Below are 106,737 nucleotides of genomic sequence, written 5' to 3'. Positions count from 1 at the left end.
TCATTCCTACAACTATGATAACCAATCATTCTAGCAAGTTGATAACCAGTCATTCTAGTTGAGAAGTTTAGTCTTCTGTTAAAGAGACTTCTAAGGTAGGTATGCATTAGAGGACTAAAGTAGCAAGCTAGAGGTTGGGCTAAGATGCTATCTTAAAGATTCTTTATTCCCATGGCTCACTGTAGGTTCTAGAGTCCTATGGTGGCTCCATGGAAGTGCCTTTGGGCAGAGGCATGCAACCTGACTTGTTTTGACCCAACTTAAACCAAAGCAACTTGCTCTTAACTTGTTTACATATTGGGCTTCCTCTTAGAATTTCAGTTGTGAAAAACACTGTTCTAGTCCACCGCTTCCATTTTACAAAGAAGGAATCTAAGGCCCAGATATAAGCTTCGGTGACTTGCATGATATTACACTGTTGGTCATGACAGCTAAGATTAGACTTCAGGCTTCCTGACTCTTTATGCAGTTCTGTTTCCATGACAACAGACTATAATTCAATCTCTGCCACCAAGGCACCTTGTTACCTAAGTAACATCTTTGTCTTGGCCTCAGTTTCCTTCTCTGAAAGGAAGATTAATACAGCTAATACCCTGTAGGGCTGCTAAAAGGGACACTGCAGATTATAGAGGAGCGAAGAGTAACCAAAGAAATGGCCAAGGCTCATCCTTGGTTTAAACCTTGCCTCAAACTGTGCCCTGTGCAGTGTTCCTACCCACTCTTGCCTTCATGCCCTGCAACCTCCCTGGACAGGGTCTCCCTAAGACTGGTTTAAATTGACTGATGGAGCCCTACAGGCTGGTTGAAGGAGCATAGACTGACTTTGTAACCCTGGTGGCTAAATTTCTAATATGCCTTTCTGCTTGATTCTCAGGATAGTCTGGGCACTGTTGAGCGGACCCAGGATTCAGAAGGGTCCTTCAAACTGGAGGATCCCACTGAGGTGACCCCAGGATTAAGCTTCTTCAACCCTGTCTGTGCTACTCCCAATAGCAAGGTAGGCTAAAAGACAAGCGTTTCCAACTATTTTAGTATCCCTCTCTACATTGGCTATTTAGTATCCCTCTCTACACTGGCTATGACCCATAGCAGTAGGGGGCCAGGGAGGGACTAAAGGTACAATCCACTTGCTGGAATCCGGGCACAGTCTAGTCTGTTTTCTTTCACAGAGCAATCTTAGGCGATACCTCAAACCACTGGGAGTGTGCTGAGCATGTGTAGTGGAGAGGCTGGGCCAAGCTGTCCCTACCCGAGATCTAGTCATACCTGTCTCTGTCTTTCCTAGATCCTGAAGGAGATGTGTGATGTGGAGCAGGTGCTGTTAAAGAAGACAGCTTCAACTGCCTCCTCCCTTGGCTTCCCAGAATCAAAACATACAGCAACAGAGTTCCAAGAAAATAAAGCTCCCGGGAAGAAAAAGAAACGAGCTTTGGCCAGCAATACCAGCTTCTTCTCTGGCTGCTCTCCTATTGAAGAAGAGGCCCACTAAAAATGAACTTGTCTTCTCTGTCGCAGTTTGGCTTGAGAGAGCCTTTCAGGCTGCAGCCAGAGTGGTTTTTTGATTTACAGTTTCTTGCTGTTTCACAAAGGGACCACATATTACTGAAAGAGGAAACCTATTGGATGTTGGCAGTCAGTCTCCAGCACCTCAGCCCCAGACTACTACTCTTCTCCAGATAGGTGCTAAGCTTTTCTCCAGAAAGGTGCTAAGCTACTTGCTGAAGAGAGAACCAACTGACCTTTCCAGTGACTCACCAAGAACCAGTCCCCAGTATAGTCTAGCTCTTTCTTATTTGTGAGCAGTTAGGACTGTCTCCAGATGGGTATGCGGCTGAGGCTGTATTATTCCTAGGTTGTCTCACCTTAATGGTGGAGCTTGGCCTAGGATAGAGGCCTGGAACCCATCCTTCACCCCATCTCAGCAATGAGGTTGGGATTTTGGGGTTGACCATTTTGGGGATGTAAATGTTTTATCTATACCCTCAGTTGTCTTCTGTGTTGCTGAGGTAAATGAAATCTTTTAAAATGTAAGTAAATAAATTCTAGTTCATCTACTGTTTGGAAAGCTCTTTCTGTGCTAGAGGGAGAGATACAATTTCAACCTGTGTTCCTCAGCCCCTGGGAGGGCTATTAAAGAGTCATACAAATAGCCACACCTCCCTGCCCTCTTCCCCAGAGGAGAGTGTGGAACACCAGTGTGTCTTTCCTCTGGAAATGAGAATGATGATCTGGCAAGGCCTGTGACCTCCACTGTAGAACCTGCCTGCAGTTCAGATCTGTGGAAAAGGAACTATATTTACTAAGTATCTCCATGTGTTTGCCACAATTTTATTTGCTTCTCACAAAAAAGTTCAAGGTAGATAGCTGCCATTTTGCAGATGAGGAAACTGAGATGCAAAGCCACTTGCTTAAATTTAACTTGCTTAAAGTCACAAAGTTACTAAGTAATAGAGCTAGGACTGTTTCTCCATTCTGGGTTCTTGAACTCTCCAAGAAATAGAAATAATGGAAACCCTAAACCTGCAGTTATCAAGAAAGAATTTATTACCACTTAGGCAATTCAGCATAAGTGAGTCAGCATCAGGGACAGGATCTGTATGCTGTTCCCCAAGAAACAGGTGGAGGCTCTATGCAGGTTTTTTTTTTTTTTAAGATTTATTTATGTATGCATACAAGAACTGGGGTACAGGTCAGAGATGCAGGGGGTGAGAAGATTCACCAGAGACAGAACAGGGAACAGAACAGGCAGACTGACTGAAACACACTGCTGAGGGGAGCAGCGGGTGAGACAGGAGAGGTCTTCCTCGCCATGTGGGTTTCTCTCCGGCTGGCCAGGGATGGAACTCGTGCTGCAGTGGCTGTGGATTGCTTCATAGTACGGTGCTTAACCCCTTGTGCCACCAGGGAGGCCCTCTATGCAGTTTTAACACAGCATAACTAGAGGGTAGAGTCCTTCCTTGGCTCTTCTTTCCATGCAGTCATTCCTCGAACATGTGATTACCCCATGCCTGTGACCTCTTCAACAGTGGATCCTATATCATTAGCCTAGAGGTTTTGTTAGTGGTAAAAACTATTTTGTCTAAAGTATGTATGGAGGAGGGGTTTCTTCAAGGTGGATCCCATATCATTAGCCTAGAGGGTTGTTAGTGGTAAAAACTTTATCTAAAGTATTCATTGGGGAGGGGTTCCTTCTTAGAGATAGGGACAGTCACTATAAGAGTGTGGGTAAGTGACTTTGGCTCCATCTGCAGTGGAGAAGATGCAGCTTTTGCTTTATAATGACTTGGTCAGCCTCAGCCTGAGTAAATGTCCAGTATCCTGGAGTTTCCTGAGATTCACCAGACCCTTTCTCCTAACACAGGATGTGAACCCAAGGTTTAACACCAAAGCTTCGGTGTGACTCTCAAGGAGGAGTAGTGGCTGTTCTAATGTTCTGAGGCCTGGTGACGTGGCGTTGCATGAGCATGGGACTGTACTGCTGCCCAGTTCTGACAGCTCAGCACCTGCAGCTTGCTTTCTCCTTGGAAAGAGAGGGGAGGGTGTGGTTTACTCCTTAATATGCATCAGGGTTCCCTATTTTTGCTTAAAGGGGGGCAGTCATGGATTACCACACAGGCTGCCAACTGGCCTTGCAGCCTTCTGAAGCATTTACAAGCCCTGAGCTTCATATCCATGCATTCTGAATCCCAGTCCCCACCTCCCCCGCCCCAGCCAAAATAGTTCCCAAAGCATCCCCCTGAACTCAGCACATGAAAACTAAAACTTGCAGAATCCACTACAGAGCCCAAGCAAAGAAAACTGAAGAACGACCTGTTTGGAATAAATCCTACAGGACTAGGTGACTGGTCAGTCCTCTCTGGCCTCTTGCCAGCAAGCCGCTCTGCTTCTCTTTGCATGCTAATGCTGAGGGAGCTAGGGAGCCTCTGCCATTGCCAACAAGAGCCCCAGGATACAATGGGAAGGCAGAGAGGGAGGGGGGCTGGCTCTTGGCATAGCGGAGCCAGTCTTCTTGCTGTTCCAAATCCAGTGTGGGGGGAGGGGTAAATGGAGCTTATTCCCACAGAAGACATACTCTCCCACCTACACTGCGCTAGCCCAGCCTTCAAGCCACTGCAACAGCCAAAAGGAGGGTCAATTCAACCCAGCCCCCAATCCCCAGTCCACCCAGAGCCCTGTGCTTCAGCACTAAGCTGATGCTACATGTGTTAGCCAGTCCTCTCCTGTTGGTGTGTCGTAACAGCATCTTTTAGTGTGTGTTCATCTCCCCAAAGCTCCTGACTCTGACTCTAATATACTATACACTCCTCAAATGATTTTTGGAAAAAGACTTTAAATGCCTTGGGGACAGAAATGACACAAGTCCTCACCATGTTCTGAATAAGCATCTATCTGAGTGTATGGGAGGAAAGGGAGAGCTGCTAGTGTCAACTTGGATCCACAAGCCCATGGGGTACCCCAGCACAGAAAAAGGGTGATCTGCTGCCCAGACTTCAGGGAGTAGCTTGCAACTCTGTCTCTTCTAGATGCACCATGCAAAAATAGAAGGATCCCAAGAGGGGAGGCTGATCAATCAAGGCTGTCCTCCCAGGGAGCTTGAGACTGGATGCTAGACTTACACTCGCACACCCCTGGGGGGGACTGACTGGGCCCCTTCTCACTGTCAAGTCGCAAAGTTGTGTGGTCACCTCCCCCAGTTTCCCGCCAGCCAGTGCCCTCAGCCCTCGCATCCCTGAGCCAGGACAAAGCCCCGGCAGTGACAAAAGGGAATAGGAGGAGGGACAGAGGGATGGGGAAGGCTGCACAAAGGAATTCCTTGCCCCAAGCCCCCTGACCGGAGGCAGCGAGTAACTAAGCAAATCTGCTTGCTCTCCCACTCTTCCCTCCCATTCCTTCCCCAGCCCCCCCTCCCCGCCCCCAGGGCTGGGCACAGATCTTAAAGCCACTTCAGGCCTAGAAAGTACCTACACAGCCCCCTCTAGGTGGCAGCAGTGCCATCTTTCACTGGTGGGGCTGAGTCAAGGACTGGAAGAGGGAAGAGGCAGACAACTCGGAGAGGAGCTGGGAAGCTGTGCAGTGCAGAGCAGAGAGCAGAGTGGAGCTGCCGCTGAGAAAAGGTGTGAGGGCTTGGGAAGGCTGGGGTCCCACAGGAGGGAGTGGCGGGCGGAGATGGGCTCCAGCTGGCAGGGATTGGGTCCAGGGTTTGAGCAACAACCCTGCTCAGCTCCCCTGATTGGGGTTTTCAGCCTGCTCACTCCTGATCCCATCCCACAGACAGCTGCTTGGGGGAGGTGGGACTCTGGAAGGCAGTGTCTGGGGTCCAGGGGCAGGACCTGAAGGGAAGCTGGAGGTGCAGACAGAGCCCAGGGCAGGGGACTGCAACCCCTGGATGAGAATAGGCAGAGGATTACCTCCCTTTGGGATGACTTTTTCCTGGGAGGGATTTCTAGGAGGGAGAGGTTTCCTTCCTACAGCTGTTTCCCTAGCTTCAGCACCCCCCACCACTATACACCCTACCCGAAGCCTCCTTTCCCAAGGCAAATGCAGGGTAAGGAGGGTAGTTTCAGGAGTAGTCACACCCTCTCTCCTTTCAGGGACCCAGCACCTCCCTAAGATTCCAGAGGCTCAGGGGAGCCCAGATGACTAGGGGTGGTATCCCTCGCTCCACACACACATTCCATATATCTGGGGCTCCCTTATAGACTCAAATTCATTTTTACTGACAGCCACAAGTGCGCTCACATGCACACCCAAATCACACACCCAGCCTAGTTTGGGGATCAGTAAGCCAGCTTGATCTCAGCCTGACCCAAAAACACAAGGTGCAGGGATCCCCTGCCCCAAGACAACCACACCCCCCACACACCTTTGCCCCGTATTTGTTGTACTTCCACTTAAGTGAACTTAGAGGGTGGGGCTCTGAGTGGGGGAAGGCAGGGACTGGGTTCCTGGCCTGGGTGGGGGGATGACTGGGCAGGAAGGTACCTGACTGGGAAGAAAGGGCTTGCTTGGATTTACCAGGTCTCTGTGGCCAGGAAATGGGTTCCTTTAGAAGGCTGGGGGTGATCCAGGCAAACTGTTCCCCCCAAGTCTTCCTCTTATTAGAAGTGCCCCCTGCCCACTGGAAGGTGGAGACAGAGGATCTTTCAGTGAGGGCTTTGTGAAACGTGCAATCTCTGTATCCATAGCAACTGGCCAACTAGCTAGGCTTCCCTTAGCCCCAGGTCAGAACTGGAAGTTCTGCTTCAGTTTACTCTGGGTTCCTGAAGTGGAAGGCTCTTCCACATGCAGCTGCCTCATGCTTGGCCAGATCTGCCTCAACTTGCTGAATTGAGTTTGCCCCACCTTGGGCAGTTTCTCCTGAGTCCCTACCCCACCCTCGGGCCAGCACTCCATCCCGAGTCAGATAAATGTGGAGGAGTTGGAGAGAGTGGGTGTGCCTCTTGCCTGCAAAGAGGCCAGACCTTCCTGGTGTCCCACTGACTTTCCACGTACCCAGATTAAAAGCTGTCCCCCTCTGCTTACCAACTCATCCATCATGGCCACAGCATGTCCCATGACCTCCACGTTGCTGAGCAGTGCCCCAGGGCTCTGCTCTTCTATATTTTCCCCAACCCATCCCTGTTCTAGATACACTGGGAGGGAGGCTGGGATCTGCCTTCTACCAGGGTCCCTAATAGCCCAGTGTCCCTTCCCCCAGGCCCTCAACATGGCCCAGCGCCCCAGCTGCTGCTCTATCTGGGCCCAGTGCCTCGGCTGCCTGTATAGCTGCCACTGGAAGAAAAGCCCCCAAGAGAGGATGCAAATCATTAAGGTGGAGTAGGGATGGAGGGGGGTGGAAGTCTAAGGCAGAGGCCACTTGAAAGGGATCAGGAGGCCCAGTAAGCTCAGAGGCAGCTGGGGGGGAAGGGGTTTTCCCTCCCCAGGAAGAAAATCTCCCTCAATTTTGAAAAGAACTGCCTCAGAGCAGCGCAGAGCAGACCAACACTTGGCAGAAAGAGCCCCTAAGCTGCAATCCGCTGGGGACTCTGAACCAGAAATGGGGATCGGCTCTGAGCTTCTCTCCTGCCCCTTTGCAGTGCAACGACTGTTTCTGGTTTGGTCTGCTCTTCCTAACCTTCCTCCTCTCCCTGGGCTGGCTGTACATCGGGCTCGTCCTTCTCAACGACCTGCACAACTTCAATGAGTGTGTCATGTGCCCCCCACCCCTTCCGCAAACTTGTCAGCTTCCTCCCCACCCTGGGAACCGCCCCCCACCCTGCACTCAATCATCCCCAGCCCTGCCCAGCTCTCCTGCTACCCAACCTCCTTAGAGTATCTATCTGTGAAGCCCCCCCCCATCCTTGAAGTCCCTGGTCCTATAAAGGGCTTTCCCCTCAGTCCCTTCTAGTCCTCCTCCTGGATCCACCCACCCCCACTCCTATCAGTATTAACACCCCTTCCCCCACTTGTACACCTTCCTCTCCCTTTGCACAGATTCCTATTCAAGCAGTGGGGATGCTGGATGGACTGGTCCCTGGTATTCCTGCTGGTCACCTCTCTGCTGGTCACATATGCATCCCTGCTATTGGTGGGTCTGGGAACCAATCAGCCTAACCCCCACTTCAGCCCTTCCTTCCTGCTCAGCTCTACCCTGGCCACTGGGCCACTGAGGGAAGGAGAGGGGTGTGGTGGCCTGAGGCACCCTCCTCAGTGACCCCTCTTGATGTCTCATTACTCCCACCATCCTCTACCCCCAGCTCCTGGCCCTGCTCCTGCGACTCTGTGGCCAGCCTCTGCACCTGCACTGTGTGCACAAGGTAGTGTGGGGACCGGAATGATGGGAGAGGTGGCCTGCTCGACCCAGCTCCTGGCCAGCTAGTTACCTAGGACCTCACTACTCTATCCCTGAGCTGGAACTCAGGACCTGAAGCCCAGTAAATATTTGTTGAGTGAGAGCCTCCTTGGTGGCGCAAGGGGCAGCCTCTGCAGTGCGAGTTAGATCCCTGGCCAGCCAGGGAGCTACCCACATGGTGCAGCAGACCTCTCCTGTCTTGCCCGCTGCTCCCCTCAGCAGTGTATTTCAGTTGATTTGCCTGTTTTGTCTCTGGTGAGTCCTCTCACCATCACCCCACACCTCTGGCCTGCACCCCAGCTCTTGTATGTATAAATAAATAAATCCTTAAAAATAAAAAAGAAAAGAAAAAGAAAAAAATATTTGTTGAGTGAAAGGCGAAAGGTGGATGCTGAAGGAAGGCCACAGTCCCATCTCTATAGGGTGAAGGGGCAGACAGTGAGTCATGAGCCTGGGATGACACAGAAGATGCACTTATCCCTGGCCCCCCAGGTGCTGCTGATCTTCATTATACTTCTTGTGGTCGCTGGCCTCGTGGGACTAGACATCCAGTGGCAGGAGGAGTGGCATAGCCTACGTGTGTCACTGCAGGTGAGTGGCTGATCTCCAGCACCTAGGTGGGAGCTTTTGCCTGCAGCCAACCCCAGAACATATGTTGCTCCCTGGTCATCCAAGACTGCAAGTAGCTCTGAACTCCAAAAGTCAGATCCTAGGAGGAGAGGGAAAGGGCACCAGGAAGAAAAGCCCTCCTCACCAGTTCTTGTCCGCAGGCCACAGCCCCATTCCTTCACATTGGAGCAGTTGCTGGCGTCACCCTCCTGGCCTGGCCTGTGGCTCGTACCTTCTACCATATCCACCAAAGAGGTACCAACTCCACCCCCCCAAAAAAAAAAAAACACCCATCACTGGCCTTTGATGCTTCTGCTTCCCACTGCATGGTCTACCACCTGCACTCTGCTTTAGGCCTCCAGAGCTCACTCCTGCCCTTTTTCCACAGCCTGTCCCCCATTACTCCCCACAGGTCCCAAGATTTTGCTACTGCTCCTATTTTTTGGAGTTGCTCTGGCCATTTACCTGGTCCCTTTATGCATATCCTCACCCTGTATCATGGAACCCATAGACTTACCCCGCAAGCCTGAGCTGGTGGGACACCGAGGGGCCCCCATGGTGAGTGTTGGGCAGAATGCTGGGAGGGCAAGGCTCCTGTCACCAGGCCTGTGAGTTCCCAAACTCCCACACTTCCCTGATACCTCCTCACCAATTTCCTCTCTCAGCTGGCCCCTGAGAACACCTTGATGTCCCTGTGGAAGACAGCAGAATGTGGAGCTACTGTGTTCGAGACTGATGTGATGGTCAGGTGAGGGAAGGTGGGGGGCTAAGGGACACAGCAGGGGAGCTCCAAGAGAGAGAACCAGCTCAAGCTTGGCACCCTGATACCCCTTGTTCTCTCAGTTCCGATGGAGTCCCGTTCCTCATGCATGATGATCGCCTGAGCAGAACCACAGATGTGGCCTCTGTGTTCCCAGACCGAATCACTGCCCACAGCAGTGACTTCTCCTGGAATGAACTGAAGAGACTCAATGCTGGAGCCTGGTTCTTAGAGGTGAGTGAGGTCAACCTCTGGGGAGAGGCAGTCACCCACAGGGACACTCTGGGCAGAGTTCACTCACGGATAAGCATTTGCTGAATGAACTCTGTGCTGGGCAATATGCAAAGTCTCTGCCCTTAAGTCACTCCCACCTAGTAAAGAAACCAGCATAGACAATGGACTATCAGGATATGAAACCCAGAACTATAGCAGTATCTTTACAGTAGAGAGGAAAGAGAAGGCACTGTTTGGCAGGGTGGGTGTGGGAAAAGATGCCTGAGCAGCTTATGGAGAGAGAGTGGTTTTGAAGATGGGCCAGGCAGGAAACAGGAATCTGAGTCAGGGGAGAAGCCAGATACAACCCACAAGAATAAAAAAAAAAAAAAAAATTCCCTGGGAACAAAAAGTAGCTCTACAGTACTGGGAGATCGAATTCATGAGAGTAGTTGGGGGGTGAGACTGGCTAGGGGGGCAGAGGTCTGCTCTCAGAAGGCCCTGAATGCCAGACCCAGAATACAGACCTCAATCCTGCAGGTGATGGAAAACACCTAAAAGGATACTTTATTTTTTCAGTTCCTCCTTTTTTGATCACAAAAGTAATACATGCTCCCTACAAAAAAAAAAGAGAGAAAACCCAAAACATCAGAACCTAAAAACTGAAAAGTCTCCCATACTTTCTGAGATATTCACTGTTAACACTTGGGTACATGTATACACACAATTCTTCATATGCCTATATATCTATCTATCTATCTCTATATATTTATATACAGGTTTCACTTTGCACAAATAGGATCACTACACATATACTTTGGCAAGTTGCTTTTTTTTCCCCATTTAACTATAGGGTGACACATGAGAGTGATTAAGAGCAGGAAATGTCTGGGCTTGAATCCTGGTTCCACCACTAGTAGCTGTCTGAGCCTGGGCAACATTCCTTAATGTCTCTGTGCATCATTTACCTCCTCTGGAAAAAGGGAATAAAAACAGTACTTACCTTGTAGGATTATTGGGGGGATTATATAAATTAATACACATAAAGTACTTCTAACGCCGCCCAGTGCATAGTAAATATTTAATGTATAGGTTGACAACAAGCTGTTTCCATTTCACAGATCAGGAGATAAGGTCTCCTGTTAATTACAAAGCAGGGAGAAGAGAATGGTAGAGATTAGGGATAGGAGGAATGCGAGAGGGAGCACATCAAGGATAAGTAAAAAGATGGCCAGGGCCTCCCTGGTGGCGCAGTGGTTGAGCGCTGGGTTGCGAAGCTGCCCGCAGCCTCTGCAGCGCTGGTTCGATCCCCGGCTGCTCCCAGGCCACCGGAGGAGGGTCCCACATGGCGCGCAGACCTCTCCTGCCGCCCGCTGCTCCCCTCAGCAGTGTACTTCGGTCCTTCTGCCTGTTCTGTTCCCCGCTCTGGCTCTGGTGAATTCTCTCACCCTCCCGCGCTTCTGACTGTGCCCAGTGCATGTGCAGGCGAAGCAAGCAAACAAACAAATAAATGAATGGGGCATGCCTCTATTAAAAAAAAAATAAAAAAGATGGCCAAGCAAAACCAAGAATGAAAAATAATATACAGAGTAGACGGTCCACATGGTGTTCTCAGTACCACAGTTCTAGGGGTGGAGGGTGCAGACAACTGGAGAATTGCATGCAAGTTTGGGATTTGTGGGCAGATGGGACAGGAAAGGCTTTGAGCGTGCTGGAAAAGTACTTTGAGCTGCGAAAGGAGGGCATGTGGATGCAGCCAGAAAAGACCTGATGGATTAGGAGGAGACCAAGTGGTCAAGAGCCCAGTGGTCTCTGTGCGACCAAAGAGGAAATATAGTGGGAGAAAGGAAGTCAGCAAATGGGGAGGGTAGGAAGTTGAGAACACAGAGTAAGGGACTAGAGTAAGGGCCACAGAATAAGGAAAGAGGGCCACAGTTTAGAGAAAGACTCTGACTCAGAGGTGGGAGAGAGCTGGGCAGCAAGTGGGAGGAACAAGAGAAGATAATGAGGATGTGGGTTGTGGAGGCTGGTCTGCAGGCTTCTTCCAGTCTTTCAAATTAGTTTCCCTTGCTTATAGAGGCGAACTTTCTGGTGGGCCAAGCAGCTGTCAGACCGTGATCGGAAAGAGGCTGAGAATCAGAGAGTACCCACATTGGAAGAGCTACTGAAGGAAGCTGCAAGCCTCAACCTTTCCATCATATTTGACTTGCGCCGTCCCCCAGAAAACCACACATACCATGACACTTTTGTGAACCAGACAGTGGAGACTGTGCTGAATGCAAGGGTGCCCCAAGACATGGTGATGTTGCCAGGACCCCAAGTGCCCCCTCCAGCCCTTCTCCCCTTTCCCCTGCCTTCTCTAGGAAAAATGACCTATAGGCCATTTTGAAGTGGCCCTGCCCCAGAGTTCCGCCCCAGCTCATATACCCCACCATGTGGTCAAACCTCTCATCTCTCTGCCACTGCCCCCCTGGCCCTGGAATCCCTAGGCCTTCCCCAGCTTCATGCCCTTCCTCCCTGAACAGGTCCTCTGGTTACCAGATGACGATCGAGCTAATGTCCAACAGCGGGCACCGGGAATGCGCCAGGTATATGGACAGCAAGGAGGCAACAGAACTGAGAGGCCTCAGTATCTCAACCTCCCCTACCAAGACCTGCCACAGTTGGACATCAAGTGAGTGCCAGAGGAAAGCAGCTGAGAGGAATCACGTGAGACGTTTACTGGCCAGGAAGAGGCAATGCAGGGGGTGGAGGGGGGGGCAAAGGCCATTCATTCCTTTACTCATACACGAAATATTTATCACACATTTGCTATGCGTCACACACTATTTACTGCAGGTTCCTATCACATTCTAGTGACATAAACAGATAGTAAAGCAGTGAACAAAATATTTGCACGTTGGATCGTGATAAGTGACCTGAAGTCAATACAGTGGGGAGAAGTAGCAGAGCAGGGATCACCTCTGCAAGGGCGGGGCTGGAAGGGGCTTAAAGAGGTGGTGTCTGAACTGAGACCTGATGGGCCACAGGGAACCATGAGAGAAGCTGCAGAAGAGCAGAAACAGCGGCCCTCATGAGCACACAAAAGCAAGGCTGGAGAGGTAGGCATGGGCCAAAATGGGTCGGACCTTGTCAGCTATGAGAAGGATTTGAGCTTTCATTCCATATCAATGAAATAAATGTAAGAAAGGATGGAGCCAGGGGAGAGAGGTGTGAGAATCCCAGATCTGAGCTGGGCCCCAGAAGCTGGCCTAGCCTGTCAACACGATGGACTTTGAAACATGCAGTTGCAAGGTCTCTTATAATGTCCTTGTGGTCAGACAGAAAAACTATAGGCTGAATGATAACCCAGTTATTGTAAGTATTTCAAGGAGTTTTTCCTGGGTTGTCACCATGGTGGGAGCCACAACATCAGGTTTGATCCTCACTGTCCTCTCATCCTGCTCATTATCAACTGTTGATGTGTCCAAAAGACAAGAATTGGTAATGAATTACACTGATGATGAAATAGAGGCCCTGAATGGTCTAAGGCCTATGTTGGGGCCCTAAAAAAAACTCAATTGCACAAAGACAAAAGAGGAGACAGTGGCATCAGCAGGAAAGTATGTGTGAAAAAGACCAGGTGACTGAACGGTGTGCCTATTGAGTCCTCATGGTGAGTGACATTGCTGAAAGATAACCTGACCCTCAGTCATACAGTCATAGTGTCCAGAGGTGGGAGGAATTTTGCTCTACTCAAAGCTGCTCCAAGCCTGCCTGGGATATAGCATGAGCAGATGCAGTGCCGTACTTTGAAAGGCACATTGGTGAAGTGAACCAAGATCAGATTAGAGAGCTTTGTATGGTAAAGGGAATAATAACCCAGATTCCAAGAGTCGTAGTGGAAGGAACCAGGGAAGCTGGGCCTGGAGAGGAGAAGCGCCAGGGGCACATGGTCACCGTTCCTCAGACCTCTGGAGGGCTCTCGTAGGACAAAGAGGAGAGACACGTTCATGTGGACAGACAGCAAAGCTGTGCCCCATAGGCAGAATCCACCGGGTGACAGGGTCCAGCTAGGCAAAGTGATTTCACTTTTGGTCAGGGGCTTTAATGCCAAGGTAGAGCTGATAACTTCTTGGCAGTGACGCTATAGATTCAAGCACAGATGGGGGCTGTCCACCATGCTTTGTGCCCCACAATTCTAGATGTTCCCTGTTTGTTCCCCACATCCACAGGGCACTGCACCAGGATAATACATCGGTGAACCTATTTGTAGTGAACAAGTCCTGGCTCTTCTCCCTCCTCTGGTGTGCAGGGGTGGATTCAGTCACCACCAATGACTGCCAGCTGCTGCAGCAGATGAGTGGCCCTGTCTGGCTTATTGTAAGGGCCCTGGGACTGACCCCCTCCTCTTCTTCCTCCATCCCTGGCTCTTCTTAACCTTGACCCTCTCTTTCTTATTTACCCCCCATACCCCTACGGCACTCTGCCCACTGACAGGAGCCTTTTCCTATTCCCATAGCCTCCTCAAACCTACCTAATAACATGGATCATCATCAATTGTGTCTCTGCCCTGCTGCTCTTGTTGGCCTTCCTCAGCCAAAGGTAAGTGCTTTGTGCCTCAATTTATTTGGCCTTTGTTATCTCCAGATAATAAAATGGCTTAAAGGCCATTTGGGGGAACCCAGGGTCAAAAATTTGTTCTTGAAGCTGGCTGAACTCACAACGGGAAGCTTTTCTCCCCATAGGACATGTGCTAGTGAGGAAACGAGACCTGGTAAGAACTTTTTCCCTTTCACCCCATTTTTCTCATCCTCCAGGCTTCCCCTTGCTCACTCCATATATGACCCCTTCTTCCACCCTCCCCAGGTGTAGAGACAGCAGTGCTGCTGACTGGGATCAACAGTTTCAATTAGGAGTGAATGTCCTGTCCTGGCCCCCACCAGCCTGAGTCTGGGGCCTGTCTGCACAGGCGGATGGCAAAGAAGGGAGAGTGGCTGAGGTGGACTCTTGAGGTGGACTGTTGATGGGGTTGGGCAGGCTTAAATTTGACAACAGGAGGTCTTGGGTTGTGAGAGTCCTCTGCCCAGTAGGTGAGCATGGCCCAAGCTTCCTTGGACTCTGCTTGCCTTGCGATTTTGACCCCAGGTGGTAATTGGGAAGACTGTGACTCATGAGAAGTTTCACTTGTGGAGGAAGTGAAAAGGAGATTGCCAAGATAATGTTTCAGAGCGATGTGCAATGTGTTCACGTGTGGAAGGCTCGGGTGTGTCGGGTATGGGACAGCAGGGAACAGTGACAGAAGGAGATGACAAGACCGGCCTTTCCAGAGAACTATAAAATGATGCAGACGCCAATTCCACTCCATTCACTGTCTCCCCTGACCCCTACAATTTAGCAGCTTTCCTAACTAGAGGATGGGGGCAAAAAAGACCATCTAGTCACGTACTCCTGTGCCTACAGCTGGCTTTTTTTCTGTGCACGGCTTTTTCTTCAAAACGGGTTGGTTCCTGCCTCTTGTCTGTTGAATCTGTTATTCAATGAACCTAATCCCATTAGGTCACAGCCTGATTTTTTTCTGCGCTAGGACTGACTGAAGAATGCACCCTCCACCTAAGGTTGGGCGTGACCTGACACCGGGGGAGAGTTAGGATTTGGCTGGGGGCAGGGGAGGACCACCTGGGCCACAAGGGCTGTAGGAGGAGCGAAGCCGGAGAGCGGCCACCACCTGGGGCGTGCCAGGCGGCCTAGGCGCGCGGCGCAGAGTTGCGCTGTGGCTCCACCCTGTGGTCACCTGTCCTAACAAGCGAGCCGCGGCGGTCGCCATCGACACGTTTCTGCTGAATGCCACCTGTTTCCCGTGCCGATAGGGCACTAGTGCCCTTGACTCGGGACCCTGAGGGCACGGTCCGATTCCCACAGGTTTTCGTTACTGTGGCCAGCGCTCCGGGTCTAGTTCCCGACCCCGCCGTCCCTTCCCGGAGCAAGTTCCTCAGTGTGCTGCTCTGAATCCTTAGCCTAAACGACTAAGGTGCCCAGTCGGGAGCTGGTTTAGGATGAAGAGTCGGCTAGAAGGGTGGCAAGCGGCTAAGGTCAAAAAGGAGACTGAAGGGGGCTCTGCGACCGACTCTTCAATCCCCCGCCGCACCGTCTTTAAGCCCGGTTAGGGTCTCCACGCGAAGGAAAAGCGAATGAAGGCTCTGGCAAGGTCTAGAAGTTGGCCTCCCAACTCCTGCTGTCTCACTGTAGTGGGCCCGGGGCAGTACTAGCAACCTCGGTAGCCCACTCGCCTCGGTGGCGGGGCAGCCCCGGGAACTACGGTTCCCAGGGTGCCCCGGCCACTTCCGGTTTCGGGCTGGCCGGAAGCCAGTTTGAATTCGTGTTCCGCCCCTCTCCCGGCTCTCGGCCCCCTCCTTCCCTCGCCGCCCCGCCCCCGCCATGCACGCACACACACGTACACACGCGGGCAGCTGTCGGCGCCGACGTACCTGGTCCGCAGCTGGCGCGGTATGCATGGACGCTGCGGTCCCGGGCTTCTCGGGCTCCCTACCGCCTCGTACCGGCAGGTGTCCTTCACACGCCACCTTTTCGAGCTGCCTTAGTTCCTTAGTTCCCCGGCTTCGCGATCCCGCCTCTCAGTTGGGCCGACCGCGGCCGAAGTTGTGGGATGTCCAGCCTGACTGGGACGGCCAGCTCTAACCACGCTGCGTTTCTCCCCCCCAAGCCTATGGTCCTGCCCCCTCCCAGGCGCCTGGCCTCACTGCCTGCAGCCTCTTCCTCCCCTCCCCTTCCGACCTAACGCTGACCTCGTGGGGTCTCTACTGCCACAGCAACCTGGAGCTCCCGGTCCCCAAACTAGCAGTTGCAGTTCTCTAACCTCAGCGTTCAAGTCCGCTGGCCAGAATGCCAGGACCCAGTCCTAACAACTCCTTGCCTCGAGGAGTTGGACCTGAGCCTACCACCACAAATACTTCCTCTTTCAGGAAGGAGAACTGGACCGCTGTGGCGCTCTTAGCCTCAGTGAGGCCCTGGACTGGAGACTGACAAAAGCTTGAGGGCGGAGGGCCAGGGGGAGCTGCTCATTGGGGTTCGAGTGCAGTTGCTTTCCGTTATTTTTAGCTGCTGACTCACAGCTCCTGGCATCTGGGTTTGGGGCTAGCAGGCTGGGCTAGGGGCCTATTAATAGAGCCCAGGCACAGCTCCGACCCAGTTCGGTTTGGAAGCAGACGGAGGAAGGAGTCTCCCCCTGCCATCATGCCCTGTAGAGATGTGGACTGAGCAGTGGCAGAACCAGACATTCTCTGGCTGCCAGTCCCTCTGCCTGGTAGTTCTGCCTTGGAATTCTTAAGGGAAAGCCTACAGCAGGACTCCAGGCATACTCTCCCCTAAGCTTATCATGGCTTGGGCCTCTGCTACAGTGAGGCTCCCCTTGTAGTAACTGAGAGTGAAGAAATAAGTCCCAAGGGGAGGGGTTTATTGTGGCCACAGCCTTGCCCTGCCTGGACCTACTCCTGGGCTAGAATGCTAGGTTACTAGGAGGAAAAGCTGTGGATTTCTGGTCCCCAAAGGCCCTCGTAAGGATGGGGTGCTTCCTAACAGAGGAAGCGCAGAGCCAGGAATTTGCTAGCCCCAAACCAGACTCTGCATTAGGAACCGCTGAATTGTGTTCAGCCACTCCCATTCGTTTTATTTCTTTCCTTCTTGAGGGGCTCTGCCCCTATTCACACGGGTCAACAGACCTCAGGATCTTTCCCTACTCTATAGAGAAGCCTCATTCAGGAACACTTGTCTCCACTGAAGTGTGTGTGTGTGTGTGTGTGTGTGTGTGTGTATAGTCATTCCTATGGAACCTTCTTATTTTAATGTACTAAGGTATGAGTTCCCTAACCCATGCATTGGGAATTATGGGGAAATCTCATGCCTTACTGGACTCATCACCAAAATTATTCCCATCCACAACCAATATGCTAGAATTCCTGCTGGCCAAGGATGCACATCCACAGCAATGCCCCTACTTGCAAACCAGAAATTTCTTTTTTAAAAAAAGATTTATTTACATATGCATACAAGGATGGGGTACAGGCCAGAGGTGTGGGGTAGTGAGAGGATTCACCAGAGAGTGAGGAACAGAACAGGCAGATTGACTGAAATACACTGCTGAGGGGAGCAGCGGGCGAGTCAGGAGAGGTCTGCTGCGCCATGTGGGTTGCTCCCTGGCCAGGGATCGAACTGGTGCTGCAGTGGCTGCGGACAGCTTCATAGGTTGCATTTTAACCTCTTGCGCCACCAGGGAGACCCCAAACCCAGAAATTTCTACCTTCAGCAGCCCTAGTCTTTGGTCCCCGGGTGAAACCAGATGACTTTGGGGCAAGAACGATTGTTTCCCTACACACTGGTGGAGAAACACAGTTTCTCCACAGACTGGGGTGACCCAATAAAGCTCTACTTTCAAGATTGAGCCCAGATCTTCAGATACAGGCTGCATTTGCCCCAACTCCATCTCTTGCTGAGAGCACTGGAGAGAGAAATGGACTCTCCTGAGTACCTTCCGCTAGGTAATTCCTTGTCTCTTTAGTCTCAGTACTGTGGATAAGCAACCACAGCTGCCTGCATGGTGTGGGACAGCTTTCAGCCTGTAGGGGCTGCTGGTCTTCCTGGGATCTCCGGCTTGAGACCTAGCTGTTGGGAGGGAGTTCCAAGTAGCCAATCATCTTAGGGTTGCTGACCTCCTCCAGGGCTTGCTAGCCCAATCCCCTCTGAGTCTAGAGAGCATATGGAGTGGAGAGAAACTCACTAAGAACCTAAAGGCATTTTACTCCCATACATTACCAAATGAAAAGACAAAAGAGACAAAGGCCAGTCAGTGAGGATGGGACATGCCTAGGGCAGTTTGACGCTCTCCATCCACTCCAGGCTAGCAATGCTTATGCCACAAACAAGGCAGTTCAGCAGGCCCAGGCTACAGGTGAGAGAGGGGTGTGTTTTCTGAGCCACCTTTAGGAAGTAGGAAAAGAGTCTAATGCTCTGTCTTGACAAACCGCTGAGCATATGAAGGGTTTACCAGCCTAGCCTAGACTTGGTCAGGAAGGTACTCATGTATTTGTTCATTTAACAATAATGATTAATCCTAGGACCTCCCTGGTAGATCAGGGGTTAAAACCTCAGTGCTATCAAGCTATCAACAGTGACATGAGTTCGATCCCTGAACAGGGAGCTAACTCATGCCATGCAGCAGACCTCTCCTGTGTCTCCTACTGCACCCCTCAGTGGTGTATTTCAGTAGATCTGACTGTTCTGCTCCCCACTCTGTCTCTGGTGAATCCTCTCACCCTCACCCTGCCCCTCTGGCCTGCCCCGCCCCTCTGGCCTGCATCCCAGTTCTTGTATGCATGAAATAGATCTTTTATTTTTTTTAATTTTTTTTTTAAATATTTATTTATACAAGAACCGGGGTACAGGCCAGATGTGTGGAGGGTGAGAGGATTCACCAGAGACAGAGTGGGGACAGAACTTAAAAAAAAAAAAAGTACCGGGGCCTCCCTGGTGGCGCAAGGGTTTAAGCACTGCACTGTGAAGCAATCTGCGGCCTCTGCAGCATGAGTTCTATCCCTGGCAGGCCAGGGAGCAACCCACATGGCGCAGCAGACCTCTCCTCTCTCGCCCGCTGCTCCCCTCAGCAGTGTATTTCAGTTGGTCTGCCTGTTCTGTTCCCCACTCTGTCTCTGGTGAATACACTCACCCCCCCCATCTCATCTCTGGCCTGTACCCCAGCTCTTGTATGCATAAATAAATAAATCTTTTTTAAAAAAAAGTACCAAATCTTTATTTTTTTAAAGATTTATTTATGCATACAAGAGCTGGGGTACAGGCCAGAGGTGTGGGGAATGAAAGGATTCACCAGAGACAGAGTGGGGAACAGAACAGGCAGATCCACCAAAGTACAGTGCTGAGGGGAGCAGTGGGCGAGACAGGAGAAGTCTGCTGCGCCATGTGAGTTGTTCCCTGGCCAGCCAGGGATCAAACTCCTCGTGCTGCAGAGGCTGCGGACAGCTTCATAGGTTGCGTCTTAACCCCTTGCGCCACCAGGGAGGCCCCAAATCTTTAAAAGAAAAAAGAGTACCTGATCTCTTCCCACCAAGTATCCCTTCTAAAACCAAGTTCATCTCAGTTGATGGCAATTTCCTCTTTCTAGGTGCTCTGGCCAAAAAAATCTTGGAATCATACTTCATATCCAATCCCTCAGCAAATTCTGTTAACTCTCCCTTCCAGAATATGTCTGGAATCCAATCACTTCTCACCACCTCCAGTGCCACCACCCTGGTCCAAACTACCATCCTGCCTCAGCGGGACCACTGCAGCAACCTCCTGACTGGTCTCACTACTTCCACTCTTGTCCCATGTAGCCTATTCTCTGTACAGAAGCCAGAATAATCATGTCTATTCCCTGCACAAAAACCCTCCAATGGCTCCTCATGTCTCTCAGAGTAAAGCCAAAATCTTACAGCAAGGTCTACACAATTTGGTTCCCTACTAAATCTCTTATCTCTCCTGCTAGTACTCTCCCCCACCCTCCCTCTATTCCAGTCACTTGACCCTCCCTGCTGTTCCTTAGACAAGTCAGGTGCAAAACTTACCTAGTACCTTTGTACTGACTGTTACATTGCTCTGTATACTCTTCTGCATGACTCACTTCCTCAACTCCTTCAAATCTTTGCTCAAATGTCAACTTCTCAGTGAGGCCTACCTGACACACCCATTTAAGATCACTCTCCTAATTTACAGTTTACAGTAAATGCAGGATATAGAGGAACTAGATAAATGACAAGATGAGGAAAAAGCAAAGGAATCCAGAAAGTAAGCTATTCTACAAAATAACTAACTTGTACTCTGGTATCATTACTTTTTTTAAGAATGAGAAGCTGGGGCCTCCCCTGGTGGCACAGCGGTTGAGCGCTGGGCTGCGAGGCTGCCTGCAGCCTCTGCAGTGCCAGTTCGATCCCCGGCCACCTGCGAGGGTCCCACAAAAAATAAATAAATAAATAAATAAAATTAAATAAAAAAAGAATGAGAAGCTTATCTTTCTGAACCCAGTTGGAGTAGATACATTTCTCCTTATTACTCTTGCTATGTACTGCTAAAACCCTGGGCATTATATATAAAACAAACATAAGAAGATTCTGCACCACCTCCCTGGTGGTGCAAGGGGTTAAGCACAGCATTCTCAAGCTATTGGCAGCCTCTTCAGCATGAGTTAAATCCCCGGCCAGCGAGCTACCCACATGGCGCAGCAGACCTCTCCTCACTTGCCTGCTGTTCCCCTCAGCAGTGTATTTCAGTCAATCTGCCTGTTCTGTTCCCCACTGTTCCCCACTCTGTCTCTGGTGAATCCTCTCACCACCACCCCCCTCCCACACACACACCTCTGGCCTGTACCCCAGCTCTTGTATGCATAAAAATAAAATAAATCTTTAAAAAAAAAAAAAAGGAAGAAGATTCTGAAAGGAGAAAAGGGCAAACTGACTAGGAACCCCAGTGACCTGGACTTCTGGTTTGGAATTTCCTGGGTTTTTTTATTGCTTCATATAGCCCAGTCTGTGTGCTGGAGAAGCCAGCAGCCTGAAATGGCAATGGGCACAGACCGAAAAAGCTAACTGTCTCTAGTCAAAAGACCAGGAAACTGGCAGCTTAGCCAGACAGAAAACCCTTAGACAATAACTGTTCCACTGCAACCAAACACCACAGAAAAAAATGCAACCCCACACCATGCCAGCAAAGGCCAAGTAGAAACCCAGACTTTCACTCTTGCCAGGCTCCCCCTCACTATCTGGGGTGTCGGTGAAGGCCTAGGAGGATGCCTGGACTTCCATCCCTGAAGGGTAACAAGGCTCTCCCTCCCCACTGGGTGGTGGTAGAGGGACAGAGGAAGCCTGGTGAAGAGTCAGGACTTTTGCTGCTGCCTTCTGCCCTTCACATCCTACTCTGCCATCACCTGCAAGCCCACTTGTGGTAATGGAAGCCATCTGGAGAGCAGGAAAGAGACATTTCAACCGCTCCTAGCCAAGGAAGTGTCAGGCGAAGTCCAGTGGGGAGATAGAGTTCCTACCTCTTCCCAGTAGTAAAGAGGAGCCCCCATTTTGGTCATCAACTGCAGCAAGGAGAGAACTTGAACTTCTAGCCTTTTCTGGCAGCAACCATGTTAGTGGCCCCTTTCTCTGATAGCAGAGCTGTCAAAATAAGCCTCCTAAAAAACAAAAGATTTAAATAAGATTCAGTGGCTCATAACATAATATCCAAAAATGTGCAGGAGGCAATTAAAAAATCACTTATGCCAGGAATCAGGAGACCCTCAACTTGAATGAGAAATAATCAACAGACGCCAACTCCAAGATGACAAAGAGCTTTCAATGATCTGACAAGAATTCTAAGGCAGTTAATGTTAAAAAAAAAAAAAAAAAAAGCTTCAATGCGTAATTACAAACAAGGTTAAAAAAAACACAAATAGGAAATTTCAGCAAAGAAGAAATAGGTGATATAATGAAAAATCAAATAGAAATTTTACAGCAGAAAAATATAATAACCAAACTAAAATACTCAGTGGATGGACTCATCAGCAAGACTGAGAGGACAGAGCAAATAATCAGTGAACTTGAAAATATAACATTAGAAATTACCCAATCTGATGTCCTCCCTGGTGGTGCAAGGGGTTAAGACACAGCACTATGAAGCAATCCACACCCTCGGCAGCATGAGTTTGATTCCCTGGCCCACCAGGGAGCTGCCCACATGGCACAGCAGACCTCTCCTGTCTCACCCACTGCTCCCCTCAGCAGTGTATTTCAGTCAGCCTGTGTGTTCTGCTCCCCACTGTGTCTCTGGTGAATCCTCTCACCCCACTCACCTCTTCAGCCTACACCCCAGTTCTTGTATGCATAAAATAAATAAATCTTTAAAAAGAAAAAGGTGCTCAAGAAATAATCACTGGAAAATCCCCAAATTTGGCAAAAAACATAAACCAACAGATTCAAGAAACTGAGTCAATACAAAACAGGGTAAACTCATAGAAATCCGTGCCTAGGCACATCATAATCAAACTTTGAAAACAAAACATCTTTTGAAAAGAAAACATCTTGAAAATAACAACAGAAATAACACTTTGCCTACAGGGAAAAAATAATGCCAATGTCAGCGGATTTCTCATCAGAAACCATGGAAGCCAGGAGGAAGTGGCACAGCATATTTCAAGTGACAAAAGAAAAGAACCATCAACCCTAAATGCTCTGATGAAAATATGCTTCAGAAATGAGAGAGAAATCAAAGTTGTTCAGACAAAGGATAGTTAAGAGAATATGTCGCCAGCCCCTACTATCCTAAAAGAATGGCTAAAGGCAGTTCTCAGAACAAAAAAGAAATGATAAAAGAGCAAATCTTGGAACATTAGGAAGGAAGAACAGAAGGAGGGAAAATGTAAGTAAATGCAATAGATGTTTCTTCTCTTAAGTTGTGTGTATTATGTTTGATGGTTGAAACAATACATATAGCATTGTCTGGTGTGGATTTCATTGTATGTGGGGGGAATATTTAAGACAAGCTTACAATAAATGGGACAGGGTAAAAGGAGTTAGACGAAAGCAAGGAGTTTGCATTTCCCTCCTGATGACAACAGTAGATCTTTGCAGCAATGAAATAGTTCTGTATCTTTATTGCAGTGGTTGTTATAGGAATCTCTGCATGTGGTAAAATGTCCTGGAACTATACATGCATTGTATCAATGTCAAAATCTTGGTTTTTAAACTTTATTTTTAAAAAAGATTTTTTTATTTATGCGTACAAGAACTGGAGTATAGGCCAGAGGTGCGGGGTGAGGGGAGGTGAGAGGATTCACCAGACACAGTGGGGAGCAGAACAGGCAGACTGACAAAAATACACTGCTGAGGGAAGCAGCAAGTGAGACAGGAGTGGTCTGCAGCACCATGTGGGTAGCTCCCTGGTGGGCTGGGGATCATATTCTAACTTGAGCTGTACAGGCTGGGGATAGCTTCACAGTGCTGTGCTTAACCCTTTGTGCCACCAGAGTGGCTCAAAAATCTTGGTTTTGATACGAAGCAATTAGGCAAGATGTTATCATTGAGGGAAATTGCGTGAGAGGATACACAGGCCTTCTGTACTATCTATGCAACTTCCTTGTAAATCTGTAACTATTTCAGAATATTTTTTTTTAAATTGGAGCTGCTCTCAATAGTGACTGGGCACAAATACAAGGTGGGAGTCTTTGTTAGATTCTCTTTAAAAATATAAAACACAGGTTTGGGAAAATTCAAATATAGGCTAGATATTACACAATATGAAATTATTGCTAATTGTCTTAGATGTCATGATAATATTGTGGTTATATGGGAAAATGCATTCTTTTTTCCTAAAGATTTACTTTATTTATTTATGCATACAAAAGCTGGGGTACAGGCCAGAGGTGGGAGGGGGGTGAAAGGATTCACCAGAGACAGAGTGGGGAACAGAACAGGTGGATTGACTGAAATACACTGCTGAAAGGAGCATGGGGTGAGACAGGAGAGGTCCGCTACCCCAAGTGGGTTGGCTCCCTGGACGGGGATCGAACTCTTGCTGCAGTGACTGCCTATAGGTTCATAGTGCTGAGACAACTCCTTGTGCCACCAGGGAGGCCCAGGAAAATCTATTCTTACAAAATTCATGCTGAAGTATTCAGGGGAGTAGTGTAATGAAATCTGTACTTTGCATTGGAATGGTTCAGAAAAAAGAGTAAATAGATTGATAGAGGAAATAAAACAAGACATTACCAGTTGTTGACTCTGAAGATGATATATAGGTGTTCATTGTCCTAGTCTTTAAGCATTTCTATATGTTTGCAATTTTTCAGTTTTAAAAAAGTTGGAAAGGCTATCTGGAGGATAGATATGTGATAAAGCATGAAGTATAATAAAATGTTAATAAAATCAAGGTGGCAATTTGGTGTTCGTTCTCTGTAAAATTCTTTCAATTACTCTGTATGTTTAAAATCAGCCTCACAACCCAGCGCTCAACCGCTGCACCACCAGGGGAGGCCCTGTATGTTTAAAATCTTTCAGGGCCTCCCTGGTGGTGCAGGGGGTTAAGACGCAACCTATGAAGCTAGCCGCAGCCCCTGCAGCACAAGTTCGATCCCCGGGCAGGGAGCTACCCACATGGCGCAGCAGACCTCTCCTGACTTGCCCCCTGCTCCCCTTAGCAGTATATTTCAGTCAATCTGCCTGTGCTGTTCCCCACTCTGTCTCTGGTGAATCCTCTCACCACGCTGCACCTCTGGCCTGTGCCCCATCCTTGTATGCATAGGTAAGTAAATCTTTAAAAGAAAAAGAAAGAAATTTCAGGTTTGCAAGTAAATAAATCTTTAATAAATAAATAAAATAAAATCTTTCATATTAAAATGTGGGGATAAAAATCTTGATGGAAAATGTTCACAACTCTGTGTCATCCCCTAGTTCTCTCAATCCTTCTTACTCTGCACTACTATTTCTTTTTTTTTTTTTTAAAGATTTATTTATTTATACATACAAGAGCTGGGGTCAGAGGTGTGGGTGGTGAGAGGATTAACCAGAGACAGAATGGGGAACAGAACAGGTGGGTTGACTGAAATACACTGCTGAGGGGAGCAGTGGGTGAGACAGGAGAGGTCTGCTGAGCCTGTGGGTAGCTCCCTGGCCGGGGATCGAACTCACGTTGCAGTGGCTGCAGATAGCTTCATAGTGCTGTGACTTAACCGCTTGCACCACCAGGGAGGCCCCTCTTCCCTACTATTTCTTATTTCCACAACACTCATCACCAGATATACTGTATAATTCACTTATTTATCATGTTAATTTTTGTCTGTCCTCTCTCTAGAATGTAAGCCCCCTCCCCAACCCAGGCAGGGATTTGTTGTGTTTTGTTTTGTTTGCTGCTATATTCCCCAATTTTAGAACAGTGCCTTGCACATAGTAAGGTGCTCCATGAGTTGAAATAAGAATGAATTGTTGTATCCCTAGTACCTAGTTCAAGGTCTTGCAGAGTAGATATACAATGAATGTCTGTTAAATTGAATTGAGATCTGAGTTCTGCAGGAGAACTTTGAATAGACCTGTTTATACTAGAGAGGTTCAGAGCATGGACTCGAGTCAAATGGCCTGGATTTGCATCCTGATTCTGTCACTTGCAGCTAATAGCTGTATTAACATCTCTGGGCCTCAATGTCTCATTGGAAAGATCAACATAATAATAGTGGCACCTCAGCAGGGTTTTTTTGTTTGCATGAAAAGCACTTAGGACTTTGAAAAGATGCAATAATTGGTAGCTAAGCTAATGACAAAACAAGAACAGAAAATGATAGAACCTTCTAGCATGTCATTCTTCCTCCACCCCCCTAAAAGGCTGAGCCAGAATTGGCTAACAAGATGTTCTTGGACAGATACTTCCAAGGTTTTCCTCAGACCCCTGGAATGGTTTCTCTGACTTTTGATCATTTCCTCCTACCCTGGACTCTTTCTTTTTGGCATCCTGAAGTGCTTTGCCCCATCATAACCATGTGGTTGTGGGTGGTGGAGACAGGAGATTGTGGGTCAGAGACAAGGACTTAGGGATTTCCTTTCCTCCTGTTCTAGGCTTGAATACCTCAAGGGTGAAGGGAGCAGATCAAGTGTGAGGTTGTGGTCATTTTTGGGCCTAGAGGTTTGAGAGAACAATAGCCCCAAGGAGGTGCTGACAGAAGAGCAGTCTCATAAGCTTCCCACTGTGGTTCCCTGTTAGAAGAGAGCACCTTCCAGGCCCTGTTCCAAAGTCCCTTCCATCTGCTCTGCTGCCTCAGGTCTTTACTTCTGGTGGACCCAGCTCAGAGCAAGCTTGGGGACTCATTGATCATTTCCCTGCAACTCCCTCTTGGAAGTGGGGTGGGGTGCAGTGGGTGGAGGACCGGCTTGAGATTGGGGATACGGGGCCATGAAATTGGCGGCTGAGCTCTCCCGTGGCCAAGTTCCCTGCCCCTATCCCAGGGTCGGCGGTAGCCCACAAATCCGTGGAAATGGGGCTGAGCCTGGGGGGCGCCTCTGCCTCTGTACCTTTAAGAAGCCGCTGTTTAGCATTCCTGCCGCTGCCGCTGCCGCTGCCTGACTCTGTGTGCTGATTGGCTGGAATCAACTGAGAAGGGAGCCGGGGAGAGATGCTCTTGACTCCACTCAGATTCATCCTGGGGACCAGTGCAGGAGCGGTCCTCGCTGTGCCCAGCCTCTCTCTGCCCAGGCTCCCGCTCCTTCTTTGCCGCTGGGCCTTGGCCCAGGAGCCACGACGGGCGACACGGAGCCGCCAGTGCTGGAGGGGGAGCCGTGGGTGCGGGGCAGCGTGGGGGCAGAGGCCCCGGACGCCCGCCCGGCCCCAGGCCCCGCTCAGCCAGGGCGCCCCCACGGGTACCCCCCCCTCCTGGTCCGAGCAGTGTGAGTGTGCCCGGGAGCCTGGAGGCGGTGGAGTGGAAGCCGGCGTGGGCTGGGGAGTCCGGGCTGCGGGGGGCAGTGCTATGCACAAGCACCAGCACTGCTGTAAGTGCCCCGAGTGCTACGAGGTGACCCGCTTGGCCGCCCTGCGGCGCCTGGAGCCTCCTGGCTATGGGGACTGGCAGGTGCCCGACCCTTATGGGCCAGGTGGGGGCAATGGAGCCAGCGCAGGTTATGGGGGCTACAGCTCACAGACCCTGCCCTCGCAGGCGGGGGCCACCCCTACCCCCCGCACCAAGGCCAAGCTCATCCCCACCGGCCGAGATGTGGGGCCAGTGCCCCCTAAGCCAGTTCCAGGCAAGAGCACCCCCAAACTCAACGGCAGCGGCCCCGGCTGGTGGCCCGAGTGTACCTGTACCAACCGGGACTGGTATGAGCAGGTATGGACAAGCGTGGTGGCGGTGGGGGAGGTGTCTGTGGGGTAACCTAGAGGGGCTGGAGTGTGGGGGGCCTAGAGGCCTGAGGTGCAGAAGGGGCTCCAAGGTAGTGAGCCCTGAGCCCTAGCATTGCTGCGGAGCCAAAAAGGCCATTGGAAATGTGGGCTTCCTGTGTATTCCTGTTTGGGGGGGGGGTCTCCATTTGGAGGGGTTTGGGAAGAGCTGTGTGTGTCAGGAGGTGAAGGTATGGCGGAGGGGCACATTTTTCTATGTGAGGGAATTGGGTTTGTCTCAGTGCGGGGGCTTAGCGGTGCCTCTGTGTCTGGCAGGGGGCGGTAGGTTTTGCGGGGGCCGTGTGTGGTGTATGTCTCCACAGGAGGGGAGGAGGGAGTATGGTGTTGTGCGTGGGGGGGCACATATGTGCGTGTGTATGTATGTATGTTGAGGTGTTTGGAGGAGGGCAATGGAGATCCTGTGAAGCAATGTGGCAGAGCCCATGTGGGGCTTTCTGAGCTTCATCCCTCGATGCCATGGGTCCCTCTCAGTCCCAGTCTCTTTGTGTGTGAACGTGCACATGGACATGTGGGGATATCTCTGTGAATGTGAAGGTGTCTCTGTACATAAGGCTGCAGGGATGAGCTGTGTTTTCCTGTGTGGCTACATGTATGTGCATGAGCAAGTGTGTATGTGTATGCGGCTGCAAGTGTGTGCACGCGTGTATCTCCCTCTCTGTTTCTGTCTCTGACTCTATCTCCCCCGTCTGTCTCTCTCTGTCTCTTTCTCTCTCTCTCTCTCTGTGTGTGTGTGTGTGTGTGTGTGTGTGTGTGGTGTCCCTGGTGAGAAGCTCTTGACAGGCGAGGGAGGGGAGGGGGAGTGGACGGGAGACAGTCCCAAGCAAGGCTGAGAGGCTGCTGCTGAGAAGGATGGACTCTTTTGTCCAAGCAGCTCTTAAGTGTGTGTGTTTTTGGGTGGGGGGGGGGTAGATGTGGGGCGAACTGAGCAAGCTTCCTTGATCCAGAGCAGGCTTGGTGCCTGGAGCCAGGCAAGGGGCAGCTGCTCTGGTGGCCCCAGTGGGGCATGACCCCCTTGGGTACCCTCAGATGTGGGGGAAATTGCCTCCCCAAACCTGATTTGGCACAGCTTGGGAACCCCTGGGTGCTGGGCACAACTCCGGCTTCCACTCCCAGCCTAAACTGCCAGCTTAGAAAATGGAAGGAGCATCTGTGGGAGAAGCAGCAAAATGGAGGCTGGGCCGGCAGAGCCAGGTCCCTGGCACGCATGGTGGAGGGCCTGTCTGGTTATTCTGCTCTGCAGCCCCCAGGGTAGGGAGAGAAGAGAAGAAGGCTTTGCTGGAGGGCAGGTGCTGACTGCACCGAGCTGATGACCACTCTGGCCACTTTTATCTTCCTCTGGGGATAGGATGTGCTCTCACTTAGAAGCAAAGGTGGGGACCTCCTGGGGAGAAGAGACCTCAGTTCTGGCCTTCTCTCTGTCCACACTTACTGCTTCCTGTGTCCTTTGCCTTGGCCTCTTACACTCTCAGTGAGTCCCTGCTCTCTCTTCCCCCTCTGTCCTGGGGGCCTATCCTTGCAAACACTCTCTCATGCTTGCCTTGCTCTGCAGGGAGACAAGTGTCATTCCCAAGGGTGGGCCAGTTGGCCAAGGTTTCTGTATCAAGGATGATCCCTGGATGACTCCTGGCTGGAGGAGCAGGGTCTCTGAGGGCGGCAGTGGGAGGCTGGAGGCTGGACCAGTGGGAGCCAGGAGCCTCTGGGTCTTGCTGGAAGCCGGGTTGAAAACATGGCTCATCACATGTGGGCACACATGGTACAGCAGATGCATACAAAAGCTGCATATGTGTCCTGCCTCTGTGTCTATTGCATGGCCTTTAGGCAGATGTGGTGATCTGGGACTCTGAGGAGCCATAGGTTCCTCTCTCTGGGATCTGGGACCAGAGTGGGACTGCATCTGGAGGATTCTCACCAACTCCTAGGGCTGCAGGGCATAAAGTCCTGGGCCTGGGCCCAGAAATGGGGGAGGCATAACTATTCAGCCGGCTCTCCTTCTCTTTGCTTCCTAGAGGCAAAGCTGCATGGGTTGGGGGTGGGAGGGGAGAAGCAGAACATGGCTGTGGAGGAGCCTCCATCCTGGATTTGCAGATATCCTCTCTGAGGAAAAGACCAGGGGTCAGGAAAGAGGCAATGAAGCCCAGGAAAGATGGGGGAGGGGATACCTGTGGAGACAGGAAAGGACATTGAAGCCAGGGAAAGGTGGGGGAGGGGCACGGGCTACCTGTGGAGACGGGAAAGGGGCATTGAAGCCAGGGAAAGGTGGGGGAGGGGCATGGGATACCTGCTGAGACAGGCAAGAGGCTCCTCCATTCTTGGGGATGAGAGAGGGAGCCAGGGAGCAGGCGTGACTTGTCTGTCCAGAATCACATTTTCAACTCATCAATGGCCACAAGTATGTCCTATCTGGGAGGCCACCACTGAGGGTTGGTCAGACAAACTGCCTCTCCTCCCATGACCCCTCCGTTTGCCTCTCCTCCCATGGCCACTGCAGGTTGAAGGCCAGACTCTGTTGGCAGTTAGTCCATGGGGTATCCATCAGTTTCTCCCTTCTGGGTAGTCTTGTCCATTCTGCTCCTGTCTCAGCCCCAGTGTTACTTCTGACTCCTGACCAGATCCTCCCCTGGCCTGTTTTTGCTGGGAAATGGGAAGGGTTCAGGATCAAGCACCCTGGTAGAAAATGGATTCAGACTTGAAATCTTTCTGCTTATTTCAGGAATTGGGCTGCCAGGGACACAGAGATAGTGACAGTGCACAAGACACTCTGAAAGGGCAATTTTCCTTTTTTCCATGGGCTCTGCTGGGGAGGGGGATGAGTGGCCAAAACATCAGTGACCTTGGCAGCTTGCTTTCATCAAAGGAGCATCTAGAGATCCAGGTTCTGTCCTCTGCTCCTCCACTAACTCCCAGTGTGCCCTTAGGCACTAGCCTCATGCTCTCTGGGTCTCAGTATTACCATCTGTCACATGAGGGGGGTTGGACAAGATGGTGTCCTTCCAACTCTGACATGGGGGGAGGAGTTGGGGGTTTGGAGAGTCCGTCATCCCCTAGTCAGGGAGAGCTGTGATTCAGAAGGGTTGAGGGTCCCTGGCCAGGTGACTGGGTGTCCCCTGGGGTGCTAGGTGTGGTTTGCCTGCTGTGTTGCATTTTTGCCACCCCCTCAGGTTAGCCCTCCATCATTCCTAGTGAACCCCAGGGCTCTGTAACTCAGCCTGTCAGTGAATGTGCTACTAACCAGCTCAACCCCAAATTGATTTGGGCTAAATGAATGATTGGGTTTGGTCTGATATGGCTGGAAGCAAGGGGAGGTGGATGGCTTCCTCAGGCTCAGCCTGTCCCCACCTGTGGTCAAGAGGTATCCTGGGGTTGATTTTGGCTCTCTTACTCAGGAGCAGGGGAGGAACAGGTTGACTGGGGAGCAGGGAGGGCAGGAGGCCCCTGGGAAACCGCTTGTGTCTTCCCCCAGGTGAATGGCAGCGATGGCATGTTCAAGTATGAGGAGATAGTTCTTGAGCGGGTAAGTCTGCCTGTGGGGAGGGGAGGCTTGGAGCCAGGAGAGGGGAGGAACCTGAACCTGTCTCAGGACCCATGGGGGAACCTGCATGAGAGGATGGGGAAACGGTGGCTCTTACAGTCCACATCACTGCATCAATCAACCAACTAACAAATATTAATTGACCTTGCTCACTGAGGACTAGGCAACTGGGGAGGGGATGGCCTTGCTGAGGCTTCCACACCAGAATGGTCAGACAGGCTAGGAAGCCTCCAGATTTCTGATGAATGTGCTGCAGCCTGCCACAATCCCCCTAGCCCCCAGAAGCCTGGAGAACCTGATGTGGGGGTCAGGGGGAGATGGTGTGTCCAGAACCCCCCTCATACCCTCTGAGTGAGTACCGTGCCTCTCTACCCACTTCTGCAGGGCAACTCGGGCCTGGGCTTCAGCATCGCAGGTGGCATCGACAACCCCCATGTCCCCGATGACCCTGGCATCTTTATTACCAAGATCATCCCCGGTGGAGCAGCTGCCATGGATGGGAGGCTAGGGTGAGGTGCCCTGGAAGCAAGGCTGGGGATGGCAGGAGAAGGATGAAGATGCAGGGAGGAGGGCCCCCTGGCAGGATGACCCTCCCAATAGATCTGAGAGGGGGAGAGATAGTGGAGGAGGGTGGCGGGAAGGGGAGGCCAGGCAAGGGGAGGCGGAGGAGGAGGTGGGAGAGTGGGTGGAGGGGCGGTGGTGCAGTGTCATGCCTCTCGGGCTTCCCCTGCAGGGTGAATGACTGTGTGCTGCGGGTGAATGAGGTGGACGTGTCGGAGGTGGTGCACAGCCGGGCCGTGGAGGCGCTGAAGGAGGCAGGCCCTGTGGTGCGGTTGGTGGTTCGGAGGCGACAGCCTCCACCTGAGACCATCATGGAGGTCAACCTGCTCAAAGGACCCAAAGGTGTGGCCTTCTGTGTTCCTGTCCTCTGGCCAGAGTCCCCTGGCTGGTGACCCTCTAGGAAGTGGAAGGGAATGACTGGACCCCTTACTTGATTCCCCCTTCCAGCTCTCAGCCTTCTCTCTTGGCCTCACATCTCACCCTTACTGACCTTGGCATGGCAGCATAGTGCTTAGAATTCCTGGGGGGACCTCCTGTGGGCCCAGTGGGTTGGCTGGGGGCTTAGGTTTGGGATTGACTGAGCACTCTGATTTCTCCTTGTGACCCTTCTCCGCTCCCTGCTGGCTTTGCTTAGGCCTGGGGTTCAGCATCGCTGGGGGCATTGGCAACCAGCACATCCCAGGAGACAACAGCATCTACATCACCAAGATCATCGAGGGGGGTGCTGCTCAGAAGGATGGACGCCTACAGATTGGGGACCGGTTGCTGGCGGTGAGAAAACCTTTACAGGGATACCCAAATGGTAGGGTGGGATGGTGGCGCTCCAGCAGCTTCTCATTCCACCTGAACCTCACTCAGGGACAAGGCATCATGGGGAATGTCAAGAGCAACATCTGACCTGCATGTACCCATATACCAAGATCCTAGTTCTTTTGATGGCCAGGACCCCTCACCTGCCCTACCCCTAGCTCACACCTCTGCTACTCACAGCATTAGGCTTGGGTGTCTGTTAGAATGCTGTTGACTTTCACTGAAATGGCACCCCATCAGGATTCCCTGGAGAGGCACCCCCTTCTCCCAATTGCTAGCCCTAAGGCCTGTCTTTTAGGTGAACAACACTAATCTGCAGGATGTGAGGCATGAGGAAGCTGTGGCCTCGCTGAAGAACACATCTGATATGGTCTATCTAAAGGTGGCCAAACCAGGCACCCTCCACCTGAACGACATGTACGCACCCCCTGACTACGCCAGCAGTACGTACCCATTTGCCCTGTGCCTGGCCTGAAGCCCCTGTCCCTTGGTTTCTGGAGGGGAAGGGTTTCATACCCCTTGTTCAAAGAGAGTGAGCAAGAGCGAGTGAGCATAGGACTAGTGCGCAGAAACACCGAGTCCAAATCCCAGTGTTGTCCCTTAGAGCCCGGTGCCCCTGAACACATTCCTTTCACCTGTCTTTAGTTTCCTTTTTAGCAAAAAGGAGCTAATGATATGTGTGCTGCCTTCCTCATAGGACTGCTGCAGGATCAAATGAGATCATGGATGCAAAAGCCCTTGGAAAACTGTATTAGGCTATAGAGATGTGAGGGATTATTATTAGTCACACCTCTAGTCATGCCGTTCTTTGTAGACTGCCTTGACTTCAGTTCTTTCTAAGACTTACAGAAGTGAGTGCAGGATTCAGAAGGGACTATGGAGGAGAAATCCTAGGGGGTGGAGTAGGGAAGAGAGGCCTGAGGAATCCACATGCCTTGGTCTCTGCAACTGAAGTGGAGTGTGGGGGACAGTCCTTGGAGGGGGATGGGATAGGGTACCTTCACAGAGTAGTCTCTAAACCTTTCTCTCCCTTTCTTGATTCCAGCTTTTACTGCCTTGGCTGACAACCACATAAGCCATAATTCCAGCCTGGGTTATCTTGGGGCTGTGGAGAGCAAAGTCAGTTATCCTGCTCCTCCTCAGGTCCCCCCAGCCCGTTACTCTCCTATCCCTAGGCACATGCTGGCTGAGGAGGACTTCACCAGGTAAGATGACCTCCCCCCTCTCCCTTTCATCCTATATAGGAATGGGGGGGGAGAGGAAGCCAATTCTGGCTGGCCATAGACCTCCTCCTAATGGTGTGCACAGCAAAGAAGGATAAGGCCCTCATCACTCTTGTCTTGGGGGTCTGAGGCCCTCTTTCAACCCTTGGGGCCTCTGGAGAGGCTTAGGTGGCTATAGGGACAAGTTCTACCATCAGGGGGAGCGCCAAGTGCGTGGCCCCTGTGGGAAAAGACAGAAACTGCGGGGTGGAGCATTTAAAGGACTGAGGCTGTGGAGGTTGTGGAGTGACCTGTCCTGAGACAGTTGTAACCGCCTTTGTGGCAAATTATAGGAGAAAGCAGTTCTGTCTTTGGGGTTGGCAGGACGCTGGGAGGCTGGCCGAGCCTCTAAGGAATAGCCCCGCCCCCCGCCCCGCTTTGGTGGAGGCAGCAGCTGTGGAACTGGTCTGGCCGGCTGGGTTCTGGGGGACAGGTTTGTGGGGTGGGGCCTGGTAGGCTGCTGGTCTAGCTACGGTGGAGGTGGAGCCGGAAGGGTAGGTGCACCAAGAAAAGCCAGAGGAGCCATGGAGAGGGCACGCAAGTTCTCAGGCTCCGGCTTGGCGCTCGGCTTGGGCTTGGGCTCAGCCTCGGCCTCCGCCTGGAGGAGGGCATCACAGAGGTGGGCCTGGCCACTCCGCTCCCTGCGGCCTGGAGGGGATGCCAGGTAAGAGAAGAGGGCCTTGAGCAAGAGCATCCTGGACTCTGGGAGGGAGCCTCACTTCGGGAACTAGGAGCAAGAAAGGAGGAAATTTGGATTTGGGGCTCTGTGGATGAAAGATGCTGAAAGTGAAGGCAGTGGGCAAGGGGCAGTGTGCTGGGAGTCACTTGGCATGAATATAAACAAGCCACTGTTGCTCTCACCTGATGATACACAACCAATTTCAGAGGGGTTTTTCAGAAATGGTTAGTTTTAGTGAGGGTTTTCATGTGTTTGTTTCTTCTCCTTAGTTAGGCTCCTAAGCTCCTTTTTGGGGGCCTGGGATTTCTTTATCCTGGTCTCCCACATCACCTCGCAAGAGTCGATAGTGGGAGCTATAACTGAATCTGTTGTTGGAGAAGGGAGGGGGAGCACAGTTGGTGGGTCGAATACTGAGACTTATGAGGAGCTTGTATAAAGATAGTGAGCCCTTTTGTGGATGGAATCACTGAGCCCCAGAGTGATTCCACTGCCACTAACTGGTTCCCCTTCTTGTGGCCCAGGATCTATCACATGATTGGGAGGATAGGAGAACCTGGTGAGGAAGAGGACCTGTGGGTGGGTTCTGAGATATGGTCTCTAGAGCCCAGGTTAGGGCTTTGTTGTCCTGGGAGTAGAGGGGACTGCCCATTGGGAAGTTGACTCAGGAAGAAGGGAAGAGCAACTGAAACTTGGCGCCCGGCAGAAAATAGCAGCCAAGCAGGTCTTGGGAGAGAAAGGGAGGAACAGGAGATCTTACATATTGGGACCCATGCCCTTCTACAACAATATGGACTGTTCCAGGCTGGCCCTCACAGGGACAACAATTTAGGCCTCTCTTGTTCTGACCCTTCCACTCCTTTCTCACCAGAGAGCCCCGCAAGATTATCCTGCACAAGGGTTCCACAGGCCTGGGGTTCAACATCGTAGGAGGAGAGGATGGAGAAGGCATTTTCGTTTCCTTCATCCTGGCAGGAGGCCCAGCTGACCTGAGTGGGGAGCTGCGCAGGGGAGACCGGATCTTATCGGTGAGGAGGCAAATGGCGAGGTGGGAGGATGGGAACTGTGCCAGTCCAAAGGGGAGGAGGGGAGACCGTGCTTTGTCCTAGGAATGCTTCTTGAGATGGGGAAGGACTAAACACTGGAGAAAATTTATTCTCTTTATAGATGTTCTTAGTGAAGGATAGGGACTGAGACCAGATCAGAGGTCCTTGAGGAGGAAAAAAATACTTGGATCTTAACTCTGGTTGGTATTTAAACCCCCTCAAAGATAACTATTACAGCCAAGATGTGGTATCGTTTAGGTTTGCTCTTAGTCAGGAAAGGATGGGATATTGAGAAAGGCATTAAAATAGGCTTAGGAATGGGATAGGATGGGATGGGTATCTCCCACTCCTAAGTGCTGCTACAGAGGACCCTGTTTATTGCCATAGGGATGGCTCAGAGCACCTCTCTTTGCACAGGTGAACGGAGTGAACCTGCGGAATGCAACTCATGAGCAGGCTGCAGCTGCTCTGAAACGGGCTGGTCAGTCAGTTACCATTGTGGCCCAGTACAGACCTGAAGGTAGGAGAACGGCAGGAAGAGGTGATTTGGGAACTTCAGACTTATGCTAAGTGTGACCTTTTGCTATTTTAGGTGACAAATCCGGTAATCTCTTCCTGCCTGTCGTCCTTCTGGACTGGAGTGGCTTTGGGCAGCTAGGGGAGCATCCATCTAGAAGGCTGTGCTCAGACCCTGCTGATCAGGGCTGCAGTGCAGCACAATGCCAGTAGTGGGCAGCAGCCGACGGGAGAAGGCACTGAGATTGGGGCCACTGGATAAAGGGGGAAGGGGTAGCGGAGGCGAAGACTTGGAACTGGGTGCCCTGGCACGGGAGGGGGTAGCCGTTGGTTAGCAGGACCTCAGGGAGAAGAGATCCGACCTCTGAAGAGAACTAGGGCCAAACCTTTATGATACCTAGTCCCCTGCCCTTATCGGGGTGACCGTGAAGTACCCAGAGACACACTGAGGGAGTGACACTGTGCCTTAGGGGCCGGGGGCCTTGAATCTGGCGTGGATCCCCTCCCCCTATAGGCGGACCTCCTTTGTGTTCTCCTGCTCCTTCCAGGGCTGGGCGAGTGGGCGGGGCTGGGCGTGCAAACGAAGGCGCTTGATTGGCTGGGGTCGCGGCCCAGGTGCCGAGGTGAGCTGCGCGGAGGCGCGCCGGGTGCAGGCGGCGCGGTGGCCATTGGCGGCCGGGCGCTGCCTCCAGCCGCACGCCCCGCCCCTGACCCGGGCGGAGGGCGCCCCTCCTTCCCCCCTTCGCGCCTCAGGCATCTCCTCCACTCTTCCCTCCCCTCCCTCCCTCTCTTCCTCCCCTTTTCCCTTCTCCCGCGCGCCCCGCTTTGTGTCCGTGATCACCCGCGCGGGACGGAGGGGCTAGCCGGAGCTGGCGCTTTCCCAACACTAGACCTGGACTCCGAGCCGGCGCTAGGTGAGGTGGGGCCGAGAGGGGTCAGGCCCCCTCGCCGTCCCCTGTCCGTCGTCGTCGTCGTCCGTCCCCCTCCCCCCCCCCCCCCCCCCCCCCGTCTCTTTTGGTTCTGTTCTCAGACTTTTTTCCTAATACCGCCTCCCCAACTCTGCCAGCCCACGCGGCACTTTGCTCTGGAGGTCTCGGGAGTGTCGCGTGGGGCTAGGTGCCCGCCTGCCTTCCCTGCCTCCCCTGGGCCATCTGGCCATCACCTCTCCCCACATAGGAACCTTGCCCCCTTCTCTGCCCAGGGCCTCAGCCCACCCGCAGTCTCCTTCCTGTTGGCTTCTGTGCCCTAGCAACTCTAATTCTTAACCTCTGAGGAATTTACTAAATCTCCCCCTCCCCCTTATGCCTTGACCCACCGAACTTGGCTACCTCTGGGAACACCCCCTCCCCCCCCCCCCCCCCCCCCCCCCCCGCCCCCTAGAATTGGCTTGGTATTTGCAGACCCCACCCCCACTCTTGTTTGCCAGGGCTTTCAAATTGTCCTCTACTTCTTTCACCTTCCCCTCCTCTTTGGAAGTCCGGCCTTTGTCCCTTAGGGCTGCAGCGCTGGGCTCCTGGGACACCTAGGCCTCGTGGGTGGGTTACTCAGGTAGAGGAAGGGACCCCTTCCCTGCAGGTGCTCTGAGTTGGTGGCTAGAAGGGGATATGTGGGGAGCCTATCCCCAAGGTGGGGAGCCCTACCTTGAGGGCCTACCTTGGTCCTCCCCCACCGTTCAGAGCCTCAGGCCAAGAGCCTGAAGGGAAGTAAGAGAGGAGCCTGCCACCTTCTGCACTGGACTTTTTTGATGGGGACAGAAGTGTAGGGAGGTAACCTGAGAGCTTGTTGGGCTGAGTGGGAAAGAAGGATGCAAATGGACAGGGAGTTTATTTCACTCCATGTTTGGCCTTCAGCTTAAACACAAGAAACACACCTTAGGCTTATTGTTTTTATGATTTCTCTGTGTGCTGTTTGCTTCCAGTAGAGCAAACCATCTGACTTTTATTAGCAACAATATTTATCCATTTCATACCTACAACTTAGAAAAGGTGGGTTCTGCAAAGAAAATGGTTTCTCCTGTGCTTGTGTGTGTGCATGAGTGTGTGTGTGCATGAGAGTGTGTGTGTGTGTGTGTGTGTGTGTGTGTGTAGGAGAAATTGATGTGTTCCTTTCGGTTTTGATCTCTGATGGTGTGCACATGGAAACAATACTGTGAATTTGCCTACTGGTAGTCTTGGAAACTTGTGACTACATATTTCTATGAGGTTTGTTGGGGGAATGTAACTGGTTTGCATAAAAAGCTGCAACTTGCCCAGGGTAAAGGGATTCCTGCAGTGTTCACTGTTCTCTGAGCATATTTCTGCAGGTTTACAGTGTATGTTGAGGTGCTGTTTTATGTTAGATCTTTCTACCACTTCCTAAACAAAGCCTTTCTTCTAAGGTTTAGTTGAACCACTGTTGTTAAGGTGCTGCCTGCCCCCCCCATCTACTTCCCTTGGTTTAGTAACAGGGTCCCACCATGCAAAAGCTTTTTTTTTTTTTCATTCAAAATTGGACCCTTGGAGACAAGGCCAGAGAAACGATCAAATATTCTTTATTGGGCTCTGAATTGTTTCCGATGAAGTGCTAGGTTTTTAAAAATAAGGACTCCATGTTGATGGTTTTATAAATATCTTAAATCCCATTCTTTGGAAGATTGCATCATGTGGCTAGTCACCAACTGAATAATCCAAATGTATGTCTTTTTGGCTAAAATGACAGAGACTTTGCATGCCATTGGCCAAGTAAGTGTTCATTATCTGAATTTTTTCACAGAGAATGTGAGAGCTGGAAAGATCAAGTAATTCAACCCTTCATTGGACAGACTAGAACAGCAACAGGAGAGCAAAGATGTGACTTGCTGAGGGCCATGGAGGGCAAGCTGCTAAGGGTCAGCGATCAGTTTAATCCTGAGGTCCGTGAATTAGGACAGACTGTGCTTGGGAATACCTGAGAGACCTAAGACCCAGTTAGAGCAGTGGAACAACAGGAAAAGAACTGGGATAGCAACAGAAGAGAGACTAGGGAAAGAAAGATGAATATGGAGGGGAAATTAAGATTAGAGTGATTTCTAATGGTGGCCACTGAGGCACCATTGCCAAACTAGTACAGCCTTTAGCTAGCTAGCCTCCAACATGAGCTGAAAAAAACTAGAACAATCAGAGTAAGAGCAATTTCTCTTCTTTTTTTTTAAAACAGATTGAGCTATAATTCATACAGCACATAGTTCATCCATCTAGCTGTACAATTCGGTGGCTTTTCATATACTCGGAGTTGTGCATCTGTTGTCACAGTCAATTTTAGAACATTTTCATTATCCCTCTCATTATTAAAAGAGGAGGGTGTAAGTATTAGAGGGCGACAGATTTAGGACAATTGCTTCCTAATGTATCTTCTGTGGGCACTTAGGGGCTGGATGGCAGTTTGGCGGGAATGCTCTAACCTTGAGATTCTTTATCTGTTTTCCTTTATGTGTTTTAAATCTGTAATGAAGTGTAGGAACTGTGTCTATTTGAACTTTGTATTGTGCTTAGCATGGGTGCTTTACAAGTATTTTCATGCAGAAGCTCTGGAAAGATTGAAAATAGAAATGCCAAATGGTCAGGTACCATGGTGAGAGATGCTGTTTAATAGTTTTATTCCTGATTGTTCCAAACTGTTGTGGACACAGTAATTCTACCTATTAGCTAAAAATAGCATAATGTTCTTGGGCATGTATAATCCTGCTTAAAATTCAAATTGAAAATTTAAACAACTGGCTCTTGGCAAAGGCTCACTTCCAGTCTATTATAAAATGAAAACTTTTTCTGTGATGTGTACAATTGCTCTACCCAGGGCAAGGTGGGTTTCATGTGATAACATTTTGCTGTAGAAACCCATCTTCAGGTCCTCCCCGGTGGCGCAGCGGTTGAGCGCTGGGTTACGAAGCTGCCTGCAACCTATGTGGTGCTGGTTCGATCCCCAGCTGCTCCCTGGCCACAGGAGGAGGGTCCCGCATGGCGCGCAGACCTCTCCTGCCGTGCCCGCTGCTCCCTCAGCAGTGTACTTCGGTCCTTCTGCCTGCTCTGCTCCCCGCTCTGGCTCTGGTGAATTCTCTCACCCTCCCGCGCTTCTGACTGTACCCAGTGCTTGTGTGTATAAACAAACAAACAAACAAACAAACAAATAAATGAATCTTTAAAAAAAAAAATAGAAACCCATCTTCAACTACCCCCCTCCCAACCCCTCCAGTAACTTTGTGTCAACCTGTTAATAAACTGAGCTAGTATTTTTCTGGGAAGCCCTTTTGTTTTTTAGAACAATCCAAATCAGGAGGTGAACCAGAAATTGGTCACTAAGGTAACTAAACTGCAAACTCATCCTTTGTGACAAGTCTTTTCAAATGGAATGTAAATCCAGACTGGTGGTAACAGGGAGTGAAAGAGAGTTTTCCATACTTACTTTAAAGTGCTGAATAAGCATACCTTCACCATGGAAAAACACTTTCAGGTAATACCTGGCAGGGTTAAGGATCAATGTTGATAATATCTTGAAAGCATAAAAGGCACATGTCCCCTATAATATATTTTTTTAAGACTATTTATTTATTTATTCATTTATTTATTTATTTATTTATTTACTTATGCAAGCACTGGGTACAGTCAGAAGCGCGGGAGGGTGAGAGAATTCACCAGAGCCAGAGCGGGGAGCAGAGCAGGCAGAAGGACCGAAGTACACTGCTGAGGGGAGCAGCGGGCGTCAGGAGAGGTCTGCGCCACCATGTGGGACCCTCCTCTGGTGGCCGGGGGGCGGGGGGGGGCAGCTGGGGATGGAACCGGCGCTGCAGAGGCAGCGGGCAGCTTCAAAACCCAGCGCTCAACCGCTGGGTTGAGCCCCCTATAATATTTAAGGGGAGGCCCCCCTATAATATTTAAGTAACCATGTCATCTCCCCATGTTGGAGAATGGAAGATGTAAACATAACTGCTACCCTATCAGCATGATCTCTCTTGAGAATGCAGAGGTGAAAGCTCATAAGGGTAGAGAATCATCGTCATCCTAGAAGAAGCAAAGCCATCCTAAAAGAAGGCTAACATAGGGAAGGAAGAAAATGAATTTCTCTTGTAACATTTCCACACTGAACTATTTGAAGGCAGCTGGCATTGTATTCATCTTTGTGTCCCTAGCACCTAATTCAGAGCCTGTGACATGGTTTGTTGAGTTGATTTCTTGAGTATCTCTGTGTTCTCCATGGCTTTGTAAGCATTAATCTTCAGGATATCCCTTGGTATTATCCCTGTTTTACAGATGAGGAAAGTGAAGGTCAGAGAGTTTGAATAATTTGCTCAAGGTCACCACAGCCAGAAGGGACAGAATCAAATTTTGAAGTCAGATTTTCTGAGAGCTTGGCATCCAGAATTCTTGCAGCTAGGCTGAAACTACTCACCATGACACAAAAGCTATGGGCCCCCTCCCTACCCAGATCTACCTGGACTCAGCGCAAGATACTGCTCTGAAACTTTTTTAAAAAAGATTTATTTATTTATGCATACAAGAGCTGGGCTACAGGCCAGAGATGCAAGGGGTGAGAGGATCCACCAGAGACAGAGTGGGGAACAGAACAGGCAAACTGACTGAAATACACTGCTGAGGGGAGCTGCAGGCTAGACAGGAGAGGTCTGCCGCGCCATTTGGGTTTCTCCCTGGCTGGCCGGGGGATTGAACTTGTGCTGCAGAGGCTGTGGATGGCTTCATAGTGCCATGCTTAACCCTTGCACCACCAGGGAGGCCCCTGCTCTGAAACTCTTAAGATGCCAGAAGCTATTAACAAATGGAGTAGCACTAACTCCCAAATAGACTTTAATCTTGGCGACCACAAATGCCAGCACCAAAGGAAGGAGTACCCTGAGGTTAGAGGTGCTGCTGGAAGCCTGAGGGAGACCCCTTCTCCTGCCAAAAGAAAGTGGACTTGGGGGACCTCCCTGGTGGTGCAAGGGGTTAAGCACCGCCCTAGGTAGCAATCCACAGCCTGTGCAGCACGAGTTTGATCCCTGGCCTGCCAGGGAGCAACCCACATGGTGCGGCAGGCCTCTCTTGTCTTGCCTGTTGCTCCCCTCAGGAGTATATTTCATTTCAGTTAGTCTGCCTGTTCTGTTCCCCACTCTCTCTCTGGTGAATCCTCTCACCCCCTGCATCTCTGGCCTGTACCCCAGCTCTTCTATGCATAAATAAATAAATCTTTAAAAAAAAAAGTGGACTTGGGAAGACTGACTATGAATGCTATTGTAAGGGGAACCCTAGGAGGAGCCAAAAGATGGGAGTTGGTTTGCTTTGACTTAATAGTACATGTATGCATGTTTAAGAATATTAATGCACTGTAGAGTAGGCATTCCTCATTTCTTCAAGTGAAATAGAGTTGTATTTGTCTATCAATTTTTAATGACTTGACCCTACAATTTACTCATTTAAGGGTGCAATTCAGTGGTGTTTAAATGTTCACCGAGTTTTGCAGTCATCGCCACAGTTAATTTTAGAACATTTTCACCTCTGGGAAAGGGAACTCTGTACCCTTTAGCTGTCCCCCCCCCCCACCTCTCCATCATTTGCCTCTTCTGGACATTTCATATAAGTGGATTCATACGGTCTTTTGTGACTGTCTTCTTCATTGAGGTTCATGCTTTCAAGGTTCACATGCTATGTTGTAGCATGTGTCAGTACTTCATTTCTTTTAATGGCTGAATCATGTGCTGTCTACTATATGTATGCACCATATTTCGTTTATCCATTCATCAGTTGTAGGACATTTGGGTTGTTTCAACTTCTTGACTATTTTTAATACTGTTCTGTGAACATCCGTATGCAGGTTTTTGCATGGACATGTGTTTTCATTTCCTTTGGCTATGTATACCTACTGGATCATGTGTTTAACCTTTGGGTGAATAGCAGGTTGTTTTTCATAGGGACTGTACCACTTCACATCCCCACCAGCAGTGTGAGAGTTCCAGTTCTTACACATCCTCTCCAACCCTTGTTAATGTCAGCATTTTGATCCTAGCCATCTTTGGTGATGTGAAGTGATATCTCATTGTGGTTTTTATTTGGGTTACCCTAAAGTCTAATGATGTCGAGCATGTTTTCATGTGCTTATTACCTGCCATTTCGTTTTTCTTTGCTTGGTTCCTGATTTGATTCTCACTCTGTTTCCCAAATTTTTTTAAAAGATGTATTTAGGGCCTCCCCTGGTGGCGTAGCGGTTGAGCCCTGGGCTGCGAAGCTGCCTGCAGTCTCTGCAGCACCGGTTCGATCCCCGGCTGCCGGTGAGGGTCCCACATGGCACGCAGACCTCTCCTGCTGCCCGCTGCTCCCCTCAGCAGTGTGTTTCGTCAGTCTGCCTGTTCTCTTCCCTGCTCTGGCTCTGGTGAATTCTCTCATCCTCCTGCGCTTCTGACTGTACCCAGTGCTTGTATAAATAAATAAAATAAAACTTAAAAAAAGAGATTTATTTACTTATGCATACAAGAACTGGGGTACAGGCCAGAGGTATGGGGGGGGGGTGAGAGGACTCACCAGAGACAGAGTGGGGAGCAGAATAGGCAGATCTACTTAAATACACTGCTCAGGGGAGCAACAGTTGAGTCAGGAGACATCTGCTGTAGGTTGGTTCATGGCCGGCTGGGGGATCGAACTCATGCTGCAGTGGCTGCGGACAGCTTCATAGGTTGCGTCTTAACCTCTTATGCCACCAGGGGGGCCCTCTGTTTCCAAATAGACTAGAGACCAGAGCAGCATACTGTGTTTTACTGAGGTGATTAGAGGGAACCAGGAAGATAACCTTTCACTCTTATCACTGTGTGCTGGAGGGGCTTAAGGTTTGGGTGTAGATAATTTTAGTTAGGAATGGTGACCTGATAAAAATGATAGGGGCACGTAAAAAAAAAAAAAAAAAACAACAACACAATTTATCCACATGCCATACAATTCACCCATTTAATGTGTATAGTTCATTGGTTTTTAAAATGGTAGAACTGTCACCACAATTTCAGAATATGTTCCTCTTTCCAAAGAGAGAAGCTCTGTCCCATTAATTAGCAGTCAGTCAATTCCAGTTTCTCTCTCCCCTTTCTCTCTCCCAGCCCTAGATAACCACATATATACTTTCTGTTTTTATAAAGTTGACCTCTCTGGCTGGCTCATATAAATAGAATCATACAATAACCTAGTCTTTTTTGGCTTCTTTCATTTAGCATAATATTTTCAGGGTTCGTCCATGTGGTAACATGAATGGGCACTCCCTTCCTTTTCATGGCTGAATAATATTTTAGATAATGACTATGCTACATTTTGTTTATCCACTTATCAGTTGATAGGCATTTGAATTGTTTCTGACTTTTGACTGCTGTGAAAATTCGTGACTTATCCACTACCAGAGTACCCATAATTGTGGACAAGTTTTTGTGTGCTCATATGTTTTCAATTCTGTGGGTATATATACCTAGGGGTGGAATTGCCAGGTCATAAGGTAATTTAACTTTTAACATTTTTGAGGAACTGCCAGACATTTTCCCAAAGTGACTGCACCCTTTCAGGTCCATCCTGTTTTGTAAATTTAGAAGAGCGAAAAATGTTACCTTTCTTTCCAGTTTTGCCTCCTGAGGTTAAACTTCATATACGGATATGTGTTTTGTGCAACTCTTTTCTCTCTCCCATGTAAGGCCAAGAACTTGGTGGCTAGAGTTGACATAGCATTCTGAACCCAGCTGGACAAGTGCTTTCTTGCCCTGGGTAGATAGTTTGAAGCAGAATCGTAGGAGCTTCTCCTGATGGGGAAGACTGATCAGAATAATATATAGTAATGAGAATGAATTATTTTTTATTTAGTTAGAGCTTTTTTTTCTTAAAGATATATTTATTTATGTGTACAAGAGCCAGCCTCTGGTACAGGCCAGAGGTGGGTGTGGTGAGAGGATTCACCAGAGAGAGTGGGGAACAGAACAGGCAGACTGACTGCAATACACTGCTGAGGGGAGCAGCAGGAGAGACAGGAGAGATCTGCTGTGCCATGTGGGTTGCTCCCTGGCCGGCCAGGGATTGCACTTGTGCTGTAGTGGCTGTGGATTGCTTCATAGTGTGGTGCTTAACCTCTTGTGCCACCAGGGAGGTCCCTCGTAAGAGCTTTTTTGGATTTCTTTTTTAATGTGTTACTTGTTGAAATCTTGGCCCTGATGTTTACACTGTTGATTAATTTAGACTTACATTCTATTATAAGATAATTGTTTTATTGTCTTAGAGAAATAGGAAAAGTAGAATAATTTGAACTTATTTCCACTGAAATTAGAAAATACTGTTTTTGCTCCCTTTATGTTAAATGCACGCACACACATTCACTCAGAGAAGAGGGGCAGAGAGAGGCTAAATCCTATAGGAGTCATGTTTGGAAGGAGGATTTGAGTTCTGGGTTCATCTTTAAGTAGCTGAATAATCTTGTCTACCTCTTTGGACCTCAGTTTTCTGATGTAAAATGAGGAGGTTGTGCAAAATGATTTCTACTGCTTGTTCTAACTCAAATTCTGTGTTAGATAAGTGAAAGTGAATTGTGAATTTAATTTTCTAGTTCCTATTTGTACCTAGACTGTTACTGAATCACACAGTATTGAGTTTATGACAGTTTTGCTTTAATAAGAATCTTGTCTTCCCTCTTCTTTCCTGTGATAGAGCTGTCATCTTTTGAAATGAACCTTTGTTTACTTTTCACTGAATTAAATATTTAAAAAAAACAAAGATAGTGATCTTGGGATATTTTTTCCACCTAATGAACTTAACTAATAAATTTTTCCCCAAAGATTTATTGATTTACTTATGCATGCAAGAACTGGGGTACAGGCCAGAGGTATGGGGGCGGGGTGAGAGGATTTACTAGAGACAGAGTGGGGAACAGAACAGGCAGATTGCCAGAAGTACACTGCTGAGGGGAGCAGTGGGCCAGTCAGGAGATGTCTGCTGCGCCATGTGGGTTGCTCCCCTGGCCGGGGATCAAATTCGTGCTGCACAGGCTGCGCATAGCTTCATAGGTTGCATCTTAAACCCTTGCGCCACCAGGGAGGCCCCCAACTAATAAAAAATTTGAGTAGACCAAAAAGAAAGTTAGCACATTTTATCTATATATGTTCATTATGGATCTGGATGTCTATCCTTCAGATTTTCAAAACGAGAAAGAGAAGTCTACAAATCTTGGGTCAAATTCCAGACTATATTACTAAGAGTTGTTTTGTGAAGATTCATTAAATTAATGGTAAGCATGAGAAACCAGTATTGGTTCACCAAGATCAAACAAGTCATGTCAGACTGACCAAATATCCTTGATGGACAGGATTATTGAGCTGGTACATTAGGGAAATCTAGGAGGTGTGGTATATCTAGATTACAGCAAGGCATTGGAAAGGTCTCTTTGTTCTCCTGGATAAGAGATGGTCAGGGGTTAATAGTGTTCATATATTTAAGTGTATACGTCTACACATGCTTGAATGCTCAATCCCATAGGAAAAGGAATGAGGCAGGAGCAGTGTGGAGGGAAATTTTTAGGGCACACATTTTGACTTTGTCTTTGGGCCTCTTCTATTCAGTCTGCCTCCCCACCATTTTGTTGTCAGTCTAAGGATTTGTTTTTTTTTTTGTTTGTTTGTTTGTTTGTTTGTTTGCTTTGTTTCTTGATATTCTACCTGTGAGTAAAATTATACAGTATTTGTCTTTCCCTTTCTGACATATTTCACTGAGCATAATCTTTAGTCTATTTTGAGATGAATTTTCTGCATGGTGTAAGAGAGAGTTCTAGTTTTACTCTTTTACATGTATCTGTCCAGTTTTCCCAGCACCATTTGTTGAATGAAAAGACTTTCCTTATATGTGTGGGTTTATTTTGGGTTTTCAGTTCTGTCCCATTGATTTGTATCTGTTTTTATTCTAGTACCATAATGTTTTGATTACTATAGCTTCGAAGTATAGCTTGAAGTTGGGGATCACAATTCCTCTTTTTTCTTTTTTTCCTCAGCATTATTTGGCCATTTGGAATCCTTTGTGACTCCATACAAATTTTAGTATTGTTTGTTCTATTTCCTTAAAAAACGTTGTTGGAATTTTGATAGGGATGTATTCAATCTGTATGTTGCTGTATATCTAGGTAAAATAGCCTTTTAAACAATGTTAATTCTTCCAACCCACACACATGGACTGTCTTCCTTTTTCTTTGTGTCTTCTATTTTAAGAATATCTTTCAGTTTTCAGTGTATAGACCTTGTACCACCTTTGTTTATTCCTAGGAATTTTATCCTTTCTGATGCAATTATAAATGGGATTATTTTCTTAAATTCTCTTTCTTCTAGTTCACTGTTGCATGGGGAAATGCAGATTTTTGTATATTGATTATGTGGACTGCCACTTTACTATACTTGTTTATTGTTTTTAATCACTTCTTAACCTCAGTAAATTTGATAGGCAAAAATATTATTTAATTTGTATGTCTTTTGTTAATAGAGTTGAACATTTGTGTGTGTTCATTGTTTTTTATTGAAGTAGCAATGGTTTTTACAGCATTATATAGTTTTCAGTGTACATAATCCTAAATATATGTACACTATATATTTTCCATTCATCACCATATAATTGACTCCTTTCACCCAATCTACCTACCCTCCTTCCCCCGCCCCTTCTGGTAACCACTGTTTTGTTCTTAGAGTCTGAGAGTTTATTTTTGTTTTGCTTGGTCATTTTTATCTGTGTGTGGTTTGCCTGTTCATACTCTTTCCCCATATTCCTGTAGAGGTATGTTCATCAGTTCTTATATGTAGATGCCTTAATGCAGTTTGAGTATTAATACTTTGTTACATATATTGCAAAAATTTTCCCAGTTGATAGTTTGCTTTTTAAATTTTATTTGATATACAAATGTTTTATATTTTTATGTAGTCAAACCTATTTGTGTTTTCTTTTGTGTATTTTCTCTTTGCCCATAGTTTTGGAAGCCCTTTCCTAATCTGAGAGCAAATAAATATCTGCCTTTGTTTTGTAGTTACTCAATATTTTTTGTTTTCTCCATTTAAAATGTTAACTTGCCTGGAGTTTATGATGCAAAGTAGGATGGCAATTTATTTTTACCCCAGATGTTTAGTCAGTTACTTCATATCATTTCTTTAAAATCCAAATTTGGATTGCTGCCTTTATTACACTCTCTCTCTCTCTCTCTCTCTCTCTCTCTCTCTCTCTATATATATATATATATATATATATATATATATATTTTGGATTTTTAGTTTTTTATTCTGTTCTGTAATGCTTTACTCTGGGATTATCAGTGAAAACTAACCACCAAATAACCAATAATCAAGTTTTGACAAATATTAACAAGAGGAATCTTTAAGTCCCATTTTCTGGCTTCCGTCCACAGAAACTTGACCCAAAATGGATTTCCAAATCTCTTGATACCTCAATAAATATTATTAGAGAACTTGTGATTTTATCATAGTGACCACTGTGAAGACCATTGAAATCTAGACACTCACCTGACCTGGTAAAACATTAAAACTTGGTTACATTAAATCAAGTTAGCAAGCTTAGTCATAAGTGTTTCATTTCAATGAGTTGTTGCAGCATCTCTATTAAGTGGAAAAGATTGTTGTGACAAGACTACCCCCTACCTTGAAAGCAGGGCATGGTGTAATTCTTTCTTAATTCTCATGTTTTCTAGATGAGGTGGTTTGTCTTAGGATGGTTCTTATGTACTTTTTGGCATATGGGTTAAAGGAGCCAAGTCCCTGCTAATCTTGCCCTAGAATATGCCAGATGAAATTCTTTTGAAATAGAGAAAATTGAGGCCTTTACCCTGAACTGCTGGGTGATCAGGAATAGGTGAGAAAGATTAATGGCGAGGTCCTGTGAGTAACTGTGCCCTAGCCTGATGTGAAATCAAAGCACTTTTCATTGTACCTTTTTTAGACCAGGTAACCTGAATGTAGTAACACCTCAATGTAGTGTAGTCTACTAGGTCTTCCTGTATCCTCACTAAGCTCTTTGGGGCATGGAAACATCCAGTCTGCCAGGATGTTTTATGGCATGCTGATCTGGCATGTCTTATTTTCTGTTTAATTCTCAGTATTAGGATTTTTTCAGAACCCTGGCTACATGTGTGTGGCTGATGGAGCACATAGTGGCAGTGCAGGGACCAGAATGATGACACTTAGCTTTCTATTTTGAGTTAGTCATAGTTCTGAGCCCATTGTTCTAATATTAGAGCTGAAATTATTTTTCTTCTAGCAATATTTGTCCATATTGAAGCTTTTTTGCTACTTTGCTGTCCTCTCGTGTGGCCTTAAGAAAACATCTTTTTGCAATTTATACCCATTGATTTGGTATTTTTTGACCCAAATAGTTTAGGATTATTAGTAGATGTGAAGAGTTTTCTCTTTGAATCATATTAAAAATTAAAAAAAATAGGATTTATTTATTTTTGTATACAAGAGCTGGGGTACAGGCTAGCGATGCAGGGGGTGAGAGGATTCACCAGAGACAGAGTGGGGAGCAGAACAGGCAGACTGACTGCAATACACAGCTGAGGGGAGCAGCAGACGAGACAGGAGAGGTCTGTTGCACCATGTGGGTAGTTCCCTGGCCGGGGATTGAACTCATGCAGAAGTGGCTGCGGATAGCTTCATAGTGCTGAGACTTAACCTTAACCCCTTGTGCTCCTCATATTAAAATTAGACTAATTCTAGATTTGATTCCATATGGACCTTATTTAATCTGGTCATAAAATCATAATTATGTCAAAGTTTGAAGAGGTCTGAGAAATTGTATAGTTTCACAAATATTGGATTCTTGAAACAATAGGCCCCATAATTAGAAAGTAACCCAGTAGGCTTCATATTATTTTTATAGAGACAAGTTTGTGATTTCCTAGAAATGTTATGCTACTTGGTGATTCATATCTGTGCTTACCTGTGCACTAGCAGGTATCTTCTTGATGGACTTACTTTACTTTTACTTCTATCCATTTCTTTCACAAGAATAAACTATAGTGTTGGGACAGATTCTTATAATTTAGACACCTCCTGAAGGTTTGTACTCCAGAGGCGACTATAGAAACCGAAACACAATTATTCATGCTCATCAAAGTCTGTGTCCCTCTTAATGAGGTTATAACTTCATTTCTCCCAGAGTTCTGTACATTTACGCAGTGGGTGATACTTGGAGCTTGGGACAGCTCAGCAATGAGTCAGTGGGGTCTGTATGAGTTTGAGATTTGAATACCTGCACTCCTGGGGGTACAAACGAGCTTTTGAGCTACTATTGACTTATTTTGAATTTATACCTAGTGAAGCCACCTGCTGTTATTCAGCCCTGTCTTCCCTTCTCAGTATTTGTGTGGAAACTCAAGATTAGGAAGTTACATTTCTCTTTTTTATTTTATTTTTTTTTGCCTCTTCCATTGATTCTATCTGTCACAATCTGTGTGTCTGAAGTCTGTCATCCAAGTTGTCTCCCCAGCTTTATTGTAAATGTTGTTATTTGGGAATTTGTCATTTCCAAATAAAAGGCATGGCTTTTATTTTATTTTGTAGCTTTTCCCTTTTATATCTTCAACCAAATTATGTTGGTCTGTACTGCATGCAGATTAAGTACTCTTTGTTGCCACCGTTTGTTTCCTGCGTGTATGTTTTACTATCTAAAATCAAATAGGCCCAAATAAACTTTGTGTGGGTTGAGAAACTGAGCCCCTTTTAGGTTTTCCAAAATAATGACAAATGTCATTTTTTTATTACAAGGCAGTTTTCCTATCATTAGGAAGGTAGATGTATTTGACAGCCGAGTCTTAGAGGGCAGATAAATTTAGAGGGCTGGCTGTGCATCTAGTTTGTCTTAGTGAATATTGTAGTTTTCATCCCTCTTGGTGCTTTATCCTGAAAACCTTTGACATGTCAGTGTTTTGTGGAACTGTTTTGTGGTTTTGTTGGTCAGCTGTCTGTATTAAATGTTACGTATTAAAAATAACTGTTAATGTTTTGGAGAGGGTGGATGGAGAAGTCTGTATTTTCTTCTACATTCATTTTATGGAGCCAGAACTTAAGAATTACAGGTCCAGGTTTGTCCTAATTAGAGCTCTGGCTAGTCACACATTCAATAAAAGTTTGTTGAGTCAACAAGCTTGTCAATTCCATGCTTAACTTTGAGAAGAAAAGAAAAATCACATCTGGGAGCTTACAGTTTTATAAGGGAAATGGCATCATCATCAATTGTGGCCACTGGGTTTTAAAAAGGAAGGGTAGTGGAGAGTTTGGAACCATGTTATATGAAGAATAGTTAAAGAAGGGCCTCCCTGGTGGTGCAAAAGGTTAAAACGCAACCTGTGAAGCTATCCGCAGCCTCTGCAGCATGAGTTTGATCCCTGGCCAGGGAGATACCACATGGTACAGCAGACCTCTCCTGTCTTGCCTGCTGCTCCGCTCAGCAGTGTATTTCAGTCAGTCTGCCTGTTCTGTTCCCCACTTTGTCTCTGGTGAATCCTCGCACCCTCCATACCCCTGGCCTGTACCCCAGTTCTTTTTTTTTTAAGATTTATTGATTTATACAAGCACTGGGTACAGTCAGAAGCACGGGAGGGTGAGAGAGAATTCACCAGAGCCAGAGTGGGGAGCAGAACAGACAGACCAACGAAACACACTGCTGAGGGGAGCAGTGGGTGCAGCAGGAGAGTTCTGCGCACCATGTGTGACCCTCGTCGGTGGCCAGGGATCGAATCGGCGCTGCAGAGGCTGCAGGCAGCTTCGCAGCCCAGAGCTCAACCACTGCGCCACTGGGGAGGCCCTGTACCCCAGTTCTTGTATACATAAATAAATAAATCTTAAGAAAGAAATAGTTAAAGAAGTAATAGTTAAGGAAAAGATATAGCATATCTTGAGGACATAGTGGCTATTTTCTATTATGACTGATATTATCCTACCTTTTCTCATTCTTTCAGGAACAAACCCAGAAGTTGCCTTTGATCCTTTGTCACCCTATAGCCAATGAAATGTCACATTTTATCCTTTCTAACTCCAACATATTTCTTGATTTTTGTCTCTTCTTTCTATCCTCCATTGCCCCATACTGTCAGACCATTGAAGTTATTGTCTATGCTAGTAGAACTGCTTCCTCCTTTCTGTTCTGTCCTCTCTGTCTCTTTCTCCTCCCCCTCCACCTCATTTTAGATTACATCTGCAGAATAATCTCTGTCCAAACCACAAAGGTAACATCTTACCAAGCAGTCTTAAAGCCTACTCCAGGTGATCCTAGTTCTTCACTTTTCTTCAACTGAAGAGAACCCATTATGTTTTATGCTGTTTTAGAGATCAAAATTTAGGACTACCTGGCAGAAGAGATAGCCCTCAACCCAAAACTTTTCTCTGAAATAAGTAAGAATTGGCTTCCCAGCATTGTTTTGAGTAGAGACTAGAGGGCTAGCTGGTTTGGATGCTGTAAAAGCAGGGGCTACTTACACTAAAGGTTGTAGGAGCTAGGAAAAAAGGGGAAATGCTTAGTCTTCTGCTGTTAAGTCAGTTAAATATGCACGTGTGGGGCCTCCGTGGTGGTGCAAGGGCTTAAGTATCAGCACTATGAAGCTATCAGCAGCCATTGGCCAGGGAGTTACCCACATGGCACAGCAGACCTCTCCTGTCTCACCCGCTGTTTTCCTCAGCAGTGTATTTCAGTAGATCTGGCTGTTCTGCTCCCTACTCTCTCTCTCTGGTGAATCCTCTTACTCCCTGCACCTATGACCTACACCCCAACTCTTTAATACATAAATAAATAAAATAAATCTTAAAAAATATATACACATGCGGCCTCACACTATTCGCCCCACAAGAGCCGTGATACATGTGCATGCACACATGCACCTGATCATGTCATTTCCTTTACTTGAAATCATTCAGTGACTTCCTCCTATTACTCCTAGGATAAAAGCAAAAACCCTTACCATAGCCTATAAGATCTTGTACCATAACTTTCGGCTGGAACCGCCATCTTCCAGTCAGTTGCCAAAATGACCAACACAAAGGGAAAGAGAAGAGGGATCCGCTATATGTTCTCTAGGCTTTTTAGAAAACATGGAGTTGTTCCTTTGGCCACATACATGTAAATCTACAAGAAAGGTGATATTGTAGACATCAAGGGGATGGGCACTGTTCAAAAAGGAATGCCCCACAAACGTTACCATGGCAAAACTGGGAGAGTCTATAATGTTACCCAGCATGCAGTTGGCATTGTTGTAAACAAGAAAGTAAAGGGCAAGATTCTTGCAAAGATAATTAATGTTCGTATTGAGCACATTAAGCACTCTAAGAGCTGAGATAGCATCCTAAAACGTGTGAAAGAAAATGATCAGAAAAAAGGAAGCCAAAGAGAAGGGTACTTGGGTTCAGCTGAAGCGCCAGCCTGCTTCGCCTAGAGAAGCACACTTTGTGAGAACCAATGGGAAGGAGCCTGAGCTGCTGGGACCCATTCCCTATGAATTCATGGCATGATAGGTGTGCAAAAAGAAATAAAAGAGCTCTGGACTATAAAAATAAGATCTTGTACCATAGCCTATAAGACCTCTGCCTGCTCCCCAGTCTGATTTCCTGCTAGTATCCCTTTCCTTTCCTGTGAGCCAGACTGATCGTAACCTCAAGTGTGCTGTTCTTTCTGTCTGGAATGTTTTCTTCATCCCGTCCCCTACCTAACTAGGATCTTAAAGGCTCAGTTGAAATGTCATTTGTCATTTTCTCAGGGAAAGCTTTGTTAACACCTCTCCCAAGCAGCCTCCCCCCCCACACACACCAGTAGGTGAGGTCATCTTGTTAGTCTCTCAGCATTTTCTTCATAGCAACTGTCCCACGTGTAATTAAAAATTATAATTAAATAGTTTGTTTCTTGATTATAATTTTCAGGAACTGTTTTGATTGCCACTTTATCTCCACAGCGCCTGACACACAGTAGATATTTCAGTAAATATTTCAATAAATGAATAGAACTTCTGGGATGAGGAAAGGAAAGAAAGGTGGTAACAGGCATGAAGAATGTTCAGTATTAGGGAAGAGAACTCCAGAAAAGACTAACAGGAATGAACAAGTGGTGTTCCAGGGTTGCAGGCAGGCTAGCTGCAAAGAGGATCTGTATAATGATAGGTAGGTAGGCTGGAGGTGACAGAAGTATGTGCTGTAGCACTTCTTGAACAGTCAATTTGTTAGATGCTCTTGAGTTATTGCTGATCTTTATGTCAGGGTGGGGTGGTCACAAATTGAAATTTAAGGATGACTTTTGAAATAAGATTCTGAACTAGATTATAATTTAGGGAGCCTGGGGGCAGAAGAGTGATAAGGGCAATATAGCAGTGGTCCAGAGAAGAGGTGACACAATGTAGCTTAAATCAGGGCAAGAGATAAAATAGGAGAACATGAAGAGGCAAAATCAAGTAAGGCTATGATTATGAACATTTAGAAGAGATGGGAAGAGGAAGCAATTCGGAAGAAACATCAGCAAAACTTGAGGAAACGCTGTTGTATGCTGGGGAAAGGGGAAGTTTTACATGAGGTCATCAAATAGGGGGAGACAAAGCGGTCAAGTCTAGAGGTAGATAGAGCAGCATATGGGTAGTGGGATAAACCCAGGCCATTGCACCAGCAGGTCTAACCACTGGGGACCACCTTTTCTGTGATTATGCTATAGAAGGAACACTTGGGGTTCATCTTTGTCTTTGTCCATTCCAGATTGCAAACTTGGCCATTCTGTTTCATAACCGAAAGACTCATTAAAATGCTCTTCCTCTAACAAAAGATTGATCTGCCCTCACAGGTAAATTCTGCCTCCACTTCTTCAGGAAAAGAAAAGCTGCTAGAAGCTTTAGAATAGCACTTGGTTTTCACTTTCAGTCATAGCGGTTTCAGAATGTTGGAGTTCAGTTTGGTAGTGCCAATTTTTTTTTTTTTTATAGAGGCATGTTTTATTTATTTATTTATTTGTTTGTTTGTTTGTTTGTTTTGTTTATACATGCACTGGGTACAGTCAGAAGCGCGGGAGGGTGAGAGAATTCGCCAGAGCCAGAGCAGGGAGCAGAGCAGGCAGAAGGACCGAAGTACACTGCTGAGGGGAGCAGCGGGCGGCAGGAGAGGTCTGCTCGCCATGTGGGACCCTCCTCCGGTGGCCGGGGAGCAGCCGGGGATCGAACCGGCGTCGCAGAGGCCGCGGGCAGCTTCGCAACCCAGCGCTCAACTGCTGCGCCACCGGGGAGGCCCGGTAGTGCCAAATTTTTTCACGTGCGTAGGATTTGACCCTGTATTATCACTTGTAGGAGTCTATGCCATAAAAATGCTCATACAAATATACAATGTAGTATTGATTGTAATATTTAAAAATTGTAAACAATTTAAATATACCTTACTTGGGATATGACTGAATAAGTCATGCTCTATGGAACTTCCCCATTCCCTGGGGACCACCCTGTTCTATATCCATAATATGGCGTACTATACAGCCATGTAAAAGAATGAGGTAATTCTCTATGTGATGACATGGATAGGTTTTCATGATATATCAGGATCAAAAAAGTAGATGCTTCTGAATCTATGTGAGTGGTGAGTGTGTGCATACAAATAGCAGATACATGGAAGTAGGTCTGGAAGAGTACACACTGAAAATATTACTGGCTACTTAAGGAGAGGTGGGGTTTGCAGTTGTACTGCCCTTTTTTTGGAGAGCTTTCCAGTCTTCTTGACCACTGGGAGATACTTATCTTTTCCCTGAACCTACAAAACAAAAACAAAAATCAATTTTGTAAGTCAAGGCCAGCAGTCTCAAACTAGATTAGGCATCAGAATTGTTACAGGGCAGGGAGAGGGCACCCCAGAACCCCAAAACCTGCATGCTCTAAATAGGTTCTGCCATCCTCCACATCAAGACAAAACATACCCCAGTGTGTAAGACCTTTAATGGAAGAAACTTTAATACAATTAGTTTGGAATAGTGACAAGTGAGTGAATATAGTTTCCAAGCCAAGCACCCGAAGTTACCCGTTCCCTTGTGGACAAATGCCCAGCCAAGCAGGGTTGGCCCAAAGTGAACCACTGAGGCCTGAAAGCCTGCCATGCGTCTCGGGCACCTCCTGGTGGGGGCCCATAGGGAAGGGGCAGAAAGTGTCCAGCACATCTGAAACAGAAGGAACAAAATCAAAATTAAGATAAAAGCTGTCAGGCCTCCCTCGTGGTCTAGGGGTTAAGTCTCACCACTATGATCTCGACTGCCTGCATTTGATCCCCAACCAGGGAGCTAACCCACATGATGCAGCAGACCTCTCCTGTCTCGCCCACTGCTCCCCTCAGCAGTGGATTTCAGTAAATCCGCTTGTTCTGCTCCCCGCTCTGTCTCTGGTGAATCCTCTCACCCCCGCACCTCTGCCTACACCTAGTTCTTCTACACACACAAATTAAAATAATAGTAATAAAAAAAGATAAAAAGCTGCCATTGTTAACCTCCCCACGGGTCTCTCACCCACATCTGTTTCAACCAATACAAGACTTAAGAAGCCAGTGCAGCTTCTTCACGTGTGTCTCTCTGCTCCATATGCCTCCTCCAGGTCTCCTTTGGCTCTCCATCCTGCTTCCTTCCTTTTCCAATCTCCTCTCCAGTTTTTCTCCTCCCTGCTCAGCTCTACTCTCCTTTGGGTGGGGCAGGGAATGTGGAAACTCCCCATTCCCTGGGGATCACACTGTTAACAGAATCACTTTGATTGTTAAAATGCAAATTCCCAGGCCTGCTCAGCACATCCAGAGTCCATGTGTCTGGGATGAGGACCAAAATCCTGATCTTTCAGAGGCACTCCAAGTGGTCAATGAGAACTCCTCTTTTAGGTACTGACAGCTCCCTCTCTTTTCTTTCTGTATGATTAGCCAAAGGAAGGAGACAGTGATGATTCACCATAGATATCTTTGTGGGTCACAAATGGTTGGGTTCATCTGAATGGGGAAAAATGAATACAACACAGCTTGGCCAGCTTGAGATTTTGGTAATAAGTGTTGTTTCTTTAAAATGGTCTATTTAAAGTGCGCCCTCTGGGTTAGAGGCTGATCAGGGCCTCCTAGGCAGCCTCGTAGGCCCAGGAAATTCCTCCAACTATAGCTTCATTAGTTAAGAATGGAAAGAGAGGAGTGGGGCTTTTTGGCAAATTTGAGTTCTTAGAATTCAGATGCTTTTTATTTTTTTTTAAAGATTTATTTATGCATACAAGAGCTGGGGTACAGGCCAGAGATGTGAGGGGTGAGAGGATTCACCAGAGACAGAGTGGGGAACAGAACAGGCAGATTAACCAAAATACACTGCTGAGGGGAGCAGTGGGTGAGACAGGAGAGGTCTGTGCCATGTGGGTCACCTCCCTGGCCAGGGATCGAACTCATGCTGCAGTGGCTGAGGATAGCTTCATAGTGCTGCATCTTAATCCCTTCCACCATCAGGGAGGCCCCCTAAAAGGGAATATTTCTTTTTTTTAAAGATTTATTTATTTTATTTTTATACAAGAGCTGGGGTACAGGCCAGAGGCGAGGGAGGGTGAGAGGATTCACCAGAGGCAGAGCAGGGAGCAGAACAGGCAGACAACAGAAGTACACTGCTGAGGGGAACAGCGGGCGGGGCAGGAGAGGTCTGCCACACCATGTGGGATTCTCGCCGGCCAGCATCGAGCCTGCACTGCTGAGGCTGCGGACAGCTTCACAGCACTTCACAGCTTCAACCCGCTGCGCCACCGGGGAGGCCCTGGAAGGGAATATTTCTTAACTGCCTTTCCAAGGCCTCAGTGATGCTGGCAGTCATCAGTGAAATAAATGATTTGGGGCCTCCCTGGTGGCACAGTTAAAGACAGCACTATCAAGCTGCAGCATGAGTTCGATCCCTGGCTGAGTTCGATCCCTGGTGGGCCAGGGAGCTGACCCATATGGCACAAAAGACCTCTCCTGTCTCACCTGCTGCTCCCCTCAGCAGTGTATTTCAGTAGATCTGCCTGTTCTGCTCCCCACTCTCTCTGGTGAATCCTCTCACACCCCCCACACACCTCTGGCTTACACCCCATTTCTTGTATGCATAAATAAATAAATCTTTAACAATAAATAAATAAATACATGATTTGATTTATTAGTTTTGAGAACAGAAGTGTTGACTTGGACGCAGTTTTCTAATTTCCTCATTTATCCAACAGTCATTTACAGAGAGGCTGCTTTGTGTTTAGTGGACATTAGATAACTCTACAAATAAAACCATAGGTGGATGAGCAGCTGGAACTCTGTAAGGGGACTATCTGAATGGGAAAAATGAATAAAAACAGTTTAATAGACCTGAGATCTTCATAGTGTATAGAAAACAGAAGATAGATTCCTTAAAGCAATAGCTTTGTTCTCTTTCTGTAGTCTCTTTTAAGTGGGCCCTCTGACCCAGCGTTATCAACCTTGGATTGGGAGCTGAGGAAATGGTGGTTCGGTGGTTGTTTTTTAAAGGATTTTTTAAGAAATGTAGTTACTAAGCAACTGTCATGACCTGCTGCTAAGTTGGAGTTCAGCAGGCAAGTCACTTCCAAAGAAGGAAATATGTAAACAAGTTGCTAGAGGGGAAAAATGCCTTAAGGATAGATTGGGTATATATATTTTTCTGGCTTCAACACCTAGTTCTGCCTTTTATCTTCCCCAAGAAAGGGCTTCCTGGTTAGAAATATCTTTGTCTCACCCATTTCCCCCCTTAGCTGCTGTGTGCAGAGGCGGACCTGAAAGGACCCTACTGGAGGGCCAGGGTGGAGGACTGAGCCCTGGGGTAGAGCCCATGCCCAGCAGCTCTCCTGATACACGGCCTTGCTACTGCTGGCTTGGCAGCCTGGGGCTTCTGTGACACACTGGTCACCACCCTCCACCTTTAGATTAGGCTGCCTCATGGTAATGACGTGTTACCTCCTAACCCACGAACAGGGACATTGTCCCTCTGCTCTCCCACTTCCCTCTGACCCCAACCTTAACTGGTAAGTCAGCAACTTAACTGCTTCCTGCAGGATTTCAGGGGGACTGGAGTAGGTAATGAGGACAAATCACCGCCACAGCAGTGCGTGATAAATGAAAGAGCATATGAATTTTACCAGTTGACTTCACTGGTACCAGAGTGAACAAAAATAAACTGAGAAGAGGATGATTTGTGTTAGAAGTCCATCCCCTCCCCATTAGGCTTTTTAGCATTTCCTTTATACTCAGGTGAAGGTCAGGTTGCTTTGCAGAGGGAAGGGGGCGGGGAGTGTCAGGTATTGGAACAGGTGTTTTGTTTTCCGCCTGTAGAGTTGTACATACTAGAAGCTGATTCTTCATGCCAGCCCTCTGTGGTACATTAAAATGCTTTTGTGGAAATGTTTTTCCCTGGAGATGTGTTTGTTCTTTTAAAGCAGTTCCCCAACCTTCAACCCCTAGCATAAACTTTGACTTCCTTTAAAATCAGCGTGTCTTAGTGAAGCATGTCTATTTGCTGCCATTTCCACAGCCCACGCCTTAGATAAACCCCATTTTCTGTGGCAGTTCTAGACCTGAAAATTGTTGTGTGGTTGTGTCTCTGTTAAATGTAATACTGTGTTTTAATTGTTCCAGGAGAGTGTCACAGCAAATCAGCCCTGTAAATCGCCTTTCATAATAATCGTATTGCTAGTTAATTTTTTTCTAAGTTGGGGTTTCTTTAATTGGGCATGCTTTCATGGTAGATTCAGGCTGCTGTGATAGTGTTGATGGGCTACAAAGCTGAGGATGGACTTAGGACCTCACTGATGAGGTGATTTTGGATGAGGGAGATATCAGGTTTGTGTGAATTTGTTTTAATATTTGTTACTGAATCCCAAAGAAACTGTTACAAGGAAAACAACTTGGGAAAACTGTGATCTCATCTGATTGAGGTTGGTTTCGTTGGTCTTTACCTTTGTTCTGGGTTTCAAACTCTCCCTCTCCCCTCAAACAAAAAGTCATCTAGAAACAAATTGTCTGCCTTGCTAACAATGATATAATGGCCTCTGTTTCTTTCCAGCCCCTCCACTCAGTGTCTCAGGGCCATCTGTTCTCTGCAGTCTACTTTTTGGGAAAGTCTCTTTTCCCATCTGCTCTCATTGGGTCTTGGTGCCTGCTCCAAAGATTTATGAGGCTGCCCTGGAACCTATTTCCAGTTGTTCTTTTTTTTTCTTTTCTTTTTTTTTAAGATTTATTTATTTATTTATACAAGCAGTGGGTACAGTCAGAAGCGCGGGAGGGTGAGAGAATTCACCGGAGCCAGAGCAGGTTGCAGAACAGGCAGAAGGACCAAGGTACACTGCTGAGGGGAGCAGTGGGCGCTGCAGGAGAGGTCTGTGCACCATGTGGGACCCTCACCAGTGGCCGGGGATCGAACCGGCTGTGGGCAGCTTCGCAGCCCAGTGCTCAACCGCTGAGCCACCGGGGAGGCCCTCCAGTTGTTATTTTTTAAGGATCGGTTAGATCTCAAGGCTGATAGAAGCTTTTCCCATTTAATATATCCCCACGTCCCTCCTTTTTTCAAGTATAGTCTTTCCTTTTCTTAGGGCGTGGAGACAAGCCTGTTTTTCTGTGCTCCGAGGCAGGACTTTGCTTATCAAAGCAAAGATTGACTGGGCTGGCTCTGCTTTGAAGCCAGGTGTCCTCCTGGCTCTTTGGCCACTGGCACGCAGTCTCTGTGTGGCTCCTTGGTTCATTCTTTCCCTGCCCTTTCCCCTGTCTCCCTGACACAGAGTACAGTCGCTTTGAGTCGAAGATACATGATCTGCGAGAACAAATGATGAACAGCAGCATGAGCTCTGGGTCTGGGTCCCTCCGAACGAGTGAGAAGAGGTCCTTGTATGTCAGGTAAGTCGCACTTCAGAGCACTAGGCCTTGTGCTGCAGGAGGGGGAACTCAATGCCAGCCCAACCCTTCTTGTGTAACCAGTGGGGTAGGGAGTGTGTACTCCCTGTGCTGAAACAACATTTCTCTCTGTATACTCAGGTTGGGTACTTTAAGGCCAGCATCTCCTCCCTTTTGTGAACTGGCTTCTTGCTTTTCACTCATGAATGACTCAGTATGGGGAAATTTCAGCTTGCGCTAATTGTCAAAGGCCGTTGGGTGATTGTTGCTACTCAGGATTCAAAAAGCACTCCGATGTTCAGAGTGCTTTGCTTGCAATCTGTGATTTCAGGGGGTAACTTGGCATCCCCTTTCCACATATGCATAATAGACATAATCAGGATTTGTCTCGAGCATATCAACTATCACTGTGTTCTGGTACAGGGTCTTTTAAGAGACCAAAGAACTGACAGGTTGCTGCATTCTGGTTGTTTTCTTTTTTTTTTTTTTTTTTTTTTTTTTAATTGTATTTCCTCACTCCCCACCGCACTGGGCTGTTGTATCTCAGTCATGGGGCAGGATGGTGTACATTCCCCAGAAAGGGTGGGGGGAGGGGACAGATATAGACTGCTGAGTGTATTACTGCCTTGAGCTATTCAAAGATAGTGTCCAAGGTTGAGCTTCTGACCCTTGAGGCACATTATGGTACTTTGTCAGGTCAAAGTATAAACCTCTTGGGGAATTGTATTGCTAAATGAATAGCATGGACTCCTCATAGAATTAGGGGTAGCTTTCTTTTCCCTGCCTGGGCTTCTTGGCAAAGCTCCAACAGTCTGGTACAAATACATTGTGGTTCTCAAGGTTAAAATCCTCAGAGAAAGAGGTGGTGGGATTGCTTTCCTGAGCAGAGGCAGCCCCTTGGCCCCTCGTGTGTTTAATGCTCGGGTGTGGGGTTGTAGCAAACTCTGGGGTTGAATTTCTTTCTTGCGGCCTCTGATACCTGTTGGGGGAATGGGGAGGAGAGGCTGCTTTCTCTCACTGCCTGGCAACTGGAGGACTGCCCTGTCCTTAGGATTTGAGATGACTAATATTGAAAGTGAACCCATGTAAAGGCTAATTGCAAGTCTCCTAGTGCTTGATTTTCTTCCTCAGTTGGTAGTCACTGAGCCTACTGCAGGGTTTAGAGCCAAGGGCGCCCAGCTTGGAGAAGCCAGCACTGTTCTTTTCTAAGGTGAACTCTGAGTGCCACTGCTTGTGTGCAGAGAGCCTCTTTCTTTGGATTTGCTTGAGCTTACCTCCCGCTGTGAAGGGAGGAATGTGACAAGAAGCCTGGACTAGTCACTGGTGATATTTGCAGTCTCCTATTTGTGTCACTAGGCCCTTGCCCTGGATCTGCAGTCCAGACGCTGGGGCACTGATCGGGGAACCCACAATGTGCTGTAGTCCTCCACAAAAGGGCACTACTACGTGACTTGGTCATGATTGTTCTGTTCCGGGCTTCCAGCCCCTGCAGATGTGGCACTCCATTGTGCGTGGGAAGCTGCTCTTTAGGCAAGACGGTTTCTTGGGAGAGCTTTATTTTTAGATTTCCCCTCTCTGCCTGGCCTGTGCTAGATAGAGCTCTCCCTGCCCAGCCACTGGAGTGGAGCATTAGCTCTGGCCGGAAGACCTGGAACGCCCTTCTCAGGTTCCAGCAAGGAATGACTAGGGATTGCTTTGCCTCCCACTTGAGAGAGGGGTGGAGCTGAGCTGTTTCTAGTGAATCAGTTCATGCTCTGCCCATAACCTTATCTCCGTATTTAGACTACATCTGTATCATCTGAGGGAAGTAAATGTGCTTTTGAATAGTGGACCTTGGTGATCATTACACTTAATTGCAAGTAGGGATTTATGGCTAAAGCAATGAGCTAAGGTCGTCCTTCACTGAGCTGACCCCTTTGCTGGAGTCTGGCCTTATGGGATGCCTTTTGTGCCCATTTTTGGCCTTTTACTTTGCACTTGAGTCCTTTCCTTCAGCATGTAAGCGTATTCAAGTTTCTTCCATTCTTAAAAGGGAACAACTGCCCTCCCTACCAATTGCCCCATAAATTATTGCCCTGTTTCTCTTCCTCTCACCGCTTTTGCTGAATTGTATGCCAGGAGTCCCTAGTTCCTCAGGATGTTAATAAGTATTGTGTGAAAAATCAGTAGTTCAGTAGATTGAACAAATGCAGGATCACAGGGAAATAGAGGTTTTTTCACTATAATAAATTTCCAGGAGGGACTGTACTAGGCATTGTTTTCCAAAAATATAAGAGCATGGGAGCCTTTTTTGGAGAAATTTGTCCTAGCTCCAGGTTAGGAAATGTAGGAGTCCTCTGTTGTATTTGGTGCTGCTGCTTCTTCAGATTACCTCTCAGTAGGAAAGAAAGTGTGCATGTGCTTTTTAGAGTGGTGATGTGGTTCCAAGCAACTCTGGGAGGCTCCTAAGGAGCAGAAGTTCAGCTGCCTGTCAGGGATCAGCAGTGACCTCTTGTCAAATGCAACAACTGTTCCCCTGATTCCCCGCCATTGGTCTTCACTGCATTTGTTTACATGAATTACCTCCTTTTTTTCTTAACAGGCTCTTCCTTTCTAGCTATTTCTAAATACCTTTCATTAGCTTTAACCCATAAGTGACAGTGTCACTTATTTGCACACTTCAAATCCTGTCATTGTGTAAATGACATTCCTGATCTCTTCACTGGAGTCCAGACCTGAGATCAACTGCTTACTAGACAGTGCATGAGGCAGTCCTCCTGGGGCAGCAGACAATCGTTCCAAAGGGACCCCTCTGCCACTTTCCTCATCTAAGTTAATTGTATCACCCTTTCATGTGGAAAAGGGGTTAGGGTTGTTCTGTCACCCAAGGCAGAGCTCAGCTCAGTGTTAAGGAAGAAAGAGCTAATGATTAAAAATGCCTGTAAAAAGGAATGGACTGCTTCTAGAGAGAGTAAATATGATCTTTGCTCACTGGTGGTGTTATAGGGAGGACTAGGTCGCCTTTTGCCTGGGGACTGCAGAGGGGGTTGAAACTGAAGCAACAGTCTGGGCATCATGATCTATTCAGAAGCTTTCAGTAGCTCCCCAGTGTCTTTCAGATTAAGGGGAACAGACATTTAGGGAATACTTACTGTGTATCAAGACCTGTTATTCTCTCTAAATAGCTTTAAAAATCCTTTTGAAGCTATGAAGTAGACATTACTATTCTCATTTTGCAGATGAGAAAACAGACTCTAGCTTATAGCTAAGAAGTTCCAAAACTGGATTTTGAACCTGGCTGTTCTGACTATAAAGCTTGGTTCTTTCAACATTTCCCAGACTTGCTGGTAGTGTGACAGTGAACACACGTGCTCCTCTACTGTGGATGTGGACATTTTTAACAAGCAATTGAAACATTCAGGAATGACCTCTTGTGTGTCACAATAGACATTGCTGTTTCCTTTGAACAACTGAACATTATACATACTTTATCTCCTACTACTTGGAAAGCAGTAAAGCACAGGGCTAAGAATTTGGGTGTGGTTTTGGGGGTACATTCTAGGAAGGAACAGAGGCGGTTCCTGCCCTCCAGCAGCTTACCATCCCATCTTTATAAAAATCCTGAGCAGCAAGTGGTTAAAGAGAAAGAACCCCTTTAGTGGAAATTTCACCACTGATTCTTTTCCCTGTTGTTTCCTGACATTGATTCTCTCTTCCCTTCCCCCGAGTCTCCATCCTTCTTTTGTGTACATAGGGTTGCAAAGCTGTTTTGAAGCAAATAAGACCATCTTCCAGCTATATGGAGGGTACAGCAGGTGAAATCTGAGTGAGCCACACATGTATTAAACCACTGGGGATATGAGATTGGTGGAGCCAGGAGCAGGGGGGAAGAGGGAAAGATGAAACTTGGTTTTAAAGTTATGAGTGATAATGGGACGTCCTTCCTCACCCTTTACTGTACTAGAATCATCTCAAAATGAGCAGGATGGGATGAGCAGGATGAGCAGAGCCCCTCTTTCTGCCCAGCTCAGGGCCTTTGCTCTGCTGGGGAATTTGCCCTGTAAACTGGAAAAGTCTCTCTTGAGTCTCTTGCTCTGGGTTAGGGTAGAATTTCAGGGCTCTCCAAGTTCTATTCTTATACCTTATTTTATCTATGTATTGAATGAATGAAGACTTGGTCCTCCAAAGGTGCCAAGAGACTATATAGTACATTTGTGGAAAATAGCTTTTGCAAGCTTGTTCAGGCTAGCCTGCTCGCATTTCTTTGCAGCCAGAGGACAGCAGCATTTTGGAAGTCCCTGGCCTCCTGGCTGGCCATCTGCCACTCTAGTCTTCTCACTCTAGGAAGGAAATTCTGCTTGGGGAATCTGTAGACTTGATTCAAGAAACATTGTCAGAAATATTGACTTGGTCATCAGAGAAGGTTGGAGAATGCTCCTTCCTGTCAACAGGCAGACGTTAATTGTGCCACTAGCATATGCTTAGCCCAGGGTGGTGCTTGGGGGAGCTCGACTTTGCTTGTTCATCACTGAGTTCAGTAGTGGATTAAGGTGCCAGTCAGGTCTATTGGCAGAATTGCAGAATTTGCAGGTGATGATAATATGGAGGTTAAAAAGCTACAACAATTTATGTGAGTATTCAGGGCTACCAGAAGGTGGAGCAGAGTTTCCTGTATCAGCAGTTCTGGAACTGCCTCTTCTTAGATCATGTACCCAAAACACTAGGCCTGGATCTGTGCTCATAATCCCCTAAACTGATGCAGTCATCCACAGGTGTTGTGAACCCCAAACATCCACATGTTGTGGAGTGATTGTTCTTTGAATACTGCTGCCACTTCATAATTGCCTTCTCAGGTCTGAGACTTTGTGACAGAGTAAGAATAGCTGCCCACTTCCCTGTTCTCTTTCACATCTTCAAGGTTTGCCAGGGTAGCCTGACTTGCTGCCGGCTGTACTTGTTCCTCTTGTGATGACCCATCTTGTGTCTACTTGAGCATTCAACTTTGGGCTTCTAGGCTGCTCTTAAGCTGATGGAAATTTTTAACTCAGTAATCAAGAACAGATTTGTGACTGCTGTTTCTATGGCTCTCCAGGCATGCTTTATACAGGCAAAGAATTGGCTGCTCAGTTTTCAAATAAAATATACCCTTTATCTGGTACTTTGTCTCAGCTTGGGCTGCTATAACAAAATACCATAGATTGGATGACCTAAGAGATTTATTATCACAGTGCTGGAGGCTGGGAAGTCTATGAGCTGGGTGCTGGCGGATCTGGGTTCTGGTGAGGGCCCCTGTGGAGGCAGGAATGCTCACTGAGCAGGTTTTCTGATCCAGCAGACCGGGTAAAGGAGGAGTCCTGGAACCCTCAGTGGCTTTTGCAGGCTTTTATTGGGATTACCAGGTACATGGCAGGTAGGGGTGCAGGCCTCCCAGCCCCCGCAAGTTTTCACGCTTTCTGGGCTCTCTGGCGTTCTCTCGCGTTCTCTCTGCTGTTTCTTCTTCTACTTCTGTCTCGGCTTCTGCTGGTGTCCCGGCGAAGCAGCCCCTAAAAGCCCAGTCTCAGCCCAGGTGAATCCAATCTACATATGCCCACACCCTATTCCAGGTGCCCGCCATCAGGCATGCATTCGGGATCACAGGGTTCCATCATCTATCCTAATGGCGGGAGGGCAGAAAAGCCTGATACTTTTTACCTTACCCTACAGCCCCTGAAGTGTAGTGACTGCCTTCTTGCTGTGTCCTCACATGGCCTTTCCTGAGTGCCTACAAGAAGAGGGGGAGAGGGGCAGGAAGAGGGAGAGAAATCAACATTTTGTCTCTTTCTCTTCTTATAAGGGCACTAATCTCACAATGAGAGCTCTCCCTTATGACCTCATTACCTACTAATTACCTTCCTGTAAAGGCAGGAATGGGTACAGTGCAGGTTTTCTGATCCCATGCAGACTGGGTGAAGGAGGAATTGGAGCCCTCAGTGGTTTTTGCAGGTCTTTTTATTGGGATTTACCCGGTACACAGCAGGCAAGGGTGCTGGGGGGCTGGGAGGCTGACAGACCTCCCAGCCCCCAGCAAGTCTTCACTCTATCTGGGCTCTCTGGCCTTCTCTGCTTCTCTTGGCTTCTGCTGGCGTCCCCGTGACTCCACCCTTAAAAGCCCAGTCTCAGCCCAGGTGAATCCCATCTACCTATGCCCACACCCTACTCCAGGTGTCCGCCATCAGGCATGCATTCAGGACCGCAAGGTTCCGTCATCTATCCTGATGGCGGGAGGGCAGAAAAGCCTGACATTTTCTTTACCCTACACTTCCCAAAAGCCAGCCTCCGAATCCCATCACAGTAAAGGTTAGGGCTTTAACATATGGGTGGGTGGGGGCACGTGGGCACAAACATTCAGCCCTTAACACCAAAGAAAGGGCCTCCCTGGTGGCACATGGGGTTAAGACGCTACCTATGAGGCTATCCGCAGCCTCTGCTGCACGAGTTTGATCCCTGACCAGCCAGGGAGCTACCCACATGGCACAGCAGATCTCTCCTGTCTCTCCTGCTGCTCCCCTCAGCAGTGTATTTCAGTCAATCCGCCTGTTCTGTTCCCCACTGTAATGGGCCAGGAATGGGCACAGGGCAGGATTTCTAATCCAGCAGACCGGGTAAAGGAGAGAGTCCTGGAGACCTCGGTGGCTTTTGTAGGCTTTTATTGGGATTTACCAGGTACACGGCAGGCATAGGTGCTGGGGGGCCAGGAGGCTGGCAGGCCTTCCAGCCCCCAGCAAGTCTTCACTCTATCTGGGCTCTCCGGCGTTTTCTCGTGGCCTTGCTGCTCTGCTTTCTCGTAGTTCTGCTTCTGCTTCTCATCTCGGCTTCTGCTGGCATCCCATGGCGCCGCCCTTAAAAGCCCAGTCTTAGCCCAGGTGAATCCCATCTACCTATGCCCACACCCTACTCTAGGTGCCCGCCATCAGGCATGCATTCAGGACCACAAGGATCCATCATCTACCCTGATGGCGGGAGGGCAGAAAAGCCTGATACTTTTACCTTACCCTACACCCACTCTGTCTGTGGTGAATCCTTTCACCCCCCTACACCTCTGGCCTGTGCGCAGTTCTTACATGCATAAATAAATAAATCTTTAAAAATTAAAAAAAAAAACAACAACAAACAGTGACCAAAGAGAGAAAGTCTTATCCTGTAGCCTAACTGCTATGGGCAGGGAATGCAATGGGAGAAGGTACAGAGGGACTGTAACTGGGATGTAACTGAGAGGGTGTCCTGTGTCCCCCCAATTCCAGCCTGACCTCACCCAACATGCATAAGCTCAATCCTCACAGGACTTCTTCCCCTTGGCGATACAATATGAAAGATTAAAAAAACATGGAAGAGTTCAATAGCAATAAACAGAAAATGAAATGAAAGGTCATTGCTAAACACATACTATGAATTTAGAAGGAGAAAGTTTGCTGTGGGCACAGGGTGTCAGAGAGGGACTTGGGTTGGGTTTCAAAGTTGCTGCTGAGGGAGCAAGGGGACAGGCCTCCTCAGCACGCAGATGACTGGAGCCCCAGGCAGAGAGGTGGGCATGCTAAAAGGGTGAGGGCTAAGAGGGTGAGGGCAGGGGAAGCAGCCACTTGCCTTGGAGGCTGGAGTGCTGAAGTGGTCTTGTTTGTTTTGTGAAACCAGCTTGACCAGTTTCCTAGGTAGATGCCAGTTATTCTCTTTGCCTTCCTCTTCCATAGGACACCAGGGTTGGCTGTGCCAAATGCTTGTGATTTCTCTGGATCGTTCAGACTGAAACTGCAGAGACTTCTGCCTGGTCACCTGTTTCCTTTGAGCTAATTGTATTCCTGCTTTCCCAGATAGCAGTGAGGTCGCAGCTGAAAGGAAAATTAGGCAAAGTCCCCCAGAGGTGCAGGGCAGACAGCTGTTTGGGGTACAACTTTTGAAGGGTCACCACTTAACCTATCCTTCAAGACCTTGGACACTGCTTTCTCCTTAGGAAGACCAGTAGCAGTGGTATTAAAAGCTGTGGCACTGAGGATCTTCTGGGGAACTCCATCCTGAACACCCTGGGAAGTGTTTGCTTTTTCCAGCTGTTGTTACCAGGGCCCCTTCGCAGCTTTCCCTTTGGTTCTCCTGCTGCATTTGCCCAGGGTCCATGCTCTTTACCCTGCTCTTAAGACAAGTTAGTATTTGTCTGGCCTAGCCACGATGTTTGAGAAGTTGCAGAAAAACCAGCACTGGCTCTCCCTTGCTTCACAGAGGTGCATCACCAAGGAGGAACATGTTCAGGGCTCAAAATTCATCTTTGATGTAGGCCGCTCCTGTGATCCTGGGTTGTGGATGGGAATATTTCCATAAGCTTTGTTCTCTCTTGACAGTGTTTCCCTCTGACCTGAACATTCCTTAACTTGAGGCCTCTGTGGAATACTTTTTATCTAGACCCAGAAAGAATAAAGGGTTTCTGAGGCCTCCCATCTCCCAGCATACCATCTTGTCAGATAAGCTCACACACAAGGTAGGACCAAGGTAACAGAGGTTAACTGTGGTCTTTAGGTGTCTGGAGACAAAGATGTGTTGCCTGCTTTTTTTCCTGCTCACTCTCTTTTTGAGTCAGAGGTTTAAAAGGTTGGTTTCTGTGTCACCTAGGCCTTGCATGGGTAGGACTGTGGCTTTCAGACAGTGGTTCGGTCTGGTTTGAAAGGGTAGCACTGTATGTGTGCCTTGCCTTTCCTTGCCTTTCGCTAGCACTTGTCCTACCAATAGAAATGGGCAGGCAGGAGGATCTGTATGCCTTCATCCTCTTACCAGGCTTACCCATGCCTTTGTAACAAGGAGCCAATCTTGTTACTTCATTAGCGTTGCAGGCTATTCCTAAGAGAGTTTGTCCCTATAGATGGCCACAGTTTAGCATGCTTCTTAAAGATCTTAGGTAAGCATTTGATAGTTTTTCAAATTTTATTAACATCTAATTTACAACCTGAAACATGTCATTTAAAAAATTATTTTCATACATCATTGTTCATTTTTGTATAGTATTTGATTTCTCCCTTCAGTTGTAGTCCCCACAGTTCTCCCACTACCACAGCACCCATGATCCAGCTTCCCCTTTCCTTGTGTTTTTCTCTCCCTTGTTTCAGCCTTGGCTGTGGATGTCTCAAATCTACAGTAGCTTGCAAGTTTTGCCTTTTTCCTAACCCTTTGTTCTGTTACTCTATATTCCACCTATAAATGAAACCATCTGATATTTATCTTTTTCCTTCTGACTTAGTTTGCTTAGCATAATCACTTCCAGCTCCATCCATGCTGCTGCAAATGGCATGGGTTTATCTTTTTTGCTTGCTGAGTAGTATCCCCTTGTGTATGTATATGCCACATCTTCCTGATAAACTCATCTGTTTTGGGGCATTTGGGTTGTGCCTGAAACATGTCATGTAAAAGGTGCTTTGGCTTTACTACTCAGGCCTGTTGTATTTTTTTAAAAAAGATTTATTTTATTTATGCATATAAGGACTGGGGTGTAGGCCAGAGGTGTAGAGGAGGGAGAGGATTCGCCAGAGACAGAGTGGGGAACAGGCAGATGGACTGAAATACACTGCTGAGGGGAGCAGCGGGCAACACAGGAGAGGTCTGCTGTGCCATGTGGGTCACCTCCATGCCCAGGGATTGAACTCGTGCTGCAGTGGCTGGCGATAGCTTCATAGTGGTGAGACTTTAACTCCTGTGCCAGCAGGGAGGCCCAGGCCTGTTGTCTTTTACTGGGTTACTTTCCATATGAATATGTGTCCGAGTAAAGATTAAAAAAAAAAGGCCAAGGCAATGAAGTTGGTCACATGAGGCATGTTAGGTGAGTGCCAGACTCTTCAGCTAGACTGGTCCACAGGCACATGCACGAGTGCTGCTTACACCACACGCCCTGCACTAGCTGAAGGATCTCTGCCATTCTCTACCTTTTGAAATCCCAAGCCTTCCTTCGTTGGGGCCTAATTCAAAAGTCAACACCTGCTCGAAGCTCTCCCCACCTAGATGTAATCTCTGCTCCCTCTGAATGCTTTCAGGCTGTCCTGCCTTCCTCTCTCTGTTACAACATATTCTGTCAGATAGCACATTGCATAGGGCCAGGGTTTTATCTTGCTTTTGTATCTCCTGTTGAACACAGGGCCTGTAGGGTAAGGTAAAAGGTATCAGGCTTTTCTGCCCTTCCGCCATCAGGATAGATGAGGGAGCCCTGTGATCCTGGGTGCATGCCTGATGGCAGGCACCTGAAGTGGGTCCACCTGGGCTAAGAGACTGATTTATAAGGGTGGTGCAGCAGAGTGCGGGGTGTGGTAGTGTGGTGTCGAGGGTGGAGGAGTGGAGTGTACGGAGGAGAGCGGCGACTACAAACCACGGCGAAGAGCATGTGGCTGCGAGAACCGTTCATAAACCTGCTCGGAATGGGTTGGTTGCTTTACAACTGGCATAGACGGCAGGACGGTTCGAGGCAGGACACCTCTACACAGACGAAACCCTTTGAAACCTGGGGAGGGATCCCCGGATGGCCGGCCACGAGCAGATAGTACTCGGTGGCCGACCTCCTTGCCCAGTGGGCACCTCCCCAGGAATGGCCAGAGGTAGATGAATCCCCGGGGCAGTTGGAACAGGCCCTGTATGAAATAGAAGAAACCCTGAGTGGATGCAGTGCCCGCGAGGTGGCAGGAGCCATTAGATGGGTGTTTCTCACGGCTCTGCGAGAGTACCGGCAAAAAGAGCAATATAGGATCCAGCAAGTGCCTGGGGTCTACCTGTAACTTTAAAAGAAATCCAGACTGCATGTGAAACATGTGTAGTATGTTCTAGGACTTACCCCGGAGACCTTTTGCATCTACAGGCCAGGTGTTGCGGGGGCAGGTACCCCTGACACGCTGGCAGATTAACATCATTGGACCACTACCTCACTCCGATGGACAACAATATGCTGTCACCTGTGTGGACACTGCTACCGGGTTATTGGCAGCTTACCCTGCTCCACATGCGGACCAAAAGGCAGTTTTGGCAGCACTGGCATGCCTATGTGCTGCATATGGACGTCCACTGGTAGTGGAGAGCGATCAAGGGACTCATTTTACAGGAGCCCGGGTGCAGCAGTGGGCCAAGAACATGGGTGTTGAATGGAAGTTTCACACTCCCTATAATCCCAAAGCTGCAGGGATTATAGAGAGGTATAATGGCCTGCTGAAGCAAGGACTAAGAGCCACTGCCCCCACTCAGATGCTGGCCGGGTGAAGCCAACGTCTATGGGAGGTGTTGCAGACATTGAATGAGAGGAGCAGGAGAGGTGGCCTGGCTCCAGTGGAGGCATTGCTACATTGTGCCGCTGCTCCCATCCAATTACAAATAAAGACTTCAGACATGTTATTAAAACTGGGACTTGAACAGCAGGGCAACATCCTATTGCCAGCCCCAACTGGAGTGGATGCAGGGCAGACTGTGGACTGGGAATGGCCCTGGACAGTGAAGGCTCCCCACATGCGGTGGGTGGCTCTGATAGCCCCTTGGGGTCGTGGCCTGGAGGCCGATTTACAGATAAAACCATGGGTGAGTGTGCAGTGGCCGCCATGGGTGCGTGTTATCCACCCTGGAGTGGCAGATCAGCGGGCAATCCTCAAGGGGACATTTGTAATAACTCTGTGGCCCATTATGAGCTCTCCACTCCTGCTGCATGTAGAACCCACTGATGCCAGCGACAATATTGTCCTCAGATGCCAAATTGGCATGTATATTGCCCGATGGGAGGGATCTCCCATTGCTGGTACCGGTAACATCTCTGTCTTTCTGCCCCTAGGAAAATTAAGTTTAGTCATTTTGTGATGTATTTGCTTTTGTGGGCCATGGCTGCACTATTTATGTTTGCTTAAAAATTTGTATATACATGGACTATATGGCAGAAAACCCTGAGGGGGTGGACTGTAGGGTAAGGTAAAAGGTATCAGGCTTTTCTGCCCTCCCGCCATCAGGATAGATGAGGGAGCCCTGTGATCCTGGGTGCATGCCTGATGGCGGGCACCTGAAGTGGGTCCACCTGGGCTAAGAGACTGATTTATAAGGGTGGTGCAGCAGAGTGCGGGGTGTGGTAGTGCGGTGTCGAGGGTGGAGGAGTGGAGTGTACAGAGGAGTGTGGCGACTACAAACCACGGCGAAGAGCATGTGGCTGCGAGAACCGTTCATAAACCTGCCCGGAATGGGTTGGTTGCTTTACAGGGCCCCACACAGAGTAGACTTAGGGAATATTTAAATAATGGAAGAAAAGTATTTTCTAGGTTTACTCATGGGGAGAGGTCACTGTAGGGTAAGGTAAAAAGTATCAGGTTTTTCTGCCCTCCTGCCATTAGGGTAGATGACAGAACCCTGTGGTCCCGAATGCATGCCTGATGGCAGGCACCTGGAGTAGGGTGTGGGCATAGGTAGATGGGATTCACCTGGGCTGAGACTGGATTTATAAGGGCCGTGTCACAGCGATGCCAGCAGAAGAAGCAGAACGAACGGAAGAAGCAGAGCATCAGAGAACACCGGAGAGCCCAGACAGAGTAAAGACTTGCTGGGGGCCGGGAGACCTGCCAGTCTCCTGGCCCCCCAGCACCCCTGCCTGCTGTGTACCTGGTAATCCCAATAAAAGCCTGCCACTGAGGGCTCCAGGACTCTCTTCCCCCTTACCCTGTCTGCTGGATCAGAAAACCTGCCCTGTGCCCATTCCTGCCCTTATATTTGGCATTAGTTGGCAAGATGATCCATGCAGACGGGTATGGAGCCCTCCGAAGACCTGGAGGGACTGAGGAGTAGCAGACTGTGTTTGCCCGTGACAACGCTGGATGTATCATGGTAGCACAGGAGATGGACGAGGTCCATGGAGCTGTGGGATGAGACCTCGCCTGGAGGAGGAGATGCCTGAGAGGACCAGCCAACGACCCCTGAGGCAGCAAGAGTCGTCGGGGAAGAAAGGACCATGATTCGGAGCTCGCCAGTGTGGACAAAGGAAAAGCCGATGAACTTGGACTAATGAACTAACAATCCCGCCAGAAGACAGAGGACCTTGGCAAGTTTGATATGTTTTCGGGACCCTGGGGGTGGATGGTATCGTTTAAAATCAAGGCATGGCCAGTGGGCCTTGGTATAAGAGCCCACAGTTGGCTGATGGAAGAAGCCCTCGCCAAATTCTCTGCAGCCAGGCAGAGAAAAAGCCAACTGAGAAAGCAAAAGCTGGTGCTGAGATTGAGAAGCCCTGAGTGGCTGTTAAGCACTAAGTATGCTAAGGAAGGCCAGTGAGTCTCTTAAAATCACCTGTGGGTGATGCCCTTTCTGTTGAGTGAGGGTGAGCTGAGGAATCCATCCTTGGGGAACAGGTGGAGAAAATGGCTTGTGGTGGAGCCCAGAGCCAAAGAGGGGCTGTAGGGTAAGGTAAAAAGTATCAGGCTTTTCTGCCCTCCCGCCATTAGGATAGATGACAGAACCCTGCGGTCCTGAATGTATGCCTGATGGCGGGCACCTGGAGTAGAGTGTGGGCATAGGTAGATGGGATTCACCTGGGCTGAGACTGGGCTTTTAATGGTGGCGTCACGGGGACGCCAGCAGGAGCAGAGAAGATGAGAGAGAAGCAGAGCCATGAGAAGAGCAGAGAGAACGTGAGAGAAGGCTGGAGAGCCCAGAGTGAAGACTTGCTGGGGGCTGGGAGGCCTGCCAGCCTCCTGGCCCCCCAGCACCCCTACCTGCCATGTACCCGGTAAATCCCAATAAAAGCCTGAAAAGCCACTAAGGGCTCCAGGACTCCTCCTTTACCCGGTCTGCTGGATCAGAAAACCTGCTCAGTGCCCATTCCTGCCCTTACAATTTGGCGTAAGTCGGCAAGATGATCCATGCAGACGGGTATGGAGCCCTCTGAAGACCTGGAGGGACTGAGGAGTAGCAGACTGTGTTCGCCTGTGACAACACTGGACGTGTCAGGGTGGCACAGGAGATGGACAAGGTCCAGGAGCTGTGTGACAAGACCTCGCCTGGAGGAGGAGACGCCCGAGAGGACCAGCCAATGACCCCCGAGGCAGCAAGAATCGTTGGGGAAGAGAGGACCACGATTCAGAGCTGTCCAGTGTGGATAAAGGGAAAAGCTGATGAACTTGGACTAATGGACTAACAATCCTGCCAGAAGGCGGAGGGACTTTGGCAAGTTTGTTTTTGGGACCCTGGGGGTGGATGGTATCGTTTGTTGTTTGTACAACCCAGGAGATGGGAATCTGGGGGTGGCCAGTGGGCCTTGATGGCCAGAAGCAGCCTGTGTATGCCCAGCAGCTAGGCGGAGGAGAAAAGCCAACCGAGAAGGCAAAAGCTGGTGCTGATGCTAAGTTTGGGAAGCCGTCAGTGGCTGTTAAGCACTAAGTAAGCTGAGGAAGGCCAGTGAGTCTCGTAAAATCACCTGTGGGTGATGCCCTGCTCGTTGTTGCGTGAGAGTGAGGAGCTGAGGAACCCGTCCTTGGGGGACGGATGGGGAACATGGCTTGGGGTGGAGCCCAAGCCAAAGAGGGGACCCAAGAGAGGCCGCATGTGGAGTTTGGATCCCCGACCCATATGCTTGTGCTATGTGTTGGCCTGAGAGCAGGGGTCTGCGTGGCGCATTGATGGCTATGAAAGCCGAGTGTTGGAGCAACAGCAGACAGAAACCCTGAGGGTTGGCGATTACCCCCAACAGTATAGAGTCACCAGTCCCAGAGAGTGCATCCTGGGGGTGGATGGGGTGTGTGGCTTGTAGCCGAGACTACAGCCAGAGAAGGCCAGGAAGCCTGACGGCTCCTGGTGTGTTACAGTAGATGCCGTGAGTGGTTCCCCTCCCTCGTATGAGCAGTGCCTTCGGCAGCAGATTTGGTGGATCGTCTGTTGGTGCCAATAATTGTCTTTTGCCACTAGGTTGGTGCCCTGCCTGGATTTATTTGTGTTCTGTTGTATTTTGTTGTTATATTGTGATGTACTTGCTTTTGTGGCCATGGCTGCATTGTTTATGTTTGCTAAGAAACAAAATTGTATATATGTAGATTGTATGGCAGAAAACACTGAGGGGGTGGACTGTAGGGTAAGGTAAAAAGTATCAGGCTTTTCTGCCCTCCCGCCATTAGGATAGATGCCGGAACCCTGTGGTCCCAAATGCATGCCTGATAGTGGGCACCTGGAGTAGGGTGTGGGCGTATGTAGATGGGATTCACCTAAAAAGACTGGGTTTATAAGGCCGGTGTCACAGGGATGCCAGCAGAAGAAGCAGAACGAATGGAAGAACCATAAGAAGAAGGGGAGCGCAGAGAAGCAGAGAAGCAGAAGCAGAACCACGAGAGAGCAGAGCAGCAGAGACCACCAGAGACCACCGGAGAGCCCAGACAGAGTGAAGACTTGCTGGGGGCTGGGAGGCCTGCCAGTCTCCTGGCCCCCCAGCACCCCTGCCTGCTGTGTACCTGGTAAATCCCAATAAAAGCCTGCAAAAGCCACTGAGGGCTCCAGGACTCTCCTTCACCTGTCTGCCCCGGTCATAGAGATCCTGTTCTGTGCCCATCCTGCCCCTACAGTCACCTATTTTTTTTCAAGATTTATTTATTTATGCATACAAGAACTGGGGTACAGGCCAGAGGTGCGGGGTGTGGGTAAGAGGATTCACCAGAGACAGAGTGGGGAACAGAACAGGCAGACTGACTGAAATACACTGCTGAGGGGAGCAGTGGGTGAGAAAGGTGAGGTCTGCTGTGCCATGTGGGCAGCTCCCTGGCTGGGGATTGAACTCATGCTGCAGTGGCTGCGGACAGCTTCATAATGCAGTGCTTAACCCCTTGCACCACCAGGGTGGCCCCCTTTTTTTTTCTTTTTTTTTTTTTTTTTTTTGTGGGACCCTTGCCGGTGGCCGGGGATCGAACTGGCACTACAGAGGCTGCGGGCAGCCTTGCAACCCAGCGCTCAAACGCTGCACCACCAGCCACCAGGGGAGGCCCCCCTTTTTTTTTCCTTTTTCTTTTTTAATGTGACTGTGACTGAGACCTCATAAGAGTTTTCTGAGATTTAAGAGTCCTGGACTGACAGTTAGCCAGTATACACCTTTAAATGAGATCCCATGCATCTTTGGGCCTGCAAAATCTGTGAGGCAGTTTCCTAGCAATTAAATTTTCAGCAGGAAAAGAGAAAGTGGAAATTTAGAGAAAATCCTGAATCATGGATTTGGAAAACAAAATCATGACAAAGGAATCCTGTTGGAGGAATAGGGAATGTTTAGCTAGTAGATAGAGAAGACCCACCCAGACTCATTAAATGTCAGTGCTTGGGGTTTCCTTGATTTGATGGGAAGTGGGACGAGGTTCCTCTGAGGCTCCGTTGTTCTGCAGAGCTCTTTTCCCACTTGCAGTTTTGATCGATAGAAAAGGAAATTCTTGCTAATTCATCTTTTGCCTTCTCAACTGAGAATGGTATTATACTTCAGAATGTCAAGTTCAAATGTTACGCTGCCAGGTCTTTGACGAAATCATAGCTAACAAAAAAAAAACATTGTCCATCCTGTTGTTCAGTGTTCCTCATCAAAAATCCATCAGACAAAATCCACTTTTTATTGGGAATTTGCCTTTTTTGCCAGGGAACTTAGAGCCAAACATGTTTCTCAGCTGAACTAAATGATTTGCGCCAGGTGCTTGCTCTATCAGTTTCCCCATTCTTTTTTAATTGACTTACATTTTTTGAAAGTTGTAAAAGAAATGCATGACTGTGGTTAGATATCAAACCAAACATTGCCATTCCCTGCCTGCAGTGCTGTTGACATTCTTGTTGACTCCAATGTGCACTTAGTTTGATTTTTGCATAGTTTGTGTTATGTGTCTTTTTTAAAAAAAAAGATTTATTTATGCAAGCACTGGGTACAGTCAGAAGCGCGGGAGGGTGAGAGAATTCACCAGAGCCAGAGCGGGGAACAGAACAGGCAGAAGGACCGAAGTACACTGCTGAGGGGAGCAGCGGGCGGCAGGAGAGGTCTGTGCGCCATGTGGGACCCTCCTCCAGTGGCCGGGGAGCAGCCGGGAATTGAACCAGCGCTGCAGAGGCTGCAGGCAGCTTTGCAACCCAGCGCTCAACCGCTGCGCCACCAGGGAGGCCCTGTGTTATGTGTCTTTTTGAAAATATTGTGTGTGAATGTCATCTTGGAAGGAAATTGGCATATTAGTTTTAAGTCTCAGTTGTTTGAAATATTACTAATAATGGGATTCCTAATGTACAGAAAAATGTCAACTTCTCCATATGTACTCCAGCTGCTTATTGCTATTGCCAGAGGTGAAGTGTGGTGTGAGGTGCTAAGTATATATTGGCTTGTCCCTGTTATGTTTTAAACACATAGCCAGTAAACTCTACCTTCTAATCTTGTACAATGTCATCCTAATCTCTCCTAATCCATTTGAGTATCTTCCTTCCTGCCTGCCCCAAAGCAATTTGTGCTTAATCCAAGTTCTGTTCTTTTCCTTACTACATTTGTTTTAATCTTGGAAGCCCATAATGCCATTTAGTGTTTCTCATTGTCACGTAGAATAAGGTCTTCACCACAGAAGGTCTTCCTTGCTTGAAGAAACACAGTTTCCAGTGCCCTGCAATATATTCTGATTTGATTCTGTCACACAGAGTGGAAAGAACCTTGCCAAAGGAGCAATTCCAGGATCTGCTGGCCTCTGCCTTTCCTTACTGGTTTGAATTTGTAAATAAGGGAAATAAAGGGCTGGGGGTGGGGGTTAGGTTCATTTTCAAATAATCTGATACTAATTTCTTTAGAATTGTTTCAAGAGGTTTCGAAGTAGTTCCTGCGACATTCTGGATCTATTTGGGCAGGTGGGGAAATAGTGTGTTTTCTTTGGCAGCTTCCAGCCGAGCTGTAGACAGGTAGAAGTGTAAGTCTCAGAACTACTTCTGGAAAGTTCGCTGGGCTGTGTATGCAAAGGTGTTACCAGAGAATGTGCCCGGATTGCAAGCAGAACATTACAAACGTCTCACTGAACTCACCTGTTTGTAATGACTCTGTGAAGAGCGATCCAGTGGATGAGAAAAGTAGCACTTTCGTGCAGGTGAGTTTGGTCCCTGAGCAGGAAGCTCTGGTACAAAGAACCAGCTTAACCAGCAGCAGAGTCAGCAGTGGATCCTGAAGAATTGAGCTGGGAGCTTTGGTTGAAATTTGCACCATCCCACTACATGTGAGGTCAGATCAGTGTTCTTAAGGCTCTTTTGATATACCATTTCCCTACTCTCACTCAGATCATTAGGGGCCCCTGGATCAGGTCTGTTTAAGGCCTTCCAAAATTTACCCCATACCTTTATCTGTGGGTATGTTTCCTATGACTCCAGTGGCAGCTGTCCTTTTCCATAGGCCTTGATGACACAGCTCCCTCCCCACCTTCCCCTTCACCTCTTTATCTGCACCCCTTACCAGAGGCCCTGAATTGTATCGCAGGGTAGTTAGGTGTATATGCTGGTATTCTTCCTCCCTGAGCCTCTGTCACCACCACCTCCAGGAGAGAAAGAGATGGTGAACTCAGACATTTCATCATTGAAATGATGAACTTAATCATTGTGTGGCTCTGTGTCAGCCTTAACTTTTTCTTTGCCTGCCCTAGGACATGGGACCATTTCTCTCTCGTGTTTCCACAACATTCCCCATTGTTTGGGATTGTAGTAATTTTATGTCTGATTGTCAGCTATATTTTGAAGATCTGTTTATAAACTTGAGAAAGCCCATTGGTAGAGCTAACTTGTCTCTCTAAGAGATGAGTTAGGCAGAGAGCTGTTGAGCATCTTCTGCTTTGGCCCTTCCACCTTGTGTCTGGAAGCTGGGGAGAGAAGAGACTCAGGAAATCTTGTCCCCTTGCCCTTTGTTGGGAGAGTGGGATGGTCTTAGAGAAGGGGGCACATTTTGGGTCATGATGGAAAGAAGGATACAATCTCGCCAAGAATTCCTTCTGGTCTGCTGTGAGGCCACTCTGTCTGCGCTGACTTGGGTTGTCTTTCCCCTGCCATCCTTCCAGTTTCCTGAAAGTCCCCTGGCATTTAAGGTTGGGATGATCATTTCACTGTTCACTGTGTATTTCAGGGCCCTGTTTGATTATGACCGGACTCGGGACAGCTGCCTGCCAAGTCAGGGGCTCAGCTTCTCCTATGGTGACATCCTGCATGTTATTAATGCCTCTGATGATGAGTGGTGGCAGGCCAGACTGGTGACCCCACATGGAGAAAGCGAGCAAATTGGTGTGATCCCCAGTAAGAAGAGGTGAGTTGTCCTTATATGGCAGAGGCCTTCCTTGCCCTCTTTCTGGTATTCATTCCTTTTCGGTAGGGTTGGTGCTCAGGATATGCTTTTGACTCCCTCAAGGAGCCCAAAAGTGGCTTCCATGCCCACTGCAGCCTACCACTGGGGCCGTGTGCTGGCAGTAACCAGACTCCTTTCTGACTCCAAAACAGGGTGGAAAAGAAAGAAAGAGCTCGGTTGAAAACTGTGAAGTTTCATGCCAGGACGGGGATGATTGAGTCTAATAGGGTAAGTGGGGCTCCCCAAGGAAGTCAGCCAACACATGAAGAGGAGTAAGAAGTTTGGAGTCTGTCTGATGGATAAGAGAACTGGGGAGCACCAAAGAATTTCTTTTACAAGGGGCTGACTCTGCACTACCAGAATACAAACTGCTTTTCAGAAAGCAGAGAGAAGGCGCTTCTGTGGCCAGTCTGCATCCCTTCCTCTTGGGTAACTGGCTCTTGAAGATATGCTTGATAGGGACTGTCTGGAAGGCACATGTTTGGGGCTCATGAAGCCCCTTGTGGGTGTCTCCCTGGCTGCAGAACCTGTTGGAGCTGTGGGGATCATGAACAGAATCTGGCCTTGTCATTGCAGCCAGGAAAGCTGGCCCCAGAGCTCCAACTGCCCTTCAGACCAAATGAGGCATGAGGTCTCTCTCCATTCACCCCTTTTCTTCTATGAGCTTCACAGGCCAAAGAACTTCCGGAGCAGTAGAGGAAAGAGAGACATGGAGTAGATGACTCTGTGTCTGTCAATGGCACATTAGGGCATGTGTCCAGGAGGCTACAGTGACCTTTGTCCTTTAGGAAGTACCAGTGAGTGCTGTGAGTCTGGATTAGGTAGAAACTTCTAACATCCCTACAACATTTTCCTGTAAACATAATTTTCCTCTTACATCAACTTTCATTTAATCTCATATAGACTCCATTTGTGAAAGATGGTCTTTTATTTAGCTCATCATTGTCTCCATTTTAGTTTTTCTTCCATGCTTTAAAATCCATTGTTCTGTTTTTTTTTTCTTCTATCCTTCCCCTCCATCTTCATATTCTTTCACAGTCGATCAAAACGAAACGTAAAAAGAGTTTCCGCCTCTCTCGAAAGTTTCCATTTTACAAGAGCAAAGAAAACATGGCCCAGGAGAGCAGCATACAGGAACGTAAGTAGCAGTAGGTACAGAGAGCATAGCGCCCACGACCCCACCCTATCTATCTCATTTGTGCCTCCCTTTATGAGAAGACTGGGCAAGTGTGTGTGCGTGTGTGTATATCTGCTTATCTGCAGTCACAGTAGAAACTGGTCTCCACAGGGAGATGTTGGGTCTTTCTTGTCCAGGTCCTTGCTTGGAAAGAGTGTTGGAGGCTCTAAGGTGGAACTGGTCCCGGGGCCAGCCTACTAGGAAGTCCCTGGCACTGGCATCGGGAGTGCCAAGCTGCGTGCTGCCATCCATGGTGGTGATGAGCAGTTCTTAGCCACAGTGTCAGGTTTCAAAAAGGGGGTTTTCCAGAGAACCAGATCTAGGGACTTGGGGGTGCTCTCCTGCTTTCTTCCTCTGTGTTTTCTTTCCCTTAACTTCACTCATCTATGTTAAGAAAAGAGCCTATTCTTCCCTGGACACCTAGCATGGAGCATACTTCTTGAATGACAGGCACACATGTGCACAGGATGGTCATGTGGCTCTACAGACACACTGCCATCCCAGAATGATGGCAAAGCAACTTTCAAAATAAAATACTTCCTGCTTGCAGGAATCATTGGGGTGGGGAGGGTGGAGGGAGAGTGTCATACAACATTGCCCCGATAAAGATTTTCTGAGAAACACAAAGCTGGTGTTTGGTCAAAGAGGCCATGAAGCTGAGTCAAACTTTTAAGAACCAATTTAATCCTGAAAATTATTCTTATCTTGCCATATGCCTCAGAAATTAACTGCTCTGATCTTAACCATAAAAAAAAAAAACAGTCAAACTGGTGAAATGTTTTTCATGACCTCATAGCGAATCATAAACCTCTTTTCTTCAGCCTTACAAAGAGGGGTCTTGGGGTCTGGACTGTTTGGGTTGGAGGGAGAGCCACGTATTCCTACAGGAAATGTCCTTTTTCTAAGCCAACCCGATGGTCCTGGTATTTGTAGATCACTGCCATCTGGGGTGCTAACTAGTACCTCCCCAGCTAGAGTGCCTTCACCCAGGTGGAAGTTTTGGCTTACAATCCTGGGTAGCTCAGTAAGAGGGATTTGGTGCAGTTGGTTCTGCTTGTGAGCAGCAGGAGATGGTCTGAGGCAGAGGCCCCGAGGAGTGATCACCTCACCGTTCCCCAGTTCCAGAACCTCTATACCAAGCCCAGCTTGAGGAGGATTCTCTGTCTGGTGGCTCAGTTGAGGGTGGTTGGGAACTGCCTGTTGGGTGAGAGTTGAAACTGCCTAGTGCTTATTCTCCAGAAGCTGAGCTCGTCCCCTGGGGTCTACACAACTCGGGTCAGCTTTGAAGGCCACACCTCAGATCGCTTGAAGCTTTCCCTGAAGGGTTTGGACAGAGTGAGTCAATCAATACTGGGCAAAAGGTTCCTGGGATGATGATAATTCTGTCTGCATACCTGTTACTCATAAATATGCATTCTTTCTTGCACCCTCAGAGGGAAATGGTAATTTCAGGGGCAAAGCAGAAACTTGGCCTCTACAACTTAAAATTTGGTCAAAGCAGGTGCTTCAAACCTTGGAAAGCCACTTGTCCTGTCAGCCTGTAGGCTATACACCACTCCAGAAAGGTAGTATGCCCCACAGTCCTCTAGCAGCAGCTGGGGCAGTGTGAAGTCCAGGTATTTGGCCTGACCTGGGACGTACTTTCTGTAGCAGAGTCCTTCACCTCATATAGTTGTAGGTCTTCATAGTGTTTCATACTTCTGTCACTAATGCTCACCTGGCTGTGTTCTTCCTTCCCCTTGTCTTTTTTTCTCCATTTTCTCTCCTCTCCCCAATTCGTTCCCTCCCCACCCCTTGTCCTTGCTGTCTGTGAAATCAGGACTTCCCTGGGTTAAGTGACGATTATTATGGCGCAAAGAACCTGAGTAAGTCAAACTTGTACATCGTTAACTGTGCAATGAGTGGAGTTGCTGGGGGTGGGGTATGGGGGACATGGGTGAGGACAGAGGGTGGGGGAGGGCAGTGTTTGTGAGAACTCTGATACCACAGCAGGAGGAAGTACAAGTGGTTCTGAATGTCACACTTCTGGATTCTTGGTGCCCTAATAAAAGCCTATCATTCATGCCTGTGTTTTCCTTTCATACCTTGAAGTAGTAGGGGGACAGCTTGTTGCCCCACTTTCAAAGTGAGGTGAGCAGGAAGTACTTCTCTAGAGGTGATCGCTCAGCTCATCTCTAACCTATTGTTGAGGAGAAGGGTGCCCACTGGTTGGATTCTTCCAGTGGCATAACTCTAAAATAGTGGGCTTAAGAATTGGCTAATTCAGTCTAACTAGGGGCAAGAGTCCAGTAAAGCCCTATACCCAACATGCATCTGGGATGTCCCAGGAGGTCCAGGGGCCTCAGCAAACATTTGTGTGGGCTGGCTTTCCACAGAGCATGTCTCAGGGACTGAGCTGGTAGGGGCCTCAGCAGCATTTATGTACCATATCTATCTTGTGCTGTAGCTCAGGGAAACTCTGACTAACCTCTCCTCTCTGGAAAGTAATTCTAAAGTGGAAAATGAAGGAACCTGGGTGATAGGGCCTTAGCATCCCCAGTGTGCACACAAGCTTGCGTTCAGGTGGCTGTGCCAGGACGACTGTCAGGATATACTCTCCTTAAATAATCACTAAAGGCAGGAAGATAAAGGCACTTCTTCAGAGGATTGCTCAGGAACCAGCCACGTGTGGCAACTCAGCCAGTCCCTCTGGGGGGCGGGGGAGCCACAGCATGTCACGGTCTGGAACAGTGTTGTCTTGGCTGAAACAAGCAGTATCTCTTTCCATAGTGTTGTGTCCATGTCTCATCTTCATTTGCCCATTGTCTTGGGGACGCTGGGCCTTGTCTGGACCACACCAGGCTTTGTGCTCCTGTGAGTGAGGCTGCTCCCCCCACGTTCACATCCAGTCACATCATCCTGGCCTGAGACAGGAGGGCTGCCTTGTCCCTGAGCATTCTCATTTGTTTGTTGTGTATGTTCTGACGTTTTTCTGGTGGATGAGTATCCCACCTCGCTGCTGAGGGCAAGGCCTCTAGGAAGGGGAAGCAAAAGGGCTTTTGGTCCCACCGAACGGTCAAAGTGTTTTTCTGTGGTGACTGCTCAGTGCGCCCAATGCTTGGCCTCTTCATTCAGGAGGACCACACAGTCTGTCCCTTGGGAACTCTGGGGGTGGTGGGGGACAGCCTAGTGCCTGGACGTTTCTTTGCTGTGTCACTGCCTTGCCTTGCCTATTGTTAGCCTTGCGAGATGCATTTTGAGAACGGCTTCAGATAAGGAGGATGCTGCAGAAGGTGGGAAGGCTCAGAGTGCACAGGGAGGGGCTTGGCAGACAGCGAGGGCGCTGAGGGATGTGTGAAAGGTGGGCAGGGCCTCAGGATTGGTGCTGTGCCTCCCAGTTGGTAGCTGGATGCAACAGGCCTCCCGGGGTCTGATTCAGTTGGCAGCTCAGTGTCTGGCTCCCGGAACATTTGAGTTTTGTGCTGCGTGTGACCTCTCAGTGGTGTGTTCTGAATCGGAGTCTCTTTCTTGTTGGCTTGCAGAGGGAGTGACATCCAACACCAGTGACAGCGAAAGCAGTTCCAGTAAGTGTGTGTCATTCCTCCCCCATGTCGTGTCACTCCACCATGTGTCCCAGCCAGCCTCACTCCAGCATTGCACGGCTGCCATTTCTGTTCAGAGGCTAGTGCTTCTTTTAGCCATGTACACTTCAAGATCCTGGAAATGCTGTGGCCATTTTGTCCTTTTGGGAGGGGTTTAGGTTGTCGATCAAAGGAGAGTATAAATGCTGTAATTCTGGCCAGAACTGGACTTAAAAATTATCCCTGGGTCAGACAGGGCCTTGCAAAAGCACCAGCAAGGTTAGTTAATATAGCTGCATTGTGAAAGAGAGTTATCTACTAAAAATGAAACTCAGCTTGACTTTCCATAGCATCATTAAGTGATCCACAGATGGGGACTGTTTTCATATTATATAGAAATGGAACTGTTGTCAGGAACATGATTGGGATGCTCTCAAAAGGATTTAAATGTTACAGGACATCAGAGGTAGTTAAGAATGGGACAGTTTTGTTTTGTTTTTGCTTTGGAATCGACCCAAGTGTCCTTGTATGAGCCCAACTTGCCAGAGCAGTAATGCACATTTGTAAGTTTTATTGTGCAATGCAGTGGACCTCAGCCTGCCTGCGCATTCGAATCACCAAGGAAGATTTCAGAAATCCAGGTATCCAGGCCCTACCTGGGACAGGGCTGAGGCCTGGGCCCTAGCATGAATGCTTTTGAAAGCATCTAAGGGATTATAGGTCGTGCTTACCTGTGGGCAGCCCACCTGTGGGCTGAGAACCACTTTCCTGAAAGTTTCAGTAAACTCACCTAAAACCCCAATTCACTATAAAGATTGAAATTGAAGCCCCCATTCATTGTGAAAGAGGATTCTAAAATATTCCTGGATATAACACAAAAAAAAAAAAAAATTATCCCTGGGTTCCTGAGAAGGGTGAGCTGCCACAGAGAAAATCCTGGCTATGGCACTATGAGCTTTGGGTGCTGCCAGTTTTTATAGATTTGCACAGAAACCACAGAAAAATGGCCCTATGAGATATTGTCCTGGATTTCCTTTTCAGGTTGCCAGGACCTCCTGGGTTGAGGCTTGGTGTTCTTGCCTTTTAGTTGCTTTAAGTTATGTCACTGCCCCATTTTCCTTCAGAAAGCCAGAGAAGCCACAATTCAATCCCCTTGCACATTGGGAGCACTGGCCTCTCGGTAGTGGTAGGTAGGCTCAGAGGCAGCCTGTGGGAAGCATCCTGGGGTGCAGTGCAGATCCTGGTACTGTGGTCAGCCCCTGTGGGACCTCCAGGCGCCCAGCCCCGAGAGGCTTGGCCGCTGTTTCAGGAAAAGCTTGTCATTGCAAGCATATGCAGCGCTTCACCTTCAGAAAGCTGGGCTCAGCCTTACTCTTCAAGGGCACTGGGGACCTCAGCCCAGCTATGTACCACATTCCTGGATACTTCTGGTGAAGGAGGGATAGGTAGATCCTTACAGGGGCAAAATAGGCTGCAGCGTTGCGGACTGACTCCCCAGCCTGCAGATGAGGCAACGTGGGCAGTGTGTCTCCCCATCAGTTAAGGCTTCCCTGTGAATCTTCCCAGCGCAAGAGGCAACTAAGTATAGTTGACTAGTACCTGTAAGAACAGGTCTTGGGAAACTGGGGTGGGTTTTCATGGAGGCTTCACAGCACCAGGCTCACGTGCCTCTTGTTTGTCTCTATTTCACTGAAGCTGAGGACTCCTGACTCTGGTCCCCAGGCAGGTGAAGGACTTCCTGTGCTTTCTTGCCAGTGGCAAGCAGAAAGGCCCACGGGGCAGGTGCCAGCAAATACCATTCGACAAGGCTGTTTTCTGGCAGAGGTGGGGGGTGAGGTGAATACTGTGGTGAGATGACAAAGGCAGGCAGATTACAAAGTGCTAATATATCTGTTCTTTGTTGCAGAAGGACAAGAGGATGCTATTTTGTCATATGAGCCAGTGACACGGCAAGAAAGTAAGCCCCCTTCTGAGAGTCTTGCCTTTGTGTTAGTCTCATGGTCTTGGGCTCAACACTATGGTTGGCTGTGGGGCACAGAGAAGAATGTGGGGTACAGGAAGACGTGGCTGGTGTGCATCCAGCCCTTGGGTGCCTCCTCTCCTTCTTGTTAGTGTGACAGAGAAGGGGGAAGCCCCCCTGACCCCACCACAGTCCTCTGCTTGCTACTGGAGTGCCTTCCAAAGGTTAGGACAACATTACAAGGATGGCAAAGGTCAATTTCCCCGAGGTGTGGCTGCCACTGAAAGAGACACCTGTTTCTCTCTTTAGTGGCTGGTGCTACTGCAGAGATTTCTCCTGAAACTGTCAGGAGGGGAGATGCTTCCAGACCGTGCACTTAGATATTTTCGAATTAAAGGCTTCTTGATGTTTTTGGAGTTGAAAGGCAGAGAATGGCCGGGGATGTTGTCCCTATCTGAGCGGTGGCTCTGGAGAATCAGCTGTCCATTGGGGGCGGCTCACTGACTTCACGCTTTCCCTCCAGTACACTACGCCAGGCCCGTGATCATCCTGGGCCCAATGAAGGACCGAGTCAACGATGACCTGATCTCGGAGTTCCCGCATAAATTTGGATCCTGTGTACCACGTAAGAGCCCAAAGAGGCTTTGGGACCAAGGCATAAGAGGCTTTGGGACCAAGGCATTCACGCCCTGGGGGTGTGTCCTTCTGGTGTTTTATAGCAAGTGTTCAGGGCCAGGTTCTTGGGCTGTCTGGGAACAAGGTGCATTTGAGACTCTGGAAGACATTAGGCGGCAGCAGATTCCCCCAAAGCTGCTGTAGTTGGGAGGCCTAAGACATCAGATGGGCTCGCTCCTGCCCCTGGAGAGAAGTTTGAGAGGCAGCCATGGGGACTGACCAGACATGAGTGGGGCCTGGCTCGAGGTATGGGTGGAGTCTGCTGGGTGGCTCATTTTGGTGCCCTCGTTCTTGTGCCCCATTTGGCACCCTCTGTTGTGCCTCAGCCCACTCATGGGGGTCCAGTTTAAGCTAAGCAAATAAACCCCTGTGTGTGAGATCCAGTGCTCAAAAGAGAAGTAGGCAAAATAGACTTCTTCCCAACTGCTTTTTTCCCTACTCATCTGAAAAAAATTGGACTGGCCCCAGGACCCAGGTGAGAGAACAAGTCAAGTTTTCTGGCTTTGGGGGCAGGTTGTTGTCCTTGGCTGCAAAGTATTGGCTCTCTTCTGGCAGACACCACCCGGCCACGGCGTGATAATGAGGTGGACGGACAAGACTACCACTTTGTGGTTTCCCGGGAACAAATGGAGAAGGATATTCAGGACAACAAATTCATCGAGGCCGGCCAATTCAATGATAATCTCTATGGGACCAGCATCCAGTCAGTGCGGGCGGTTGCAGAGAGGGTAAGGAGAGGAGGTGGACCTGCTGAAGAACCCCAACAGAATGCTCCCACACAACTTCTGCTTGGATCCTCCTGCTTCCAACACTGGGTCTATCAAGTGGTGCTGCTGACCAAAGCCATTCACTGCATGATTCCAGCCCTCAGACTGAGCTGTCTGTCTGTCTCTCCCATGCAGCTCACCCCAGAGTGTCACCCATCTGGGTAGAGACCCCCCTGCAGATATAGCCATTTCTGGGTAGTGGGAACAAAATGTGGAACCTGAGTATGTCAGGGGTAGACTCTTCTATACCACTCTGGATGGTCCTGGGTTTCCCCCAGGTGGATGCGTGGGTGGCCTTTGGGTATCTAATTAAGGCTGGGGAGATGGGGAGTGAGCGGGCTGATGCAAATCTCCACTTTTTCAGGGCAAGCACTGCATCTTAGATGTGTCCGGCAATGCTATCAAGAGGCTGCAGCAAGCACAACTTTACCCCATTGCCATTTTCATCAAGCCCAAGTCCATTGAAGCGCTCATGTAAGTGTTTGCTGACACATACTCCCAGCCAGGCGAGGACCCCTGCAAGGAAACGATATAGTGATGTGTTGGGCAAGGACGGGACCCTGTGGAAGTTCAAAGGAAAGCTTGCCCAGTGAGCCAGGTCAGCGAAGGTGCCTTCTGATTTGAGGGCTGGTAGATGTGTCTCAGTTGGACTTTGGGACCTGGATGGTTTGAGTTAGGGGCTGAGCCCTAGGCCACTGCCGCTCTGAGAGGGCAGCTGAGGAGATTCTTGGGGTGCCTGCAGCAGGCCTTTTTGTTAGTCAAAAGGTAGAATCTAGTCAGGTACTATTTTCCTTCTATGTCCTTGGCAGGGAAATGAACCGACGGCAGACATATGAACAAGCAAATAAGATTTATGACAAAGCCATGAAACTGGAGCAGGAGTTTGGAGAATACTTTACAGGTAAGAGCCCCTGCTGCCCAGCCGACGTCATGTAGGCCCCACCTGGCGCCTCCAACTTTAAGTGGCTGCAAGAGGCTCTGCCACCTTGTGCAGTTTCTGGATGCTTTGGAGCTGCTGACTTCCCGCCTGTTCCAAAGTGCTCCAGTTCCCTCCAGCCAGAGCAACTAAGCCACCAACACCGAATGCTGCCTTAGATTGTGTTAGATCGAGTTGTTCCTCTCATCTTCTAGTCTCTGCTGGATTGTAGGCCACCTGTATTACTTTGTTTCCCTCCTGCCCAACTCCCTGGCTCCCTCCCTTGGCCTTGCATGTCTCAGGTGCTGAAGAAATGTATGTGGCTGATGGTGCTTGCTTGGCGTGATCTTCAGTGTATGTGCATGTTTGTGTTTATGTGGTCACCTGCTTTAGAAGGTCAGGGAAGGTTGGGAAGGTCTCTGTGTAAGAGGTTTTTCCCCTTGTCAAGGACACCAGCATATATATATATGTAGGTTGGTTCTGAGCAAACTAGCTGGTAGTTCCCCAAGAATAACTGGGGAAGGAGTCATAACTGTACCCTGAGTCCTTGTTCGTGGGCTCCCCTCCGATACAGAGCAGGTGGGTGGTCATTGGAGCACAGCCCCTTGCCAGAAATGGTAGCTTTCAGCTCTTTGGGTGACCCGGATTTTCCAAATCTGCCAGTGAGGCTGCTGCAGAATTCACCAGCTGCCAGCCCCATGGCAGCCAAGAACAACATGAGCTGCAAAGTCTGGCACATGACCGGTGCTCAATAAAAAGTCTTTGAACAACACACTTCTATTCACTGCTGCTTAGTCTCACTGTCTCGGCAAATTGACTTCGCGCCCTGGGGTCAGGGCACCTGCTGGGCTTCCCTGTACCCAAAGTCACCAGGCAGCTGACTAGTGGGTATTTTTTTTAAAGATTTAAAGATTTATTTTCTTATTTATTTATTTATGCAAATAAGAACTGGGGTGTAGGCCAGAGGTGCAGGGGGTGAGAGGATTCACCAGAGCAGAGTGGGGAGGCAGAACAGGTAGATCCACTGAAACACACTGCTGAGGGGAGCAGCGGGCAAGACAGGAGAGGTCTGCTGCACCATGTGGGTAGCTCCCTGGCCGGGGATTGAACTCAAGCCTCAGTGGCTGTCGATACCTTGATAGCACGGAGACTTTAACTCCCGCTCCACCAGGGAGGCCCTGACTAGTGAAGCTTTAAACCCACATTGTGCACACCTGTGCAGGCTGAGCAAGCGGATTCTTGGGAGAGGCCAGGCTGCAGGGCTGGGGTTGGGGGGAAGAGTAATGTCGATCACAGCAGTAATTCTGTTTTCTTTTTCACTTCAGCCATTGTACAGGGTGACTCACTGGAAGAGATTTATAACAAAATCAAACAAATCATTGAAGACCAGTCTGGGCACTACATTTGGGTCCCGTCCCCAGAAAAACTCTGAAGAATCCCCTCCAACCATTCTCTTGTGAACAGAAGAAATCAAGTCCCTCTTCCCTCCTCCCTCTTCATTCCTGTCCCCATGGGGAGAACAAATGACTACTGTTCTTGCCCCCTTTTTTAGATATGTCAAAAAAAATTGAGTTTTCTAGTCCTGTTCTGTTTTTTTTTTTAATTTTTTGTTTAGTTTATTTTGGGGGATGATGCCATCTCACTCATCATGTGACTGTGCCCATTCCTGCATGGACCTTTCCCAAGCGCTAGCACAGGTGCAGACCCATCAGAGTCATTGTTTTCATAAAAACCAAGCAGAAGCGAAGAGAAGAGAGGAGGACTGGTGGAAAGACAGACTCTGGACAGCTGCACGGTTTGAGAAGTGAGCTCGACACGCCACGTGATGAGATGCTCCTGGGCATTTCTACCCATCTGTACTGCTGTCTGGCAGCTCTGAACGGTGCAACATAATGGCTACAGAAAGTATCTTATTTATATATAGATATATATATGTAATTTATATAAAATATATAGAAATTATTATATATATATATTATACATTCTCATATAATATATATATATTCACACACATTTGGACTAGACAAATCTATGGAGACTTCATCAATGGTACTGTGTTACTAGAGAAATGCTTTAATTTTCATATTCCAGTCAAATGGCATCTTCCATTCCACCTGGTTGGGGAGGGTTGAACATGGTAGCGAGTGCTGTGCCAAGAGTGCTCGCTTTTGGTCATTCTCTTGAGAGTTGAGGTCTTCTCCAGGACGAGGTCAGCCAGAGGCCTGTGAGAAAGGGCCTTCACCTGGGGATGGGGGGAGAGGGAGCAGAGGGGCAGAGACTTGACCCTCAAGCTGCTGCCGCCCTTGAGGTGCAGTCAGTCCTGCATGGAGAGAATGGCTAACAGTGCTCCATATTAAATTGCCTATTGTTTTATGCCACCTGATGTGTCTGCATGAGAGGTTTCCTTTTTGTTCATTTTTAAGCTGCTGTTAAACCAAAACCATGTTGTGCTACTGTGTCAGCCTTTTCATTATTCCAAATTTTACTTTTACTATTTAAGTGAATGCGTAGAATCCAATTGGAAAGTGTTCTAAAGGCTCGTGACGTTCTGGAGGAGCCCGGCCTAGTGTATGATAGAATAGGTGACCCAGGCTTGGCCATCCAGTCAGCAGAAGGGGTGTGGGGACCGGCGAAGGCTGAGGGCAGGAGCTGGCACTCTGGACTGTGATGTCTGTCTCTACTCATCTGCCAGGGACATGTGGGACTCAGCCGAGGCCCCTTTGCGGGCACCTGTCCACCGACAGAGACAGGGAATCACCTGCCTTCCAGTTCCATGCCAGATGCAGGGCAGCACTGGGCTTGGCCAGTCGCATGCTGAGGAACGCGATTTCAGTTTTTTCCACAGCTGCTTCACATTTCCCAGCTCTTAACCAGCAACTGGTCGCTTACTGTTTCTTTGAGAAAAAGTAGGCTTGAATGCTGTCAATCTGAACAATAGTGCTAAGATTCACTTACTGGTGAGAGATAAAACCTTGTTGCTTTTTCCCAGATCAGATGGCAGTGATTGTGGTTAGTGGAGGTTTTCTCCCACCACAGGTGCAGGCTGCAGGTGTGACTCAGGCCGCTCCCCCACCCCCACCCTACCATGCTCCTTTGAAGCCACTGTGCCTCCCTCGCCACCATGCTGGAGGCGTGACCCAGGGGAGAAGAACATGGAGAGGCTTGGCCCAAGGGTTGGGTGTGATGTTTCCCAGCCCACCATGTGATGGCCAGTGCAAACGATGCCATGCTGAGGTCTCTGTGAACACTACCAGCCATACTGGGGAGATGTGTTAACGGATGTCCTACCAGTGTAAGGAGTCTAACTGAAGTGTGGGCCCAGAAAGAGGGTAATGAAAGGGCAGCAGCTTTACCTGGACAGTACACTGGGTTGAAGGCAAGGAGAGGGATAGAGTGATGGCCAAGGATGACCCTGGTGAGGAGGGGGTGAGCAGGAGTGTTGATGTTTCTGATGCTAAGTGATGTGGTCTGACTGATGCTCAACCCTCTCCCAGGGAAGAAAAGCAAAGATTCAGAGTAAGCATGACACTAGTTGGTTTACCAGTGTTCCTTCCAAGGAAACATATATTTTTTAATAAATGATAGTTGCAATGAACTGTGGCTCAGTGATCTTCTTGGACTGATCTACTGTCTTGGAGTGATCTACTGTCAATAAGCGATCTTGGGGGCAGAGCAGTGTGAGAAATATCCCAAAGCCCCTCCACTTGGCGACAATCAGCTCACCAAGGTCTTCCTCTGGATCTAGACCCCTGTGGTCAGAACTGGTTCTTTCTGAAAGCTATGTGTTCAGTCTGCTCTGCAGCCCCCACCCCCACCCACCCCAGCCCCAACATGCTGCCTCACATAGCACCAACCAGGTGGGGTGGTATCCATGTCTTTGGTGGGGAAACCCAAGGAGCACACAAGATGGGCGGTGCCTGCTACAGTTTGTTAAAGAAAGCAGGGACTGAGTTAGCAGAGAACTGAGTCATAAAAAAAGGGAAGAGGAAAGCTGACCTACTGGCTACCAATGTCTCCAGGAAGCTCTGAGAGCTCAGGGCAAATGAGGGTGAGATGGGCCCATTTGTGGGGCAGGGTGGCAGGCGTCCAAACACTCCCCCTGAAGAGGGGAGGCATGCTGACAGCAGGTATTTATGACATGGCTGCAGTCACCACAACTTGTGTGGAGAAGCTTGAGGAAGTACTGCCAGAATTAAGGTCAAGAGTGAAGAAGATAAATGAAAGAGCAGCCCTGACGTGTGGGCTGAGCCACAGGAAGGACGCTGAACCTCACTTGTTTGTGGTGCCTCATGGTTTATAGGTGCTTCCTTTCGCACATCATCTCACTTGCTGAAAGGCAGCCTGGCAGCAGGCAGTCCCCAGAGAGCTCTGTGGGGGTTAAGGAAGTTCAGCTCCTAAATGCAAGGGGAATAAAAGGCTGTGGGGACCAAGATGTGCTGCCATCTAAAATTCAGCCCCAGCACAGGAAGAGGCCGGGCAACTTGGAAACCCTGAAGGTACATACCTCCCGACAATGAGCTCTGCTGTGACCTGGTGGCCACAGCCCACCTCCTCAGGCGTGAACACAGATCCCTTCCCTGATTCTGCTGCCCACAGCAGAGCTAATCACGCCTGTGTTTCTTCATCTCTCACAGACCTCAAATTACAGCATTCCTAGGATGGCAGTCATGATTACAGAAAATACTCATTTTGAGACAAATGGCCGACTGTAAAGGTGAAAGTGTTTCTAGAAGTGAGCAAACAAGAAAAATGACTGCAAACAAGTGTGAGTCGTGCACACAGCTAAAGCAAAATAGAGATGCAGGGTGAGTAGGACCTGAGTTGCAGGACTGGGAAAGGCTGAAAGGGGAAGTGACCTTAGTGGGGGGTCAAGGTCAAATTCAAAAAGACAGGCCCCAAAAGGGATGCTGGGCTTGAGCAGGAAGGCCAGTGGTGCCCTTTCCACAGGATGCCCTTTCCACAGAGTCACCACTGGCTGGTTCCCCGAAGTCCTTGTGGGAAACCACAGGCGTGACCGCTCAGAACACCAGGCTTAGTGCCTGGATGCCCAACATGTCCTTCTTGGGCGGGGCAGTAGCCATTCGATGACAGCGCTCCCCAGTTGTCCTTCATCCCTGTTCCCACCAAGGATTCCACGGACTCCACTCCATGAATCCTTTTTTTAAAAAAGAAATTTTCTTACATTTTAAAAAAATATATTTATTTATTTACACATGCACTGGGTACAGTCAGAAGCGCGGGAGGGTGAGAGAATTCACCAGAGCCAAAGCAGGGAGCAGAGCAGGCAGAAGGACCGAAGTACACTGCTGAGGGGAGCAGCGGGCGGCAGGAGAGGTCTGTCGCGCCATGTGGGACCCTCCTCTAGTGGCCGGGGAGCAGCCGGGGATCGAACCAGCGCTGCAGAGGCTGCAACCCAGTGCTCAACCGCGGTGCCACCGGGGAGGCCCAATTTTCTTACATTGTTGTTCATTTTTGGACAGTATTAGATTTCTCGTCTCAGGTGTAGTCCCTGTAGTTCTCCCACCACCATAGTCCTTTTATCCATTCAGTCTGTTCCTTGGAGACTCTGGGACGCTTTATTATGTCTGCAAATAACTTTCTGAAGCTCAAATTCCCATTTTCAAAAGCTTCTCTTCCCCGCACATCCAGAAGTATCAGGTTAACTCGGCGCCTCCCCAGTGAGCCGGGTGTTGATAGCGCGCCTTGCCAGATGATGCAGCCTAGTGCCTTCGAAGCCACACCTGCTGTGACAGCAGGACACCTGTTGGCTTTCATGACAATCTGAGTGAACTGCCTGAGTGGCCCAGCCCCCCTGCCACTGGCGCGCTACCCAGAAGGATCTAGTGTACTTCAGAGGGCTGCAATGTGGGTGGTTTGAGGAGGATTCAGACCTGCCTGCTTACAGTGAAGAGCATGTATGGGGCCTCCCAGGTGGCGCAGCGGTTGAGCGCTGGGTTGCGAAGCTGCCTGCAGCCTCTGCAGCGCCGGTTCGATCCCTGGCTGCTCACCGGCCACCGAGGAGGGTCCCACATGGCGCGCAGACCTCTCCTGCCGCCCGCTGCTCCCCTCAGCAGTGTACTTCGGTCCTTCTGCCTGCTCTGCTTCCTGCTCTGGCTCTGGTGAATTCTCTCACCCTCCCGCGCTTCTGACTGTACCCAGTGCATGTATAAAAAAAAAAAAAAAAAAGAGCATGTATGAAAGGATGTTTTGGCTGCCTTCCTGTCCCCACAAGCACGGAATTCCACAGGTGATAATAAAATTGGCCGTCTAAACTGGTCCCCCCTCACATGGGGCCCAGTTATGCAGAAAAGGGTCCAAGCTCCTTAGCATGGCCCTTCCACCATCAGGCTTTGGTCTTTCTCTCCTGCCTCATCTCTGCTGTGACCCCTCCTCCCAGCCCCAGCCATGAGTCAGTCACCTGAACAAGAGCCCCATGTGTTACACTGCTTTTCCTGCCCATCAATGCCCTCACTGCCACCCCATCTTGCTTACATGGAAGAGTCTCCACAATATTTTAAGATTCCATTCAGGAATTCCCCTCTTATGCTGTTGTTCCTGAAGCACCTCCTTTCCTCCCATCCCACAGGTCAAATGGACCATTCCTTCCTCTTTGTTCAATTAGACCCTGAAAGAACTTTTGTCATCATTTCAATACCTAACATTTACCTCACGCTTACCCTTTCACAGGCATTGTACTAAGTGCTTTGTGCTTTTTCATTCGCTTATTGCCCCAAACAGCCCTAAACTGAGGCAAAAAGAAGTTACACAACTAATAATAAGCAGCAACACTATGAGCTGACCCAGGCTGTTGGGCTGCAGGAGTTGTCCTCTGAAGCATCTCCCTGGCGCAGCCTCTCCCTTTGCCACACTTGGAACATTTTATTACCCTTATCACTTTATACCGTTCTCTCCTCAACTCCTTTTTGACAGCTGAGATATCTTATTTATCTTCCTATCCCGAGCATGGAGCACAGTATCTGTCACTCAGTAAGAGAAGAGATGTACCAGTCTTTGGGTTCAACATGAAAGGAGAGATTTGACTAGGCCTGAGCCTGTGGTGATTGTGGTTGTAGCGGGAGGATGACACAGCAGGTTTTCTATGATTGGAGCAGACGGGTGAAGGAGGAGTCCTGGAGCCCTCGGTGGCTTTTCAGGGTTTTATTCAGTTGACCAGGTACATGGCAGGCAGGAGTGCCAGGGGGGCCAGGAGGCTGGTAGGCCTCCTAGCCCCCAGCGAGTCCTCACTCTTTCTGGGTTCTCTGGTGTTCTCTCATGGCCTCTGCTTCTCTGCTGGTTGTTCTCTTTAATTCTTGCTTCTGGTCTGGTCTTTCGCTCTTTCGTTCTGCGTATCCGTTCTCTCTCTTTCTCTCTCCTGGTGCCCCTGTGATGCCGCCCTTATAAACTCAGTCTCTCAACCCAGCTGTACCCACTTACATATGCCCACAGCCCACTCCGGGTGCCCGCCATCAGGCATGCATTCAGGACCGCAGGGATCCATCATCAATCCTAATGGAGGGAGGGCAGAAAAGCCTGATACTTTTTTACCTTGCCTCACAGTGGTGAATATGAAGGTGGCTTGTTTTCTGGTGAGCTTTCATTCTAGAGTCCCAGCAACTCTTTGCTGGGATCTTTTTTATAAATATTTTTATTTTTTATTAGTCAAGATAATCTTTAGGATATTATACCCTAAAATTCCCCTTAGTGTAAATAATACCCACAATGTTAGGAAGGCATAATCATGTGGGTTTCTCTTCCATATTCATTCCATTTTAGTGAACTCAGTAAGTTTTTTAAAGATTTATTTATTTATGCATACAAGAGCTGGGGTACAGGCCAGAGATGTAGGGGGTAAGAGGATTCACCAGAGACAGAGTGGGGAACAGAACAGGCAGACTGACTGAAACACACTGCCAAGGGGAGCAGCGGGCGAGGCAGGAGAGGTCTGCTGTGCCATGTGGGTTGCTCCCTGGCTGGCCGGGGATAGAACTCGTGCTGCAGAGGCTGCGGATTGCTTCATAGTGCAGTGCTTAACCCCTTGTGCCACCAGGGAGGTGAACTCGATATTTAAATAGTGAGTGAACTATTTATTTTTAAATTTTGTAAAAATTGTATTTGTTTTTTAATTGGGGTCATGTTGCTTTGCAATGTTGTTTGTATTTTGGGGGTGGACGGTGTCCCCCTTCATGTGTTATTACCATAGTGTACCCTCCACCGAAGCACCTATAGTCCCCCACCATAGTCCATTGTGCTCCCTCCCCACTTTCCTTTTGCCCCTCTCCTCCTCCCTCTCTGGATTCCTCAGTTATCTAATCAGCTTTCAAGGGTTAGTTTCAAGTTTTGTTTTATCTGACACTTATATTTCACTTACAATTGACACCACCTGGTATTTTTCTTGCTCGTTCGTTCTTACTCATTTCCGCTTAGCATAATCCCTACTAGATCCATCCATGTTGCTGCAAATGTCATGAGTTTACTTTTTGATGGCTGTGTAGTATTCCATTGTGTACAAATACACTATCTTCTTGACCCATTCCTCTGTTTCTTGGCATTTAGGTTGTTTCCATATCTTAGCTATGGTAAACCGTGCTGCTATGAACATGACAGTGGAGGTTTCCCTTCTAATGAGTGTTTTTGTATTCTTTGGGTAGACACATAAGAGTGGAATTGATGAGTCATATGGAACATACATTTTTTTATCTTTTTAGGAACCTCCATACTGTTTTCTGTAGGGGTCTGTAGCGTAAAGAAAAAATGTCAGGCTTTTCTGCCCTCCCGTCATCAGGATAGATGAGGGAACCCTGTGATCCAGAATGCATGCCTGATGGCGGGCACTTGAAGTGGGTACACCTGCACTAAGACTGTGCTTATAAGGGCGGCGTCACGGGGACGCCAGCAGAAGCCAAGAATGAGCAGAAGCCGAGAGAGGACTGGAGAGCCCAGATAGAGTGAAGACTTTCTGGGGGCTGGGAGGACTGCCAGACTCCCGGCCCCCCAGCACCCCTGCCTGCTGTGTACCGGGTTAATCCCAATAAAAAGACCTGCAAAAACCACTGAGGACTCTGACTCCTCCTTTACCCGGTCTGCATGGGATCAGAAAACCTGCACAGTGTCCATTCCTGCCCTTTACAGGGCCAAACCAGTCTACATTTCCACCAACACTACAAGAGGGTTCATTTCTCTCCACATTCTTGTGAACACTTGTTCCTCCTGCACCCCTATGTTTATTGCAGCACTATTTACAATAGCCAAGATCTGAAAACAACCTAACTGCTTGTAGGAAGGGTAGAGTGCAGTTTTTCTATGACCTGAGCAGACGGGGTAAGGAGAAAGGAGTTCTGGAGCTCTCGATGGCTTTTGCAGGCTTTTATTGGGTGCTGGGGGTGGGGGGATGAGGGGCCGTGAGGCTGGCAGGCCTCCCAGCCCCCAGCAAGTCTCCTTTCTCTCTGGGTTCTTCGACGTTCTCTCGTGGCCTCTGCTTCTCTGCTCCTTTCACTGCTGGCGGCCCCATGACACCGCCCTTGTAAGCCCAGTGTCTCAGCCCAGGTGAATCCCATCTACATAGGCCCACATCCGACTCCAGGTGCCCGCCCTCAGGCCTGCATTCAGGACCACAGGGTTCCGTCAAGATGTGGTGTACACACACACACAGACACACACACACAGACACACACACACACACACACACACCCCAGATGGTTTCACTTGTACATGGAATATAGAAAAACAGAACAAAGGGTCAAAGACAAACTTCAAAACCAACCCTTGAAAGCTGATTTTAGATCTGAGACATCCAGGAGGGGAACAGAGGGAGAAGAAAGAAGGGAGGGGAGAGAGCAGGGGAGGGGGAGAGGACAATGGACTATGGCAGGGGACTATGGGCGTTTTGGTGGTGGGAGAGCTATGGTGACATCTGAGGGGAGAAGTCCTATACAGCCAAAAAACTAACAAGGATGCAAAACAATGGTACTTAATTAAAAAAAAAAGATTGATGTCTAAATGTTTATACTCTGGAAAAATACGAGATGAGAGTCTAACTGAATAAAACATGTGCAGATCACTGAGGGGGAAATAAAAAAAAAAAACATTTGTTTCTGGTCTTTTAGATATGAGTCATTCTTTTATTTTTAACCCTTGTTTATTTTTTCACAATATAGGATTTCTCCCTTCAGGTGTGGTAACCATAGTTTTCCCGCTACCAAAGTGCCCACAGTCCTCCACTGTTCTCACAGGAGTGAGGTGGTATCTGTACTGTGCTTTTGATTTGCATTTCTCTAACAATAAGTGATGACAAACATTTTTTTGTGTGCCTGTTGGCCATCTGTGTTTCTTCTTTGGACAAGTGCCTATTTAGTTCTTCTGCCCATTTTTTGATTGGTTTGTTTTGTTTTTGTTGAGTTGTATGAGTTCTTTGTAGATCTTTGATATCAGTGCTTTGTCAAATGTATGGTGTGCAAATATTTTCTTTCACTCAGTAGGGTGTCTTTTCATTTTATTTATGGTTTCTTTGGCTGTACAGAAGCTTTTCAGTTTGATGTAGTCCCAACTGTTTATATTTTCTTTTTTTTTTTTCATTGCAGTTAAAGACAATTTCACAAAGATAACACTGAAACTTACATCACAAATACTTTTGCCTATGTTTTCTTTTTTTCTATTTATATTTACATCGTTGATCATTTTTATAGTTTGCTGTCTCCTCTCAGGTGTAGTCCCCATAAAATTCCCACCAAGTCACCTACGAAACTTCACCATAGTTTCCTGTGCTCTTCCCTCCCCTGTTCTGATCCCTTTCCCTTGCTGAATGTCTCTGATTTGTCTTTTGCCTGTTAGGATTTTTTTTTTAGATTTTATTTATTTATGCAAACAAGAGCTGGGGTACAGGCCAGAGGTGTGTGGGGGGCAGTGAGAGGATTCACCAGAGACAGAGTGGGGAACAGAACAGGCAGATTGACCGAAGTACACTGCTTGAGGGGAGCAGCAGGTGAGTCAGGAGAGGTCTGCTGCGCCATATGGGTAGCTCCCTGGCCGGTTGGGGGATAGATCTCATGCTGCAGTGGCTGTGGACAGCTTCATAGGTTGCGTCTTAACCCCTTGCACCACCAGGGAGGCCCCTGTTAGTTTTGTTTTTAATTTTGGTTTGTTTTTTCCTGACCCCTTGTTAGGTTCCCCTACATTCCTTCCTTAAGTGAAACTATCTGATGTTTTTCTTTTTCTTTTTCTATTTAAAGATTTATTTATTTATACAAGAACTGGGGTACAGGCCAGAGGTGGAGAGGGTGAGAGAATTCACCAGAGAGAGAGAGGAGCAGAGCAGGCAGACAGCTGGAAGACACTGCTGAGGGGAGCAGTGGGCGAGGCAGGAGAGGTCTGCCATGCCATGTGGGTTTCTCCCTGGCCGGCTGGGAATTGAACTAGCACTGCAGAGGCTGCAGACAGCTTCACAGCGCTGTGCTCAACCTGCTGCGCCACCGGGGAGGCCCCTGATGTTTTTCTTTTTCCTTCTGACTTATTTCACTGAGCATAATCCCTTCCAGCACCATCCATGTGACTAGAATGGCATGAGTTTATCTTTTTGATTGCTGAGTAGTATTCCACAGTGTATGTATACCACATAATTTTGATTCAGTCATCTTTGTTTTTGGGCATTTAGGTTGTTTTTGTGAGGTTTTTAATATGTGCCATTCTGACTGATGTGAAGTTGTATCTCATTGTGGTTTTGAGTTGCATTTCCCTGATTATAAGTGATGTTGAACATATTTTCTTATACCTGTTGGCTATTTGATTTTCCTCTTTGGAGAAGTGTCTTTTTAGTCTTCTGTCCATTTTTTACTGGATTGTTGATTTGTTTTTGTTGAGTCATTGTGCGTTCTTTGTAAAGCTTTGTAATCAATCCCTTATTATTTGTATGGAGTGCAAATATTTTCTCCCAGTTGGTAGGGTGTCTCTTTGGTTTGGTTAATGTCTCTTTTGCTGTACAGAAGCTTTTTAGTTTGATGTACTCCCAGGTGAATCTCATCTTTTCCTTTACTTTCTTTGCTGCAGGGGATGAGTCTTTGAAGATGTTTCTGAAATGCATGTCATGGAGTGTTTTGCCGATGTTTTCGTCTATATATTGTATGGTTTGAGGTCTTATGTTCAAGTCTTTTATCCATTTTTAGTTGGTTTTTGTGCATGATGTGAGGTAGTAGTCTAGTTCCATTCTTTTCCATGTGGTGGTCCAATTTTCCCAGCACCATTTATTGAACAGATTATCTTTGTTCTATTGCATATTCTTTGCTACTTTGTCATAGATTAGTTGTCCATATATGTGTGGCTTTATTTCTGGGTTTTCTGTTCTATTCCATTTATCTGTGTTTCTGTTTTTGTTCCAGTACCATACTGTTTTGATTATTATGACTGTCATATAGTTTGAAGTCTGGGCATGTGACACTGCATTCTCCTTCTTTTTAGTCAGGAGAGCTTTGGCTAGTTGAGGTTTTTTGTGATTCCATATGAAGTTTAGTAATATTTGTTCTATTTTTTTTTTTTTTTTGGAGAATGCCATTGAGATTTGTATTGGGATTGTGTTGAATCTGTAAATTGTTTTTGGTTGGATGGCCATTGTATATTTACTTATTTTTAAAAAATTTTAAAAAGATTTATTTAATGCATACAAGAACTGGGGTACAGGCCAGAGGTGTGGAGGGTGAGAGGATTCACCAGAGACAGAGTGGGGAGCAAAACAGGCAGATCCACTGAAATACACTGCTGAGGGGAGCAGTGGGTGAGATAGGAGAGGTCTGCTGCGCCTTGTGTGTAGCTCCCTCATTGGCCAGGGATTGAACTTGGACTGCAGAGGCTGCAGATAGCTTCACAGTGCTGTGCTTAACCTCCCGGGCCAGGGAGGCCCGGATTGCACTTTAAATAATGTTAATTCTTTCAATCTCTGAGCAGGGGATGTCTTTCCATTTCTTTGTGTCTTCTTCTGTTTCTTTCAACAATGTTTTATAATTTTCTTCGTATAGATCTTTTGGCTCCTTTGTTAGGTTTGTTCCCAGGTATTTTCTTTTTTTTTTGTGGTACAAATGTAAATGGGATGTTTGTTTTTTTTTTAATTTCTTCTTCAGAGTGACTGTTCACATATAGGAAGGCTACTGATTTTTTTAAAGATTTTTTTAATTTATTTATACAAGAACTGGGGTACAGGTCAGAAGCACGGGAGGGTGAGAGAATTCACCAGACAAAGCGGGGAGCAGAACAGGCAGACGGACCAAAGACACTGCTGAGGGGGGCAGTGGGCAAGGCAGGAGAGGTCTGCCACGCCATGTGGGTTTCTCCCTGGCCAGCCAAGAATTGAACCCATGTTGCAGAGGCTGCGGACAGCTTTGCAGCGCGGTTCTCAACCCGCTGTGCCACTGGGGAGGCCCAGCTACTGAATTTTTTTTTTTTTTGCGTGTGTGTGTATAATATTTATTTATTTTTTAATTTAAATTTTATTTTTATATTCCCCATACAATTACAACCCCCTTATTGTGACCCCAATCCCTCCTTTCCCTGCCCCCCACACCCCATAGAGTATCTCTGGTTCATAGCTGTTTGTTGATTTTGATATTTTCTTTCTTATAGTTATTCTTTTTCCTGGTCCCTTATTTAAGTTTTCTAGATTCCTGCTATGAGTGAGACCATCCGGTATTTTTCTTTTTCTTTCTGGCTTATTTCGCTGAGCATGATCCCTTCCAGCGCCATCCATGTTGCTGCAAATTGCATGTGTTTGTCTTTTTTGAATGCTGAGTAATATTCCATGGTGTATATGTACCACATCTTCTTGATCCAGTCATCTATTTTTGGGCATTTGGGTTGTTTCCAAAGCTTCAGCTACTGACTTTTGTCTGTTGATTTTGTATCCTGCTACTTTACTAAACTGGTTTATTATTTTTGAAAAATATTTTATTTTATATAATTCTTACATCATTTTTCATTTTTTGCACAATGTATGCATTTTCATTTTGGTTATATTCCCCATACAAGTGCACCCCTCGCTTATTTTGACCCTAATCATTCCTCTCCTCGTGCCCTCCCCCCCCCACACCCCGTAGTGTGTCTCTGGTTTATAGTTGCTTGTTGATTTTGATTTTTACTTTGTATTAATTAGTCTTTTTCCTGTTTCCTTATTTAGGTTTTCTAAATTCCTGCTATGAGTGAAACCATCCGGTATTTTTCTTTTTCTTTCTAACTTATTTCGCTGAGCATGATCCCTTCTAGCTCCATCCATGTTGCTGCAAATTGCATGTGTTTATCTCTTTTGATTGCTGAGTTAAATTCCATTGTGTATATGTACCACATCTTCTTGATCCAGTCATCTATTTTTGGGCATTTGGGTTGCTTCCAAAGCTTAGCTATTGTAAACAGTGCTGCTATAAACATAGGGATGCAGGTGCCCTTTGGAATTAATGTTTCTGTGTCATTTGGGTAAATACCTAGGAGTGGAATTGCTGGATCATATGGAAGCTCTATCTTTTGTAGGTCAAGAAATCTCCACACAGCTCTCCATACTGGTTGGACCATTTTGCACTCCCACCAACAGTGCAGGAGAGTACACTCCATGACATGCACCTCAAAGACATCTTTACAGACACATCACCCAAAGCAGTGATAGTGAAGGCAAAGATCAACAGCTGGGACTACATCAAATTAAAGAGCTTCTGCACAGCAGAAGAGACAATAACAAAAAACAAAGAGAAACCCCACCAAGTGGGAGAACATTTTTGCACACAACACTAATGATAAAGGACTGATCACAAAAATCTGCAAAGAGCTGATGAGACTCAACAACAACAAAGAAAATAATCCAGTCAAAAAATGGGCAGAAGAGCTAAAAAGAAACTTCTCCGAAGAAGAAATGCAAATAGCCAACAGGCATATGAAAAAATGTTCAACATCACTTGTAATCAGGGAAATGCAAATCAAAACTTCCATGAGATACCAGTGAGAATGGCACATATTAAAAAAACTAGCAACAACAAATGTTGGCGAGGTTGTGGAGAAAATTGTTTGTTATTTTAATTAGTTTTTCTGTGGAGGTTTTAGGGTTCTCTATGTATATTATCATATCGTCTGCAAATAGTGATAGTTTTACTTCTTCCTTCCCTATTTGGATTCCTTGTATGTCTTTCTCTTGCCTATTGCTTCCAGTATTATCTTGAAAAGCAGTGGTGAGAGTGGACATCCTTGTCTTTTTCCAGATCTTAAAGGGAAGGTTTTTAGCTTTTCACCGTTGAGAATGATATTGGCTGTGTGTTTGTCATATATGGTTTTTATTATGTTAAGGTATGTTCCTTCTTTTCCAAGAATTTCAAAGGTCTTCATCATAAATGGATGCTGAACTTTTTCAAAAGCTTTCTCAACATCTATTGATATAATCATATGATTTTTCTTTTTTTTGTTGATATGTTGAATTACATTAATTGATTTTTGGGCAGCTTTGCAGCCCAGCACTCAACCGCTGCGCCACCAGGGGAGCCCCCCCTACATTAATTGATTTTTGAATGTTGAACAATCCTTGTGCCACTGGAACAAATCCCACTTGTTCGTGGTGTATCATCCTTTTGATGCATTGTTGGATTTGGTTTCCTAGGATTTTATTGAGGATTTTTGCATCTGTGTTCATTAGGGAGATTGGCCTGTAGATTTTTTGTGTTGTCTTTGTTTGGTTTTGGTATTAGGGTAATGTTAGCTTCATAAAATGTATTTGATAGTAGTCCTTCTTTCTCAATATTTTGAAAGAGTTTTTGTAGGATAAGCACCAATTCATCTTTGAACATTTTGTAGAAATCATTGTGTAGAAATCATTGTCTGGTCCTGGGATTTTGTTTTTGGGGAAGTTTTGATTACTGTTTCAATTTCATTGCTTGTAATTGGTTTGTTTAGGTTTTCTGTTTCTTCTTTATCCAGCTTTGAATGATTGTATAGTTCTAGGAATTTGTCCATCTCTTCTGGATTGTTGAACTTGTTTGCATGTAAATGTTCATAGTAATATCTTATTATTCTTTGGATTTCTCCTGTTGTCTGTTTATAATTTCTCTTCTTTAATTTATGATTTTTTTATCTGGGTTTTCTCCCATTTTTAATTTGTGGACCTGGCTAGAGGTTTGTCTAGTTTGTTCATTTTTTCAAAGAACAAGCTTTTGGTTTCATCGATCATTTGAATTGTTTTTTGAATTTCTATTTCATTTATTTCTCCTTGAATTTGTATTATTTCCTTTCTTGTAGTAGGTTTTGGAGTTTTTTTCTTATTTTTTTTTTCTAGTTCTTTGAGATGGGAGAGTAGGTTTTTCCTTTCAGTTTTTTCCTATGTCTTGATTTGGGCCTATATTTCTATATACTTTCCTCTTAGTACTGTTTTTGCTGTGTCCCATATATTCTGGAAAGTTGTGTCCTCATTGTCATTCGTCTCAAGGTATTTTTGAATTATTTCTTCTTTGATCTCCTCTTTAATCCAGTGGTCTTCCAGTAGTGTGGGGTTCAATCTCCAGCACATAGGAGGGTTCCTTGCTTTCTTTTTGGGGTTTATTCCTACTTTGATGCCTTTATTGTCAGACAAGATAGTATGATTTCAATCTTCATGTATCTGTTGATGTTTGTCTTGTGGCACAGTATGTGATCAATCCTGGAGAATGATCTGCGTGCACTTGGAAAAATAAGTATTCAGATTTCGGGGGGTTCAGTATCCTATAGACATCTGTTCAGCTCATGAGGTCTAGCTTTATTTAGAGCTATAGTGTCCTCATTTATTTTTTCTCTCATTGATCTGCCTGTTGGTGAGAGTGGGATGTTAAAGTCTCCAGATACATAGGTATTTTTCCTACTGTCTGTTTTCAGAGATGATAATAATCGTCTGATATATTTTGGTGCTCCTTCATTTGGTGAATATATGTTGATGAGTGTTTTATCTTCCTGGTTTATTGTCCCCTTGATCACAATGTAGTGACCACCTATGTCTCTTTTTACCTTTTTCATTTTGAAGTCTATTTTATCTGATATAAGTATGGCTGCTTCTGCCTTCTTTTTGGGTCCTTTGGCTTGTAGAATTGTTTTCCAACCCTTTACTTTCAATCTATGTTTTTCTTTTACAGTTAGTTGTGTTTCCTGGAGACAGCAGAAGGTTGGATTCTGTTTTCTTTTTTTTTAAGATTTATTTATTTATGCATACAAGAACTGGGGTACAGGCCAGAGGTACGGCGGGTAAGATGATTCACCAGAGACAGAGTGGGGAACAGAACAGGCAGACTGACTGAAATACACTGCTGAGGGGAGCAGCAGATGAGATAGAAGAGGTCTGCCGCGCCATGTGGGTAACGCCCTGGATTGGCTGGGGATAGAACTCGTGCTGTAGAGGCTGCGGATTGCTTCACAGTGCTGTGCCTAACCCCTTGTGCCACCAGGGAGGCCCCTGGATTTTGTTTTCTTATCCAGCTGGCTACTCTCTGTCTTTTTGTTGATTAGTGTAGCCCATTTACTTTTAGGATTATTATTGATATACTGGAGTCTGTACTTGCTGTTTTATTAATAATTTTGTGGTTCTATTCCTTACCTCATTCTGTTCTTCCTATTTATTCCTCAGTTGGTTTTGTCTTTAGGGCTTCTTGTAATATTTTTTGGAGTGAGGGCTTAGTGATAATGAATTTCTGAAGATTTTGTTTGTCTGAGATGGTCCTTATTTTTGCCTCATCGAGGAAGGAGAGCTTTGTGGGGTAAAGTATTCTTGGTTGGCATTTTT

The 106,737-nt window shown here is 47.7% G+C and overlaps 3 protein-coding genes across 6 annotated transcripts in view; all 3 read left to right on the top strand.

Moving 5' to 3' along the window:
• Nucleotides 1–2,050, top strand: part of KIF4A (kinesin family member 4A) — a 110,140-nt gene extending 108,090 nt beyond the window's left edge. Inside the window, exons 19-20 of the mRNA XM_037511649.2 lie at nt 851–997; nt 1,286–2,050. Coding sequence (XP_037367546.1) covers nt 851–997; nt 1,286–1,489 — 351 coding nt within the window. The 3' untranslated portion in view covers nt 1,490–2,050. The remainder of the gene's footprint in view (nt 1–850; nt 998–1,285) is intronic.
• A 4,646-nt stretch (nt 2,051–6,696) lies between these two features.
• Nucleotides 6,697–14,299, top strand: GDPD2 (glycerophosphodiester phosphodiesterase domain containing 2). The gene is made up of 14 exons (XM_054695683.1): nt 6,697–6,811; nt 7,077–7,183; nt 7,474–7,567; nt 7,737–7,796; nt 8,324–8,422; nt 8,602–8,695; nt 8,853–8,998; nt 9,106–9,188; nt 9,284–9,434; nt 11,491–11,712; nt 11,939–12,087; nt 13,628–13,775; nt 13,915–13,997; nt 14,141–14,299. Exons 1-14 carry the CDS (start codon nt 6,707–6,709, stop codon nt 14,265–14,267), a joined length of 1,668 nt encoding a protein of 555 aa, XP_054551658.1. The 5' UTR covers nt 6,697–6,706; the 3' UTR covers nt 14,268–14,299.
• Nucleotides 14,300–26,946: 12,647 nt separating this feature from the next.
• Nucleotides 26,947–92,604, top strand: DLG3 (discs large MAGUK scaffold protein 3). Of its 4 annotated transcripts, XM_037512292.2 has the most exons (20): nt 26,947–27,303; nt 30,835–30,885; nt 31,288–31,412; nt 31,637–31,806; nt 32,099–32,235; nt 32,573–32,717; nt 33,320–33,479; nt 35,084–35,240; nt 35,676–35,778; nt 60,528–60,642; nt 79,715–79,891; nt 80,083–80,158; nt 80,969–81,068; nt 84,629–84,670; nt 86,574–86,624; nt 87,151–87,252; nt 87,858–88,030; nt 88,434–88,543; nt 88,879–88,970; nt 90,311–92,604. In XM_037512292.2, the coding sequence occupies exons 1-20, from the start codon at nt 26,947–26,949 to the stop codon at nt 90,415–90,417; spliced, it is 2,550 nt and encodes an 849-aa protein (XP_037368189.1). In that variant the 3' UTR covers nt 90,418–92,604. The 4 variants fall into 4 exon arrangements, with proteins under 4 accessions (XP_037368189.1, XP_037368190.1, XP_037368191.1 ...); XM_037512293.2 differs by lacking the exon at nt 84,629–84,670; XM_037512294.2 differs by lacking the exons at nt 26,947–27,303; nt 30,835–30,885; nt 31,288–31,412; ... (2 more) ...; nt 32,573–32,717; nt 33,320–33,479 and adding an exon at nt 34,058–34,200.
• The last annotated feature ends 14,133 nt before the right edge of the window (nt 92,605–106,737 follow it).

This window comes from Talpa occidentalis, unplaced genomic scaffold, assembly GCF_014898055.3.
Source record: "Talpa occidentalis isolate TD23 unplaced genomic scaffold, MPIMG_talOcc4v2.1 talOcc4.15, whole genome shotgun sequence".
NCBI lineage: Eukaryota > Metazoa > Chordata > Mammalia > Eulipotyphla > Talpidae > Talpa > Talpa occidentalis.
Note: the sequence above shows the minus strand (reverse complement) of the source record. Positions and strands in the feature narration are given on the sequence as shown.

Coding starts and splice junctions, on each gene's coding strand:
- GDPD2 (XM_054695683.1), top strand. CDS start 6,707: ATGGCCCAGCGCCCCAGCTGCTGCTCTATCTGGGCCCAGTGCCTCGGC. Junction 7,184..7,473: donor GACCTGCACAACTTCAATGA/GTGTGTCATGTG, acceptor CCCTTTGCACAG/ATTCCTATTCAAGCAGTGGG. Junction 7,568..7,736: donor CATATGCATCCCTGCTATTG/GTGGGTCTGGGA, acceptor CTCTACCCCCAG/CTCCTGGCCCTGCTCCTGCG.
- DLG3 (XM_037512292.2), top strand. CDS start 26,947: ATGCACAAGCACCAGCACTGCTGTAAGTGCCCCGAGTGCTACGAGGTG. Junction 84,671..86,573: donor TGACAGCGAAAGCAGTTCCA/GTAAGTGTGTGT, acceptor TCTTTGTTGCAG/AAGGACAAGAGGATGCTATT. Junction 86,625..87,150: donor GCCAGTGACACGGCAAGAAA/GTAAGCCCCCTT, acceptor CTTTCCCTCCAG/TACACTACGCCAGGCCCGTG.